At 46.0% G+C, this 120,699-nt stretch overlaps 3 protein-coding genes across 5 annotated transcripts; 2 read left to right on the top strand and 1 right to left on the bottom strand.

Annotated features, from left to right (window-relative positions):
* Positions 1-4,686: 4,686 nt before the first annotated feature.
* Positions 4,687-16,992, top strand: TMEM50A (transmembrane protein 50A). Its single transcript, XM_080921831.1, has 7 exons — positions 4,687-4,793; positions 6,609-6,713; positions 9,687-9,799; positions 10,567-10,634; positions 12,006-12,098; positions 14,702-14,762; positions 16,552-16,992. Exons 2-7 carry the CDS (start codon positions 6,621-6,623, stop codon positions 16,595-16,597), a joined length of 474 nt encoding a protein of 157 aa, XP_080777957.1. The 5' UTR covers positions 4,687-4,793; positions 6,609-6,620; the 3' UTR covers positions 16,598-16,992.
* Positions 16,993-18,533: 1,541 nt separating this feature from the next.
* LOC308424747 (blood group Rh(D) polypeptide-like) lies at positions 18,534-43,470 on the bottom strand (the record flags this gene model as incomplete). Its single annotated transcript, XM_080921905.1, has 10 exons — positions 18,534-18,560; positions 19,894-19,967; positions 21,997-22,064; positions 22,581-22,720; positions 27,039-27,176; positions 29,100-29,266; positions 30,577-30,730; positions 34,351-34,501; positions 35,783-35,975; positions 43,329-43,470. The coding sequence occupies 10 exons, from the start codon at positions 43,468-43,470 to the stop codon at positions 18,534-18,536; spliced, it is 1,254 nt and encodes a 417-aa protein (XP_080778031.1).
* A 10,212-nt stretch (positions 43,471-53,682) lies between these two features.
* MACO1 (macoilin 1) lies at positions 53,683-109,312 on the top strand (the record flags this gene model as incomplete). Of its 3 annotated transcripts, XM_080921802.1 has the most annotated exons (11): positions 53,683-53,909; positions 69,986-70,127; positions 71,512-71,638; positions 74,385-74,508; positions 76,400-76,578; positions 77,582-78,080; positions 99,684-99,842; positions 100,334-100,516; positions 102,536-102,656; positions 103,953-104,127; positions 107,500-109,312. In XM_080921802.1, the coding sequence occupies 11 exons, from the start codon at positions 53,830-53,832 to the stop codon at positions 107,700-107,702; spliced, it is 1,992 nt and encodes a 663-aa protein (XP_080777928.1). In that variant the 3' UTR covers positions 107,703-109,312. The 3 variants fall into 3 exon arrangements, with proteins under 3 accessions (XP_080777928.1, XP_080777929.1, XP_080777930.1); XM_080921803.1 differs by lacking the exon at positions 99,684-99,842; XM_080921804.1 differs by lacking the exons at positions 53,683-53,909; positions 69,986-70,127 and adding an exon at positions 71,138-71,191.
* Between the last annotated feature and the right edge of the window lie 11,387 nt (positions 109,313-120,699).

The following is a 120,699-nucleotide window of genomic DNA, read 5'->3' as shown; positions in this document are numbered from 1 at the left end:
AGGAACTAGCTGTGTACCCCAGAACCCCTGACACGCCTCAAACTCGCGGCAATCCTGTCTCTGCCTCTCAGGTTCGGGTTTTACGGATCTGCGCCACCACGCCCAACTTGGTTTTTCTTTGTTTTTTTTTTGTTTTTTTTTTTTGTTGTTGTTGTTGTTGTTTGGTTTGGTTTGGTTTGGCTTCCTTCACTTTCCTGTTTTCGATTTTGAAATTCGAAGAAAGGCGAGGTCGCAAACAATTTAGCGAGCTCAAAAGCTGAATCAAGGACAGGAAGGACCAGTCTGTCCCGGTGTCGTCATCGCGTCCAGTGTGTCGTTCCCTCCCCTCCCCCAGCCGCAGCCTGGCTTCCCTTTTTGGCTCCTGCAGTGGAGCTTGGGAGGGGAATCGCTGGACCCCTAAGATAAAGGTCTTAATTTAGAAAGGCTGCTTTAACGTCCTTGTTTGAGCTAATAAAAGTGACTGGGGTCGAGAGAGACATTCCAAGGACCACAGTTGACCTTTGAGAAGTAACAATGATTGTTGATAGGTCTCTATATAGATATGTATGTATGAATGTATGTATAATTTGTGTGTATGCGAGGCCACCGAAGTCAGATCGCTTGCAACTGGAGTCACAGGCCATTGTGGGCCACCAAGTATGGGGGTGTTGGGAACCCAGAGCGTGCACTCAGTAATGCAGCAAGTGCTCTTAATAGTAAGCTATTTCCCCAGCCTGATAGGTCTGTTCTAAGAAAAGTGTGATTGACACAGAATGTTTAAACTTATTATCAGAGCATTCCAAACACTCGTCGTAAATCATATCAGACCTTGAAAACTGGGTAAATGAACACTATTGAACAAAATACCTATTTCAATATGGAGAGTTGATGCTCTTAGGCAGGGTTTTACAGAATCTCTGGATTTTGGAGGGAGATGAAAGAAATAAGGACTACTTGTTCGTGTCTCCTTCCCACTTCCCCAATATACAGGGAGACTGAAGAAATAAAAACCTTACAGGGGCCACCACGATGGCTCAGCAGTAAAGAATAAGAATGCTTGACTTGAGTTTGATGTCTCCAACAGTGGAAGGAGAGAACTGATTCCCAAAAGTTGTCCTCTGACTTCCAGAGGCCCTCATACACATTCCATACCATACAGCAATAGTAAAAACTCAAACTACAGAAGCTAGAGAAGTCCATCAGCAGTAAAGAACACTGATTCCCAGTACCCACAGGACAACTCACCCATCTGGAACTTCCAGTCCCAGAATGAACACCACTCAGCCACACACACACATGCAAACATGGGCAAAATGTAACAAGACCCCAGACCTTAACCCAACTGACTCCATAATGGAAGTGCCATTCATGCTGTAAACCCAGCACCCAGCCAGGAATTCTATCTACCAAAACAACAAAAGACCTGTCCAAGTCCATAGCGCTGGGAAAGTCTCTAAATAGACTGACCTTGCTTTCTGACATCTGTAGTTCTGCTTCTGGCTGACTGTTCTTGTTAACGGAAACATATCAACGCAGGAGAGACAGACAGACAGACAGATATTGCTTAAAAGATGACTGTAAGAAAGGCTCAGGGCTACTCTGGGATCCCAAACACCCAGTATAGTTAATAGACAGTTGGTAAAGATTTTCCTTTGACTTAAATTGTCTTCTCTGGTGGGTACCCCATAACACAAAACGCCCATACCCATACATTAATCCCCTTACAAGACTGGATAGTAGAGGTGAGAGAGAAGCATAAACCCCATGTGTCTCCATTTAAGGACCAGGCCCGATTTCAAGAAAGGCCATGAGGCACCAGCTCCAGGGACAGACCAGACCGTAAGTCCTAGAAACTAAGTCATAAGACACAGGCTCTAAGAACAGACTATAAAATCCAGAACAGATCATAAAAGCCCCTCACAAAGATCAGCCTGGGATAACCACAAAAGTGGGGAAATATCTCAGAGTGGTCCATCTGCGCTGGGCAACCCTATTTCGTCACATGGTTGAAGGTCCATGACATAGGAATGCAGACCACTGACTGCCTGTGACATGCCCGATCTTCAGGACAATCTTAAACTACTGCTGTTAACTCTCAGTCATAATACACACAGAACACAGTAAGTCTATATATGTACGTATAGATTACAGAATGCCTACAGAGGCTCAGAGAGGTCATAGCTGAGTCTAAGGCGTTTGAGAGACACTGAAGAAGAGACCAGCAGAAGGCTGATAGTGAGACGAGAACACTGCTGTGGGAATCAGATAATGAAGCCCTGGTGGAGGCCTGCTGAAGCTCAGGGCGGGGTGGGGTGGGCTCCCAAGTTAAGGTACAGGACTGTTGTACTGAGGCTACTGGGGCAGTGGAGGTAAAGGGCAGGACATGGTCCAGATGGACAAGCAGACAAGTGGATGCATGGCAGAGCCACATGGATAGATGACAATTCTAATAGGCTACCTCCACTGAATGGTAGTCAGGGGGAGCTGAAACTAGCATTTGCATATTAAAGAGGATTTTAACTGTCACAGAATGCCAATAAAACAGAGATGGGCAGTAAGTGATTATTTAGGAGGGCTATTTAGCCCAGAATAATTTGGCCCTAGACCTGCTGCATTCCAGCTTGCCAGACAGGCTTGTAGGATGTTTGACCTAGGTACAGCTCTCTTTTTGGGTACTGCAGATCAAAGCTTCCTTCGTAGTGTCGTGGAATAGTATGCACAGGGAATGAACCCATTTAATTACTTTGGTCTGCATAACAGAATGAGAAAAGCCCCCCTCCCCCATCGCCTTGGACATTTGGATATTTGGTTCCCAGATGGCAGCACTGCTTCAGGGGGCTTAGGTGGTGCAGCCTTGCTGAAGGAAGTATGTGACTGGGGGTGGGGCATGAGATTACAAATTCTTGCCCCATCCCATGGTCTTCAGCTCTCCCTCATGCTTTGGATTGAAGATGTAAGCCCCTAGCTTCCTGCTGCTCGCGCTGTGTCTGCCACTTGCTGTCACATCTCTGGCCCCATGATGGACTCTTCCCTCTAGGACTATAATCCAAATAACCTCCTCCTGTGAGTTGCTTTGATTACAGTATTTTATCATAAAGACAGCAAAGTAACTACTACAGCCAGTAAAGAAGTAGAGACCGCACAGAGAAGAAGAGGCATTGTTTGTTTGTCCATGTGGACCATGTCCTGCCCCTCACCTCCATTGCCCTGGTGGCTTTGGTAGTCCCACAGCTTGACTTAGGAGCCTCACCCACCCCTGAGCTCAGCCCAGCCAGGACCCAATAGCTCCAGCAGAACTCTGATGGGGTTCCATTATAGAACCTAGCTTTGTAGAAGCTTTAGTACGAGCAGGTTAAAAAAATATTGGTAGACATTTAAAATTTTTCATTAAGATCTGCCCTTGGGCCTGGTGGTGGTGGTGCTTGTCTTTAATCCTGGCACTTGAGAGGCAGAGGCAGGCATATGAGTTCAAGGCCAGCCTGGCCTACAGAACAAGTTCCAGGGAAACCAAGGCTACACAGAGAAGCCCTGTCTGGAAAAAACAAAGGCAGAAAAGATCTGTCTTTGAGCCTGGAGACATGGCTCAGTGGTAGAATGTGTACTTAGCATGGGGATGTCCAGAGTAGTAACATCCTCAACTGGGACTGGGACATACATAGAATTAAATAGATGCCCTCGTTTGAGACACACACACACACACACACACACTGGGTTGTGGGGACTGCCTAACCTTGACTCTCCTGCCAAGAGACATTAACCAGTCTTTAGCCAGTCACAATAAACCTTTCATCTCTAGGACTAAGAAATGTGACCATTTAAAAGAAGGTCATGGAGGGGCTGGAAAGATGGCTCAGTGATTAAGAGTACTGGTTCTTCTCTCCAGTGACTCAGGTTCCGTTCTCAACACCCACGCGGTAGCCCACAATGGCTGTAATTCCAATTCCAGGCACTGGTTCTGGCCTTTACTAGCACTATGCACAGTGCTGTGCAGATGTACAGGCAGGCAAAATACTTAACATATAAAAAATTTAAAAATTAAATAGGTTATGGGTCTAAGACCAGGGCTGAATAGTAGAGTCTTGGGTTCAGGTACAGCATTGGTTTGTGTGTGTGTGTATGTGTGTGTATTGTATAGTTTTAAATACTAATCAGCTAATTCCCCCTCCCAACAAAAGCTACATAGATTGCATGTATCAAAGGACAATGCAGGGGTCTGGAGAGATAATCCCTAGTGCCTAGTTCACCCACCCATCTTCTGTGCCACAGGCTCCTTCTGACTACTAGCCACCCACATGGACCTGGGATTACAGCTGGGCCAGTCCCAGTCCTATTAAAGTCGCCATCGGGCTGGAAAAATAGCTCAGCAGGTACTTGCTGCTAAATCAAATAACTTGAGTTTGATCCCGGCGACCCAGATGATGGAAAGAAAGAACTGACTCTTGGAGGTTGACCTGTCTGACCTGTACATAATGACAACAAAAATAAATAAGTTTAGCAACAACAAAAAAAACAACTAGTAAAGGTGGACTGTTGCCTCCCTTACACGGTCCCATCCCAGAAGACAGGCTCAACCCTAGTATTTCTGGAAAAGTGAGTCCAGGTACCCACAGACTTGACGATGCGGTGGGCGTGCCCCATAGTCTGCACCCTCGGGATCCGCCCTTCGCTTTCGATCCGCATGCGCACTGACTCGGGGGCGGACCCGCACGTCGACATCCGGGAGTCTGATTGCCTGTGGCTGTTTTGTTTTCTTGCAGAACTGGAGTAAACCGAGGCTTCCCTACGCGCCGCAACTCCCAGCTCCGGACTTGGATGTGAGTGCTGACGGGAGGGCGGAGCAGCGGGCCGGGCTCGAACTCGCGGCACTAGCCGCGCCCCAGCTCCTGGACGCCGCCACCGCGGCTGAGATCGCGAGTCCTGCGGGACCGCTTCCTGTATCGGGGACTCTTCCCCAGAACTACGGAGCTGGGCACAGTCATCCGACGGCGGAGCATCGGGGTCGGCCCACGCGTGACCGCGCCCTGTTCCTCCAGTCTGCAGGGCGGGTCTGCCTTTGAACATGTCAAGTAATTGTGCAGCGAAAAATTAACTCGGGTGGGGCCATTGGGTGAACGGACAATTACACATAGTGGGTTGCTTTTCTTTCCAATCATTAGATAAAAACGACTGTATCTTCAGACCCGAACTCATCACAAAAGTATATCAGTTTTTCCATTTAGCTCGTTTAGAGGCCGCTAAAGCTGAAGTCGCGTTCCTTAGGGAGTCATGTGAGATCTGGGGTGTTCACTGTGAGCGAGTTGTGTATACTTCAGGTTTTCCCATTATCTGTGAAATAAAGACGCATGATGTTTCTCGGGCTGGGTCTGCACAGTTCAGCTTGAAGGAGGAGGGATATATGTGATCTAAGACAAGTTTGGCTGGCCGTGGTAATTTGACAGCACACTGTTTTAAGTCTGAATTAATTTCAGGCCTACACTTTTTTTCTGGGGGATGTTGAAACAGCATCAGTAGCAGAGTTAGGTAGTAAATAAAGTAATAAGATGGGTGCCCTTTACATAGTAATGACATCCGTAGGCAGGCTTGGAGGAGGGGCAAATAATGTAGAAGAAACGAAATAGAAATAAAGCCCATAGTTCAGCTCTTTTGTCTTTCTTTAAGACTTATTTTATTACACATAAGTACACTGTGGCTGTCTTCAGACACACCAGAAGAGGGCATCAGATCTCATTACAGATGGTTGTGAGCCACCATGTGTTTGCTGGAAATTGAACTCAGGACCTCCGGAAGAGCTGTCAGTGCTCTTAACCACTGAGCCATCTCTCCAGCCCAGCGGTTCTTTTCTTAATCTGGGCATGAAAAACACATATTCAGGGTAAAATATGCAAGTTCCTAGGGGAACATTTTTTTATCCAAGACTATGCCTTTACCTTAAAACCAAGGATCGTCTTAGCAGAATCAAAGAGGAGCCTTAGTCCGGAACTTAAGCTTTAGAGAGCAGCTGTGGAGGGCCCCGCAGCATTGCACTCACTTAAAAGAGTGCTTAAATTAAGATTGGACTTGCAGTAATAAAATGTGACTTCTTTGAGGAGATCACTACATTTTTGTTAAGGTTAGGGTAATCACCTCCATTCATATTACGTAAATAATCTCTTATTTATTTAATATCCGAGTACTCTGCTATCTATATATCGGCAGGCCAGAAGAGGGCATCAGATCCCCTTACAGATGGCTGTGAGCCACCGAGTGGTGACTGGGAATTGAACTCAGGGCCTCTGGAAGAGCAGCCAAAGCTCTTAACCACTGTCTCTTAAGAGACACTAGTTTGAAACTCACTGTGTAGCTCTGGCTGGTCCTGTGACTGAGCACAGTCCTGTCTTAGATTGCAGGCAGGAGCCACCACACCAGTCCCAGCTAAATCTATGTCTTAAATTAAAAGTATGTACGTTCCATCCCCAGGACTCGGTCCCCACTAAAGAAACATCAGATATTCTGAAGAAATAAGTCGGGCTGATAAAGAGCGTTTGTACCTTGTGTTAGATTATTATTGAGCTGCTGTTTTACAGAAACACAGCCGGCTTTGAAGCAAAGAAACAGAAGGACCTTACTTAACCGTGTTGGCTTTGTTTTAGTGACCTGAAGAGATGTCTGGATTTCTAGAAGGCTCCAGGTGCTCGGAGTGCATGGACTGGGGGGAGAAGCGGAACACAATCGCTTCCATCGCGGCTGGCGTCCTAGTGAGTCCCTGCGACACCTCGGCCCTCTGTGTGTTGTTGTGTGGCCATATAGACGTTTTAGGTTGTGTGTGATGCTTTCAAATGTGTGCTCTCACAAAACAACTGACCACCAAATCTGTTTTACTCAGTAATGTTTTTCTGAGGTCTGTTAGTAGTGGGAGTGAGGTACTGGGGCCAGGTGTGCCGCAGCAGGCCTTTGATCCCAGCGCTCTAGAGGCACAGGGAGGTGGGTCTCTGAGGTTGAGGTCAGCCTGGTCTACACAGTGAGTTCCAGGACAGCCAGGGCAAATAGTGAGACCCTGTCTCAAACAAAGAAAAAGCAAGAAAGGGTTAAAGAGACAATCAGGTTTAAGACAGTCAGGGTAGATATTCCCATTTCTCCGGTTATCCAGAGTTCATTTTCCCTTAATCTCATAGAGAGAAGTATTAGGAAGCTCATGGGCTCAGTTTTTTTTGGATTGGTCTCCTACAGACCACGCTGGCTTCGAACTCAGCAGTATAGCCAACTCTTGAGCTCTTCATCGTCCTTCCTCTGCCTCGAAAGTGCTGGCTTCCAGGTGTGTGCCACCTTGAGCTGTAAAATACAGTGCTTGGAATGCGAAAGATAAGGCTGTCATACACTCCTCATGCTTCTGACGTCATGATTTAAGATCTCACTTGCTGCCTGTTCTCATCTTTGTTTTATCTTATTTTGTATTTTATTTTATGTGCATTGGTGTGAGGGTGTCAGATCCCTTGGAATAGGAGTTACCGACAGCTGGGAGCGGTCATACGGTTGCTCGGAATTGAACCTGGGTCATCTGGAAGGGCAGCCAGTGCTCTTAACAACTGAGCCACCTATCCTGATTTTCATCGTATTTTTTAAAAATTATCGTTCTTTTTCAAAGACACAACAAAATGCAGTATCACCTTAGGAACTCTCGTGTTTTGAGAAGCTTTAAATTTTAGTCTTTGAGTAAAATACCTTAAATGCAGCACTGGAGAGATGACTCAGAGGTTAGGCACATTGGCTGCTCTCACAGAGGACCCAAGTTCAGTTCCCAGCAACCACATGGCAGCTCACAACCCTCTGTAATCCGGCTTCCCTCGTTCTGATGCCCTCTCCTGACTCCGTGCACACCAGGCAAAAACGTGGTCCACAGACAGACACACGCAGGCAAAACATTCAGACATAAATATAAAATGAATATTTTTCTTTTTTAAATCTTGAACACAGGCTGGAGAGATGGCTCAGTGGTTAAAAGCACTGGCTGTTCTTCCAGAGGTCCTGAGTTCAATTCCCAGCGACCACATGGTGGTTCACAACCATCTGTAATGAGATCAGATGCCCTCTTATGGTATGTCTGACAGCTACAGTGCACTCATATAAATACATTTTTAAAAAAAAAATCTTGAACACACTAAAGGGGAGAGACATCTAGGCCACTACTTGTACTAGCCAATCAAAGCATCATTAGTAAGCATATAGATCTATCTATAACCGGGTAAAGACAATTTGAGGGTTTAAACAACTGGCTCCTTCACAGTAAGGGTGGGAAAGGGGGCTTCTTTCTTTCTTTCTTTCTTTCTTTCTTTCTTTTTTTTTGAGATTTATTTATTCATTATACATAAGTACACTGTAGCTGTTTTCAGACACACCAGAAGAAGGCATCAGATCTCATTACAGATGGTTGTGAGCCACCATGTGGTTGCTGGGAATTGAACTCAGGACCCCAAAAGAGCCGCCAGTGCTCTTAACCTAACCCCTGAATCATCTCTCCAGCCTGTGGGCTCCTTTCATATCCTTGTAAGTTACTGGTGGGAATTTGGTTGATGGCTTCTTGTTTGTGTGGTGCTGAAGATGGCAGCTAGGGCCTGCCCACACAGGCAATTGCTCAACCACCAAGCTACATCCATAGCACTTGGTACTGCCAACCGGTAGATTCTGGTTCAGGTGAGGTTTTTTTCTTAATGTAGAATTTTAATGTTTCTATTTGATATATCTTCTTTAACAAATAACCAGAAGAAAATTTAGTTAGGTAATACATAATTTCGTGTTCAAAATAAACTTAAAAATCATATATTAGAGGGGCCTGAGACCCAGGTTCAATTCTTAGCAACCACATGGCAGCTCACACCTGTCTGTAACTCTAGTTCTGGGAGATCTGACACCTTCACACTAATTCACATAAAATAAAAATCAGTAAAGTCAAAAAAAAGAAAAAAGAAATTCAGAATCATCAAATGGCAGTATTGTGATCATCAAAAGGAATGAGAATTGCAGACATGTTGTTTCATGACGCTGCCAAGATGTAGTTAATACTCTTCCCATGACCCATGCTACCACATCCAACATTAGCTGTCTAGAGCCCCATGGGAGAACAGCAGGCGTTCCCTCTGTCAGCTAAGATCTGAGGTTGACCTTGAACTCGGTGCAGTCACCTTGAGCCCTCTGAACACAGTAGTTGACAGGTGTGAACAAACAACCCCCCCCCTTCCTTCCCCTTCTCCATGAGGTGTCAGAACCTCTAGGTTAGTAAAGTCTATACTAGTGGGAGCAGGTTTTCTTTTATTAATGCTTATTTATATTTTTATGTGCATGGAAGTTTTGCCTGCCTGTATGATTGTACACCGTGTACATGTGAGTGCCCATGGAGGAAGGTGTTGGATCCTGTAGGACTGGGTTACCGATGGCTGTGAGCCACCATGTGGTTGCTGGAAATTTAACCCGGGTCCTCTGGAAGAGTGGTCAGTGCTCTGAACTGCTGAGTCATCTCTCCAGCCCTCTGGGTACCTAATATTTAATCAGCTGGTGAACGACCCACAAATCGAAAGCATGAAGCTTGGGGAACAACTGGGTGGGGGCAGCAGATTTGGAAATTCATTTGAAGGGGTTTCTTGGTTCAAACACCCTGCAGTATGTTTTATGCTATTGTACATGCTATTGCTGTTGGGTCTCGCAGACGTCACCTCATTTTGTCTGTCTGATTTTAGTTTTTCACAGGCTGGTGGATCATCATAGACGCGGCTGTAATGTACCCCAATATGGATCAATTCAACCATTCCTACCATGCCTGTGGTGTCATAGCAACCATAGCCTTCCTCATGTAAGTAACAGCAGTTACCCCACCTACCCAGAGAGTCATGAATAAAATTATCCTAGTCACAATTTAAAACTCTGGTAGGTAAGAAGGATCCCTGGGGATGGTGACACACTTGGAACCTGTACTCCCAGCACTTGGAACAGAGACAGGAAGATTGGCTGCAAGTTTCAGGCCAGCCTTGTCTACTTATGAAGTCCCATGACAGCCAAGGGACTTGGTCTCAAGAAATTATACAAAGGGTCTGGAGAGATGGCATGGTGGTTAAGAGCATCTATTGCTCTGGCAGAAGACCTGGGCTCAGCTCCCAGCGTCCTCAAGGTGGCTCATAACCTTCTGTAACTTCAGCTCCAGGGGTGGTGAGTTAGGGTCCTTAGCATGTGCAGTGAGTGCTCTTTACCCCTGAGCCGTCTCTCCATCCCTATCCTTAGCTTTTCACAAGCATTCAGATCACCTGAAAGATTTGTTAGAACTAGGCTTTCGAGCTCCGAGCTGGACACTCTGCTCCAGTAGGTTTAGGGTAAGTCCAAGAGTTTCCTAACAACTTGACAGGCAATGCCATTTTGCCCAGTTGCCATGACAACTGGAATTCTAGGGTGGGGCTCACTTGAAGGACTTCCTTGGGTGAGTCTAGTGGACCCATGGCTCAAAGCTCAGGAGGCCTCACCTTGAACTTGGGCGACCATAGCTTTTTTAGTTTAATAGTTTGATGCTATAGACGGATTCTTCTTGGAGGGTGATGCCCTGATTCCTGGCTTCTCCTCCTCCTACAGGATTAATGCCGTATCGAATGGACAAGTTCGAGGTGACAGTTACAGTGAAGGCTGTCTGGGCCAGACAGGTAAACAGGCGCTGACATCTTAACAGCTTTCTTCTCTGAACTTTGACTTCTACACGGGCTTCTTGGGTTCCAGCAAAGGACAGGGAGATGCTGGATTCCAAGGCATACGTCACAGCAGGCTGTGAGCACAAAACCCATCAGGCGTGAACGTCTGACCTCAGCAGTAGGTAGCCTTAAAGCGTCTGCAGCTGCCGCAGAGCGGGAGCTGTTCGAGCAGAGTCCTGTCACATTAAACTACCCTAGACATGATTGTCGGGTTTCACAGGCATATTTGGTTTTATTAGCATCTTTTCCTGTTTGTTTTCCTAGATAGGATCTTCCTACCAAGCCCTGGCTGGCCTGGGCCGGCCTCTGCTTCCCAAGAGCCAGGGTTATAGACGTGCACCACTACATGTTCACATTTTGAAATATTTCATAATCTTAGACCATTTTTTTTAACGTGTGTGGATACTTTGCCTGCATGTGTGCCACATGTGTGCCTGGTGACAGCAGAAGCCAGGAGAGGGTATTAGATCCTCACGTGGTGCTGGGAACCAACCTAGTCCTTGGGAAATGCAGCCTGTGTTCTTACCTGCTGAGCTGTCCCTCCTGCCCTGCCTCTAGTGACTTAAGAAGGCTCAAGGGATGGCACTCCTGGCCTCAAGTTTGCATAACAAGTATTTCCCTACAGAACCATCTCACTGCCCCTGGCTTTATCTGAGACTGGATCCCAGATAGCCCAGGCTAACTTCAAACATGGCCAAGGATGGCCTTGACTTGAAATAGATTATTCTGCTTCAAACCCCAAAGTGTGGGGACACAGGCATGTGCCACCTCCCCTAGCCCACTGGTTTTTGTATTTGCTTATTTTTGTGTGTATGTACGTATATTATGTCATGCCTATGAGTCCACGTGTGTACCGTAGGTGGTTTGTGGTTCTCTGAGACAAGATCTCTGTAGTATTTCCTGGCCTACACCTCACTGTGTAGCTTGGCCTGGCATTCCTTCTACACCAGCCCCCATATGTGAATGAGGTGGGGGTTATTAGTACGGATGCACATAGGCCGCTCACATGTCATGGTGCCCGTATGAAGGTCAGAGAACAGCTCCTTCTAGGTAGGTCTCTCTTGTTACCATTTGGGTCTCCGGGGAATCAAACTGGGGCATCTGGCTTGGCAGCAAGGGCCTCTACCTGATGGGTATTCACCAACCCTGGTCTTTTATTTTGAGGCAAGGTCTTAACACAAGCCAGCCTTGAACTTCAGACCTTCTTGCCTCTACCTTCAGTTGTTGGGATCACAGGCCTGGACAACACATTCAGCCCTGACTTTCCTTGGCATTAGTCAATAACTCTGTGGGTGGAGCAGCCGTGGTAACATTGTATCTTTTCAGGAGCCCGCATCTGGCTCTTCGTTGGCTTCATGTTGGCTTTCGGGTCCCTGATTGCATCCATGTGGATTCTCTTTGGAGGTTATGTTGCTAAGGGTAAGTATGCTTTTTACTTTCATCTCATACTGGGATTTTACATCCAAACTGCCTATTTTGGGATGAATTATATGTGTGTGTGTGTGTGTGTGTGTGTGTGTGTGTGTGTGTATGCATGTGTGTATGTATGTGTATGTATGTATGCATGTATGTATGTATGTATGTATGTGTATATATGTATATATATTGACCCGAAAGGAGAAGCTTAACAAGACAGGAGCAGCTGTGACCTGAGGAGATTTGTCTTGGTTCAGCCCAGACAGGCTTGTAGTTCAGGGCAGCCGGCCCCACAGCTCTGGCGTTGATAGAAGCAGAAGGGATGGATGGCTCGGGGGTGGGGGGGTGCTCACCTCGTGACAGCCAAAGAATAGAGAAGACCAATAAGAATGAGACAGAGTCAAGGTAGGCTGTCAGAGCATGTCCCCAGCAGCCCCACCCCACCTCCAGGGGGCCTGCTCACCCAGGGCCACTATTCTCAATGGTCTCAGAGTCCACCGTTGAGTTAGCTCATGGTTCGGTCAGAGCACTATATGTGTCATCAGGGGTGTGCAGTCAAGCTGTCCCTCAGACCGTCACATCATACACAGCATGTGCAGAGCTCTGACGTCCCAGGTTTTTTTTTTTTTTAATTAAGATGCTGAGCCTGTGGTGGTGGTGCACACTTTTATTTTCGGCACTCAGGAGGCAGGGGCAGGCGGAGCTCCGAGTCAAGGCCAGCCTGGTCTATTGAGTCAGTTCAAGGACAGCCAGGGCTACACAGAGAGACCCCTTCTGTCTTAATAACCTGAAAGAAGAAAGAACAAGGGAAAAAGAATCCTGTTACATTTGGGGCAAGCACCTCCCATTGACAGTATGCTTTGGTTTGGTTTGGTTTTTTCCAGACAGGGTTTCTCTGTGTAGCTTTGGCTGTCCTGGAACTCACTCTGTAGACCAGGCTGGCCGCAAACTCACAGGGATCTGCCTGTTCCTGCCTCCTGAGTGCCGGGATTAAAGGTATGACTCACCACAGCCTGGCCGAGGGTTTGCTTTTATTTTGGCGAAACACTTCTGGTGTGTAGCCCTGCCCTCAAATTCCCATCAAACCCAATGCCTCTCTCAGAGTTCCAAATACTGGGATTATAGATTCACTACCACACCCGGGGTAAACTTTTGCCATGTAGCCTAGAGTGGCCGGGAATTAGGGATTCCCCGTCTCCACCTCCTGAGTGCTGAGGTTACATGGGTTGGCCACATTGTCCTGGTTTGGTCTACATTTATCCAGTTACAGCCTCCTTGGTAATAAATACAGTGTTAATCTGTTTTTATATGGCTAACAGTTGCATGTATTTATTGTGTAAGACCAATTTAAGGCCAGAGCTGGAAAAGGCCTTGCGTCCCTGGCTGAAATTCCAACTTGAGGGAGCCTAGAAAAATGGGAAACATATTTAGTATTCCAGATAAAATAGACCACAGCTATCACAGAAAAAAACATAGTGCTGGTACTTGGCTAAGCCTGGACTGGCCTAGTCTGATTTGGTTGGTTGGTTGGTTGGTTGGTTGGTTGGTTGGTTGGTTGGTTTTGTTACTGTTGTCGTGAGACTAGGCCTCACTCTGTAGACCAGGCTAACCTCACAGAGATTTGCCTGCCTCTGCCTCCCAAGTGCTGAGACTAATGAGTGAGCCAGTATACCTGGGGGTGGTGACATTTGTTAGTAGAGATAATGGGAGACCTAGACAAAAACCTCAGGCTGTTTGGGTTGAGAAAACGCTGTCATCTGAGCCTCCGCGCTCTGAGTCATCAGTTAGCAAGTGCTCCTGACAGCCTGGGGCAGAGACACAACAAGGAGACCCCAGCTCTGTGCTCAGAGTTCCTGCTGGGACTGCAGTGTCTCAGCTGAGGTAACTGTGTCCTTCCAGATGTGGAGGCCAGTCAAGGAAGGCGCCTTTTGGCCCCTGAGCATCTAGTCCAGGGCACAGTGTATTCTGTGTCTACCCACCTCACAGCCACCTCCTAGCATCTCTATGGCTGTCAGCAGCCCACAGTCTTCCCCACGCTCCTGAAAGGACTTCCTAGCAGGTTTCCTGCCTCTCCTTTGCTTTCAGTGAGATCCCTTAGGCAGGTGAGCGCCAGTCCCATTCCTGACCTGCTTGCCAAGCCCTGCAAGACTTTCCCTCACCTCCTGGCTCTTCCTTCTCATACCCATCGGCCATTCTTCAACTGCTCCAGCTACTCCTACCTCAGGGCCTTTGTCCTCTGATCTGCTTGTCCCCTGGCACACGCCTGCTCCTGGTCTGCCTTTCCTGTCTCCAGGCCCTGAGCTCTGTCTTCTCCCCTGGTTGTTCCAGCAGCAGACAGCTCTGCTCTCTGAGGGCCAGACAATTGTCGGTTCTGTTCCCCAGCACCTTCTACACTGTTCCTCCAGGTACAGGGTGCATTGCCTCCGGAAATAGCATTACCTGGACAGAGGGAGCTGTCATTTACTGAAGCCAGTGCTGTGTGCCATGTATTTACCCGTCACGGCTGCCAGAATGGTCCGTTAGAGTAGGCAAGGAAGCCTGTGTCTGCTGGGCTGTCTGGACCTAACTGTTTAGAGATCTCAAACCTCTAAATATTACAATTACAGAAAAGGCCATAGTGTATCCTGGAATTGCTGTATTTTTCCAGAATGCCTTCATCTTTTTTGGGTAAGTTCTGATTTTCATTCTTTACTATACGTGTGTGCCTGTGTGTGTGTGTGTGTGTGTGTGTGTGTGCGCCTTAGTTTTGTTTTGAAGACAGTGTCACTGTTAACCTAGACTAGTTTTGAACTCACGACTTCTCCCACTTCAGCGTCTTGAACTCTGATCACAGCTAAGTGTGCACCACCATACCTTATACTTGTGAATATTTGTTTCTGTGTGTGTGTATGTGTGTGTCTGTGTGTGTGTTTTAAAGGAAGGAGTTGCTCTCTGTATCAAAGGCTGGACTCAGACAGTTCTTCAGCTTCCTGAGTGTAAGTGAGTGTAAGTGGATGGGACTACAAGTGTGTGTGTGTGTGTGTGTCTGCACTCCCAGGTCTGGCAGGACTTTTTTCCCCTTGTGTATTCACTACCAGGGACCTCATCCCTTGGCTCCTTGGCATTTGAATTCTGTGGTACTGTTTCTTCACCCAAGACACCTTGGTTATTCTCCCACCAACCCTGTTCTTCCATCTTGGTCGGGATCACTGTGATAAAACACCAGTAGGGAGGGAAGGGTTTATTCCACTACACTTCCACATCAGTTGATCATCAAAGGAAGCCAGGGCAGGAACCTCGAGGCAGGAGCTGATGCAGAGGCTATGAGGAGTGCTGCTTACTGGCTTGCTCCCCAAGGCTTGCTCAATCTGGTTTCTTATAGAACCCAGGACCACAGGCCCAGGGATGGCCCCACCCAAAATGAACTAGTCCCTCCCCAATCAATCACTAATTAAGAAAATGCCCTACAGGCCTGCTTACAACCCAATTTTTATAGGGAGGCATTTTCTTAACCGAAGCTCTGTCCTCTCTGATGACTTCGCTTGTGTTTGAGAAACCAGCTGTCTCATCCCCTCGTCTGCTTATTCCTCAAAGCCCGTTTCAAATATCACTGTCCTTTGGTTCCTTTTTTGGAGTTTGTTAATATTATTGAAGTTGTGTGTGTCAGTGAGTGTGCATATGTGCACACATGCTGCTGCACAGGGACAACTTTTAACAATTGGTTCACTCTTTCCACAGATTTTCAGGGTTCACAGCAAGCGCTTTACCTGTGGTGCCACGGCCCTGCTCTTGTCTGAATCGTTTCAAACGAATTCAGAAACTAACAGCGGGGCATAGTGCTTTGTGCTTAGAACCTCAGCACCAGAAGGCAGAGGCAGACAGATTAGCATAAGGTCAAGGGTAGCATGGTTTATATCTAGGTACCTTGCCAGCCCAGGATACGAAGTAAGACCCCTATCTCCTCAAAACAAACAAACAAAAAAAAAAAAAATCGAAGTCATTCAAGGAGAATGTTTGTGTTTTGGACCTCCTTGGTGTTTGGTCTGTGTGCCCGTCACCAGCTGCAGTATGTGACAGGGGTGATCAGATGCCAGCAGGTTGACACTGTGTCTTACTTGTCCGTATGGGCCCTGCACCCCAAGACAACCCAGAAGATGTGTGGATGGGGATGTAGTTGCAGCTCAGCGCTAGCGTGCCTACCCCCAGGCCTTGGGTTCCACCCCCGACTTACCCCCCAAAAGACTTGTCAAATAAAGTTCCCAAACACTGGCTGACTTTCAGAAGCCTCAGCGGTAAGAGCCCGGGTCTGGGGACGGTGACAGTAAAAAGCAGTCAAACATTATGACCAATTCGTGACTCTCGGACAGTCGGTGTGTGTGGATCTCGGGTGCTTTTCCTACAGCTGTCACTTGCTTCCTACCGTTCTAGAAGTTCCCCAACCCAGGCAGTCAGGTTGTGCTTCTTGCTCTATCCACAGGGGGCTGGTTTTCAAGTTTGGCCGTACGGAGGACTTATGGCAGTGAAGACCCCGCTTCTGCAGGACAGCCGGCCTGAGTGGAATTTGTTTCCCCTGCTCACTCAGTCTTTTGTAATACCGTTTTCTATACTTCTGAGTATAATCTCAGCTTAAAATTGTATAATGCTAGAATCACTAGAACTCCTATGTAAACTACAACAGCCCAGTGTGGCATGAGCCCCATCAGCTTCTACCACAGGAAAGGACACTGCTGGTGGGAGTCACTGGTCACTCTGTCTGCTTCTATCATGGTCTGAAGAGATGGTTGTGGAGAAATGGTGAAGCCTTTGGAGTACGGATTTGCTCCGGGGTCCACAGTGTTTACTAACGCAGCCTCTCCCTTGTCCGGTGTTGAATAACATGTAAACATTTTCTTGGTATTAAAAAACTATTTGGTGGTCAGAGTTTTTTCTCATTATACTTTGTATTTGGTTTATATGGTTCTACCAGAAAATCTGCATCTTCCTTTTCACCTAAATGGCCTAAGAAAACCTGGGACCACAGTTCACAAAAAAAAAAAAAAAAAAAAAAAAGTGGTTCAAACCGGGCAAAGTGAAGACCTTCACATCTCCATGCTCACCATAAGAACACCTGTCCTGTCCAGACTGCTGTCTGAGAGAGGGCACTGTAGGTTAAGGAGTGACGTAGCATCCTGGAAGTATAATGGTGGACTTGGTAGGCGTGGCAAGAAGAGCTGTACACGGTCAGTGGCCCAAACTTTTTGCTCACGTATTTTAAAAACAGTACTACTGTGGAACTGAAGGGTCTGGATGTAGATCCTTCAGTGGTTGGAGATTTCTAGAACCGAGGTCCTGAGATGCCTGACCTGCACACTGGCTCCTCAGCCGATGGAGATGCTCCTTACTGAGAAGGAACAAACTTCCTGAGGCCAGCAGACGAGGCTGTGTAGAGAACACCAGCCCGGAAGAGAGCAGACGAAATAAAATATAACCAAAGGTAAAAGAAACTGGCCAACATTTCTGTGTGAGTGGTGCTTCGGGGCCTCCAAGAGAAAGGGGGAGTGTGCTAGAGAAGCCCCGGCTACCGCCAGGCTCTTCAAGAGCAGGAACATGTGACCACTTGGCCATGAATGAAAAGAGGAAAGGGCACAGACCTGACAGTATATGGGGCAGCAATTTCTAGGACTCGAGAGTCTGACTTGGGTGATAATTTGTTTTGACGATGGCTTGGGTTCTGTGTTTCCTTTCACCTCTGAACAGATCATCGTAAATTTGACAGGTCACAGGGTCTGGCAGCACTGCACAGACCCGTTGTCGGGGACCCTGCATCTGTCCTCCACCGGAAGGAGCTCTTGTGCCACCCCCAGGCTCCCACCTCACACAAACTACACACTTGGAAGCTGAGCTGGAAGCCTTGGCCTTGTGCAGTTGCCTTCTGGGAGCCACGATCAGTGTCATAGGTGACTTGGACATTAGACTCTTCCACACACATTGTCCGTGGGTTTGAATGATCTTAGCTTTTCAGGACACAAAAGGACAGCTTTGTTGTTCCCCCATGACATTGCAAATCACAGAGTGTGGAACTTGACAGGTCTTGGGTAAGTCCACCTCTTAGTGCTCGCTCACTCCCCAAGCAGCCCTACTCTCCACAGTACAATCTGGGGAAGGCTGAGGACCTTGTAAAACCGCTGGATGTAAAGCCTGGGTTGACCAGATGTGAGGGTTCTGAATTCCCTGAAGCCAGGAGTCAGCCACCTGGGCAGAGGCTTTATTAAGTGTGAAAAGAACGGAACCGTTGTGGATAGAAATGGACCAGAACTTTAATGCGGTATCTTCAGCCTAAAGTATGCATAGTATCTGTCATGAAAGCGAACAATAACTTAGATGATCACGTGGAAGCCTGTCTTGTAACACATGATGCAGACAAATGGAACATCAAGAAAGGGCATCTCCTTGCTCAGCCTCGTTCTCAGGTGGTTCTGCTTAAAATCCAACAGCCAAGTGAGGGAACTGTGAAGGCAAGGCATGTTTATTTTATTTTAGTATTTGATTGGGTTTTTGAGACAAGAGTTTCTCTGTGTAGCTCCAGTTGTCCTGGAACTCACTATGTAGACTAGGCTGGGATTAAAGGCAAGCCCCACCACACCTGGCTGTCACTTTCAAAAATCTTAAATTAGGAGAGCTCTTACCTGTATATTTCTCTTTGTGTTTTGTAAAAAAAAAATTTTTGAGGCAGAGTTTCTCTGTGTAGCCCTAGCTGCCCTGGAACTCACTCTGTAGACCTCAAACTCAGAGAGATCCACCTGCCTCTGCCTCCCCAGTGCTAGGACTAAAGATGTGCCCAACCACACACAGTTTGAATTAATTTTAATTAAGGACATTTTGTGTGTGGAGGATCTGCTCGCATGTCTGTCCGTGCTCCGTGCACATGCCGTGGCTACATAAGGACATCTAGTCCCTAGAACTGACTTTCCAGAAGGTCGTGAGCTGCCCTACAGGTTCTAGGAGTCAAAACCAGGTCCTCTGGGCAAACAGCAATACTCTTGACCACTGGACCATCCCTCCACACTGTACTTGTCTTCACATGTGTACATTCCCATGTGCATGCTCGTCCCTGTGTGTACTACATGTGTGCAATGTCAGAAGAGGCCAGAGATGACACCAAAATCCTTGCAACTGAAGGGTGTGGGTAACAGTGAAGCCAGAGCCTCCGTAAGAGAAGCAAATACTCTTAACTCTCCAACCCCCAGCGCTGTCCCCAAACCTGCCATTCCTCCGTCCTTAGCCTCCCTGCTGCCGGGAGTGCAGGCATGGGCCAGCACACCCAGCTTCATGGATCACGGATTCACACGGATCATTTGTTTGAACACCTCCAGAAACTCACTACCCCCATTCGCGATAGCTCGTGCCAGTTGGTGTTTTCTATTGGTGCTTGTGACACGGAAGGAGTCACAGCAGCCCCTTGTCTCTGGTGTTCATGTGACTGGGAGCACTGGCAGCCCCCGGTCTGTTTTCCTATATTACAGTGACAAGAAATAGGTAAGATGGCCACATGGGAGGATCCAGGTCTGGGGACAGTTCTCCAGCTGATGCCCATCACACATTTGGAGCTAAACACTCATTTGTGTCACTCTGTGTCCTCCACTGGCTCTGCCATTTTGGCCAAGAGAGTCAGTCTCCAGTGGAATTCCATTTCCTTATCGTTAAGCTTGGAGCACTTGAAGAAGATGCCCATGTGTCCTCTGATCTTGTATACACACACACACACACACACACACACACACACTCATGCACATACATACACACACTAAAATCTATCATGGTAATAGCTTAAAAACCTTACCTCCCAGAAAGTCTGATCATCAAAGTACTTGGCTGCGTGGGGAGCCCTCCACACTTTGACACTTAGGAGACAACCTTAAACAAAGAATTAAATGTTAAAAGAGCTCATTTGCTACCTCAAGATATCTGAAAGAATCTGGGCGGTGCTGGTGCACACCTTTGGTTCCAGCACTTGGGAGGCAGAGCAGGGTGAGTTCAAGGCCAGCCTAGTCTAAAGAGTGAGTTTCAGGACTGCCAAGGCTGGCTATACATAGAGAAACCATACCTTGAAAAAATTAAAATAACAATGATGATGAGATCACTGAAATATTCTACATAAATGGCAATATCTCAGCAGAAACCCATACTTCCCATAATTTTGAGACAGGGCTGGAGAGATGGCTCAGTGGTTAAGAGCACTGACTGCTCTTCCAGAGGTCCTGAGTTCAATTCCCAGCAACCACATGGTGGCTCACAATCATCTGTAATGGGATCTGATGCCCTCTTCTGGTGTGTCTGAAGACAATGACAGTGTACTTGCATACATAAACAAATAAATCTTTGAAAAAAAAAAAGCAAAGCTCAGCAGGTCCTGGTAACTTTGCTCATTCTACAGACTTTGGTACAGAACCGTGAAGGCAAGATTTTTTCAAAAGATAAGACGAGGCCGCGCCCAGCAGTACGTCATGGGCTTGGATCCGACACCCTTCCCCAAGATAAACTAGAAGGGCAAATTGGGGGATATGGCACACCCCTGCAACCTAGCACTCAGGAGGCAGAGGCAGGAAGATCACTAGTCACAGGGAAGGGAAGGGAAGCAGATGGGAGGAGATGGGAGGGAAAAAGGGGGGAAGAAATAGGAAGCTGAGGAGGGAGGGGGAAAAATGATAGATACATTTCAACTACAAGAGCTACCATGGAGAGCAACCTTGCTCTCTGGACCTGGATTTACAACAGGTTATGAGCAGCCAGAGTGGGTGCTGGGAACTGAACCTGGGTCCTCTGCATGAGGCACTGGTGTTCTCAAGCGCTGAACCATCTCTCCAACCCTCCAGGTCTTTAATCCCTGATTCCCTGATGTCAAGAGTGACCAGCAGAAGGGAAGCTACGTGGTCTTCACTCTCACACCACCAATCAGTTTCCTGCTGTGCTCTTTGGACTCCAGCAAAACATAAAGCTGAGATGGGAGGGTAGAGAGTTCAAGATCAGCCCTGGCTACTGAGTGAGGCTCAGAAAAATAAAGGAAAGAAAAGCGGGGAGAGAAAGGAGGAAGGACTTCCTGTGCTGAAGTGGATGCTTTGTGGCACTTGCTGACTAGAGTGTCCACTCTGGGAGGCTGGAGAATCTGGGTGTGCATCTGCTGAGTAACATTGTGTAAGGATGTCACCAGGGAATGAAAGGCAGGCTTAAGGCCTGAAGGTTTCCTCCGGCTTCTGTGCAAAGCTGGGTGCAGTTTTGCTCCTCTGGGGACTCAAGGATGTGACTTGCCCCACTCAGAACTCCAGGGAAGTTCTTTCCTCCAGGGAGCCCTGATTCTTTTGATTTTTAAAATCAGCATTTGAGGGGCTGAAGGTATGGCTTAACAGTTTAGAGTACTTGTTCTTCCAGAGGACTCAGGTTCAACTCCCAGCACCAACATGGCAGCTCACAACTGTCTGTAGCTCCCGTTCCAGAGATCCATCTTCTTCTTCTGGCCTCCACAGTTATCAGACATGCAAGTGTTACATGGACATACATGCAGGCAAAACACCCAAACACATAAAATAACATTAAAAAAAATAACTTTAAAAAACATTATCATCATGGACTAGAGAGATGGCTCTGTGGTTAAGAGCACTGACTGCTCTCCAGAGGTCCTGAGTTCAAGTCCCAGCAACCACACGGTGGCTCACAACCATCTGTAATGGAATCTGATGCCCTCTTCTGGTGTGTCTGAAGAGAGTGCCAGTGTACTCGTATACATGAAATAAATAAATAAATCTTTTTTTTTTTAAAAAAATTGTCATTTGAGCAGTCTGCTTTGTGCTTTGCTGAGCTGCCACTGAAGGTAACAGGAGGAAGGAGCCAGGCCTGAACATGTGTACCAGGGCGCGCTCTAGTGGTCGACAGCTGGTACTGCACTAACCTGTTAGGAGTCCAGTCACCATTCCCATCGCCACAGCAAAGCTGAGAGCCCCAATGTCAGTGACAGTCCTGGTTGCAATCCTAGAATGGGCAAAGCAGAGAAGCCACTTAGGTATCAGGCTGCGGGCATCGGGGACAAACGTGACAGATGGTATTCATTAGTGGTGACCTTGCTAAGAAGAGCTGTAAAGAAACCAAATGGCCTTCCCCCAGCTGGCACCTCGCTGCCATGTTCCTCTGCAAATGTCCTTAGGACAGGAAGAGAGGTTCCACGGTCCTCTCTGGCACATTAAGAATTCCCAGGCTCGGGCTGGAGAGATGGCTCAGCGGTTAGGAACACCGACTGCTCCCCCAACAACCACATGGTGGCTCACAACCATCTGTAATGGGCATCCGATGCCCTCTTCTGGTGTGTCTGAGGACAGCTACGGTGTACTCACATACATGAAATAAATAAATCTTAAAAAAGAAAAACAAGAAACAAACAAACAAAAAAATCCACCGTCACCACCAACTACAACAAAAGGTTCTCTGAATAAATTGGTACATTTTCTCCCACGTTGGATGAAGGTTAGGAGAAGATACCAAGCAACCCACCAGAACTGGGAAAAGCTGGACTCTGTCGTTATCTGAAGGCAATAGTAGGTGACCGCTCCAAGCAGACCGGGCAAGCCGAAGGTGTGGTGGATCCCACTGGGGTTCTGCAGCACGTGGTTCGAACACGCCTGGGACCAAAATGGCACATAAGCAGACCTATAAGTAAGACCCACAGTTCCTCCCAACTCTCCCACGGGACCTTGACATCAGGGGCATCTGTGGACACAGAGGCCTACCTAAACATGCCTGAAAGGTACATTCACATCTCCCCAGCAAACACTTAAAAAGCCAAGAAGAGGGGCCGGAGAGATGACTCAGTAATTAGAGCCTTCTAGAGAAGGTCCTCCTGAACTTCAGCTCCCAGGACTCTCTCTGGACTCCGTGTTCTGCATGTGGTGCATAAACAGGCTGTACTGGCTGGTTTTGTGTCAACTTGACACAAGCTGGAGTTCTCACAGAGAAAGGAGCCTCAGTTGAGGAAATGCCTCCATGAGATCCAGCTGTAAGGCATTTTCTCAACTAGTGATCAAGGGGGGAGGGCCCAGCCCATTGTGGGTGGTGCCATCTCTGGGCTGGTAGGCCCGGGTTCTATAAGAAAGCAGGCTGAGCAAGCCAGGGGAAGCAAGCCAGTAAGCAGCATCCCTCCATGGCTCCTGCCTCCAGGTTCCTACCCTGCTTGAGTTCCAGTCCTGACTTCCTCTGGTGATGAACAGCAATGTGGAAGTGTAAGCTGAATAAAACCTTTCCTCCCCAACTTGCTTCTTGGCCATGATGTTTGTGCAGGAATAGAAACCCTGACTAAGACACATACTTACAGGCAAGACGCTCATAGACATAAAAATAAATAAAATCTTTTATTTCAAATGTGGAGAAAGGCTGAGGATGTAGATCCATGGGAGAATGCCTGCAGGCAAGATGCAAGAGCCTGGGTTCCATCCACAGGCATGAGCGGATGTGCACACACACACACACACACACACACACACACACACAGAGGATGTAGTGGCTGCGGCCATGGAATAAGGACTGGGATTCTGCTCTTCTGGCAAACTCCCAGGTGATCCGGTCACAGCCGGAATGTGACATATCCCCTACAGGGGTTCACTATCTGCCCCCTCCCCCTGGTGGTCCAGTTCTAGGAAACTGTAGAACCTTTAGGGGGGGATATCTGGTAAGTACCTAGGAGTCAGTCCTATGAGTTACAAGCTAGCGCTGTCTCCACACCTTCTGTGAGCCTCCACTGAAATGTCAACAAGCGGCTGCTACTCGCTCCTGCCGCCCAAGAGCTGCTGGAGACCGTGCTTTTCCCACCACGGTGGATGGTATCCCTGCAAACCATGAGCCAAAAATAAATAAATAAATCCCCCCTTAAGTTGCTTCTTGATGGTACTCGGTGACAGAGCCAAGGAAAACAGCCAACACAGTTAGGTGCCAGTGCTAATTTTGAATAGAAGGTCTGACACAGATGCCATTCGTCTTTGAGGCTGACAATTCTATGTTGGGACAGGGGGACCAATACCTTAGCGTGTTAAGCAATACCCCTGGCTTCCAGTTCCTACAGCTCAGCAGCATGCCAACCAAGAATGTCTCTAGTTCTTGCCAAATGTCTCCCATGAGTGCCATCCACAGGACAACAGGAGATGGGACATCAGGGCGACAGCATCTGTCCACATGCCAGTCTGTCCCACAGTCCCCCTCATTTCTGCCCTCAGCAGGTCTGAGGAAACAGAGGGAATTTCCTTAGGCTCCTTCTCTTCTTCCTGTCCCCTCTGTCTCTAGAGGAAACATCCAGACCCCTGGTGTTCCAAGATACCCCAGCATTTCCTACCTCTTGAGGTGCTGGTCTCACCAAAGCCCTGGCTAACACAAACCTGCTGGGCTCATACGTGTTTCCCAGATGAGCCACATGCTTCTCTCGCCAAGCATTTGAAGGCACTGCCCCCCTCCCGCTCCTCAGAATGCCTTTCCCTTTGCCTAGTTAATTCCTGTCCACTGCTCATCCAAGGCCATCTTCCCGCTGGAAGTACTGGTTTCTACTCAGACCTGTCCTGGGCTAGCTTCTGGTGCTTGTCTGTGTGCTGTGTCTACCTTGGGTAGAAGAAGGATTACTGTGTGCATGGTGAAGGACTGGATGAACCAGCAAATGACTCATCTTCAAAGTGACAGAGCCACCCCCCACCTGGCAAAAGAGTCAAGGGAACTGAGGCACCAGGACATCGAGGGACTGGTGCTGGCTAATTTGATGTCCACTTGACACAAGCTAGAGTCGTTTTGGAGGAGAGAACCTCAGCTGAGAAAATGCCTGTGGGGATATTTTCTTGACTGATGATCGATGTGACAGCGCCCGGCTCACTGTGGATGGGGCCACCTCTACATGGCCCTGGCTTCTCTAAGAGGCCGAGCAAGCCATGGGGAGCAGCGCTCAGTCCCTATACCAGTTCCTGCCTCACACTCCTGACTTCCTCTGTGGCTGTTTGTATTCTTGGGTTAATTTGGGTTCCCAAAATAGTTTGTACAAGAACCCATATGTCCACCTATAAGACATGCCCCCAGTTGGTTTTGATTGGCAAATAAAGATGTCAGCAGCCAGTGGCTGGGCAGGGCAGACAGAGGTGAGACCTTAGGGTTTTCTCGGGCGTGGGACCAAGAGGAGGAGGAGGAGGAAGGAGGGATCCGCTATGCTGGGAGAAGGAGATGAAAGATGCCACATCTGAGAAAGTGGGAGACAGAGGGCATAGCAGCCATGTGAGTGCTGGGAGGGGGGGGATAATGTCCCAAGAAGGCTCCCTGACTGGATCCAGGGCAGCGAAGGTAGAATATTGGGTTTTCTAAGTAATAACTTGGAAATATCGGGGGGGAGGTGGATCAGCCAAGTGAAGATCAGAAAGTGTTCCAGCCACTGAGCTGTTGTAGACATATCAAAATGTGAAGGCTCTGTGTGCGTGCGTGCGTGTGTGTGTGTGTGTGTGTGTGTGTGTGTGTCTTTCATTCAGGAACCCAGAACACTAGGGCGGGTAGCAAGGAGCACACCGCCATCCGTTGGTATCTATTCAAGTAATTAATTAGGTACGGCTACAGACTACCCGCTGTAAGATGAAATAAACGCTCTCTCCCCAAATTGCTTTAGGTCATGGTATTTTATCACAGAGATAGAAACAATAACTCAGACGGGGCCTGAGCCCAATGAGATCTGTCGCCTTCTGAACCATTTCTGCTGTGTGACGATTGCTCTCACCTCAGGGTTTCAAAGTCAGAAGAGATAAGAGACATTAGTTCCCACTGCAGATGAAAAGCAGACAGGCAGGAGAGATGGCTCAGTGGTTAAGAGCACTGGCTGCTGTTCCAGAGGACCCAGGTTCAATTCCCAACACCCACATGGTGGCTCACAACCATCTGTAACTCCAGTTTCAAGGTATCTGACACCCTCACACTGATTAAGTAAGTTGTTAGAAGGAAGAAAAAGCTGAGCTGCGGTGGTCACACCTTTAGTTAGTCCCAGCACTCAGGAGGCGGAGGCAGGCAAGCATCTGTGAGTTCGAGGCCAGCCAGGTCTACAGTGTGAGTTCCAGGACAGCCAGGGCTACACAGAGAAACACTTTCTCTCAAAAGAAAAAAAGACAAAGAAAAGCAGAGGAACTTAACTTTGATCAAATCAAACTGTTGGCAAACCCTTCTTTGAGTAGAAATATTACCTAGATTCAGCCTTCAAAAACCTACAGCTAGATTGGGAGATGCCTCAGTGGGAAAGGCGCTTGCTTGGTCCCAAACCTGATGACCCCCAAGTTCAAATCCCAGGATCCATACGGTGGAAGTAGAGAACGGACTTATACAGGTTATCCCCTGACTTCTACTGCTATTTAAAATAAAGAAGCAATAAACAAATAAATAAATGTAATTTGTTTGTTTGGGGTTGTTTGTTTGTTTGTTTGTTTGTGTGAAACAGGGTTTCTCTGTGTAGCCCAGGCTGTACTGGAACTCTCACTATAGGCTAAGCTGGCCTAAAACTTAGGGAGCTGTCTGCCTCTGCCTCCCAAGTACTGGGATTAAAGGTGTGTACCATCATGGCCCAGCTACAATTTAATTTATTTAAAAATTAAAATTGTGGGGGCTGCAGAGATGGCTCAGAGGTTAAGAGCACTGACTGCTCTTCTAGAGGTCCTGAGTTCAATTCCCAGCAACCACATGGTGGCTCACAACCATCTGTAATGGGATCTGATGCCCTCTTCTGGTGCATCTGAAGACAGCTACAGTGTGCTCCTATACATGAAATAAATAAAATCTTTTTAAAAATTAAAATGATAGACAAAAACGTCTCTGGACATGGCCAGCCTTGTATCTGACTTAATAAAGTGTTCATACCTGCTGCATGCATCCACGAATAACCCAGCGATCTAGATACCACAGCATCGAAGCAAAGCAGGGAGTGGTGGCTTTTCAGTTCCTTACCCGTGGAAACTTGGCTCCCCAGATGGAGATCAACCCAGCTGTGAGGCCCAGCACCATGGCAATCCAAGGAGAAGAAATCAGGCTACTTGGGGCACCCACGGCCACGCCCCCTGCCAGCACTGCGTTGTGGATGTGAACCTGCAGAACAAGAGCTTGTGGGTGGGAGAAGCAAAGCTCAGAGAGGGCGTGGTCTCACCCACAGCCTTTCGGCGCACTGGCCAGGAGCAGCCTCCTAGTAATCCAGGCTCTCGGATCCGGAAGTCATCCCTTCCTGTACATCGCATCATGTGACCTTCATCCACAGGCTTCCTCAGCTCAGGAGTAGCCCTTCTGACTGGGCACCCTCGAGTACTTAAAAGAATAGGGTACGTTACAATAAGCTAATCTCAACACTCCGGAGGCTAGTTCAAGGCCAGTCTAGGCTATATGGGAAGATTCTGACTTTTCTTCTTTTTGTCTGTTGTTTGTTTGTTTGTTGTGTGGGAGTGTTTTATTTTGGTTTTGTTGTTCAAGAAAGGGGTTCAGTGCCCTCCTGGCTGACATGAAACTCTGTAGACCAGGCCGGCTTCAAATTCAGCGACCCACCTGCCTCTGCTTCCCCAGTGCTGAGATTAAACTCGTGTGCTGCCACCACAAGGCTATGCCCTTCCTTTTTTTTTTTTTTTTTTTTTTTTTTTTCCTTTACCTTAAAAAGATTTATTTATTTTTATTTGTATAGGTGTTTTACTGCATGTCTGTGCATTATATGCCTGTGTCGTGCCTGCAGAGCCCGGAAGAGGGCGTCAGATCATCCCTGGTTATGAAGTTCGCCACCACCGCCTCTCTCTTCAAGAATTCTTGTAAGCGCTGAGTCAGCCCTTAGCCCGGGGTCTGGCTCTGATCTCAGAAACCACTGTTACTTTGTCCATTAGCAATAGCTACTTGCTGCTTGGGTCCCTGTGACCACACTCAGCTCCAGGACGCTGTCCCTGGCTCCTGGGTCACACCTCCACTACTGCCCTCCATCCTGGCAGAACCAGAGAAACCTTGTCTGTGACCCTTCAGTTCTCGGCCTCAGAGCTCTGGGCTTTCACCTGACACCTACTTCTTAGCCTTCCTCAGAAACCCTGCCTTGTCTGCTAGAATTCCTGTCACCACCACGCTCCCTTGTAGGCACACCAACCTCCCTGTGATTGCATTGTGTTGAGAGCCTGTCACTGTGGCCAGGTTCCTCAAACCTACCCCTCCTCCACTCCTACTCCATCTGTCAGCTCAGAGCCTTTGGCTAACTACGCCTGCCTCTCTCCTCATCCATTCCTCTCTACAGTAAGTATCAGTGTCAGCATCAGGACCCACTTCACACTAAGTACCGTTCATATAGTATCTATCTTCTCTCTCTCTTTCCTTCCTTCCTTCTTTCCTTCTTTCTTGTTTTTCCTTCTTTCCTTTCCTTCCTTCTTTCTTTCCCGTTTTTTGTTTGTTTTTGTTTGTTTTTTTTTTTTTTTTTTTTTTGAGACAGGTTTTCTCTATGTAGTCCTGGCTGTCCTGAAACTCACTCTGTAGACCAGGCTGACCTCGAACTCAGAGAGATCCACCTGCCTCTGCCTCCTGAGTGCGCCAGTGAAATTTCTTGAGGGAAGAAAGACTAGCTCGTCTGCTGACTCTTACTCATGGTGGCTGGCTTCAACAACTAGCAGAAATGAGGTCTACAGTCAGATCTGTGTGGATAATATTGATTTTTTTTTAACGTACAGTAGTCTTCTGCCTGCATGTTGGGCTGTGTGAGGCTGTCAGATCCCCTGAGACAGGAATTACACACGGTTGTGAGCTACCGTGTGGGTGTTGGGAATTGAACCCAGACCCTCTGGAAGAACCCAATATTGATTGATTTAAACACACACACCAACCCCCAGGCAGCCTGACGGATCTCTGGTACCCTGAATGTTCCCTGTATGACGAACACAGAAGAGCCTATCACTGGCGCATCCTCTCCCGCAGCTTGGCCCTTTGGTTAAAGACGATAAGTGTAAGTGTTGTGCACAGAGACACACGTACTGCCCAAGAGGCAGCCTTCCTTCTCACCATGTTGATCTTGCCTTGGGGGTGACTCAGGGATGACAAGGAGGTGGCTGTCACCGTGCTGACTGCCAGGGCATAGTAGGTGTTGAACACGGCGTTCTTCTTGTCATCTGTCCCCACCAGGAGAGCAGAATTGATAGTGGGCCAGAATATCCACAAGAAGAGGGTGCCTGGAAGGTAGAGGGCTATGAGCCAGAACCAAGCCCCTGTTCTGAAATCGAGGTCTTCCAGGGTAACAGAGGAATGGCTGGAAGCTAGCAGGTGAAGCTGGTCATTTTCTAGTCTGGTGACTGGTCACCTCTCCCCTCTGAAGTCCCAGGTCGGTGGGAAGCAGACTGCACATTTCCACACCAGAGATCTAAGGCCTAGAGAACTGACATCTACTGCCGGCCCTCACTCTAACCTGTGAGACCAAATGCTTTCCTTTAACATGCAGCACGGATGCCAGAGACGGCTCAGTGGTTAAGAGCATTGGCTGGAAAAAAAAAAAGCACTGGCTGTTTTCTCCCAGCACCCACACGGTGACTCACAGCTGTCACCATCTGTCACCCCAGTTCTAGGGGACTCAAAAGCCACACGCGTGGCGCACATACGTGTATGCAGTCGAAACGGACACAAATCTATTTTTTAAAAGACACAGGTGTGTGGTCACTTATACCTGTCATCTCAGTTCTTAGGACACTAAAGTAGGGAAATTACAGTGAATTCAAGGCTAGCCTGGGCTACATAGTAAGCTATAGGCTAGCCTAGGCAACTATATGAGATTGTCTCAAAACAAAAATCTTCCTCCTGCTGTATGTCACAAGGACGGGCACAGGTCATAAGTGTTGGTGGTAAGAATCTTTACCCATGAGCCATCTCGCTGGTCCATAACTCCCTAGATTTTAAAAAATATATTTTTTAAAAGTATTTTTCATGCATTAGTGTTTTGCCTGCATGTATGTGCATACATACACATACATGCCTGATGCCTGTATTCCAGGCCAGAAGAAGGCATAAAACTGGAGTTATAGGCAGTTGTGAGCCACCTTGTGGGCACAGGGAGCAGAATCCAGTTCCCCTGCTAGAGCGGCCAGGGCTCTAACCACTGAGCTTCTCCTCAGCTCTCCCCACCCCTATCCCCAATCCCCAGCATTTCTTCCTCCCAATTCTTCGTTTTCTTTACAATGTTGACTTGCCAATAGGCTTCCTTACTGTTAGAGACAAAAATATTAGCCTTTCTGAACTTTCAATCCTCCTGCCTCAGCGTCCCGAGTACTGTAGTCCAGGGTGCATCACCATATCCGAGTCTCTGCCAAATTTTATTGGAGAGAGTTCTCCTAAAAGGAAAGGCTTTAATCCAAAGCTATCAGTCAACAACATTATTAGAAACTAAGGGCCTTTATGGAAGGGATGGGGTCAGAGGCCACGGAAGGATTTCTCAGCAGGGTTTGTGTAGAGTGTTCTGTTCAGGTGGGCTACCCAGCCCTCTGGTCCTTACCCAGCATGGCAAACAGACTGGAGCTCTTGGACATTTGAATTTTTCCTGTCTCATGCAGTTTCCTGGGCAGGGACCTGGAAAGCCACCAACCCACAGTCAGCCCGAAATAGGCCCCAAACACGTGCCCATGCATCATGATGACGTGGTCCTTTATCTGCAACAGAGCACAGGAGTTTGGTGAGTGTCTGCGTCTTAGGCAAAGAGGTAGCTGCCCCTCTCAGACAGTCCTAAGCTTCCTGGGGGAGGCATGACTTGAACTCTGCTCTGCCATTCAGAGCGTATCCAGCCCAGCCTCAGAAGAGCCAGTGCATGGCTACGCCTGGAGTGACAAGTGACACAGCCTGTCCTGTAACAGCATGCCACAGCTGGATAGACTCTGGGTTCTCACTAATCATACCTCATAAGTAGTGTACTGGCTGGTTCTGTGTCAGCCTGACATAAGCTGGAGTTATCACAGGGAAAGGAGCCTCAGTTGAGGAAATGCCTCCATGAGATCCAGCTGTAAGTCATTTTCTCAACTAGTGATCAAGGGGGGAGGGCCCAGCCCATTGTGGGTGGTGCCATCCCTGGGCTGGTAGACCTGAGTTCTATAAGGAAGCAGGCTGAGCAAGCCATGGGAAGCAAGCCAGTAAGTGACATCCCTCCATGGCCTCTGCATCAGCTCCTGCTTCCTGACCTGCTTGAGTTCCAGTCCTGACTTCCTCTGGTGATGAACAGCCATGTGGGAGTGTGAGTTGAATAAACCCTTTCCTCCCCAACTTGCTTCTTGGTCATGATATTTGTGCAGGAATAGAAACCCTGACTAAGACATGTAGGAAGTTTAATAAGCCTTGGGCCTCATTCTTAGTGGATTTAGAGTAAAGTAAAGGCTGTTTTCAGAGTCTTCAAAAAACAAACCCTCAGAATTGGTTGGCTCTTCACTCCTGCTGCTGCCTTGGCCAAAGCCACCTTTAGGGATGCTCCAATTTCTGCCATAACCCTCCAGCAGGACTTTCTGTTTCCACCCTTGTCCCGATTGAATATTCTCCCAACAGCGGTAAAACCTGCCACTTCTTGCCCAGAATCCTCCAGGGGTTTCCACTTCCCTCAGAGTGACTCTCACAGGAGACCCTGTGAGCGCTGCCCTTGCTCCTGCCTCACCTCTCTTCCCTCCACACCTCCCCTCAGCCTGCTTCCAACTCCTCACACCTCCAGCAGCCTCTCACTTCAACAGCTTCAAAAGCCTGCTCCCTGGACAGAGGGGGATGGGCAGGGAGGAGGAAGTGGTCGGTCCCTGGGAGTGAGCAACAGGCAGGTACATCTCAGTCTGCTTTCTAGGACAACCAAAGGGCAAGCCTGTGTAAAGGGTGTGGGCAAAGACACAGGGGCCTCTGGATCCAGGGCAGGCTGCTGAGGCCAGACACCCTCCAGGGCTGGCCTTGAAAACTGCTTGGTGGAGCTTCCCAACTGGTGTCTGGTGTCTTATCCGTCCCTCAGATTTCTGCCTCACCTTTCTATGGTTTACTTGACTATAGGATTTGTCACTAACTCGACACCCTTTGGCCCATTTCATTTTTCACTGGTAACCGTTCCTTCCTTCCCCACAGCCTCAGGAATGACTGATTCTTCTCAAATGGGCAGATGATGCTAAGAGCCCTTGCTCATGCATAAAGATGCAGAAGGATATGCCTGCATTACCAACTCATAGAAGCCTAAGGTAAGAGGATGGTGTGATTTCAGGGCCAGTCTAAGCTACAAAATGGAGACCCTGTCTCAGATACACCTAAAACTGAGCTTATATATATATAGTTCATTTTGTTGAATGCTTGCTTAGCATACACAAAACTCCAGAATCAATCCCCAGAGCCACGTAGACTGGGTGTGGGACACATGCCTGTACCTCTAGCACTCAGAACATAGAGACAGGCAGAGCAGAAGTTCAAAACAGCTTTGGTTCACAGGGAGTGCAGCGTGGGAAACATGAGACCTATCTCAAACGCACACGCATGCACACCAATCAATTAGCCGAATATAAAAAAGGTTAAGCCAGGAAGTAGTGACCTTTAATACCAGCATTCAGGAGGCAGAGGCAGGAGGATTTCTTGAGTTTGAGAGCAGCCTGGTCCACAGAGCTACACAGAGAAACCCTGTCTCCAAAAACCAAATTAGGGGCTGGAGAGATGGCTCATTGGTTAAGAGCACTGGAGTTCAAATCCCAGTAACCACATGGTGGCTCACAACCATCGGCAATGGGATCTGATGCTCTCTTCTGGGGTGTCTGAAGACAGTGCCAGTGTACTCATATATATAAAATAAATAAATCTTTAAAAAATTAATTAAATAATTAAAAAACAAAATTTAAATGAAAATTTATTTTTCTTTACTTACATGTGTGTGTCTGTGTGTCTGTGTTAGTATCTGAGCATGCTCAGAGGCCAGAAGAGGGAACTGAAGCTCCCTGAAGCTGGAGTTATAGCTGTTCCTGGGCTGCCTGACAAGGGTGCTAAGGACTGAACTCAGGACCTCTGGAAGAGCAGCAAGTGCTCTAACCACTGAGCCATCTCTCCAGTCCTCCAGCAACCTATGTTTTAAGTGGGTACCAAGGATTAAACTCAGGTCATCAGGCTTGTATGACACTTTAATGCACTGAGCTGTCTCCCTCATTCTGGTTTTTCTTTGTTTGTCTGCCTGTCTGTTTGTTTCTATGTTTGGGGGAGGCTGGGGGTTGTTTTGTTTTTGTTTTTTTGAGATAGGGTTTTCTTTGTGTCATCCTGGCTGTCCTGGAACTCACTCTGTAGACCAGGTTGGCCTCGAACTCAGAGATCCACCTGCCTCTGCTTCTCAAGTGCTAGCATTAAAGGCTGGTACTAGCACAGCCTGGTTTTGTTGTGTTTCTGAGACAAGGTCCTCATAGCTCAAGTTAGCTTCAAATCTGCTGCATAGCCAAAGATGACCTTGGACTTCTGATCTTTTTGTCTCCACTGTCCCAGTCCTGGGATTAGAAGTATGTGGCCCAGCCTCTGGTCTTGCCCTGTCTTGATGACGGCGTTTTACTGTGAGGACTGTGTTGTCACTTGCAGCCGGCTGCACTCGAGGCTACCCTATCACATGCCCTGCCCCTCCGCTCTAGAATAAAAACTGAGGGGAAACAGTGTTTCTTTTACAGGGCCTGGCACCTAGCAGCAATGGAGGGGTGGGGTGGGGACCTGCTTTTCAGTAAAGAGAAAGCTACTGCACAGAGAGGAATGTGCCCAATTGATGCAGGACACCTGGGGACTCCAAGGCTTCTGGTCACTTTCTGAGTCTAGTTAAACTTCACGGACCTGGAGATTCTTGTTCTAAGTTCCCCTCCTTCTGCCTAGAAACCATCAGTGACTCAGAACTCTATTCGTTCTTTCTTGAGAGAACCCTGACTAGTGCATTCTGGGAATTCATCTTATGTGTCCCATAATAACCTTATGAAGAAGCTGGAGAGATGGCTCAGCAATTTAAAGCACTGACTGCTCTTCCAGAGGTCCTGAGTTCAATTCCCAGCAACCACATGGTGGCTCACATCCGTCAGTCATGGGATCTGATGCCCTCTTCTGGAAGGCAGGTGTATACACAGAGCAAGCACTCAGATACATTAAATAAATAAATACATCTTTAAAACAAAACCAAAAACCTTGTGAAGCTCCAGGCCCTCACTTACTGTGTTTGACCTTCAGTGGAGTCTAACCACTTGCGGCTCCATTTGGGGTAGTGTCCTACCTCCCCACCTTCTCCAAGGTCTCCCTCATAGCCCTGGGAACTCACATTGAAGACCTTGTAGTCAGCAAATCTGATGGCACCAAAGGCCATTGCCTCCATCAGCACCATCACGACCAGCTGCACCAAGTTTACCTTCCCCAGGACAGCGCCCGCTGAGATCAGCACAGGCAAGGTGCTCATGGTGGCTATCTGGATGCTGAGAAAGGGGGTGGGGAGGGAGGAGGGAGGGGAGAGGGAGGGGGAGGAGGGGAGGGAAGGAGAGAATGAGGAAGAGTATCTCTCACCAGGCTCCGCCCACAGGAGGGCTACTTCAGAGTGGGGCTCTCCTGCCCCCCACCAGGGCGGCACCTGTAGGCTGAGTTTTCTTTGCACACGCCCACGGTACAGGGATGCTCGGAGTCTCTGAGCCTCTCCTACAAACATTACTGTGATTCAAAGTGGCTTTTTCTTCCCCCGGGGACACAACTGCCTGAATTCCACGGCAACCTCACACTTCCTTTCTGCTGTGGCCACTCAGATGCTCAGTAGAGGGCGCTGTGTACCTGATGGCCCACCAACCCAGCGGCAGTAGGGAACTCATAAATCGAGGCTGGCATAATGAAGCCTGTCAAATCCTTCCTCTCCTGCACTAGTGTGAAAGGTAAGTGTGGGGGTAGAAAAATCTTTGGTTGTTGTTGTTTTCAAAGTGATTTTGGTCGGCTGAGGAGACATGGGGTTTCCTGAGACAGCTGTGCCAACTGGGCTTATCATGGAAGGCTTCCTGGGAGAGGTAGCCCTGGGCTGTCCTCTGAAGCCTAGGGATTTAATGAAGCTGGCATCCAGATGCTGTTGAGAGACTACTGAAATGCCCAAGGTTAAAGTTCAGCCCTCCATCAGCAAGGGTTGCTAGGTCCTCATGATGTCCCCCACAGTGGACAAAGGGCCAGGGAGTTGGAAGGATGGCCACTACCTACTGATAACAAACATGGGGTTCAGGTCCCAGCTAAATCTAAAGCCAGAGTCCACCGGTCTACACAGTCTTCCCAGCCTTCACCGTTGTTCATGAGGCTCAAAGGTGTGTGGGGAAGGGCTGGGATGAAAGGCCAGCATAACCACCACCCAGCGCTGTTCTTTGTCTTGAAGACAGTGCCTGCCTCTCTAGGGGACAGTTCTGTTTCCTATTTTGTTTTGTTTATTTCTTTTCTTACGTTTCCTACCAACCTCTGTCCATTGTTCATAATAACAATCCAAGTCATTAATCACAGACTAGGGAGAATCCAGGGAGAGCTATAAATCCAGATCCCTGGGTACCACGGGGTTGGCATACCCATACCCAGCAGGGCCAATCAAATTAGATTTCTGTATAAGCAATGAAAATCTTGTAGAAACAGTATGTCCTATGTACTTTGTAGGCCAGAGAGAAGAAGGGCCGAGAGGTCTCGATCTTCTAGAACCTTCCCCCTCCTCAGTCCCATGTGACCCAGCTCCTTTCAGTTACCTGGAAAGATCGTTGACCTTGACCATGCTCAATTTGAAGACCAGGCGCAGGAAATGGTCCAGCAAGATTGTCCCCTGAACCCCGAGGACCAACATGAAGAAGTTGAAAGCCACACTGCTCCAGCTATGTCTCTGAAAGGACGAGGACAGGAAGCCGAAGCCCAAGGCTGCCACAAGAGTCAAATCCTGGAGAACTATGAATGGGGAGGGGTGGAGGGGGTGAGGAGAAAGGGAGAAAGGGTGAGAGTCAGACACAGTGGCCACTGAAAGGGACATCTGAGGTAATTTAAGGGAACTTGGGCAAATTGCCTCTCCTCTTTGGGCCTCAACATTCTCATCTGAGCAATGGGGTAATGACTACTGAGCGCACAGGGCTGAGGCGGAGAGAGATGAGTGAGAGTTGGTGAGGTGGCTCCTGCAGGCATGAGCGCACAGGTAAAATTGAAGGTAAAATTGCCCTGGGATTGTGGGCAGGGATCCACCATGGTTGTACATACTAAGGCCTCTGCAACTGATCAGTTCAGGTGTGATGGAAAAGAGGAGGCAAAGGTGGCTCAGAGTTCCTGTGGCATGAGCCAAGTCATCTTCATAAGAAGCAAGTTGGAGGGACTGAAGAGATGGCTCAGGGGTTAAGAGCACTGACTGCTCTTCCAGAGGTCCTGAGTTCAAATCCCAGCATCCACATGGTGGCTCACAACACACAGAGATATGATGTGTCTGAAGACAGCTACAGTGTACTCACATACATAAAAGAAAAAAAGAAAAGAATGATCTCTGCCACAGCTGTCTAGACCCCAGTGTAGTGGATCAGACCTTTCTGCCTTCAGGGAGGGAGGCCAAGGTTTCACTCTCACTAGTCTGGTCCCCGATGCTCTGAAGCTCTGAATACTCCTTCCTCTCCCTCCATCCTCAGTGCAGCTACACAGCCAAGACCCTCAGGGATCCAAGCTGTCAGTTCCAGGGAATCGTGGACAAGTATTAATGGTAGCATTAGGACCACTCCTCCAAAAAAATCCATAATGTACACGTACGTGTGTTCCAGCATCTTATCAAGTCCAGACGCTCACGCTCACTACATCTAGAACAGCTCCAGATGCTTCAGCCTTCTCTCTTAGAAACAGACGCTTCTATTGGACCTGTTCCCTCTGATCTATCCTCAGATGCTTCCACAGACCCTGAACAACAAGGAAACGCCAACTCTAAGACTGGACAAACATCTGCACTCCCACTTTTCTAGATGCTCCAGAAATGTCGCCCCAAAACAAGCACGAAGCAGTCAGAGATCATAACGACCTTATTCCTGCTCCACCATCGCCTCTAAGTTTTCTTTTTAATGAAACCGAAACAGGGGAATGTTGGGATTCGGTAAACCCCACCCCACAGTTACCTGGCAACAGCCAGGTATGCTCTGCCCCAGTTACCTGGCCCTATAAAGGGGACTGCGTGCCCCCTCCTCTCTCTCTTGCTCTCTTGGCCTCTTGCTGTCCCCCCTCTTTCTCTCCATGTGCTCACGGCCGGCCTTTGCTTCTCTACTCCTCTCTCTCTGCCTCTACTACCCTCTTAACTCTCCCCTCCCCATGCCCTGAGTGAACTCTATTCTGTACTATACTGTTGTGTGGCTGGTCTTCCAGAGGCACCCCCCCCCGTGCCCCCCATGCCTCGCTGCACCTCCATGGAGCATATCCACCCCACTCTCTTCATCTTTTTCCTAACACTAACCCAGGTGCCTATTAGCCGACCAAAGTGCGCACAGGTTTCCAGACTCACTCGGTACCTGTGCCATCCCCGGTTCTCATCCCTGCCCCTTATCCTGCATTTCTCCAGCCGAGTGGGCTTCCCTTCTCTCCCCCAGCTTTTATTTCCTATGTCACGCTGACATTTTGACTACGTGTTCTCTTGGCACTCTTTCTCAGGTCTCCTGATTTCTTTTGCTTGGCTCACTTTTGTCTTTCATGATCTGCTTGTCCCCCCCCCCCCCCCCCCACTCCTCCATCTCTCTTTTCTTGTTCTGCCTAGTTCTGTCTGGATCCTTGCCTCTGGATCAGATTACACTTCCTCAGATCTACAATAAAAGCCTCTCCTAGTGCTGTCCCAAGCACTTCGGAGGCAGAGGCAGATGTGAGTTCAAAGCCATCCAAGCCTATGGAATGAATTCCAGGACTGCCAGTGCTACACAGAGAAACTCTTAATACCCCACCTCCAAAATAACAACAACAACAACCCCCCCCCCCACCAGGGTCACTTTCTTCTTCATTCATAGAAAAGCTGTCTCACCAGCTTTAGAACCAAAGCCGGAAGCCGGCCCTGAGGTGTATATTTTACATATCAAAGCGGACCTGGCCAGCAAGTTCTCCCAGCATCTCTCAGTCCTACCTGGTATGCCCTACCCCCAACCCTGAACTTTCTAGCCCAGGAGTTTGGCTGTGCTTCCCCAGGGGCTCGTCCCTATATAATTTGATTTAGTCTCTCCTTCTCCTTCTTCTTTGTCTCTCTTCTTCTTCCTCCTCCTCCTCCTGCTCCTCCTCTCCCTGGGCTCACTCACTGGCTCCCCACCCCATTCTATCTCCCGATGTTGACTTCTCTGGCCTCTGTCCTTGGGGCCAGTGAAATCACCCAAGAGCAGCTTCCCAACAAACCTGCCTTTAATCTATTCTAATCTGGCTTGAATTGGTTCATTTCACGGACCTACAACTAACCTCAGTTATTACTACGCTAACCACCATGTAAATGGTGTGCGGGCTACTCCAGCCTTCGGCGAAGAGGCTTCAGCCACACAACAACCTGCTGAACTGAGCTTTTGGCAGTTTCTTTCCCAAATCCGGGCCAACAGAATGCCAACAAATGGACTTTCTGGTGAGACATATTTTCCCACCTTCTGTGTGCAGTGAACCTCTGAGGGAATGTGGGCCAGTGTAATGAAGGTGATTCTGACCAGGAACTGGCCTGTGGAGAGAGCTATTTACCAATCAGTCTCCACAGGAAGAAATCCCTGGTCTCAGTCTTGGCTCTGCACACAAGGGGACCACTTTCATTACTGAAAAATTCCTTTGGCGTTAGAGGCCACGGCACTCACTTAGACTGGAGAACTCAGTGTCTCGCCAGTGTATGCAGTCAGTGGACAGTGCAGGAAGCAGCCCTGGGATCTGGTGCCTAAGGACTGGCATTGAGGAGACCCTACCCTCTCCCCTAATGAGGGAGGAAGGGTGCAGGGTGGGATCCCTTTTCCCCTGTTCATCTTCTTGGCAACCCTACGGGATGAGGTGAGGAACATGGCATCTTTTGCACATCCTCTTAGGATGGTTCAAATTCCTCGGGGGCCAAGCCCGAAAAGTGTGTGACTTCTGATGTACATTTGGGACTGAGAACTGTGGTCAACCAAAAACCATTCTTCCGGAAATATGTCCCGCCTTTGATTGCAAGACAACTTGTCTTTGCATCAGGGCAGTGTCTCTGCAGGCTGGGAGGGAACCAGCAACCCATGAGTTCCTGAATTTCTCTGGGCCACACAGTGCACCCCGCTCTGGTCTGGTACCGCGAGTGCTTTTCAGCCAGGTAGGCTGGCTCTGGTGTGCGCCTCGTTAAGCATAACGATCTTAGGCAAATCTTTTGTCCTTTCTGAGCCTCAGTTTCCCTCTCTGGAAATCATAGGATTGGGCTTGATAGTCTCCGAGCCTGGAATTTACAGCCTTAGAACATTCTGAAGAGGGGTTTAGGAGAGGGGTAGAGTTGAGACTAAAGGTTAGAAATTAGAGGGCGGGGGTAGGTCCAGGCGTTTCCTGGCTCAGCTGCCACCTATTCCAGGAATGGATTTTCCTCCCCGCCCCCGCTCCCCATCCCTCACTGGGTCCCAAGGCAGTAACCGGAGAGCCTTAGGCTGTTTGAAGAGACTGAGGGAAATAGTTCCCAGACGCTCTGTCGCTGTTCTGGAACCTGTGCTCCGGTTCTTTAGCGATAACATCTGGCCTCGGGCGCCCTCCCTGCTTCCCGCCCCCACCCCTAAACCCAGCTTTTCCCACTTCCTCTCCCGGAGGGTCCAGGCTCGGAATCGCTCTTTTCAGGGCTCACTCCCGCCCCTTCCCATGCCCATCTAGGGCTGAGTCCTGCTCCGAGGGCTTGGGTACCTACACGGGTGGTAGCCTCTGCCCGTCACACCACTACACCAGCCAGGGCTGATAAACTGGTGAACTGCAAGGTGTTCCGAGTTTGATAAGGACCTGTCAGGACTGGGTGGGGGAAGATTTTCACTGCGTTCTGGGAGTGACATTTCAGGCCTTCAGGGAGGCAAGAAAGTAACCTCTGAGCACAGCCACAAAGCAATGGAGGCAGTCTCCAGCATCCTCACGACCAGACCCAAGTCTCCACCTCAGTCTGCGATAACCACCGGTTATCTTTCCTGTTTTACAGATAGAGGAGGGAACGCACAGAAGGCTGTGACTAGCACGGCTGACACAGCTGCTGAATGGTGACAAAGAGATTCGAACCCCATAGACCCTCTGGCCTCTTTCTCCATGTGCAGTGAGACCTGAGTTTGCATGTCAGGGTTAAGACTCGGGTTTTCTCAGTCTCACTTATCTGTAAAATGGGCTCACGGGCTCCTGAAAACTCTGGTGTTAGGACAGGAGCACACACTCATGTATTACTCTGGCTGACAGATTGCTCTCTGTGCTGAGGCTTTTGGATAACTGCAGCTCAGCCCTAGAGTTTGTCCACACAGACCTCTTGCCTTTTGCTCTTTGGGGCCTGCCCACCCACTCCAGCCCCTCCCGATAGTCTAAGGAAGCAAGGCATGGGGAGCGGGGGACTACTGTCATGGGGGCCACAGCACTTGGCACTGTCTCCTTCCCCAGAGTCTCTGCTCCTTCCCATCCCTCCATCACAGGAGTAGTCTGGGAATAGAGCTTTATCTGAGGTGGAGGTACCAGGTGTGGGGTGCTGACTCACCACTGGAGAACCCCTCTTGTTTCCCTATAACACTGCCCCTAAGGAGAGCAAGGGCCAATGGTGGCTTACCAAGCAAAGACCCCAAGAGATAGTCCCCCACTTTGGCGATCACAGGATGGGGCTGTCTCGGGCAAACTGATCCAGATGGCGCCCCCACGGAGCGTGCCTCTGGGTGTTTGTTACTCCCACTTGAGTTCGACTGTGTAATTAGCCTTAGACAATGGAGTATCAGTAAACATAGTCTAAATGCGTCCTTCCACTCTGTTTTCGCTTGCTGCGGCTGCCAGGTGAAGTCTGACGCTTGCCTTGGGGAAATGAGGCCGGGTGGAGCCATCTTGTCCCAGCTAGACTCCTAGGTTTTGGATAGATGAGTGACCCCAAGTGAAGCTGCCAACTTAACAATACCCACTTGCTGAGCCACAGAATCATGGTCATTGCTACCCCACACACACACACACACACACTATCCTAGAACTCAGAGACCCACCTTACTCTCCTTCCCGAGTGCTGGGATTAAAGGGATAGGGCACCCCATCATCACCGGGCTTGACATGGTTGCTTTTTTAAGGCACTAAAGTTGGGGATGGTTGTTACACAGTCATAGATGACCAATAGATTCTGCTTCCCTTAATTAAGCACCTCACAGACATCCCACCTTTAGCCCAGAATGAACAAAACACTGTTGGTTTACACATCCGCCCACTTGCGTTTGTGTTTCTTTAAGAACCGGTGTGGGGTTTGAATGAGAATAACCTCCACCTGATCTTGCCTTTGGGATTTGGTCCTTGATTGGTGGAGTGTTTGAGAATGGGGAGGAGGCGTGGCCTTGGAGGAGGTGCTTTACAACTGCAGGCTTTTTGGCTTCAAAAGTCCCTTGCCCGCCTAGGGGTACTCTTGGCCTCGTGCTGGAGGTCTGAAACTTGAGCTCCCAACTGTTCCCATCGTGGTAGGAACTTTACGTGGGTCCTCTGGCTTTTAACCCCTGAGCCACCTCTCCGGCCCTAATTATTAATTTTTAAAATTTTGCCAGGAGACACCATGCAAAAACCGGGGAGACCAACTGTCAGCCTGATGTGCTGCTAGGTGACACTGGGTCAGCGACAACAGCAGAGGACCTAGTTCCTCAGTGAGAAATGGAGGACATAGCAGCCTGCCTCCTTGGGTTGTTGTGAGGGACCAGTGGGAAGCCATTTGAATAGTGCCTCATATACAGCAAGTGGTTAATAAGGACCAGCTGCATGCTCCGTGTGTCACCGTGCGTGCGTGTAATACTCGGCTAGTGGAGGAGCTGGAAGGAACGAAGTTAAGGTGAACATCGGGTTGGATGTTAAAGAAGTGAGTGAACCTGGTGGTGGCGCACACCTTTAATCCCAGCACTCTGGAGACAGAAGCAGGTAGAGCTCTGAGTTCAAAGCCAGCCTGGTCCACAGAATGAATTCCAGGACAGCCAGAGCTGCACAGAGAAATCCTGTCTCAAAAACACATGCACATACAAAGAAATGGAATTAGAACTGTGTGGCGGGGGGGGGGGGGGGGGGCTGGAGAGATGGCTCAGCGGTTAAGAGCACTTAAGAGCTCTTCCAGAGGTCCTGAGTTCAGATCCCAGCAACTACATGGTGGCTCACAGCCATCTGGAATGGGATCCGATGCCCTCTTCTGACCTGCAGGCATGCATGTAGGCAGAATGGTATATACAATAAATAAAACTTTAAAAAACAAAAACTGTACAGGAGCCTTTGGATGAGCTCTTCTGCTAACTGGCTCAGGCTGCAGCTGTGTCTTGGGGACACCCCTCAAGGGGCCCACCTGTTTGTCATGAGCCTTCTGTCAGCCTCAGAGAGGAAAGGATTCCGACATGTTGGTATGTTCTGTACAGGAGCAAACACACACCACTGTGGACATGTGACTTGTTTCGGGTTGTTCTCATCACAGCCACACACAGAATAAACCATCATTCTCCCCGGCAGTCACTTTTTTTGGGTTCTGAATTCCAACCCAAAGCAGGTTTTCTGGCCCTGGAGAGGAGGCAGGGAAGCAGGGAAATGAAGTATAGAAAAGAGCCAGCAAACAGTGGGAGGAGGGGCTCTTTGTTGCAGAGGAGCAGTGTTTGGTTCCCAGCATCCCATTCTGGGTCACTCGCTGTTGTAAAACCAGTTCCTAGGGGATGCAGTGCCTCTGGCCCCCTGGGGGGGTCTACATTCATATGCACCCCCACAAAGACACATACATCTAATTAAGAATCATAAAAGTAACTTTTTTTTTTTAAAGGAAGGAGTAACAGAGACCCCACAACACAACACTACAACACAGCATGACAGTTGTTGTCACAAAGGACAGAGCAGGGGACAGAGAAGTAGAACATTATAAAGACCCTTTGCATAGGGAATTTAGGGCCACATCCTCTGTACTGTGTCGGAAAATCCAGGTGGGGCTCTTGGAAGACGGAAATCCCAGGCCACCCCTAAAGCCCAGCCTATACTGTCTTCTGCAACCAATGGAAGGGCTAGAATTCCTCCACCCTTGTAGAGAGGAGTGCCTGAGGCCTCGGGGACCCACAGACCTCCCTTACCCCTGGACCATTTGACCCCTTACCCCGGGCCCCTCACCTTGATAGATCGCCATGAACTTGTGATCCACCTGGGCAGTGTCCTCGATGAAAAAATAGAACAGGAGAATGAATGTCACCTGCAGCATGAGGGCCCACAGGGGCAGGCAGCAGCGGAGGGACCGTGGGTACTTAGAGCCCATTTTGTGTCTGTTGCTGGGTCCAAGTGCTGCCAGCTGCAGGCTTCACTGGCGTCCCCCACACCCACTTGAGGGAGCGATAGGAGACACCCGCCAAAGGTCTTATCTCAGGCTGCAGGGCTGGCCTAGCACGGAGGGATGTCATGGGAGGAAGAGGTAACATGTATTCAATATGGTTGTTCTTCCGGTCAGTGTTGGCTGGATTCCTGTTGGGAGCTCCTACTGGGCTTGGTTTTATTCATTTTATTTTATTGGCCTTTTCTGAGCTAGGGTATCTCTATGTAGTCCTGGCTTGGAACTCACTGTGTAGACCAGACTGATTTAGCAATTCTCCTGCTTCTGTCTCTAAGTGCTAGGATGACAGGCAAGCATCACCATATCTGGCTTTGTGCTCAGTGTGAAGGAAAACATTCGCTTGTCATCCACCCATCCTTTAGACTTGTTCCTTTGGCCTATGCAAGAAAGGCGGGGACTAGGGTTAGAACTGATGCTAGAGTTCTGTGGTAGAGCATGGACCAGGCTCAGGCTTGGGTCCCAGAAAAGGGTAAAGGGGTGTTGGTTTCTTTTCTTTCTTCTTCTTTCTTTATTCCTTCCTTTCTTCCTTCTTTCTTTTTCCTTCTTCTTCCTCTCTCTCTCTCTCTCTCTCTCTCTCTCTCTCTCTCTCTCTCTCTCTCTCTCGTTGTTGCTTAGACAGGGTTTCTATGAACTTACTTTAAGGATGAGGCTGGCCTTGAACTCACAGAGATCCACCCACTTGCCTCTGCCTCTCAAGTGCGGCATGCAGTACCACCACCAATATTTGGTGCTGTGGTAAAATTGTCTGTCAAAAACAACTTGGGAGAAGAGGACATTTTGGCGCCCAGTTCATCATGACATCGAGCAAGCAGCTGGTCATATTGTGTCTGCAGTTAGATAAGAGCAGTAAACGCTGGCTAGTGGCCAGCTCACTTTCTTTCCTTCCACAGCCCAGCCCACCCACAATCAACATGTATCTTTACATTGTCAAGATCATCCCCCACAGGCAAGGTTCGAGCCCAAGTGATCCTAGATTTTGTCAAGTTGACATCACTATCACAGAAGGGATGGGTGGATCGACGTCCCGATTTCTCAAAATCGGAAACTGAGGCTCAAAAGTGACTTTAGATTCACAAAAATTATCTTTAAATTTTACTCCACTGTGGGTTGAGGAGCTGGCTCTGTGGGTGAGGGGACTTCCTGTGCAGGCATTCAGACCAGAGTTCAAATCCCCACCATCCACACAAAAAGCCAGGCAGGGTCTCTTGGACTTCTAATAGCTGTGCTACAGGAGATGGACAGAGGCAGGAGGATCCCTGGGGCTGGCTGCCATCAAAGTTCCAGGTTCATTGAGAGATGTCGGGAGGGAGAAACGCAGAGAGTGATAAAGCTGGACATCTGACACCTCCTGTGACCTCCGTGCGTGAGCACACGTGACTGTCCATATTCCACACACAGATGAGCAGAGCCTTACCCCATACATCACGGAGGGCACCTAGGAGCCTCTGCTGAGGCACATTTTAAATGAACGGAAGAAATGGAAGCAGGCTGTTCAGCTCTGCTGGGGGAAGCAGATGAGAGCCGTAGCTCCAACTCCTCAGTTACACAGTTAACCTGCCTGGTTTTTTTTTTTTTTTGTTTGTTTGTTTGTTTGTTTGTTTTTTGTTTTTTGCTTGTTTGTTTTTTTAATCAAGAGAAGGTTTCTTTGCATAGCCCTGTTGTCCTAAAACTTAGTCTGTAGACCAGGCTAGCCTCAAATGTAAGATCGGCCTGCCTCTGCCTCCCACCCCTGCTGGCCTCCACGCCTTTTCACTTACTCTTCCCTCCAGGCCTCTGAGCACAGGAGTTGTCGCATCTGCTTTGCTGATGAGGAAAGGGCTGCTCACAGAGATGATGTCACTACCAAAGTCACACAGCTCCTAAACAGCAGGGCTGGCCCCAACCCCACACACCTGACAGCAGACATGGGCTGGGAACTTAGCATTTCTGCCTCCCAGGTTGGCAAACCACTGTTTCTATTTCCCTAGGAGGCAAATAAGGTCACCAGCTCTGCCCTGCTGGCAGGATTCTTGGGAATCTGAAGGCATCCAAGCATGCCTGGTAGAGCTTCTAGAAGGGTGGGAGGGGGATGTACTATGTTTGTGGCATCCCATCCTGTTCCAGTGACCAGGCATTCCCCAGGAAGCAAGTGGGAGCTAAGAGTCTTAACATGCAGTCATGTGTGGTTTCTGTAAAATCAGGGTTCTGTGAGAACACAGGATACTTTCCCATCCCACAGCATGGCCGGTGTTTGGGCTTGCATGTGAGATGTTCCCAAAAGGCTCTCGGACTGGGACCTGGCTGTTGGATGGTGGACTGTTTGGGAAATGACTGAGTCCTGCAGACTGGGACTTCCCACCCTTCCCTCTCCCCTCTTGAGACAGGGTTTCTCCGTGTAGCTTTGGCTATCCTGGAACTCACTCTGTAGACCAGGCTGGGCTCACACTCACAGAAATTCACCTGGCTCTGCCTCCTGAGTGTTGGGATTAATGATGTGTGTCACTGCAGCCTGGCTGGGCTAGGACATTGTGATGGTCAGTTTTTATGGATGGAACTTAGAATCATCATGGATAGGAGCCTCGGGTGTGCCGGTGAAACAGTTTGTAGGTCAGGCCAACAGTGGCAGGAAGACCAACCTAAGTGTGGGTGTTCCACAGGCTGGGGTCCAAGAGACAGAGACGTGAGAGTCAGCATCCATCTTCCTTCTTCTTTTTTTAAAGATTTATTTTATTTATATGAGTACACTGTAGCTGTCTCAGACACACCAGAAGAGGGCATCTGATCCCATTACAGATGGTTGTGAGCTACCATGTGGTTGTTGGGAATTGAACTCAGGAACTCTGGATGAACAGTCTTAACCATTGAACTATCATCTCTCCAGCCTATCCATCTTCCTTCTATTGGCATTGTGTCTAGGCTCTGCTCCACAGTTACCTGGCCAACAGCCAGGTGTGCCTGACTCACTATAAAAGGGGCTGTTTGCCCCACCCCTAGCTCTCTTTCTTGCTCTGTCCTCTTGCCCCTTAGTCCCCTCCTCTCTTTTCCCTTCCCCCCCTCTTTCTCCATATGCTCATGGCCAGCCTCTATCCCCTCCCCACCACTGCCTTTCTCAGTCTTTACTACCCTCTCAACTCCCTTCCCCATTCCCTGAGTGAATTCTAGTCTATGCTGGTCCCTCAGGGGGGAAGGGATGCCTCAGCATGACCCCACAGAGGCACCCCATTCCCCCACACCTTAGTGCACATCCACCAAACATATTCCTTCTCTTTATTTGTACAAAACACAACACCTTCTCTTCAGGGTGTATTTATTTATGTGTATTAGTGTTTTGCCTACATGTATGTTTATGTATCACACGTGTGCCAGGTGTCCAAGGAGGTAAGAAGAGGGCGTTGGATCCCCTATAACTGGAATTGGACCCCAAACTGGGAAAAATCAACTTACCCTTCCATAAGTTGCTTTGCTGGGTGTTTTACCACAGCAACAGGGAAGGAATTGGTACAGATTCAGTGATTGTCCTGTGACAGTTTCACTCTAGCGTGGCAGAGAAGTTAAGTGGTGAAAGGTAGGAGGTGGGAGCTCTTAGAGAACACAGGCCAGTGGGAGCGTGTCCTTGGGAGTGCTGTCTTACAATTGGCCTCTCCTGTATTTCCTTTCCCTCTGCTTCCTGCCTACCATGAGGTGAACAACCTTGCATGGTGAAGCTCGCCATCAACACAGACCCAGAGTCAGCAGAGCCAGTAACCACGGAGTAAAACCCACATACCCACAAAGCCAAAATGACAATTCTTCCCTTTAGGTTGTTCACTTGGGTAGTATTGGTTGATGTCACTAGCACAGGTAATGACCATGAGGTAGACTGGGCCTCCATTCTTTACTCTGGAAGACTGACCACACCAAGGATGTAAGCTTGCTCTAGGCATTTGGTGTGCTCATTCATTCAACACCTATGAGCTTTGGAACCAAGCAGTCTGGGTTCAAATCCTGACTCTGGAATTTATTAGCCGTGTGGCCTTGGGTAGGACAATAAGTCTGTGTTTTGGTCTTTGTAAAGTGTCAGTCTCATAAAATTGGTGTGAAGGTGAAATGAGGTGAGGGCTCCAGGTAAGCCTCATGTTTACCTAGCATGTGTAAGGCCCTAAGTTTGACCCCCCAATACAAAAAACACAATTCACAGGGACTTACACCCAACTCCCCAATTAAAACAGATTTCTATAGCATATAGTTGGGGGACTGTTTGTCAAAGCAGTTTCCAAGTAGAAAGGTCTTTCCACAGCATTTTAGCTTAGTAACTAAGAGTCCAAGCTCTTGGGGCAGATGGCATGGGTTTGAATAGCAACTCTTTCACATACTGTGTGAAAGTAACTGGCCAAGTGACTTCATCTCTCTGTGCTTAAAGCCTCTAACCTACATTATGGTGTCAGTAATAATTTCCCCTTCACAGCACTGTGGTGAGAATTAGGGCGGGATGTATATAACCCACAGAGCTTAAGGAGGAAGTGCTTGGGCAGCAAGTTGGCTCAGCAAGGGTTAAGTCGTTTGCCCTGAGACTGATGACCCAAGTTTGATACCCCAGGGCCCACATGGCAGAAGGAGAGAACCAATTCCTTCAACTCTGACTCTTACTCATTCCCAATTTCAAAAAATAAATGGGGGCTGGAGAGATGGCTCAGCGGTTAAGAGCACTGACTGCTCTTCCAGAGGTCCTGAGTTCAAATCCCAGCAACCACATGGTGGCTCACAACCATCTGTATTAGGATCTGGTGCCCTTTTCTGGTGTGTCTGAAGACAGCTACAATGTATTCAAATAAATAAAAATAAATAAATTTAACAAACAAAACAAAACAATTTTTAGCTTCTTATCTCAGACATGTGGCACCAACTCTGGCTCTGAGTTCAAATCCCAGCAACCACAGGGTGGCTCACAACCATCTGTAATGAGATCTGATGCCCTCTTCTGGTGTGTCTGACAGCTACAGTATATATATATATATATATATATAAAATCTATGTGCTGTGGAGAACCACGCTCTACATTACCCAGGCTTCCCTGTGGGGATGTGTGGCAATACGTTCCACTGATGTGCTCTGTGGGACATCTGGGCTGTTTCCAGTCTCGGTTCCTTTCCTATTTCCCACCAGACAGGATCTCATATAACCCAGACTGGTCTCAGATTCTTTGTAGTCAAGGATGGCCTCAATCTCCTCATCTTCCTGCCTCCACCTCCCACGTGCTCTGATTACAGGTTTGTGCCACCATCCTTGCCACATTGTCTGGTTCTGAAAGCCATGGTGAGCTCCCTTCCTTGACAGGTTCTCTGGGGAGAAGGGTAGGTGTGTGTAAGTCAGCAGCCCCAGTGTCTGAGCCTTGCTGGGAGCCTGTGGGTACAAAGCTCAAGGCAGCTGGGCCATTGCTACCCAATGGAAGCTGCAGGGAGAGGAAGTTGTGCTGGAGGTGGCAAGGCCTCTTCCTTCTTTGTGAAACAGGATCACTCCAGTTCCTTTCTGAGTTCAGCTGAAGCCCAAATGCAAGTCCCAGTATCTTATCCTCATAATGTGTCAGGAAGGACAGGCCTAACTTCCCATCTGACCTTTAAGTTTAGACAGCTGTTATTGGTTACATTTCTAGTTGCTGTGACAACAACAGCAACAACAACAAAATACACAATAAAAGTGGCAGAAGGGGGCAAAAGAGATGGTTTAACTGCTAAGAGCACTGACCACTCTTCCAGAGAGCCTGAGTTCAAATCCCAGCAACCACAGGGTGGCTCACAACCATCTGTATTGGGATCTGGTGCCCTTTTCTGGTGTGTCTGAAGACAGCTACAATGTATTCAAATAAATAAAAATAAATAAATTTAACAAACAAAACAAAACAATTTTTAGCTTCTTATCTCAGACATGTGGCACCAACTCTGGCTACCATCAGGTGTGGCAGGCTCAGAGGTTTGTGCCTGTCCCTTGTAGGCTGGTGCTGAGCTAACTGCTCCATGAGTTAGGATGGCCAGGATTCTCAGTCTAAACTCCCAGGGTGGATCCTGGCAGAGTAGACGGGTGACTCAAGGACACAGAGTTGTCATCTGAATGGGGCGTCACTGGAGTTCAGAACCCGGGCCCTGGTAAGCTCAACAGGCTAGTTGGGTCACCTGTCCTCAAAAAGCCAAGTAGGCAGACATATTAATAGGAAAAAAAAAATCAGGTTTATTTATCTGGCCACACTGAGGAAAGGGACAAAGTGGCACCCTTTACCTTGTTAGGTTCAAATTTCTTCCTAACAAGAAGTCCTACAGAGAGCCAGAGGTGTACAGGACACACACAGTCTGGGTCAAGGTTCAGTCCTTCCTATTAAGGACCCAGGATTGCCTCAGCCCTAGGCTCTCCTATAGGGCGGTCTGTGAGCTTGTAAAGCTTCCTTGAAGCCCCTGCTCTGACTGTCCAGGGCCTTAGACTTTTTTTTTCTCAGCCTGTTTTATTCCTGTGGGATTCCAATTTCTTGGGGGGGGGGGGTCTACTGTTTTAGTAGTCTGATGGCTAAAGGCAGCAATTGAGCCACCCTTTAGAATATCCTCACTCCTGCCAGGCCATCACCCTGAGAGTCCCTCCAACCTTTGCTTGATTTAAGATCTCCATGGTAACTCTTGGACACACCCTCCTACTTTTCTTAGCAACAACACACCTCTACTTGCATAGTTCTGACACCTATAGAGCACCCTTGTTGGGAACCTAGTGACAGGCTGGACTATGAGCTCAGGGAACTGACATGTCCCCAGTGCTTGTGTTTCTCTGAATTGCTCATCTGTCTAATCTATAGTGGGAGCCTAGGAAAGACAAGCTCAGCAGAAGAAAGTACAGTTTCTGGGCCCCCAAATCCAGACCCTTCTTGTCATAGGGAGGAAGGCTATTTAGCATGGGAGAGACCATAGCATCTAGAGTCCGGACCTAAACAACTATCTGCTCCTCTCAATGCATTCATGTCTCCAACTGCCTGGACTTCCTTTGTGAACAGTCTGCAGCTGAAGTCTTAGCCACACCAGACATTGTTTCTTTCCTTTCTCCCTGATGTACAAACCTGGGCAAAGCTTGGAGCTCAGTGTTTTTTTCTTTCTTTTCTTTTTTCTTTCCTTTTAAAGTAATAAAATAGAGTTTATTCAGGGCATGGGAAGGGGAATTGGAGAAGAGACCAGCAAGGAGAGAGAGTAGAGCAGAGGCCAGTCATGAGTACAGAGGGAAGGGGGGAGGAGAATGGGGAGAGAGAGGGTAAGGAGCAAGAGGACAGAGCAGGAACAAGAAGGCAAGAAGAACTCAGAGCGTCTTATGCAGCCATTAGTCTGGTGTTCCTACATCAGAGAAGAGGTCAGAGAGGCACAAATACAAAAAGTAGTAACTTGAGGGAGGCATGGTGGTGAGCACCTGTAATGCCAGCCCTGGGGAGGCTGAGGCAGGAACTTGGCAGTTCAGAGGCCAGCCTGGGCTATACATCGAGACCCTGAGTCCAAAGGCGAGGGAAAAGGAAACAATAAACTGAGCTGGGGTGTGTTAGCTTGTGCTTAAAATACTGGCTGGTACTTTGGAGGCTGAGACTAGGGGCTATGTTGCAAGTTCAAGATCATCCTGGGCTATAAAATGAGATCTTGTTTCAAACTTCAGGGCTCAAAACAAAACAAACAAACAAGTAACGCAATAAATCCGCAGAAAGGGCTGGGCAAGGAAAAAAAGAGGAAAAAGAAAGAGCAGTAAGCTGCTTCAGCAATAGCATGATGCTGGGCTCTGAGGGCTCATTATCCTTCATCCTTAACGCAGACCTGAGCGTTAAGGTCAGAGGCTCCAAGGGATTCATTGACTTGCCCAAGCTAGCAAGTGGCCAAACTGGAATTTCAGGCTTGGTCTAAATCAGCAGGAATCCTTGCCATTTTTTCAAAACTGCATCTCCACAGGGTATAGATTTGATCCCCAATGTTGGACGGACAAACTTCACCCTAGACACTTTAATGCACTGTCAGAGATGCTGTAAGTGGGAGAGCGAGGGAAGGCGGGAAGAGCAAACTGTAGCTGGGTTAAAAACAGCATGTTAGCCTGCATGGTGCCAAACACCTTTAATCCTAGCATGGGAGGCAGAAGAAGGCAGATCACAGATCCTTGTTTGGTTGAGTCCAATCTACTCTATAAGTCGAGTTACAGGGCAGTCAGAACTACACAGAGAAACCCTATCTTGAAAAACAAAGAAACACAAAAAACAAAGAGCTGGAGGGACTGTTCAGTGGCTAGTGCTTAGAGAGGACTTAGACTCACACTGAGAGGCTGGATGGTGGTGGCATACCTTTAATCCCAGCACTGGGGAGGCAGAGGCAGGTGAATCTGTCACCTTGATATAAAGAGTTCCAGGACAGCCAAGAAAACCTGTCTCAAACCACCCCTAAAACCAGGGCAGAAACAGATTGCTTGCTTTAGCGACCTGCAAGAGGAGAGTAAGTTCCCATGCTAAAACTCTGAGTACCATCAACATTGGCTTTCCCTTCCAGGTACTGGGGAATCTTTGAAGGCACTGATAGGAACTTAAGAGCTTTGGAGTGGCGTTGACTAAGATGGGTGACTGCAGGCCTGGGGGAGAGGTGCATGTGCTCCCAGAGCAAATCGAGATGGGATCTAGTTACTGGAAATATAAAAAAGGCAAAGTGTGCTAGATGACTAGAGATTCCAGTTACTGAGGGGTTAAGGTGGCAATGCCACTTGCTAGGACGGTCTGCAACCGTTTAATTTATAGTGTAATATCAACCAAGCAAGACAATTGTGACATTTCTACCAGTTGCCACAACCCACCAGTGCCTTGCTCACTATGGCTACTTTTCTAGCTTGTGTATATTTTTGTCTTTTTTTAATTTCATTTATTTATTTGTTTGTTTCTCGAGAAAGGATTGGTACATGTTACAGTCCTAGCTGTCTTCACTTTGTAGACTAGGCTGGCCTCCAGTTCAGCGATCCACATGCCTCTGCCTCTGCAGTGCTGTGCGCCACCACGCCCGGCTCTCTGCCTAGAGAAAAATAAAACGTATTTAGTAACTATGTTTGTGTGGGCGCGCGTGTGGGAGGCCAGGCGGCAACTTGTGGGAGTTCGTTCTATCAGTCCACCACGTGGATTCTTGGGTTCGAACTCGGTCCTCACACTTGGCAGCAAACGCTTTTCTCCGCTGAGCATCTCGGTTATCACTTAGCCGTTTTGTCCTCACCGGTAAGCCAAAGAGCTAGGGGCAAACAGGGTGAACGGGAAGAGTATAGCACACCGCCTCAGACACACTCGGAAGCCGAGAGGCGCCCGCGGAACCCTCAGCATGCGCAAACCTGCGGACGTGGAGCTCCGCCACGCCGCCGCACACGCCCCCGGCAGCCCCGCGTGGCGTCGCGCGCACCCGAGCTCCCGCCCCCCTCGTGACGCAAGCCAGGGGCGGAACCGCACAGGCCCCGCCCCACCCTTCCGATTGGTCGGCGCGCTGTCACCACGTCGCGGGAAGCTGGCAGGGTGTGTGTGTGTGTGTGTGTGTCTATGTGTGTGGGGTTTGCTTTGTCATTCGTACCCCGGCTGACGCGGCCGGTATGGCTGCATGCTCGACTGCCCGCTGAAGGGGCCACGGCGGCGCTCCCGGGACGCCCTCTTACATAAGGACGCGGCTGACTGAAGCACATGTCAGCGCAGGGTCCCCACACGCAGCACACCACGCCGTTCGGTTCTCACACTAGGCGGGAGCCCACGGCGCCGCATCACACGGTGTACTCCGTCGTGGGCCTCCCCACAGCGAGACGCAGCCCAATAACCGCGAAGCGCACCTTCGCAATAAGGCATAATATAGGATGTTATATTTATAGGGCCTATTTATAAGCCTCTATTTAACTCTTTTCTGATAGGCCCAGCCACGCGTTTAGACCCTACCCTGATTGGTGTGTCCTTATGTCGTTCAAAGAGGCGGGGCTAAGGGTCCGTGTTCCCTCAGCGGGCCTTCGGATTGGCTGTGCGCGGCGCGGCGGCGCCTTCGATTGGCTACGCGGGTCGTCCGTCGGGGCAAAGGAGGCGGGGCGGGGCGGCTGGCTGGTGCGGGGCGGGCGGGCCCCGGAATTGTCATTTCTTTGTTTCCGAAGGCGGAGGAGGCTCGGCGCCCCCCTCCTGGCCCCCCCTTCCCCCCCCCCCGGTGCTGGCTCCATGTCTGTGTGACCGGCCGCAGGGGTAGAATCCAGGCCCGACGCGGGGCGGGCGGGCGGCGGCGGCTGAGGTGAGAGGCGGCGGCGGCGCGGCTCGGGCACCGGCCCCCCAGCGGGAGGATGAAGCGGCGGAACGCCGACTGCAGTAAGCTCCGCCGCCCCCTGAAGCGGAACCGGATCACCGAGGGTATCTACGGCAGGTGAGCGGCGGTGCCCGGCGTGGGGCAGCGGGTCCCGGGCGCCGCTCTGAAGGGGCCGGGCCCCGTTATGTAACCCCCCGACTAGGCCGCATGCCCGCGCCGGGGGCTCTCCTGAGGCGCGCCGCCCGCGGAGCTCGGGCCAGCCAGCCGAGGGTCCGCCCGGGGCCACGGGGTGTGGCGAGGGCCAGGCGGAGGGCGCGGCGGGCGCGGGCGGGAGCCACGGGGCCGCCGTTGGCGGTGGTGTGTCGGGGGGAGGGGCGGCACCCCCGCGGCCGGGAGCCCAGAAGCCCGGGGGTCCCCAGCAGGCTGTGCGCCCGGCCCCCTACTGAGCCCGGGTCAGGCTGGGCTCTGGAGTTGGCTGCTCGGGGCTCGTGGACGCGTGGGACGGGGAGAGCGAGCAGCCAAAGTTAGGAGCTGCCAGGGGCCCGGGACCCTCGGGCTTGGGGCGGGGCCACGCCTGCTACTCTTCTGCCCTTTGCTACCTCACGCACGGGATCCCTACCTTGGCTCGGATCGCCAAGGACGATACCCCCAAATCGTGCCCGTGACCCCGCTCCAGACTGAGGCTCTTCTCAGCTCCTCAGCAAACATTTTGACAATTGCAAGCGGATACATTGCTCAGAACCTTTAGCAGGGATTCTCTCCCCAACTCAGGTTTGGGCTCTTTTTTTTTTTTTTTTTTTAAATCCCCAGTTCATGAAGGAAAGTGGTGTCCCTTTAAATAGAAATTGAATCCACTCCTCCTGGAGAGAAGGACAACAGGTTCATGGGGTTTTTCGGTGACTTGTCACAGCTTCCCCAAGCCCAATTTGTATGTGGCGGTTATTTTCTGGGAATGCCGATTTCTGCGGCGAAGTAATTAGTTTACAAAGAGAGTGCTCAGCATGTGGCTATAGGCTTTACTTGTGTCCGCTTGGCGCCTTACTGTTTAGTTCTTGCTGTGAATCTTGGAGAAATCTCGGAGGCAGCTGATGACAGCCAAGTTGTTGCATAGCTGTACGCCTTGCACATGCGGTTGTTTACACGTGTGAAGTGGCTGCCCTCCACAGGCAGGTGACTTACCTAAACATGAAGGGGGATGCTTCACGTTTAGAAGGGATAAAAAGATAGACCCTATGTAAGGAGCCATCGATCATACCCATTCATTCATTCAACAAACGTGAATACTATTTGCTCAGCAGTGTTGGAGTCAGTCAGGACACAGCTGTTAGTAAAACTGATGAACATGGTTGCTGAGTCAGATGTGACAATAAGTAAAACTGAAAAAGCAGACCCAAAATTTCCGGCAGATTGAATGGGTGGAGGCAAGCCTGCGTACTATGAATTCTTGAATGAAGGAGGGCTCTTTTCCTTAACCATTGAAAACATTAGAAGAGCTTCCCATTAATAGCAGCACAAGAATAGAAAATAGAGAAAGTGTGTTAAAGTTGGCAGGTTAGGACCCTGTGGTATTTGAATTTCTATTCACAGTCACATTAGATGAGCCTCTCTCTTGACAAGATCGGAAACAGCTGTGTTGTTTGCCTGATTTCTGGTGTATTTTAGCTTTTTCCCCCCTATTTAAACAAACACCTAGATTATGACTAGTATCTCAGCAGCCTAGCAGTTTCCTCTTTTAATGAAGACCTATTGTTACAATAACGGGTTTTTAGACTTTGAATTTCCTTACCCTAAAGGTTAATAGTAAATACGTTATGTCTGTCATTCGGTTTCCCGTGTGTAAAACTTTAAAAAACTAAATGGTGCTTCAGCTGCCCATTCTGTGTGTTCTCAACACTGTTGGGCTTTCTTTGTTAAATGTCAATAAAGGAACATAAATATATGGCTACCTTTCTTTTTTGTTTGAGGCAAAGAGTATTTCAGTTTCTGTCTCTGTTTCTTAAGTGTTATGGAGTACTGCACAATGGGGAAATCATACAGTTTTTTACCCCTTTTTGTTTTTAAAGACTGTGTTGGAAAACTTCCAGTATTTCTTAAGAAAACAATGAGTGGGCTAGTTATAAATTAGGACATTTGAGGATTCATGCATATCAAATTTCTGTTGATCATCAAATTAAAGTCTGTATTCAATTCTGTTTCATGCCATCTATTGCCTGTTGTTTCTGAACATCTGGCCAATTTCATCTCATTAAAAAGGAGCCCTCTCCCCAAGGACTGTGTTGACAGTTTTGATCTCCACTGTCTAGTCTACTGTTTCATGGCTAACCTTTTATGGAGTACTGTGTTCACATTGTTCGTCTGCTCACTTCTCTTGAGCCCTGGCGTATGTGAGGGAGCAGCTGAGATGAAAAGCACTGGACTGCAGCCTGTTAGAGACCTGGGTCAGAAAGAGTCCCGGCCCTGATGCTTTGGACTAGTAGAACATCCATTGCTTTGAAGCTCACTTCTCCCATCCGTTAAATGACTTTTGAAGACATATGTACATATACAAATACAGTTTGTGGAACTCCTTATAAATGCCAATGTGTTATTCAGACATTGTTTACCATATATTGCTATTACAGCCTATTCTTTAAGGAGGCATAAAAGGCTGTTAGATTTGATTCAACCAGAAGTCAAAGTTGACTAATCACAACACGGGACCACTTTCTGCTTGGTGCTGCTTTAAAATAGTAGTTCTCAACTTTCCTAGTGCTGTGACCCTTTAATACAGTTCTTCATGTCATGGTGACCCCCAACCATAAAATTATTTTCATTGCTACTTCATAAGTCTAATTTTGCTACTGTTATGAATCATAATGTAAATACCTGTGTTTTCTGACGTTGATTGTCTTAGAGTAACCCTGTGAAAGTTATTCAGCCCCCAAAGAGGTTGCAATTCACATGTTGAGAACCAGTACTTTAAAAATCCTGGTGCTTTTTAAAGTACTGGTTTATCATGGGCAGCTGTTACTGAGGTGATTGTCAGAGAAGATCACTCATTGTCAGTGTTATAGTTCTGTTGGCATTTAGTTTGAGGGCCAAGATGCTAGGGAGTGTTAATCTGAGGTATTGTATTAATGCAGTATATAAATATGTACATAGATACATGTATGTGTGTATATGTATAATGTGTATACACACTACACATGTATAAAATGTACATGAGGAACTGTATTAAAGGGTTGCAGCATCAGGAAGGATGAGAACCATTGTTTAAAGCAGCACCAAGTAGCAAGTGGCCCCAAGTGGCCTCATGTTATGATCCATTAACTTTGGCTTTTGGTAGGATTGAATCTAATGGCCTTTCATGACTTCTTAAAGAAATACATATACATACATGGTATATGTATTGTATATCTACAATACCACACAGACACATCTCCATCATCTAAAGATCCAAATATTCTCTGGGAATGGTGTTTCTATTATTACTAAGAGCTGCCATTAAGTGTAATTTAAAAAAAAAAAAAAAAAGCTGAGTCACCACAGACCTGACAGGCAGGCAGTCACTATTTGGGTGTTAAGTGGACAGATAAATACATAAGTATAAGCTAATATATTCTATTCATTGAAAACCTACCTTGTGGAGCTGTGAAAGCTATAGGTCAAGACATAGGTCTCCATCTTAAGAGATTTACTGTCTGGTAGGCGATAGTAATACTCTTAATTTGTACAGTGGCTTAGAGGTTTCAAAGAACGAGGGATTCTGTTCAAGTAAAAATGTTTCTATTGGATCAGACTTTAACTTTGTGTTGTAGTTGTTCACCTGATCCATTAGCAGCTGTTTTTTCCCCATGCTGTGTTATGAAATAGACAGTTGCCGCTAAGAGAATGTTTTCCAACTTAAATGAGGTAGACTTGAAAATTATGAAAGCAAGTTATTAATAGTGAAAACTCCTTAATTACTACACATGGAAATCCCTGGACTGCCTGGCTGTGGCCCTCCCCACGCTGCTTTCACCCCGGTCTGCACTGTGCTTGCTGCTGAGCATCTCACTGCAGGTGCTGACTCTCCTGGGGAGGTGGGCTGCTTGTATGGTGTCCAACTCAGGGCTTCTGCATCTTCTCCCTGTCTCTCCCCATTGCACTCTCCTCTCCTCCTTCTAAAGACTTTAAAAGAGAAAGGTATTTAGGTAAAAAGTGTGCTAATTATAAGACATAGTCAGAAACATTAAAGTTTATTTCAAGCCTCTATATTTAAAAATGTTACTTAAAAGAGTAAAGTAGAATAAGAATTTTAATTCCCATGTGCATGTTCAGCTTCAGGAAATAGTTTTCCTTCTCTGTCGTGGTTGGTGACGTTCACACCTCTTCATTGTGAACTTAAGGACACTTCCTGTATGAAGTGATGCCTGAAGCTTACAGTGCAGTACTGGCCTGATTGCAAGGGCTTTAGGACTGCCTACCTGAGACTTTCCTACCTGTGTTTTCATGAATAGCTGCTCCAGAGTCACTGTTAGAAACCATCAGTCCTTGTGCACTCCTTTCCTTTCCAGACCCTTGTCTACACAGCACTGTCTCCGGAGGATTCACTTGGTTGTTGTTCCTGCCTCTTTAATGATGTTTTCTAAGCTTGCCTTTAGCTTCCTTTGGGCTATGTTTATTAAAGTCACTGGAGGCTGACTGCCTTGATTGTACATGTGTTCTGCAACCGGAACTCCAGATTCCAGTGTTGCAATCGCACAGCCTGTAAGCATTTCTGTAATCTTGGTAGGCATTGACTTCAACAGGCTGGACTGTTATAAAGGACCTACCTACACACAGGCTCTGTATGTTTTAGAGACCCATCGGGAAGGGGTGAGTGTAATGAATAAATCAGTGTCCAGAAAAACACTTAGGTTCATTATTTCTATAAACTACAATTAAACAGTTTGTCACACTCAAGTGTTTGTGTTTTAATTTTTTGCCTGTGGAATATTAGAAATAGTAAATAAAAGTAAAAGAACTTTCCTCCAAACTTTCAGTATGATTTTTTACTATCTTAGTAGCTTTAATAGGTTAGTTTTATTAGATGTTTTGAAAAATTCCTCAGTAGCCTGGAGAGATGGCTCCATGGCTCAGAGCACTGGCTACTTTTGGCACAGGACCTGGGTTTGATTCTCAGCACCCACATGGTAGCTCATAACCATCTGTAACACCAGTGCCAGGAGACCCAGTGCTCTCTTCTGGCCTCGGAACAGCAGCAGGCATATGTGGTTATACAGACATAAACATAGGCAAAACATCCTTCCCATCCCCTGTACCCTGACAAAATACAATAAAAATAATAAGGAAAGAAAAGCTCTTCAAGTTGTTGCTTCTGGGTGGAGGAGGGGAGGAGGGGACATGATCCAGTTCAGCTCATTTGCAAAATCTTCCCTGTCATAGGAGCTGTATTCCCTTCGTCTCTGGGAGGATTGCTTAGGGCCCTTCTTTTGAACCTATACAGTCTTGGAGATTGATTTAACTGTGAGCTTAGGAACTTGATACTTCTACTAATTTCTTATTCTTACTATGTACCCTCTCTGCTGTGGACTTCTTTGCTATTCTCTGAACATTTCCAGAGGCTTTTTCTAGGGCCATTTCTCTCAGACTTGCCCACTAGGTTTGTGTGTCTGTATGTGTGTGCTTTATATTTTCTAAGCTGCTAGCATCTTGTGGAGTCTAGAGGATCAGGCAAAAATCTCAGAAACACAAGGCCAGCAAGATGGGTTCAGAAGGTGCAGGCCCCCACCACCAAGCCCTCCACAACCTGTCTCCAGTCTGAGGATTCACCTGGCAGAAGGAGAGAACTGACTCCACGGTTGTCCTACATCACTGTGTGTGTGTACACAGAATAAAGTCAGAGTTACCTCCCAACCCCAGCATCGCTAGGTGAAATACTGTAATTGAGCTATACTGACTGTTCTCTGGGCTTATTCAGTTTGGGTGTAATTACTTTACTTGGACAGTTTTCAAGAGTTGGGTTCTGAAGAAAAAGTTGTCTGTTCAACAAGCAGCCCAAGTGAGACGGGTGCACACAGGTGAGAGCGCACACACCTTTGCTAAACTTAACCTCATGGATTTCTTCAAACTTTTCATGACTGGTTCCTCAGTACCTTGCCTTTGGGCTCATTTGTCCTGGCAGTGGAAACTAAGACAGGCTTAACAATTTTTAGGATAGTTTTTAGAGGCTTTGTATCTTTAACTTGACAATCACCTGACATCAACTGGGTCTTAGCAGTTTATCAGACCTTCCAAGACACCTTCATCTACCAAGGTCCTTCCATTGCTTTGCCTTCATTCCTTTATAGTTTCTTTGCTGCTGCCATTAAGGACATTGTGCTCATGCTGAGTACTAGGATTATAAATTCAGAAGCAGTACAAACCTCACTGTCCTCTCCTGGGCTTTGCATATAGTTGAAGTAGTGAAACTCAGCCATCTTAGATGGTTTATGTCACATATAATAAATAAATAAATCTTTTTTAAAAAGTGTATCAGATTTATTCATTTTCTGTTTTGCCTGCATATATATATATATGTACACCAGGTATGGGTTTGGTGCCTGCAGGGTTCAGAAAAGGGCATCAGATTTCCTAAAATTGAAGTTAGGGATAGTTGGGAACCACCATGTGGGTGCTGGTAACTAAACCCAGGTCCTCTGCAAGAGCAGTGAGATCTCTTAACCACTGGGCCATCTCTCCAGCCCCATAGGTTCACTTTTGACATAGGTGTTTTTGGTATTCACTTTAGCCACAGCCATGCAGAGCAGTTTTCTGCTTTATATACTCTTTCAGTGGTCCCCTAACCTGTTAGTTCCTTTCCTGTTACTCAGGTTTCTTTCCTGTAGAAAAGTGTTTGTCCTGCCTACTTCACAGTTAGGAAAAAATGAGATAGCTAATGTGTACACATTTAGAAAACTGACAAGTGTGGTATAAATGAAATCAGGGCTTGAGCAAGTAGATCATTGTGTCTGTGGAACAGTAGATTTACTAGTAGTAAGTGGATTGTTTCTGCTATACTATGTCAACACAATTGTAAAATTAAATTTTTCATTGAGTGTGTTGCTAACTCAGTGATTTTTTTAAAGAGGCTATGTATTATCTTCTCTCTCCTATTTCACTTTTCTTTTTATCTCCAACCCCAGATATTTTATACTAAAAGATTCCCTACTGTTCAAAGTATTTTAGGAGTAAGGCTGTTGCTCAGTGGGCAGAGGTACTTGTGTAAGCTTGAGGAACTGAGTTTAAGCTCTCCCACCTGCATAAAAGCCAGGTGTGGTCACAGTGGTTCTGTAACCCTAATGCTGTGGGGTGCTGAGACAGGAGGGTTACTGGGGCTTACTGGCTGCTGTGGGTTCAGTAAAAGACTCTGTCTCAAGACAGTGAGAGCAGCACACCAGGCATTCTTTGGCCTCCATGAGTACACAGGGATTCACACACATATGCAGCATGCATACATACATCCCCAAAGTGTTTTTTGAAGCAGAAATTCTAAAATTTCAAAGTCCCTGCTTGAATTAGATCACAGTGTCCATTCTTGATACCTTTGTGGTCTGTTCAGCTCTTTATAAATGTATCATACTCCTAAACTTACAAGAGTTTATTTTGGTGATTTCCATTCTAGACTTGTTCCCTTTCTCTTTTTTCTTTTCTTTCTTTTTTTCTTTTAAAGATTTATTTATTATATGTAAGTACACTGTAACTGTCTTCAGACACACCAGAAGAGGGCATCAGATCCCATTACAGATGGTTGTGAGCCACCATGTGGTTGCTGGTAATTGAACTCGGGACCTCTGAAAGAGCAGTCAGTGGAACCATCTCTCCAGCCTGGGTTTTCTTTTTGAGACAGAATCTAGCTAAGTCTCCTGAATTCACCAGGTCAGGATAAAACTTATCCTCTTGCCTCAGTGATGGACTAGCTTTTGTAAGTCAGTCCCCACCCCCAACCCGTGTGTGTGTGTATGTGTGTGTGTAACTGAATACTTGAGACTGTAATGTATTTCTAGGCGTGGGGATGTGGCTCAGTGGATAGAGTGATCTGGGCTTGATCCTTAGAACTGCATAAAACAGGCTCTAGGACATGCCTGCAGTCCCAACACTGAGAAGGTAGAAATGGCAGGGGTTGAGGGGGTATGATCAGGATATAAAGTGAATAAATTAATTAATGAAAAAAAAAGGTTGAAATGGGATAAGAAGTTAACATGGGGGCCAGAGGGCTGGAAAGATGGCTCAGCGGTTAAATGCACTGACTATTTTTCCAGAGTTCTTGAGTTTAATTCCCAGCAGCTACATGGTGGCTCACATTCATCAGTAATGGAATCTGATGCCCTTTTCTGGTGTGTCTGAAGACAGCTACAGTGTACCCATATAAATAAAAATAAATCTTAAAAAATATAAAACCAAACAAAACAAGAAACCATAGGGGCTGGAGAGATGGCTCAGCAGTTAAGAGCACTAACAGCTCTTCCAAAAGGTCCTGTGTTTAATTCCCAGCAACCACATGGTGGCTCACAACCATCTACAATGGAATCAGATGCCCTCTTCTGGTCTGTCTAAAAACAGCTACAGTGTACTCAAGTAAAATACATAAATAAATCTTTAAAAAAAAACAAAAAAACGACTGACTGTTCTTCCAAAGGTCTTGAGTTCAATTCCCAGCAACCACATGGTGGCTTACATCCATCTAACGGGATCTGATGCCCTCTTCTGGTGTGTCTGAAGAGAGTGACAGTGTACTCGTGTACATAAAGTCAATAAATAAATCTTAAAAAAAAAAAAGAGTTAACACATGGGAGGGGATAGGAGTTTGTGGAGGGGAAACTGGAAAGGGGGATAACATTTGAAATGTCAATAAATAGCCAATAAAAAATGAAAAAGTTAACATCGTCCTCAGATACGTAGGAAGTTTAAGACCAGCCTTGGCTAGAGATCCCATCTCAATATTTAAATATATATAAAGTAAATGTATAATTTTCTTTGTTTTTTAAAATTTTTATCTTTTTTATTTATATACTCTGTATTTACATTTGAAATGTTATCCCCTTCCATCCTATTTCCATCTCTCCTCCACTTGTCTTCTCCCTCCTAATCACCTTTTCAACCTCAGTACCTTGGCATTCTCCTACATTGGGAAAACATGCCCTCCCTGGACCAAAGGCCTCTTTTCACATTGCCAGACACTGCTGTTTTCAGTTAAATATGCAACTGGAGCCATAGGTCTCTCATTGTGTGCTCAAAGGTTGGTGTTTTAGTTCTTGGAAGTTGTGGAGGGTTTGGTGATTTTTGTTTTTTTGAGAAAGGGTTTCTTTTTGTAGCCTTGACTGTCCTGTAACTCATTTTATAGACCAGGCTGGTCTTGAATTCATAAAGACCCTTCTTCAGCTTCTGCCTCCCTAACGCTGGGGTTAAAAGCATTTGCTACCACACCCAGTCTATAAATAAATATGTAATATCTTTTAAAAAATATTTATTATATATAAGTACACTGTAGCTGCCTTCAGACAGTTCCAGCTGGCCAGTGAGATACTTGAGTGAATCAGATGGAGAGGCAGATGAGCATTCTGACAGTGCTGCATAACAGAAAAGGCAAAGGGGGTGGCAGGACAGATGTGATGCATTGAGAGTGAAAGGTGACTCATAGTTGCCAGTATGAGAAGACAAGGAAGCCTGGGTTGGGACAGATGGCGACCAGGAAAACATTAGTTTGGCTAAGGAAAAGGTCAGGGACTGAGGACAGGCGGCTAGCCTGTGGTAATTATGTATACCCAAGACAAGCAGCTAGTGACAGTGGACAGTGCACTGCACCTGGAAGGAAGAATGCTCACCATTCCTCCTCCCTAACTGTAGATGTTCCTAGGTGGAGCCAGGGAAAACTGGCTGGGACTAGAGAGAGGAAACAGTCTTGTAGTTATACTCTGGTTTTAAAGATTAAGCTAAGTAATAGCCTATATTTTTTTCTTAATTTCACTGGCAGCTTTAATAACATACAATGCTATAAAATGTTATAATTTTAGAAAATATTTTTCAGTTATGATCTATGTTTTATTCACAATATTTTATAATTATTACCCAGCAAATACCATTCATAGAATCAGAATACCATCAAATTAGCCATAACTTACATAAAGAGCTGTGCATGTAAAAATGTATTCAATCATATTTTCTTTGTGGTTGAAAAGAAATGTCTTGAGGGCTGGAGAGTTGGCTCAGTGGTTAAGAGCACTGACTGCTCTTCCAAAGGTCCTGGGTTCAAATCCCAGCAACCACATGTCTCACAACCATCTGTAATGAAATCTGATGCCCTCTTCTGGTGAAGACAGCTACAGTGTACTCATATAATAAATAAATCTTTAAAAAAAAAAAAAAAGTCTTGGGGCTGGAGAGATGGCTCAGCGGTTAAGAGCACTGACTGCTCTTCCAGAGGTCCTGAGTTCAATTCCCAGCAACCACATGGTGGCTCACAACCATCTGTAATGGGATCTGATGCCCTCTTCTGGTGTGTCTGAGGACAGCTACAGTGGTGTACTAACATGTAAGAATAAATAAAAGTTGGTTTTTAAAAAAAAGTCTTCTTTATAAAAAAATGTCTTGAAATGCTCTTTGAATAGCATCTCCTTTAATTTGACAGAAATCTCAGCATGTGAAGGACAGGGACCAATAAGGGTGTTCATTTTCTGCTGTCTTTTAAGGGGTGATGTAGTGAGGCTGAGGGCAACTGAGCCAGGCAGCTCTTGTAAACTCTAGAACTCAAAAGGCTGAAGCAACTCAGTAGAAATCAAGATTGGGTCTAGCTAGGGGAAATCAGCTTTGTTAATTAGCCCATCTCTACATTTTAAAAGAGACCTTCCTGAAAAGGGAACCTGAGGAAAACTGTCTTTACTTCTAAACTGAATCCTGGCAAAAAGTGATTGTCAAGGAATATTAAATCAAAGTTCTAAAAGTGAACCCCCCCACCCCTCAGCTGGAAATTGCAGAATTGGGGGGAAAAAGACAGTAATCACAGATCATTTCTCTCCTGCCTTAATTTTAAATGATTAGGATATCAGAAATTGTTTAGGCTGCTGTTCTGTGGACAGTTGTCCTGTTATTGAAGCAGTGTTGCCAGCTGACTTGGGACTCTGCCATGCCATGGGTGCCTTTTGGACTGAGAGAGTTGTTAATACTGTTTGTTTTCCACCTGGGGATAATGATCATACTCACTCAGCTAGATCGCAGGGACAGCTCCAGAGATTATTCTGTCAGGGTGTGGATGTAGCTCAGTTACATCAGCCTGACTTAGAATTCCAGCACGTCATACACCGATTGTGGTGGCGCACACTTATAATTAAAGTACTTGGAAATTGGAGACAGAATGACAAGAAGTTCAGAGTCATCTGTGGCTATGATGTGAGTTTGAGGCCATATGTGTTCATGAGACTCTTGTCTCAGCAAACATACAAAACAGGGCTAGAGAGATGGTTCTGTGTTTTAAGAGTATGTACTGACCTTCCAGAGACCCAAGTTTGGTTCCCAGAATCTACCTTTGACAGATCACAGCTGCCTGTACCTTTATCTCCAGGGATTCCAACGTCCTCTTAAGGTGTTCCCAGACATTGTATTCACGTGCACACACCTGTGCTCAAACACAGCCATATACATGTAATTAAAAGTAAAAAATATTTTTTTTCTACATCTAAAGACAAGGAGATGAAGAATCCAGAACTCAGGTATAGATTTAGGTCAGGCAGTTGTGACATGTACCTTTAATCCCAGGACTTGGGAGGCAGAAGCAGGCAGATCTCTGTTTCAATGCCAGCCTGGTCTACAGAGTGAGTTCCAGGACAGCCAGGCCCACACAAATAAAACCTGTCTCAAAAAAAAAAACAAAAAAAAACAAAAAAAAACAAAAAAGGGGTGGGGTAAGGATATGGGGAAGGGGAGGGAGAGAGGGAGAAGGAGAATACTCAGGTGTAGAGTTGAGTTCCCATTTGACAGATGGCTAAACAAGAAGTATGCAGGTGAGAGGAAGCCAACCCAATCATGAGAGTCTGTGGCACCTAGGAATGAGTTTCTGGGTCACAGGACTGGTGCATGTTTAAGGAACTGGAAGCCATTGAGTATATGCTTACCAATTTATATAACACAAACAAATTTTCATGCCTATTTTTCTATGTGTGATGCTAGGGATGGACCCCAAGGTCTTATACATGCTTTGCCGCTGAGGTATACCTCCACCCCTCTAGCTAGCCCCATGACATTTTTAAATGCCTTTAAAACATGGCCAAGAGACTCGCTTTCCTTTTTTAGTGCCTAGAATCAGTTTTGGACCATAGGAAAAAATTGAAGTCATTTATAATTCTAAGTATCTGCAGGACTCATTTTTTTCTACTTAACGTACATGGCTGTCCACAGTCAGTTGTGATTTAAGGAGTGTGTGGGCTCTATCTTTCACTGCCTAATAATGTCATAGTGCCATGAAACTGAAGATGGCACTTGAGGTGGGATGGGACTGTCTGTGTACTTGCGCTTCTTGATTTCTAAATCAGACTTCCTAGAAACGTACTACCAAACTCACTGAAGTTGTAAGAATTAATGTTAGAAGTTAACACTAGGGGTCTGGAGAGCTGGCTCAGTGATTAAGCACAGTTACTGCTCTTGCAGTGAGTTCAGTTCTCAGCACCTTCACGTCTACTCACAACCACCAGAAACTCAGGTTTCAGAGGATGTAATGCCCTCTTCTAACTTTCTTGGGTGTTAGTCACACATGTAGTGCACATGCATGTATATGCATGCAAACAAAGACACTCCTGTACCTAATATAATTATTACAAAATTTAAAATAAGAGAAATTAAAACTGATGGCAAATTTCATGTCATTATAAACAACACAACACCGATAGCCTGGTATGCCTGTTCTTGGTGTTGTCTACCTGTGTGGCTTTGTAGGGCACAGACAATTCTCAGGCTGAATTTTGTTTCTGTCTTCAAGCGTGTAAACCTTTCTATATCTTACTGAAATGTTTCTTAATTATTACAAATCTTTATTTGTGCTAAGAGTATTGCTAACTCCATGGTAGAGCATATACTTACTGTGTATACAGCCCTGGATTCAATCCCCAGCACCAGGAGGGAAAATACCTTGGTTGGTTTTTTGTTTGTTTTTTGGTATGTATTTATTCAAATAGTTAATGTGATCACATCAACATAGGAATGTTTGAATTGCAAAGTATATTTTAAAAATATCATTATCAGGGTGCTAGAGAGATGGCTCAGTGGTTAAGAGCACTGACTGTTCTTCCAGAGGTCCTGAGTTCAATTCCCAACAACCACATGGTGGCTCACAACCATTTGTAACGGGATCTGGTACCCTCTTCTGGTGTGTCTGAAGACAGCTACAGTGTACTGTCATATATGAAATAAATATTTTTTAAAAATTATAATCATCATTATTTGTGTGTGTGTGTAAGGGGGCAGTGGTTATTCCCTGCTAGTAATCAGAGAACAACATTCTCCTATTGTGAAACTCAGGTCTTCGGGGTAAGATGTTTTTATGCTTTTTCTTTTACTTCTGTACCATTTGCTGGTCCAGGCTTGCTTTTTTTTTTTTTTTTTTTTTTAAAGAACATCTAAAGCAGGCAGTGGTGATACAAGCATTTAATCCCAGCACTTGAGAAGCAGAGGCAGGTGGATCTCTGAGTTCAAGGCTGACCTGTTCTACATAGTGAGTTCCAAGACAGCCAGGAGCCCTGTCTTGAATCACCCCCTTCCTCCTCCCAAAAGAGCAACTAAATATTTTTAATATTTCATTTTGTGTGCATGAGTGTTTTGCTTATATGTATGCCTGTACCATGTACATGCCTGATTCCCTTGGAAGCCAGAAGAGGATGTTGGATTCCCCTAGAATTGGAATTATGGTCAGATGTGAGCTGCCATGTGGGTGCTGGGAATCACACCCAGGTCCTCTACATAAACAAGTGCTCTTAACCACCAAGCCATCTCTTAAGGCCCTTGAAGGGTAACTTGTAAGTTATATTTATGTACAGCAGTGTACCTCATTTAACCCATTTTGGTGACAGTTCTTTGTGTGAGCCACAGAGATTGGACCTAGGAGATTACTTTATCAATGGCAGCAGATCCCATCATGTCTGTTATCATTGGCCTTTGTAGCTCCCACCAGCTCAGCCAGGGTCTTTGTCTTTGACCTAACATGTGTCTTCCTATGACCCATCTACCCCACATTGCCTGCCCCCAATACAACAAGGGACCTTGATCTTTAGACACAAGGTAGAACTACCAAGTCTGTAATGTGTAGTTGCCCCCAGCTAAACATTCCTGTTTTCTACCAAGACAGTGACAGTATTGACCCCACTCCAAGGACAGGTGACTTCTTAACAGGGATGTTTGTTCTTCTTGCCAGCAGCTTCTTAGCACAGGCTGGCAGTGCCCTGCATTGTTTTTGGTCTGTTTTGTGTGGTGGTTCAAGCAGCTGGGAGCCTATCTGCCTGTCTGGTTGGCTGCCCACCTGTTTGGCCATCTAGGACTTGGGTGAACAGGTTAATCTCGGGAGACGCCCATAAGCCTTTCACCACTGCAGCCAGATGTGATACAGTCTCTGACCAGAGTCAAATGTGAGGTCTCCTGGTGAGATGTCCTGTCCGGAGCCAAAGTTCTTAGGCTTTTTGTCTGACTCACAACCTCCTGACCTCCTGCAGCTGCTGTTTTTAAATTTTGAGACAGGATCTCTCTACATAGACCAGGCTGGCCTGGAACTCATAGAGGTTGGCATGTACTGAGATTAATGGGGCATGCCACCATGCCTAACTCTTCTCTTTTTCATTGACTCTCTGCCCCTGAGTTTTCTTTGCTCTGTAGATCAGTTAACAACTTTCTGAAGTTTTATGTGTGTTTCTGCTTAACTTTTTGTGGATAGCTCTACACTTTCTCCTGAGTGGCTCATTTCTTGTTAGTGCTGAGTAGTATTACTTGGTGTAGAACTCTAAAATTGGGTTTCTTTCCTCTGTTAATTTACTTTTGGTTTGTAGCTTGCTGTCAGTGTCAAAATGGTCAGTGGTGATGTCCCCTGTGAGTCTGGAGGCAAGTGTGCCTTTCTCTTGGGAATCATTCTCTCCACAATGTGGAAGTTCATTCAGCTGGCTACTTTTTCATAGGTACTCATGTATGATCAGTTTTTAAAGTTAAAATTTGTAGTTTAGGATCTTTCTAGCCCAGCACTGGTTGGAACTTGCTGTGTAGCTCAGGCTGGCCTCAAACTCTTGATTTTTCTGGCCCAGCTTTGTGATGGGATCATAAGTGTATGCCACCGTGCTTGGTTTAGGAATCTTTTTTAATAGCTGAATTTACCTTGCTTTGGAATTGACAGAATTAGGAGTATAGAAATAAAGGTTTATTAGTAAGTAAACTCTTCATGCAAGTAATGACTGAAAAATGGACTTTCAGATTATATGAAAGATAATTTTTCTTAAAAACTTGTCTTATTAAGCTCAGTACAATCATTACATGCATGCTAACTGGCTTTTCAAAGCATGTGTCTCTTTAACATGATTAGGAGGGAACTCAGAAGACACATTTTCATCTCAAGTCCTGGATGTTTGAAGCCTTTCCCTTTAAAAGACAGTTTTGTGCCCACAGTCTTGTGTCTGCCCCATGAGTTAGCTTTGGCATATTTTGGGAAGTCAGTTATGTTTTGTTTGGTCAGGGGCACGTGAATGCTGTATAGAAAAGCAAAAGAAGAGAGAGAGGCACAGATCCTTGAAGCATGCAGAGATGCATAGCAAGAATTTGCATCTCTCAGGCAGGTGTGGAGGACGAGGAAGCAGCACACTTCAGCCATGACATTTTCTTCCAAGGAAGAACAGCTTGAAGGCTGTCATTCTGAGAGTGTTGCAGTATTCTAAAGTCAGACACTTAGCACATCTTAAAAAGTAGAAATTCAAGTGTTTTTCTTCTATCTTAAAAGAGACTGAGCACGTTTGGTTGTCATCTTGTGTCGACAGTTGTGAGGCTCCAAGTGACGGAGCCTTTTTACAGTCCAGGTGGCCAGAGGTATCTCTGAGCTTTATCTTATTGGGCTTATGGTAAATGAAATTATTTTTATCTATTTTAAACAGAAACAGTGCAGAACTATTTTGGATTCTTCATGCATGACTTTGCCTCCCTTGTTTTGTTTTCTTTTATTTATTTTTTTTATTTTGCAGTACATTTTTATACCTGAAATTCCTGGTAGTGTGGGCACTTGTCCTCCTGGCCGACTTTGTCCTGGAGTTCCGATTTGAGTACCTGTGGCCATTCTGGCTTTTCATCAGAAGCGTCTATGATTCCTTCAGATACCAGGGACTGGTATGTTTCTGTTGCATGTTCTCCAACTGTGAGGGATTTAGTTGCCCTTCTAATTAAGAGAATATCTAAAGTGGCTGATACTAACCTGTTTTAAATGGATTTTATTAGAATTAAACTAGCTGTTAGCATTGGAAGTACCTGTTTTGGGATGAGTTAATTGGATCTGTAGATTAAAACTTGACTATTGTAAGCCCACTGATAACTGGTTCTGTTTTGTCCTCCTCTCCTACTTGAGTGGAGAGAGGGATTGAGTGGAGGATTACAAGAGGGAGGTAGCAATGGAGGACTCAGTGTTGCCTAGTCTCACCCTGGAGTGCTCTGGAACTATGTTGTCATTGAGTCAAAACAGTGATTCTTACTGGTCTTAAGACTCCTTTTAAGTAATTAAAATTTTTCGAGAACTCCAAAGAGCTTCCATTAATATAGGTTACCAAATAAAACGGGTGGTGAGGCACACCTTTAGTCCCAGCACCCAGGAGGCAGAAGTAGAAGGGTTTCTGTGAGATCAGCCAGCCTGGTGGGCTACAGAGACCCTGCTTTCAATAAGAATCAATCAAACAAATAACAATTGAATAAAACAAAAAGTAAATCATATTTATTAAATCACTGAAAATAACTATTTATCCAAAAAATAAAATAGAAGGGTGGCACTGGTTTTTGGAGCTCTCTGTTTGGAAGGAACTCAGGGCTACTTCAGGGATCTCCAGACCACAGGTTGTAAATTATCCAGTTAGAGCCTGGGCATAGCCTGAGCTTATTCTTGTGACTTACATGTTATTTCTATTGTGTTCCATAGCTACACCTTACAACTAACTCTCCAGTCCAGGCCTGGCACATTGGTCAAAGCAAATCCATGCTTCCAAAAGATGGCTTCAAGCTTATGTCTTATTGGTAATGAATAGTGGTGTCCAGAGGAAGGCAGCATTTTTAATATTACCACCAGCATATTTCTTACCAATATTTTGGTTCATCTGCATTCCAGCAAGCTTTAAGAATGAAGCTCTTTAGGAATGGTTTATGAGGAAACAGGAAGTTTTTCAGTGTTAAAGTTCTTGTTCATTCAGGTAAAACCTGCCTATAGAATCCCAATGAGTTCACTGTGGTCCAACCTCAGTTTCAGCCCAGTTCATGTCCTTGGTTTAAGAACTATGAACAAGAGCACTCTTTAATGTTGAGTTAGCTACTGCTTTTTAGTATATGTGCTGCTCAAGCAAGCTTATAACCACTGCTTCCCCCTGGTCTATTCTGAGTGTTTGAAATTTCCTCTTGGGAAGTTGCTTTGTATTCAGCAATTTTGTTCAACAAAGCTTTTAATAGTGTACTTGAAAATAACAAAATCTGAAATGTGGCTTTTAATTTGCTTTTTTTTTTTCTCTGTTTTTAGGCCTTCTCAGTATTTTTTGTTTGTGTAGCATTCACTTCAAATATCATATGTCTCCTCTTCATTCCCATACAATGGCTTTTTTTTGCTGCTAGCACATATGTATGGGTCCAGTACGTATGGCACACAGGTGAGTCTCATTCTTGATTAAGAATTTTAAATGCAAGTTAATGTATTATTTAGATTGATATTTTAAAGTTTCTTTCCCCAATACATCTTAGTATGTTGCTTGGCTTGTGGTTTGTTGGTTTGTGGGGTTTTATTTGTTCTTTGGTTGTAGGGTTGGTTATTTGAGGCAGGGTCTTATTAAGTAATCCAGGTTGTCCTGTAACTCACTATGTAGGCCTGGCCAGCCTGGAACTCAGAGTAATACTCCTGCCTTTGCCTCCTGAGTTCAGGGATTATTGGTGTACCTTGCTCTATATGCTTGCATACATGGATTTCCTTTTCTTTTTTATTTGAATCAAAAGCTTAAGTTTTAGGCTTTCTGGTTGGCAGCCTCTATTGCAAAGATGCCAGTTTAGAAGGGGTGTCAGAGTGGTTTCTGTTTAGGAGTCCTTGAAGACAGACATTTATGTGCCACACAAAACTGTTTATAATGTTTCCTTATTGAAAGGAATGCTAGCTTCATTCAAGTGAACCCAATAATTTGACAAAAACAAAACACCATCTCCCCAGCATCCCGACACACAGTGGCCCTTATACAACTGGAAATGTGCAGCCGCATGGGCTCCTGCCATTTCCTCTCACTTTGGCTGTGTAGGAGGATATAGCTCTTTACATTGAGTCACACACAAGTCCTTGCACTTTTTAAAAAATTATCTATTTTATGTATGTGAGTACACTGTAGCTGTCAGGCACACTAGAAGACAGCATCAGATCCCATTATAGATAGTTGGGAGCCACCATGTGGTTGCTGGAATTTGAACTCAGCACCTCTGGAAGAACAGTCTTAACCATTGAGCGATCTCTCCAGCCTGCAGCCTTGTTTTTAAGGTGGCCTTAAACTCTTGATCTTCTTGCTTTCCAAGTGTTGGGATTGTAGGTTTGTGTCACTACATCCAACTTTCATAAACTTTTCTTTATAATAGTAAAGCCAGGGAACTTGTAAGTTCCAGTCTCTAATAAGGTTCCACACCTACTTAAAAAGATTTTAGGGTGGTTATTCATTTCATAGATGGAGGAATAACCTGTTGTGCATTTTTTCTAATTCTCAGTAATATTTTTATATTTATTTTAACTTAATAGATTAGTGTACCAAGTAGTACATTGTTGTTTTAAGAGGTTTCACTGTGCATCTCTAGCTGGCCTAGAACTTTGTGTAGAAACAAGCTAACCTTGACGTCTGACTACCTCTCCCTCCCTAGTGCTTGGATTACAGATATGTACCACCACACCCAGATGGAAATTAAAAAATTGAAATTATTTCAAAGATTTGTAATTGTGGAAATACCTATTCTGGGTATGTTAGATCTGTAGGGCGGTGGAGCTTGCCTTCAGAGATTCCGCCCTTCGCTCAGGGTCTAGGCATCAGGACTTTACACTATCTGTGAACATGGGCCTTGTCATGCATGTTCACGAACTCTCCACTGTCTGTCTTTTCCTAACACTGACTCATGCAACTTGTAGAATTTTTCTGTTTTTTTTTTTTAATTTTAAATAAAACAATATTTTATTTATTCTGTTGTAAATTGCTTTTTCCTTTCTGGTATGTTCATGCTCCCTTAAATGAGCATCTGCCCCTGGAAATGAAGGTTTAAATGCTTCTTCCTGTCAGAAACAGTGTAGTCCTGGACGGCCTGGAATGCAGAGACCCACCTACCTTTGCTGCCCAAATGTTGGGAGCAAAAGCATGTCCCACCAAATCTGAGTCTTAAGTCTTTAGAAAACTTTCCACATTTTATTGTATAGCTTTATCATAATTAAACAGTTTACTCTTAGTGAACATTTTAGTTAATCTTTGTTATTGTAAGTAGTTTTACGGTCAGTATTGTTTCTTGTACTTCTACAGGAAAAGGTCTAAAAATGAGATTTCTGGGTTAAAAGTACAGGTACTTAAAGTTTACTTATACTGCCAAGCTGTCTCCCAAAAGAGTCGCCATAAAGTACTGCTGTTCAGTGTGAGAGTAAACTACCCACACCATCCCTACACTACTTACTCTACTTTCCTCTCCCAGCCAGCATCTCCCTCTGTAGACCAGGCTGGCCTCAGTGATTGGTCTGCCTCTGCCTTTCCAGTGCTGGGATTAAAGCACTGCCCAGCTTTATTTATTTATTTTAAATAATGAATTAAATTTGGGATCTGATTATTTGGTTGTAGTTCCCCTAATAACATTTTGGTAAAGTTGGGCATTTTTATTCATTTTCTCTTTTCTTCTTTTTTCTTTTCTTTGAGTCAGGGTCTTACTGTGTGCTCTGTCACTGGGCCACACCCTTTGATTGCTTTTATTTGCTTATTGAATCAGGATATTATTATTTGCCCAGGCTGCCCTCAAAGTCTGAACTTAAGCCATCCCCCTGCCTCAGTCTTCCCAGTGCTTGGACTGCAATAGGCATACAGTGCCATGCCCAACTTTGGTTGTCTTTTTTTTTTTTTTTTTTTTTTTTTAAATTGAGTTTTAGGAGCGCTTTAGTTAAGATTATGAATCTTTTGTTTAACATATATTATGTGTGTTTCTTGATAGTTGTTTACCTATTGTTTTTATCAGTGAATTTGTTGGCTTGTTTGTCATAGAGAATCTTTTTCAATTCAGAGCAGATTGCTTTTTAGTTTATTTGAAAGTCTTAATGAACATTGCTTGACTGCATCTCCCAGTTAACCCACCTGTTGTTAGCTACTGTATCATTGAAGGTTGTCTTTCTGTTGTTTTCTACAGAAAGGGGAGTGTGTTTGCCTACAGTGTCCCTCTGGATACTCTTTGTTTATATTGAAGCTGCCATTAGATTTAAAGATCTGAAAAATTTTCATGTAGACCTTTGTCGACCATTTGCTGCTCACTGGTGAGTATTACTTTATTCTCAGTCCACATTTCAGTGTAGACAGGTAAAGTCAGCTGAGCAAGCCTCATCAGACCCAGCTCTGTCCCAACAGCTACATGGCTGAGCCTGTCCTTGCCTCTTAGCTTCAGCTTTCTAACCTATCTCCTGAGACTATGGGAAGGAGGTGCAATGTGTCAGGTGTTTAACTTAGTAAGTATCTGACAAATGATTTTGATGATGATTCAAAAAATCTACATGAGTTATGCCCATTTTTTAAAGTGTGCGTAGTCTTTTATAGAAGTATCAAGACTATAACACTTCTAAAAGGAATGTGTCTTATGGAGTATAAGTGAATATTGATGTATATTTCATTTAATATTAACTAAAAATATTTAAAAATAAGCTTGATTTTTGTTTACATCAGCTGTGAAAAGTACAAACCTCCAAATAAACAAGCACTATATTTCCAGTGTTTTTAGTTTTACAAACAAATGAGATAAATAAACCTTGTCATTTTAAATCTGTAGTGAAATCACATTTAGCCTAATAACAAATTACACATTTTAGCATTTATAACCCTTACTATGGGTTTGACAGTATTTGTAGAAACTTTGGGAAAGCTCTAGGGAATCTATTAGCTGGAGATAGTCTGGCTCTGTCTGAGTTGTGAGGACTTGTTTTCACCTGGAGGCACAGCGTGGATGGTCCCTGACTCGTTTAAATGACAGTTGACACAAATTTGATTTTGGGATCACTGTAACAGTGTTCATGAATTAAATAAATTACCAGAGGAGTTATTGCTCTTATTCTTAGACACATGAAGATCAATGTATAACTGCCTAAATTTGACTCTACCTTGTTAAAAATTAAAAATAATACCCTTTTGATTTGTTTTGTTTTGTTTGAGACAGGGTTTCTCTGTGTAGCCCTGGCTGTCCTGGAATTTCCTCTATAGGCTTAGAATTCAGAAATCCACCTGCCTCTGTCTCCCAGTGCTGAGATTAAAGCCACGTGTACCACCTGTGCCACTTTTACAACACTTAGCATGGTTATTTGTGGATACCCATAAAAAATCTCTATCCGTTAGTTCTGTTTAAAGGTTTTATTGAGAACTTCATACATATATACATACATACATATAATATGTTTTGATCAAATCTAGTCCCTGTTCCTTCCCCTTAAACACACACACACACACACACACTTAACCCTTCTAGCCAGATGTATTTCTTTTAAAAGATTTATTTATTTATATTAATATACAGTAGCTGTCTTCAGACACACCAAAAGAGGGGACATCAGATCCTATTACTGATGGTTGTGAGCCACCATGTGGTTGCTGGGAATGGAATTCATGACCTCTGGAAGAGCAGCCAGTGCTTTTAACCACTGAATCATCTCTCCAGCCCACATTTATTCTTCTTTAAAATCCCACTGAATCCACTTAATGCTGCCAGTATATACGTGGGTATAGGACCATTTACTGGAACATGGATGTCTTTAAAAGCTAGAGGTGGAACTTCATGGTGTGCTGGAACTTTGGCTTGGTGTTGTGCAGCCATAGCCTCTGATTTCTTGTGAGCTCTGTCATGTCCAGATAGATACCTTTAATTCTTAAAAACATAACGACGCCTAAATTCTAATGCACAAGACTCATTGTTTTCTCAAAAACATTAGTTGTTGTATGTGCCATTCCTTCTGGCGACTCCTCGAGTTAAAGAATCCCTGCAGTGTGCTGGGAAATTTTTCCTGTGGTCCAGCAGACCTGTCCACAGGGGTTTGTTCTGTTTGCATGAGTTTATCATTATCAACTAGAATTGATTTTCTAATTTTCAATCTCAGTACCTATGTGCTTGCTACACATGTTGTTTTAATAAGCTTGTAGTTATTGGCTGGACTGTCTTCCTTCTAGTATTGGGTACCCTGTGGTGACTTTGGGCTTTGGCTTCAAAAGTTATGTGAGCTACAAAATGCGGTTAAGGAAGCAGAAGGAAGTTCAGAAGGAGAACGAGTTTTACATGCAGCTTCTTCAGCAGGCCCTCCCTCCAGAGCAGCAAATGTTGCAGAAGCAGGAGAAGGAGGCCGAGGAAGGTATGTCTCTACTCTGAAGCTGTGGGCCTAAGAGGCCAGTCACATTTTGGCTCAGTAAAAGAATTTTACTGAGATTTTTGATTTTCATTTTTTCTGATATTCTTCCTCGGGCCATTGTTTGGCCATAAAATACAGAATGGGTGTGCAGTATTTTACTCTCTGAGGGCCATCGGCTTCTAAATAAGGTACTTGTTTTTCATATATTTTTATTTTTTATGCGTATGGATTTTCTTCCTGTATGTTTGTATGTGTACCACATTGGTAGTCTGGAGCCCTGGAACTGGGGTTGCTGGTTCTGAGCCACCATGTGGCACTGGTCCTTTGTAAAAGCGACAGATGCATTTACTGTTGAGCTGTCTCACCAGTCACTATCTCTGGAGAGAGAAGGGGTGTGTGTGTGTGTGTGTGTGTGTGTGTGTGTGTGTGTGGTGTATTGGTGTAAATGCCACAGCACACAAAGAGGTGAGAGGACAGGTTTGTGGTTTCGTTCTCATACCTACTTAAGTCTTAAAGATTGAACTCGGGACACTAGGCTTGTGGGGCCAACATTTTTCCATCCTGAGCCATCTCTCAGGTCCAGTTTAGGCCTCTTTTAAATAGAGCTTCTTAGGAAGGTAGCCTTTGGTGTACTACCCTGCTGCAGCATAAGCCAATATAATAAATCCCTTTTCATAAAAAATAGCTTCTGCTCTTAGTCTCTTGATAAACTTAGTTTACTTGATATAAGAATTAATTGTAAAATTTTAATCTTGCTTTAATGCCCTATGTTTAATAGTTTGAAGTTCATATTTTGGTGATTTTCTCAAATGTGTCTGGCCTTGCTCCTTGAAGCTAGCGTAATATGTATTGTACTTACTGCTTCTAAGTTTCTACTGTGATTAATGTAGTGAATTTGTAGGCCTACTTAATACATTTTACTAAGTCAATCTAGTCTCTGTTTTTAAAAGCTAAATATTCCAGTATGGGTTTTTGTTTGTTTGTTGGTTTGTTTTTGGTACTGTAGCAGCCAAAGGATTGCCGGACATGGATTCCTCGATCCTTATACACCACAATGGAGGCATCCCATCCAACAAAAAACTTTCCACAACGTTACCAGAGATAGAATATCGAGAAAAAGGGAAAGAGAAGGACAAGGATGCCAAGAAACACAACCTTGGGATAAATAACAACATTCTACAGCCTGTGGACTCTAAGATACAGGAGATTGAGTATATGGAAAACCATATCAATAGTAAAAGATTAAATAATGATCTTGTGGGAAGTACAGAAAATCTCTTGAAAGAGGACTCATGCACTGCTTCCTCAAAAAATTACAAAAACGCCAGTGGAGTTGTGAACTCCTCGCCTCGAAGTCACAGCGCTACAAATGGAAGCATTCCTTCCTCATCTAGTAAGAACGAGAAGAAGCAGAAGTGCACCAGCAAGGGCCCTAGTGCACACAAGGACTTAATGGAGAACTGTATTCCTAACAACCAGCTGAGCAAACCAGACGCGCTGGTAAGGTAAGTGTGCACACTCCCTTCCTCTTGAGGTGACTCCAAAAGGAACACTTACGTGGGCCTGCTGGAGTTGCTCCTGAGCAGTGCTGAGACTGGCAGCACTTTTGTGTTCACTTTACACAGGTCTGTAGCCACCTGTGTCAGCATAGTAAAGCATTGATTTAACCTTTTCTGCATTCTGAATAAGAGGCGACAGGTTTACATGCCACCTGATTGGTGGTCCTGAAAGATGCACTGTTCATTTTGTCTTTTTATGTTTGTCTACCAAAGGTTCTTTTGACAAAAAGACAATGAGAAGAGTTTGTGCCTTGTTGGTGCAAATTTCAATGATCAAACTAACAGTTTGGGGGAGGAGTAGGAAAATTGTACTTTTATCCTGAGCTTGTTTTATTGGTTACGTTCTTTTTCTGTAATTAGAATTTAAATTACCCATAGATAAGTCCAGGATATTCAGGTTTGAAAAACAATCTCTTGTGCTGACGAGGTGGCTCATTGGATAAAGGTGATTGCAGACTGGCCTGATGCTCCCTGGGACCCACCCATACGGGGGAAGGAGAGAGCAGATGTTGGCAAGTTGTTCTCTGACCTCCACATCCATGACACTTGCACACATAAACATACATTCTAAAAAGAAAAGAGAAAAGAAATCTCTTGATTAAAACTTCCATGTGGGAACACAATGCTAGATGAAGATTTAATCAGGAACATTTCTTTCTCAACCTCAATGAAAAGTAACACACACAGTTCTGGAACACTGACTGGCTCAAGCTTCGTTTGATTAAATTGGCAAAAAGATGTTTTTAACCCTGGTCTTCAGTCCGGAAACCGAGAGCTGACCTGGAGGTGTTGTTTTTTTGTTTTTGCTGTATGTAACTCAGTTCAGTAAGTTTCTTATATTCCACTTTCTTTGGCTTTTTTAAAGGCCAAGAAAAGTTTATTCTTCAAGGAAGCGTTTTATCATTGTAAAAAATGTGAACCAGAATATTAATTGGTTTTCTTATTGTGAGGGATAGCCAGATAAGAGAAATGGGATCTATAGTACCTCCCACTCCTGAAGCAGGCCTCCGTGCCACTTTGGAAGCACACCTTTGCTGAGCAGGTGTCCACAGCTTCCCCACTATCCCCATTATGTTTGCTGAGTGAACAGTCAAAAGAGAGTTCTTCCAGATGTCCAGAGGAGAGAGACCAGTTAATTTGTGTCTTATTTCAGAAGGAATTCCCCAAAATTGACTAAATGAAGCAGGTGAAACCTTACTGCAAGTTATTTAACATCTTTACATGATTTTAGTACCAAAACAGGTTTCCTGTGTTTGTTTGGTGTTGCAAGTGAGGTGAAACTGCCTTCTCAGGCACCCCAGCTAATTGTGATGCTAATTGGCTCCTGCTACCTGATCTACCTTTGGTATAGAAGATTGAGGACTCAAATGGCCAGTGACCTAGGGCTGTGGTATTTGTGCCCCTTGCCTGCTCCTGGGGACTGCTGCCTCCTGTTGTCACCAGTGTGGACTGTATCTTCACCTGTAGGCCCCCCCAGAGTAAGTTTCTATTTTAGAGAAGTACTTGCTGTTAGTAAGTTAATAGAAAATATATTTAAGTAGTTTTATAAACTTATGTGGAATTACTAATGTACTATGAAAATAAAGGGATCCAGGTGTGGTGGTGCACACTCTTAATCCTAGACCCCTGGTCTCTGAGTTCAAGACAGCTACACTTTGAGAGCCCTGTCTTAAAACAAGAAAGTAACTCAACTATCCAACAGTGGGAGAAATGTATTTGGCTAGTCCTTGATCCACCTGCCTGCTTGGATTAAAGGTGTGTGCACCTTTTATTTTTTTTATTCACTCTGGAGACAGGGTCTCTATGTAGCTCTGGCTGACCTGGAGCTCACTCTGTAGACCCGCTGGACTTGAATTCACAGAGATCTGCCTGCCTCTGCCTCCTGAGCGCTGGGATTAGAATGCCACTGCACCTGTCTTCTAATACAGTTACTGTAATCATACTTCTGAGTGTAGTAAAGAATTTTAAAAACCATTCACAATATGATGCTCCATAAAGAAGAGAAAGCAATGTAATTAAAAGCATTTTCCCCAATGTATACAAACGAGATTTAAAGAGAAAAGCTGAAATATTGACCAAAACTCCATCCTGTGGTAGAATCAGACAGATATTTTTTGTCGTTACTTATACAGATGTCCAGAATTCTCCACAGTGAAATAGTAACGAAAGTACTTGAAAGGAGAAGAATTTTTTAAAAAATTTTATATGCATGGTGTTTTACCTGCATGTGTGTCTGCATGAGGGTGTTGGGCACCGGGAACTGGACTCACAGCTGTGAGCTGCCATGTGAGCTGGGATTGAACCCAGATCCTCTCAAAGAGCAGCCAGCGCTCTTCACTCTTAGCCATCTCTCCAGCCCAGAAAAGCATTTTTCTAAGCAAAATTTCCACCTTGGTTAGAGGAGGCCTTGTCCTTCTTTTTCTCTTGCTTGTCTGATTTTGACTTGTGTATGCTTTGTTGAAAGTTCTTAAGGCTGCTCGTCTAAGCCTGAAGTGTTTGAGTTGTTGTTTGAGTAGAGTTGAGTGTGTCATCTTCAGATTGACAAGCTGAACTTAGTTGTCACTGTCTCAGGGTTATTATCACTGTGGTAAAACACCATGGCAAAAGCCACTTGAGAAGAAAGAGTTTATTTGCTTTTACATCACTGTTTATCACTGAAGGAAGTCAGGACAGGAACTCAAGCAGGGCAGGAACCTGGAGACAGGAGCCGATGAGGCCATGGAAGCTTACTGGCTTGCTCCCCATTGCTTGCTCTGCTTCCTTACAGAACAGAGGTTAGTACCACCCACAATAGGTTAGGCCCTCCCACATTAATCATCTAGAAGCTTCTCAACAACCCAGTCTTTAAAAAGCTTTCTCCCTCCTTCCCTTCCTCCCTCTTTCTCTCTTTTTCTTTCTTCTTCTTAATGTGTATTGGTGTTTTGCCTAAAAGTATATCTGGGTGAGGGTGTCAGATCTTGGAGTTACAGAACATTGTAAGCTGCCATATATCTGGGTGAGGGTGTCAGATCTTGGAGTTACAGAACATTGTAAGCTGCCATATGGGTGCTGGGAATTGAACCCTGGGGGTCCTCTGGAAGAACAGTTAGTGCTCTTAACCACTGAGCCATCTTTCCAGCCCTGGAGGGGTCTTTCTAGTTGAGGTTCCCTCATTCTATTGACTACAGCTTGTGTTTAATTGGCATAGAACGAGCCAGCATAGTCTCCAAGGCTGCAGACATGCAGGGCCAACTGTGGACATGCTCCTTCTTCAGGATGCCACAGTTGTGCATGGTTTACCTGGCTCTAACTACACAGAGATTCTCTCTATACCATTTTCAAGTATTTGCAAATTTGAAAGTAAAAGCCAGAATTACATTTACCACATAAACTAACCTGTAGTTCTCTTATTAATGATAAATTAATTACAACACAATCTTCAGCTATCTCTTATCAGGATCATAGTTGAAAGTAGTTTTTGAAGAATGAATTCTATTGGGTGTCTGTGTTGAATAGCCGTTAACTTTCAAGGAGACTTGGTGGTTGTTGAGATAAGACTTAATAGCACTCTGCAGGGCCGCCATGCTTGTGTGTCTTTCTTAATTTCCACCAGCTCTGTCTGTGTGCCCTAGGATGCTGTATTCTTTAGCAGACAGGCAGACAGCCCACTGCCAGTTTTGTTATTTGTTTATTTAAGGCTTTAGGTTTAGCTTTCTTAATTTATTTGGGACTGGGTTTCTTTGTATAGCCTTGGTACCCATATCTCTGTAGAGCAGACTGGCCTTGAACTCTTAGAAATTACCTGCCTCTACCTCCCAAGTTCTAGAATAAAGGCATTCACCACCACTGCATGGCCTGATAACTTAAGTTTTAAAATGTTACATATTGTTTATTTATTAGAGAAAAGGTCTCACTTTCTCATCCTGGTTGGCCAGGAACTAAAGAGTGTAAGACCCAGCTAGCCTTAAATTCATAGAAATCAGCCTGCCTCAGTTTCCTGAGTTCTGAGATTAAATTTGTGTGCCCCCATGCCAAGACTATCTTTATTTCTTAATTATTTGTGTATCTGTGCACGTGTGCATGCATGCTGGCTTGTGTGTTGTTTTCTGTATGTGAGTACAGTGCTGGGAGAAGTGTAAAGAGAACATTGGATTCCTTGGAACTAGAGTTACTGATAGTTGTGAGCCACAAGGTGGGCGTTGGGAACAGATCTGCACAAGAACAGGATCCACTGAGTCCTCCCCAGCCTCACGCCACTGTTGTACTTATACATTTTGTTGGCGCATAGCTCACTTGTTTACACAGTTCCAGTGGCTGCTTTTGTGGCAGAGTTGAGTAGCTGTGACAGACACTGTAGCTACAAAGCCACAAATACTCACCATTTGTCCCTATTCAGAAAATGTGCTGGCCTGCTGTGTACGGCACTTGCTTGTTCTTTCCTTCCAATAGACTGGATTTCAGGATGTCTTCTTCTTTGCATCTTTATAAAGAGAGGGTGAATGGATGTGTTAGCTAAGAGAGTAGCCTGAGAGCAAGGAGCTGAGTGAGTGAAGAAGACGCCGTGTATGAGATGCAGGAAACCACGCTGGGAAATGGCTAAGTAAAGGCATCTAAGGAGAGGAGGATGAGAACTTGGGAATAATAAACATTGCCTATGGGCTTTTTCCAGAAAATTTGGGGAACTTGCCAAAGCCAATCCAAAGGACTCTGTTCCAACTTGATTTTGTGAATTCTTTTTTTGTTTTGTATGTACGATTTTGTTTTTTAAACAGGGACTCTCTCTATAGTCCTGGCTATCACGGAACTTGCTATGTAGATCAGACTGGCTGAGCACTTAGAGACCAGTTGTGTCTTCCTCCTGAATGTTGGGATTAATGCTCCAATTCCGTGATTTTGTGAATTCTTAGCTCAGGGTATTTAAAAATAGACTTAGAATGTTATTAGTAACCAAAAATGTTTTTATTTCTAATGTGGCAAAACTCCTAGTTAAACCAGAAAGCAGCGAGGTCACTTATGTCAGCCAAGTGCTGTGCTGGGAAGGAAGAGGGTAAGTCAGAGAGCAGCCTGTTCGTTCTCAGTGGCTAGTTCAAAGCGTGCTAGTCTTTCCAGTGCTGCAGAATTCCTGTGAAAACTTGATAAAAGCCGCTGGGCTGGTGGTTCAACAGTTAAAACCTTTATTACATTTCTGGAGGACCAGAGTTCAGTTTCCAGTGTGCAGCTTATACATGTCTGTGGTTCCAGCTCCTGAGATCTAGAGTTCTCTCCCCCAACCCCCTCTTGAAATAAGAAAAATATCTTTTTAAAAATAAAAAGAAGCCAAGTGGTGGTGGGACACACCTATAGTCCCAGCATGTGGGTGGTAGTCAGGCAGAATTCCAGAACAGCAAGAGCTGTATAGAGAAACCCTGCACTGAAACCCTGTCTCTACTCTCCCAAAGATAAGAAATAAGGAGGAAATTACCCTACTGCATTGACACAAGTTCTGAAATTTTTATTGTGTTTTCTTCTATTAGCTAATTCTGATTGACAACTGTGGTCAGTATTTGTGAAACTTTAAAAAACACCCTTAATTTAGAGCAGTTTTTAAGTTCATAGAAAAATAGAGGAGGAGCTACTGAGATTTCCCCACATATGCCGTCCTCTGTCACAGCTGACAACTTGTACTGACACACCGCTACAGCCCTGTGCTTAGGGCTGACATGTATTCACTCTTGGTGGGCTGTGCTCTGTAGGCTTTGACAAATTCATAACAGGCACCCACCACTAAAGCATCACACATACAGTTTGTCATAAATTCTACAGACTCTTTTCTTTTCTTTTCTTTTCTTTTCTCTTTTTGTAACAACATTTCTTTTTAAGGCTGACTGTCTGGGTAGGTGTACCAGTTTCCCGTGGTCCTTTGTCTACTGCAGTATAGCTCATTGCTTCCAGGTTTTGTGACAGGAGTGAAGCCACAGTGATACCAGGGGCCATGTGTTAGAGAGTGTATTATAACTCTTTTGCACTTTCTATTATCTTCTTTGAGAGGTGGGGTTTTTGTTTTATTAGTTTCAGTTTTTAATAAGGTTGTTTTTTTACTGTTTAAGAATTTATTTTTTTGTATATTTGGATCTTTTATTTTCATTTGAGACAGGGTCTTTTTTGAATAGGAAACCCTCTTCAGCTTCAAAATACTAAAATTGCAAGGATATGCTGCCACACTGAGGTGGGTAATAGATTTCTATTAGACATCTTTTTTTTTTGCAAATATTTGCCTCTGATGAATCATTTCTACAGCCCTCCCTTCTTCCTTCCTTTTTTTTCAGATAATTTTATGTGTATGAATGTTTTGCCTGTATTAAGTCCACACACTGAGTACATGGCTGATGTTGTCTGTGGTAAGAGCAGGAGGGCATTGGATCACATGGAGCTGGAGTTGGGGATGGTTGTAAGCCATCACATAGGTACTAGACGTTGAACCCAAGTTTTCTGCAGTGACTTTAACTGCGGAGCCACCTCTCAGGCCACAGTAGTTTTGTTTGTGTGTTTGCTTGTTTGTTTGTTTATTTGTTTGTTAAACAGGATCTTACTGGGTAGCCCTTGACTGGCCTGGAAGTCCCTTTGTAGACCAGGCTGGCCCCAGATTACGGAGATCAGTCCCCTTATCCTCCCAAGCACTGGGATTAAAGGCATGCATCATCACACCTGGTTTGTTGCCTTATACTTGATTTTTACTTTTTTTTTTTTTTTTTAAGATTTATTTATTTTATGTGAGTACACTGTAGCTGTTTTCAGACACACCAGAAAAGGGCATCTGATCCTTTTATAGATGATTGTGAGCCACCATGTGGATGCTGGGAATTGCACTCAGGACCTCTGGAAGAGCAGTCAGTGCTCTTAGTCACTGAGCCATCTCTCCAGCCCCTTGTTTTATACTTTTGACACTTTTGTGTGTGTGGGGGGGGTTGGTTTTGGATTGTTTGTTTTGTTTATTTTAATTTGTGTGTGCCTGTGTCATACATCTGGGTATTGGAACTTCTGGCATTAGAGTTACATGTGGTTGTGAGCTGCCTGACCTGGGAATTGTACTTGGGTCCTCTGAAAGAGCAGTGAGCATGTACAACCATCTTTTCAGCCTTCCTTGACTTGACTTTGTTTTTTAATAGAACACATCTTCCACTTAACCCCCATGCTGGAATTGGATGTAGGCCCTTGCTTATGCTAGGCAAGAAGTTGTATTCATAACCCCAGGAACATGAAGTTTTAATGTAGCTGAGCTGCTTTCTTGCCTTGTTGCTTAAAAATATGTAGCTTTTATGCTCTTCTGTTCTTAAAAGACATCAAAAATTACTTTCTCCACTTACCCTCACTTCATTTTCCTGGTGAATAAAATAGTCCATTCTTTGTAGGTCTCTGGTTGTCAAAAGTCCCTGTCTGAGATCCAGCAGGTCAGGTGTGACACCTGAACTGCTGTTGTTCTGGAACAGTTGGCAAGGGTTTCTTCTCAAGTACAGCCCAAGACTGAGTGTTCTTGTTGGTGACTGTTACTTGTTTTAAGTTCCATGGTTAAGAGAAAGGCCTCAAAACAAAATGTAAAATGCTCCATATTCTGTAGAAAGGATGAAACAAATGTCTCCTTTAAGTATTTTTCTGTCCCACTGCCTCTTATACATCAAAAATGGCTTTTTTTAACTTTTTATTTTTGAGAGCAAGTTTCTCTCAATAGCCCTGACTGTCCTGTAACTCTCTATGTAGACCAGGCCAGCCTAGAACTCAGATCCACCTGCCTTTGCCTCCGGAGTGCTGAGATTAAATTAGAGGCATATACCACCATGCCTGGCTAGGAGACTCTTTTTTTTTTTTTTTTTTTTTTTTTTTTTAAATTATTTTTAATGTGACAAACTTGCTAAAGTAGTTGAATTATAGGTGATATAAAGAGTCATTAAGAAATAAGTTTCTGGGGCTGGAGAAATGGCTCAGCAGTTAAGAGCACTGACTGTTCTTCCAGAGGTCCCAGCAATCACATGGTGGCTCACAACCATCTGTCATGGGATCTGATGCCCTCTTCTGGTGTCTGAACACAGCTACAGTGTACTTACATATAATAAATACATAAATAAAAATTTTTTTTAAAAAGAAAGAAGTTTCCATCTGGGCAGCATGCCTTTAATCCCAGCATTCCGGAGGCAGAGGCAGTTAGACCACTGAGTTTGAGGCCAGCCTGGTCTGTAGAGTGAGTTCTAGGATAGCCAGGATGACACAGAGAAACCTTATCTTGAAAAACTATGAAATAAGTAAACATATATCCAGCTGCTATGGTTGACAGAATAGCACGACCATATGAGATTTAGAGTAGTTAACTTTTTACTTTTAGAAAAGATCTAAGAGGTGTGTACACTGGCCTCTCCGGCCCTGTCCTTATCAGTGAAGTAAATGAGCCCCAGAGATGAAGACTGAGACTGGTTCAGGTCATCTAGCCAGAGTGGCCATGCCAGGGCCAGGCTGATGTTTCTGGGACACTTGAAAAACATTAGTCAGCTGGCTGTATTTCTCCTCTTTTTTTTTCTTCTTTCTCTCCTTCCTTCTCCTTTTTCTCCTCCTCATCTTCTCCCCTCTCCCCAGGAAATGTCTTATTCTTTACAGACACACATGGTGCTGCACCCTAGTACTTTAGTAGAAGCAGTAGACTGCTTGTGCCCTTGAACTTCTGTGGCTCCTGAAAGTCAGCTCTAGTGAAGGCTAGCTTGGGAATTAGTCTACTGAGTCTAGAGCCAGCCTGGGATCTGACTGTATCTTGAATAGGCCTAGCTAGACAGCAGCAAACAAGGAGCCACAGAAAAGGAGGAGAGGTCATCTTTGCTTGCTCCTCCTCCTGATTGGAAGCTGCTCTCTCGAGTGAGCACTGCTGAGAAGCAGGTCCTGGGGATTTGAAGATTTAGAAGGAGAAAGCCTTTGAAAGTGGGCAAGATAGAAAACTAGGTAACACTAACATGCTGGCTACCTTCTTTATTCCTTTCTAAATGAAAAAATATTTATTTTTATTATATGTGCATTGGTCTTTTGCTTACATATGTGTTTGTTTGAAGGTGTCAGATCCTCTGAAACTGGAATTAAAGACTTTTATGAATTGCCATGTGGTTGCTGGAAATTGAACCCAGGTCCTCTAGAAGAGCAGCTAATGCTCTTGAACACAGAGCCATCTCTCCAGCTCCTTCTGTTCTAAATTTATGAGGCTCTTTTAGCTACAGCAAAACACAATAATTTAAACTTAGTTTCTCCTCTAATTAATTCTGTTTATTTTTTGACCTGAGATCCAGGAAAGGAGGATGTGGAAAACCAGTTTCAAGATTTTCCCTATATCTCTAAACAACAAATGTTCCTCAGAGGGAAAGGAGTCCAGAAAAACACTTGAGATATTTCCGTCAGTTTATTTATACTAAGGAGTGTGTCTCAGTTAGGGTTTTACTGCTGGGAACAGACACCATGACCCAGGCAACTCTTATAAGGACAGCATTTAATTGGGCTGGCTTACAGGTTCAGAGGTTCAGTCCATTATCATCAAGGCAGAAACATGGCAGCACCCAAGCAGACCTGGTGCAGGAGGAGCTGAGAGTTCTACATCTTCATCTGAAAGCTGCTAGATGAACACTGGCTTCCGGGCAACTAGTATGAGGGTCTTAAAGCCCACCCCCACAGTGACACACCTACTCCAACAGGATCACACCTTCTAGTAGTGCCCTGGACCCAGCATATACAAACCATAGCAGAGTGTGTAACTTACACTCAGATTCAAAAACCAGTTTTGATGAACTCCTTGGGGCCTGGGGCACACATTTTCAGAGCATTTGAGTTGGGGCAATACAGTTGGCGAAGAGATTTGGAGCTGTTGTAGCTCCTTGGTGCCTGGGGTTCACTAGCAAGGAGTTAGAATGGACTTATAGTCATTGTCTTTCTTTCACAGGAACCTTCTATTTATTATGTGAGTCCTTATATTTAACCATATATTTACAGTTGTAAGTCCTTCATTGTAGTCCACAGGAACCTTATATTTATGTTTTAAGACTAGATTTCTCTTAAAATAGAGGACTGGAGCTAAAGAGATGGCTCAGCCGATAGGAGCTCTTGTTGCTCATGCAGAGGACCCAGATTTGGTTCTCAGCACTTACAACCATCTGTAACTCCAGTTTCAGGGGATTCTACACACTCCTCTGACTCCCATGGTTACCAGTCAGACATGTAACTTAACATATCCTAGGCTGATGAGATGGTGTAGTGAATAAAGCACTTACCTCAAGTCTATGGCCTAAGTTTGAGCCCTAGAACCCAATGAAGGTGGATTGAGAGCCAGCTCCAAAGTTGTGTTTGACGCTACGTAAGAGCCTGGTGCATATCATTCACACACACACAGAAATGCTAAATAAGTTAGGCAGAATAGCTTAGCAGTTGGACCCTCGTGATGGGAGGAAAAGAAGGACTTCGTCAAGTTCTCCTCTAGCCTCCACACACAGTGCTTCCACATTTGGTGGGAGTGTACAAAGAATAATCAGCCTAAAAATGTCAGCACAGCAGGCAGTGGTGGCACACTCGGTGTGGTGGCACACTCCAGAGGCAGAAGCAGTCAGATCTCTGAGTTAAAGGCTAGCCCAGTCCACAGAGCCAGCTGCAGGACACTCAAGGATACACAAAGAAACCCTGTCTCACAAAACAAATTGACGATGATGATAATGATAAAGATACACATATTCTTTGGAAGGAAAAGATGCTTGTTTTAGATACTAGTAATGGATGCAGTATAGTTCTGTTTGAATAGCTGTGAAACAAAATGTGAAAAAGAAAATCCAAGAGGCCCTTGTTTGTGTTCTGAGATAAGTTTTCAAAGTAGCAAAAATTGGAGGCTTGTACTCTTTCCTGGAAGAACAGAAAGACCTGACTTCTGTAATTTGTTGTCACTCCATCCTTCTTACTCCTTTTAGGGAGCCAGGCCTAGATGTCAGTTGACAGTAGATGAGGCTGACTCTTAGCATTAGGAGTAAAGAAGAAAGGTCTTGGTCCAGGATGCAACAGAGAAATGCAAAAGGTCCTAACTCCAGCTATAGGTTAGGGACAAGCAAGAGTATAACCAGAGCTATAGCCTGCCTGGCAGGAGGAGGTCAGATGGCACTTAGGTCAGGAGCTGCTTCTGTCTTAGAAACTAGGCACAGATGAAGCTAAACAAGCAATTAATCTAGTTGACATGCCTTCTCAGGGGAACCACCTTTTATTGACCACAACACTCTTCCCCCAAGGAAAGTGGAAGAGTCCTACAAAGTACTATATGGAAGCAGTAGTTAGGGAGAAAGGTAACTGAAGTTTGAAGCCTGATATGTTTCTCAGGTACAGAGAAAATATTTTAACTTTACTTGAGGTCATGTAGCCTGTAGGGATACTTCTGCATCGTGACTTCCTCTGTTTGCTCTTTACAGCAGTGGTTCTCAACCTTCCTAATGCTGTGACCCGTTCACACAGTTCCTAATGTGTGGTGACCCCAGCCATAAATTATTTTTGTTGCTACTCTGTAGTTATAATTTTACTACCATTATGAATCATAATGTAAATATTTGTGTTTTCCTTTGGTCTTGGGGGCCCTGCGATAGGGTCTTTTACTTCCCAAGAAGGTCACTACCCACAGGTGGAGGATCATTGCTTTATAACATCCTAATGCCCATAGTAATACAATGTAAGGCCAGTGAGGGTAGAGGCTTTCTTTGCATTTGTCCTTGGCACAGAGGACGCATTTGAACTGGAGTCTCCTAATTGATCATAATGCAACTCAAGGCCTTGCTTTTTAAATTTTTAGTCAGTTTTCATGTAGCTAAGGCTATAACTGGGGATGGTATTGAACTCAATGGGCCTCTCTACCTGTGGAGTGAGTGCTGTGATTACAGGTATTTGCTGCCATACCTACTAATGTATGTTTCAAAGAACCCAAGATTTTCTGTAAGCTGGGCAATAACTGAGCCACAGTGTAGCTTCTCAAGGTCTCTGGGGTTAGGAAATCTTGACAGTACCTAGGAAAAGACCTTGTTGCTTTTGGGGAAGTTGATAACAATTTTATTTAATAAAAAGGAAAAAGGGAAAGCAAAGCTTTGCACTGCCATTCTCTTTTGTTCTGGGTTCTAGGAAGTTTTACAGTTGGTCATCTGTCCCTACTTTTTCTAGAGGTGGGCAATATAGGAGGTGAAAGGAACCTGCAAGTTGCAGGGAGAGGACCAGGGCAGAACCCTCTGGGAGTCTGCTGTCCAGCCAGCCTTTCACACCCCTGTCAGTTGGTTATATCTAGGACAAAGGATTTTGTCGCAGGCCATCTCTCCGCAACAAAAGGGAGAAATCTTCCTTGTCTTCCTTGTCTGTCCTGCTGGGCTTGGCCTTTCATCAGCGCAGGACCTTTGTGTCTCCTGGCAGTGACTCAGGTTCCACTGTCTGTTAGTCTGTCTGTCTCTCCCAGGAAGCACCCGCCCTAGGTGGGGAACATTATCTGCCCAGGAGGTAGAGTCAACATTTGCTTGTGGTTTGTGTTTGAATAAACTTTGCCTGAGTGTCAGGAATAGTCAGTGAAAGATAACCTGGTCTGTGGAAGAGGTGTGCTCCCTGCACACCAAGTGCTCTGCAGGCTGACTGCTGGCTCTGCCAGAACAGGCCTCTGTTTGCAGTGGGATGCATTAGTGGTTATTTAAAATGGCATCTTTCCTAGCTAAGAGATAAAAGTGTGTGAGGTCTTAGAATGAGGACTGCAAAATCCAGACACTTTAGAAGTGCTGGGCAGATTAGATTAAATGGGTTGGAGAAAGTGTGACTAGTAAATTATTTGGAAAGTACTGAGTGGAAAAAAAATAAGCAGTAGATTCATAAGTCTATTTTTAAAAGTTTTGTGGCTTTTGTTTATTTGTCTCTTTGGAAACAAACTTAATTTATATTTGTCTGGCACTATGTCTGAGCAAGTATACTTTGGCAGACCTGATTTATTTTCATTTCCTGCTCTGTCCATAATATTTTAAGCTGCTATAGTTTAACTTGGTTGGTCTTGTTTATATTAATTCACAAGACAGATTGTGCTTATTTTAACCATTGAAGGAAATTTAAAACTATATAAAAATATAATCCTGGTAATAGGAAGATGATTTATACTTGAATAGGGCTATTTGTGACATGAGCACCATGCAGCGTATTAGAAACTAGACAGAAATGAAGCTAAACAGGCTGTTTACCTACCATCCCGTGTCTAACGGCTCCAGCAGGGTAGAAGTGGCCTGTGCCTGGTAGGCACTCACATGAGGAGCCTGGGAATGATAGGTCCTGATGGTCTACCCTGTCCACAAAGCAGATTTTCTTTTCTCATCACAGAAAGCATGCTTTAGTATAAATCTGTGTGCATCTCCAGTTGCTGCATCAATAACTGTTGCATTATAAAGACAGCAAGTTTTTTATTCTGCATATATGCCCGTGCACACGTTAATGGATGCTTGCATGAATTGGAATCTGCTAGTGTGGTTCTAGAAATCAAATTCAAGTCATCAGGCTAATCAGCAAGTATCTTTGTTTATTGAGTCATCTTGCCAGCTCATTTTAAAAGAATTTTCATATAAGCTTATGTTTAATCACATTTCTTTATGATGCTAGTGTTTGGAAGTATGTGGGGAGGCATTGTGGGGTTGGTTTGTTTGTTTTGTTTTGTTTTGTTGAGACAGGTTCTTACAGTACAAGCCAGGCTGGCCAAGAACTTACTCTGTAAATCACACTAGCCTCAAACTTAGATCTACCTGCCTCTCCTTCCCAAGTGCTGGGATTAAAATTTATTATACCCAACATGATGCTAATTTGGGGCACGCATGGCTTTCTTCTTGAAGAACTTAAAAAGTCAACATGTTTCCCTACATGACCAGCTGTGTAAAAGCCTCTGGAATACTTTCTCTGTCTCTGAATATTTTTATAATATTTATTTTTTCACTAGCTTTATTATAAATCAAAACACCACAAACCAAGATCTTAGTGTGTGATTCCCCTCTATATTCTTTAAGGAAAATTAATGTGTTTACCCTTTGTGTTTGTCTTAGTTCAGGTTTTATTGTTGTGCAGAGACACCATGACCAAGGCAACTCTTATAAAGGAAAGCATTTATTTGGGATTGACTTAAAGTTTCAGAGGTTCAGTTCATTATCATTGTGGCTGGAAGCATGCAGTCTGCAGACATAGTGCTGGAGGAGCTGAGAGTTAGTTCTGCATCTTGATCTGTAGACATCAGAAAGAGACAGAATACCACACCGGGCATAGCTTGAGTATATATGACCTCAAAGCCCCCCTTTAACAGTGACACGCTTCCTTCAACAAGGCCACACCTCCTAATAGTGTCACTCTCTAAGGCCAGGCATTTAGATACTTGAGTCTATGGGGGCCATACCTATTTCAGTTTCCACAGTGTTTGACAGAAGATGGGGCAGATACATAAAATATTTTGTAATATAGTTCCACCTAGTAATTAGGTCATCAGGATGTGGTTTGATTTTGGACATTTGTGTCTGGTAAGCAGTTGTCCTACAGTGAGACACAATAGAGTTTCACTTTGGCATTTGCTAAGTGGTGGTTGACAGACTGTATTGGAACAGTTTCCAGTCAGTGTAGGTCTCACATGAGGAGGGTCCTGACTGACCTGTGCTGCCTATGCTGTCAGTGTATGTGATCCATCAGAGAAGTGGAAATTGGTACGAAGGATTATCAGTATTTCTTCTGGGCCTGATCTTTGATTTCCCTAAAACAAGCCATATCTTCTTCAGTTGAGGTACACAGAGACTACTGATGGAGTTGAAGACTTACCTTGATGAGGCTCTTCATTGGCTTTTTTCATGTTTCTCCCTTCTTCATAAGCACATACATTTATCCTATCTCTTAAAGCTGTATCCAAATCTGGCCACTAGTTGTAGGTGTTTGTTGTTTCTAGAGTTATGGCACTGGCCTGATTATCCTATTCTGAGTATTGGGTAGGGACACCAAGGAGCACAGTATGAGGATCAGTGACATGATGTGTAAGAAAACAGTGAAACTTGAGTGTAGAGTCTGTTTTCAATTGTATTACCAGGCCCTGAGACATGTGCACACGAGCAGATTCAACACCAGAATGGCTGAAGCCCAGCACAAAGCAGTGAGCATTACATGAACCATGAGAGAGAATAAAGGTTCCTCCAAAAGGCACTGTGACACGTGGTGCTGGAGTATGCTTGACTTTTGTTCTTTTCATGACTTGTCCTTGAAGAATGGGTAGGATTCTCTGTTCCCACAGTACAGTTAGAGGCAGGTGTCAGTAGTAAGGTTCATTAGGAAACCTGCCTCAGTCACATGTCTGTGTAACTTAGATGTGGTTTTCAGACTCCCCTTTCCTTTCCACTAGCAGACTATAGTCTAGAAACCCCGAGGTCCAGGGGTCCAGCCAGCAGCCCACAGAGACGCATGCTGATGCATGACTCCTACAGAGGCCACAGAGCTGAGTTTTCCATTGGTGAATTCCTGTTTAAGAAAGATCAGCTTGTTCCTCACACGTCTCCACCTTGTCAGAACTCACTACCCCTTGCCTTAAGCATCCCCTGTACTCACAGGCAGACTTTATAAAAGCTTAAGGTAATTGACAGCAACCATTAAATCTTTAAACTTCTGAGGAGTCTTTGCTGTGGTCTGAGAGTCAAGGCAATCACCAAAGAAATACAAACATTTAGATTCTGGGTCTCTCTACCTTCAGGTATTTAAAATACCCCTTCTAAGTGCAGGCACTTGAGAACTGTGGGGGTGTTTTTCTTATCTCACCTGCCTAAAGCTGTCTGCACTCAGTTTCTTCAGTCAGTTTGGAGATTCCCCTTATTAAAATGTAAATCTTCTCCTCTTGAATTTAAGCAATTATCAACTATATAAGAGCTTGGCTTCCTGGATAAGATTAGGGAATAAGTGAGATTAGGGGAAGAGATAAGGATTAGAGTAGGTAAGAGGGCCCTTAGCTTGGCAAATCCACTTCCTAGGTGCTCTGCAGCCTGACCTGGGGACCTGTGGGAGTGCTTCTGTAGGTGGGTCCCAGCTCTGAGGAGCTAAGTGAGTGCTTCTGAGCTTTGGGGAGGCTATCAGGTTTTATGACCTATAACTGGTTAGAAGTAAACAGAAGTGCACAGAACTTACTGCCTGCCCTGTCTGTCCAGAGGGATCCACCAGGCTGGCCCATAGGAGCTGTGCAAGAAGGAGGTACATTTGCTTCCTTGCTAAGCTTGTTGAGATTGTAGCACTTGAAGGAAGAGTTCCTTCATCCCTCAGAAACCCTGGTAAGGCAAACCAGGCTTAGCTCTGAGAAGTGGAGTCCATGAAGGTAGGGAAGTGCTTTTCCCCCTTCCATCCTTACTGGAATTATATTTGAGGGTTGTAAACTATTGGCTGTATTTGGACGTTGTTTTCTCTCCAGTGACTTGCCTCTAGTTTAGGTAACTACTGGCAGTGGAATAGAGTCTTATGAATACATTTGAAGATGTTACATGAACCTCTTAATACTAATCAGATCTTCTTTCTTCACATTAATTAATAAATTATACATGTGGATTTTATCTAGGGAAGTGGTGACCTTCAGCACCAAGGGGGTTAAGTGTACCATTAAGACAAGTTGTCATATCTGCTTAATAAATGTTCCTAGCACCTGTCTTGATTCAGTTCAGCTTACTAATTCACATAGTTTCCCTAAAATTTTCAGCATCCATCATTCTATTAAGTAGACACAACAGTCGAGCCACATCTTACAGAATTAGCAAATAGTTTCCAGGCATGATGGTACAGGTCAATCCCAGCACTCAGGAGACAGAGGCAAGCAGATCTCTGTGATTTCAAGGGCAGCCAGGATTACATAATAAGACCCTATCTAAAAAGAAGGGGAGCAGAGGCTGTGTAAGTACATTATATAGTAAAAATTTTCCTTATATATTTATTATGTATGCATATGAGATGACGTAAGGAGGTAGAGAACAACTCTTTTCATGGTGTGAGTGATAGAACGTGCCTTCACGGGGGCTGGAGAGAGGGCTCGGTGGTTAAGAGCACTGACTGCTCTTCTAGAGGTCCTGAGTTCAAATCCCAGCAACCACATGATGGCTCACAACCATCTTTAATGAGATCCAATGCCCTCTTCTGGTATGTCTGAAGACAGATATGGTGTACTCATATATAATAAATAAATAAATCTTAAAAAAAAAGAAAGTGTCTTTACCCACTGAGCCATCTTGCTAGGACCATCCAGTGGTGTGCTGTGTATCCAGTGCTGTGCTGTGCAGCAGTTTAAGGAAAATGTTCGTGAGTAGGTGAAAGTGAGTCCTATATGTAGGCTGTATATGTGTTAGCCCCTCTTCATGATAAATATAATTACACATATGGAAAGTGGAAAAAAGGCACATAGGAAAGAGTATATCAGTTGTAAGCCAAGTGTGATTTGATTCAGCCTAAATGAGAGGCGTGTGAGTTATTTACATTTATAGATTTTTTTTATGCTGAATGAATTTCATTCTTACAGTAAAAAGTTACACCCAGTGAGATTATAAATCATTTTACCACCTATTTCAGTAAAGATTTGAGCTGTGCAGTAGGCCTTCAAAGCTAAAATTTTCTGCAGTGGCCCATGGAGATTAGTCACTACGTTTTGACTTGTGCTTTTAAGCCAAAATTTTGCTGCACAGTTCAGACAGTCTTTAGCTGGTAGAAGTTTCTTTTGTCTGTATTTGAAATGACTAAGAATTGCTCTTAGCACACTCAACTAATGTCTTTAGGTAGTGATCCTGAAACCCAGGGTTTCTCAGGCAGGGATGCTGATCTTAACTATCATACTTTGGAAAACAGTAATTAAGAGTTGGTAGAGCCAATGAAAGTAGTTAGGAAAAGCCTGAAGCATTTTAGTTCTGTTTTTTATGAGAAAGCAAATTGTTTTGTGTTTTCAAAACAAACCATTTCTCAGGAGGCAGAGCATGTGGATCTCTGAGGCCAACCTGCTCTGCATGTTAAGTTTCAGGCTACCCAGGGCTATGTCTGTCTCAAGGTGGAGGGTAAATGAACTGGTTTCCAGAGCTCAGTGAGAGTTTAATATGCAGGAAGCTCTGGATTCAATCCCAATAGCAAAATCGAGCAGTTTTCCTACTGCAGTCTGACATATCCACACTTTGTGTATAGATCTTGGATGTATACTGCTGAGCATGTATACATTAGAGTATACAGATCTTGGATATATACTTCTGAAGAAGTATACACACACACACACTTTTTTTTTTTAAAGATTTATTTTATTTATGAGTACATTGTAGCTGTCTTCAGACACACCAGTAGAGGGCATCTTATTGCAGATGGTTGTGAGCCACCATGTGGTTGCTGGGAATTGAACTCGGGACCTCTGGAAGAACAGTCAGTGCTCTTAACCACTGAGCCATCTATCTCTCCAGTCTGTATGTGAATATATATATATATTTAACAAAGAAAACATATTCTTGTAACTTCTTTCTTGTTGTATAGTACTGCTGGTTTGGCTTTGACAATATTCTCAGAGAATTCTACTTCTAAAAATCATTGTGGGAGACCAGAGTGATGGCTCAGTGGAAAAAGGCACTTGCTCCCAAACCTGGTGACTTGAAGTACTGGATCTCTCACTGTGGAAGGAGAGAGCATACTCTCAAAACTTGTCCTCTGACTTCCACATGTATGCACACATATAAATATACACATGAAGTAGATAAGTGGAAACAACATTTTTAAAGCATTGTGTTCTGTGTTTATTGCAAATTTCAAGAAATTCCAAAACTTTACTTAGAGTAAATATTGTTTTTTGAAACAGGGTTTTTCTGTGTAACAGACTCTGGATTTCCTGGATTTGTAAAGTAGACTGGCCTAAAACTCAGAGTTTCCCCTGTCTCCTGACTGCTGGGATTCAGTGCATACACTGAAGGCCCAGCTAATACAGACATTGTGTCAGAGAAACATGTCACTTAAAATCAAAGACTGGAAGCCAGGCAGTGGTGGTACTGAGGAGACAGAAGCAGGAAGATCTCTTGAGATCTGGGCCAACTGGTCAGCAGAGGGAGTTATAGGACAGGGAGGGCGCACAGAGACCCTGTCTCAAACAAAGGAAACCACTAGATAAACAACAACAAAACCAAAACAAGATTTTAAAAATGAAAGAAAGTGATAACTACAAAGTTGCTGAAATGTAGCATCTGAAAAAGGGGGCTTTTCCTTCTGTGGCAGTTGGTGGGCTTGCTGTGTCTGCATCTGGTACAGCTTAAGCTGCTGGTTAGTAGCAAATTAGCAGCCATTTGTAATTGTGTCAGGCCTGGAAATTCTAGCAAGTGGGAGGAACCTTAGAGGTCAGCTTTAGATGAGGGAACTGCAAGGCTTGTGTGCAGAGTTGGTCCCAGAGCTGCTTAGGACCCTGATGACAGACCCTCTTCAGACTGCACGCCTCTGTCCCTATGAAGGAGCCTGCCCTTTCACTAAACATGAAGTTCTTCCTCTGTGAGGCTGGCCTCACGAGAAATGATCATAAGCATGTACTTAGGGGATGAACCCTGTGCAGCCCGTTTGGAGTATAGCCCTTGGGTTACTTCAGGTGAATGAAGGACAGCACAGCTACGATCTCAGTGCTGATCTGCGAGTCACTGAACTGAAATGACCCTGGTGATAGGGACAGTGTGGTATGTGTGGACCTGTGACCCTTCCCTAGGGAATGAGCCCTAGCAGGAGCAGCGCTACTGGAATCCAGTCTCTAGGCTGTGCTTCACACCGGAAGGGAACATAACGACAGCGCCTACTGCGTGACTGGGGGCTCAAGGCTCATTTTAAAGTTGTCTCATGGTAGATGGGGAAGAAACCTTCAGTTTTCTCTAAGGGGCCAGGGAACATTCCTAAGATTGTATTGATTTCTGTAGTAGGCTCTGAGGACTTCATAAGTAATAAAACATGTATGAGCTTTAGTCTGTGGATCTGACAGTCCAGAGAGAGATCCCCATTGCCCTCCAGAAGCCTTGTTTCCTTCAGTATGCTGGACTAGAGGCACTGAAGCGTTTTCTCAGGTTGGGGTGGTAGTTGAGAGGTTAAGTGTGGCTTAGAATGAGCCAGCCCTGGGTTGTCCTTAACACCTCGGGAGGGATGGGGTTTCTACGTACAGAAACTCAAGCTAACCAATGTTTGCTCATCTGGCCATGTGTGTGTTGTAGAAAGACTGTCTCTTCTCAGAGCGTCACTTGTAGTGTCTGTCCTAGGTCGGATCTTTAGCTCTACTGTCAAGGGCCAGCTGACCCTTTCCTACTGTTCCTAGTATAGTCTTTCTAAGGCATCAAACTGAGGACTTGTGCAAGCACCATGGCTGCTCATGCCTCTGAGGTTTTAGGTGTGCCAAACTCCATTTAGAACACTGCTCCTCCTCCCTTGCTTCCCATCTTCTGTATAGCCTTCTCCAGATTGCTGTGCTGAGGGTGGGCTGATGGGGAAGAGAGTGGATCCTGGGGATCGTGGGCTGCAAGATTTTTTTACCCTTGTTTCTTCATCTGGGAAAATGGGAAGAATCATTGCAATTGGCCCTTGGTTTTGCTGATTAAATTAGTTCACACTGCTACAACCTATAGAGTGGTGTGTCCAGTCACTGAGGAGTGGCTGTTGTTATTTTAATTCCTAGTATGTGTTTCTTTAATTGTAGCCTTTTTTGTGTTACTATCTATTTTAGTCATACAGCTTTTGGCCCCTATAGAAATTTTAGAGCCTTTCTGTGAAGAAAAAAATTTGATTTTGCCCTTTCGTTCCTCTTACTGCTTGTTTATATATAGACTTCCTAGTGCACGTCACTTAAACAGGTGTTATTATGGGCTAGATGGAGTAAGCAGCAAGGAATGGCACAGTAAGGTAGGTTTTAGCTCACAGTTTTTTGTTTTTTTTTTTTTTTTAAAGATTTGTTTATTTATTTCATGTATGTGAGTACATTGTCATTGTTGTCAGACACACCAGAAGAGGGCATCAGATCTCATTACAGATGGTTGTGAGCCACCATGTGGTTGCTGGGAATTGAACTCAGGACCTCTGGAAGAGCAGTCAGTGCTCTTAACTGCTGAGCCATCTCTCCAGCCCCACAGTTTTCTTAATGTCCCTTTTCTTGAGCCTTAATGAGCTCCTCTGCCATACCAGAAATGTGGATGTTAGCAGAGATGCTAACAGATTCCAGAAATGGACAGAGATCCTGGTTTCTGATAGCCTATGATGGGGGGCACAGTGCAGTCTGATCTAGGAGAGTGTCAAAAAGCAGAGTCAGTGACTGGGTCCTGAATTTGCTGCTTTGGAGGTCAGCAGTGGAGGGGGGACTTTAATGTTTAGCTCTTCTGTTTTTCTCTCCTCCTTTATACACAACTCAAGTAGGTTCTTGCAGTGTCATAGACATTGGGGACAATTAAAAGTTAGCCCTCCTGTGAAGGCAGTCAGGCCATAGAACTAAACACATCACAGTATTCCAGTGCAGACCATTGCCAAGCCCTAAGGCCTCTTCCAGATGAAAATGCTACATTTTCCCTTTCCTAGGCTGGAACAAGACATTAAAAAGCTAAAGGCTGACCTGCAAGCCAGCCGGCAAGTGGAGCAAGAGCTGCGCAGTCAGATCAGCTCCCTCTCAAGCACAGAACGAGGGATCCGCTCAGAAATGGGCCAGCTCCGGCAGGAGAATGAGCTGCTGCAGAACAAGTACGTGCACCTTATGGGCCTTGGTGAAGACCTGGCCTAAGAAAACAACTGAAAAAAAAGGAACACAGACCTCCTGCTAGTCTTAGATTCAATAGGTCCAATCAGTGGTTCTTTGGTCTGTTCCTGCCGCCCCCCCCCTTCCCCCCCAGTGTTCTAGGGCACTAGAATTAACTCTATAGTCGTCTTCTACTCTCTTCCTTACCTTTCTGACCCGTGTCTTCTGCCTGCCTGCTGTGTGGATCACTTAACAGAACAGAGGGCAGGGCTGACTCCGAGTGACATAAAGCAGGGGGCTTATTAGCATATAGAAATCATTAAGTAGTAATGGCCATGTGTTTTTCTCTGGCACACCAGAAGTTGATACTTGGCTGTTCGAACCTCCCATTTACACCTTTCTAACAGAAAAGTTACGTGGAGGCTGTGCTTCTCAGGGCTTATAGTGAATCTGTCTAGTGAGAAGATTTTTTTTTGTCACAACCATTTCCATATAGGTTACACAATGCTGTGCAAATGAAGCAAAAAGACAAGCAGAATATCAGCCAGCTGGAGAAGAAGCTAAAAGCTGAGCAGGAAGCCCGAAGCTTTGTAGAAAAGCAGCTAATGGAGGAGAAAAAAAGGAAGAAGTTAGAAGAAGCCACGGCTGCACGGGCTGTTGCCTTTGCTGCTGCATCTAGGTATGTCCATGTCACTAGAGTGTTTGCTTATTCTTGGCTTTCCTTGTCCCAAGATGGACGTGGGATGGGACAGAACGGTGTGTGAGGGCGGTTTCCTTTTCTGGGTTGTTCATTAGTTGTTTCAGCTCTGCCTGAGCTCACACTGCCCTCCAATATTTCATCTCAGTGACCTTACCCCTAGAGCAGAAGAAGGGATCACCATACTCTACCGTCTACTTTCTGTGTGGTCATTAAGATCTTTGACTGCTTTGAGATCTTCCTCTGCAGTCAGTCCTCACAAAGTTATCAGCGCTTTCAACACAGATGTGGGTGGTCTTAAGGGTCTTTAAAATATTCTTTAGATTAATTTATTTAATTTTGTGATCATAAGTGTTCTGCCTGCGTGTATGTCTGTTCCATGAGTGCAGTAGCCATGGAAGCGAGAAGGCATTAGACTTCCTGGGACTGGAGTGATGGATGGTTGAAAGCTTTCATGTGGGTGCTGGGAACCAAGATGCTGAGTCATCTCCTCAATCCCTGCTTGTTTTTGTTTTGTTTTGTTTTTATTAAGATTTTATTTATATATTTAGTGTATGTGAAATACACTGTCACTGTCTTCAGACACACCAGAAGAGGGTAGTAGATCCAATTACAGATGGTTGTGAACCACCATGTATGTGATTGCTGGGAATTGAGCTCAGAACCTCTGGAAGAGTAATCAGTACTCTCAACCACTGAGCCATCTCTTCAGCCCCAACTCCTGATTATTTTAGAGGGCTAAAGAGTTGCTCAGTTGGCACAGTGCTTGATGTGTGAACATAAGGACCTGAGTTGAGTCCCTATGCTTTATAAAAAAAAAAAAAAACCTGGACCTGGTGGTACCCAGCAGCCATATAAAAAACCATGTGTGGTAAAGCACATTTGTAACTCCAGCCTGGGAGTCTGGAACTAGCAGATTGCTGGAATTCACTGACCAGCTTTCAAGAGATGCTGTCTCAGAAAACAAGGTGGGTTGCTCTTGAGGAGAGCACCTAGTTTGACTGCCTCTATAGCACAAAGACAGAATACAAATTTAAAAATAGCTGGGCATGGTGACCATGCCTTTAATCCCAACACTCAGGTGGCAGATGAAGGCAGATCTCTGTAAATTTAAGACCAGCCTGGAGAGTTCCAAGTCAGCTAGGGTTATATTAAGAGACCTCGTCTCAAAACAAACAAACACAATTTTAGATCATTGTTGAAATGTTCAGAGAGACAAATGTTAAAATCAGGCAGACTTTAGAATATAAGAAGAATGTATACGCCCTGCAGCACACACACTCAGCCTCTCCGATGGAACCAACTATAGAAAGGATTTGAATGCTCAATGTGTAAGGTATGACTGTAATAAGAGGCTGAGACAGGAGGATTGCACGATCAAAGGCCAGCCTGTGCCACATATTAAAAATCTGTCTCAGAAAGAGCTAAATGAAGCTGGGTGGTGGTGGCACACGCCTTTAATCTCAGCACTCGATAGGCAGAGACAGGTAGATTTATGAGTTGAGGCCAGCCTGGTCTAAAGAGTGGGTGTCAGGACAGCCAGGACTACAGAGAAAAACCCTGTCTTCAAAACTAAAAAGAAAACATTTGAAAATTTAAATTACAACTTCTGAGCATGCATAGATGGGTTTTTTTTTTTTTTTTTAAATTCTATGTAAGTATACTGTAGCTATAGAATAGGGCATCAGATCTCATTACAGATGGTTGTGAGCCACCATGTGGTTGCTGGGATTTGAACTCAGGACCTCTGGAAGAGCAGTCAGTGCTCCTAACCACTGAGCCATCTCTCCAGCCCTTAAAGACAGTTTTTGTCATTAGTCTGTAACTGTATACAGCATGACAGCACTTACTGCCTACTGGTGATTTAGAGATGGCTTTAAGTAAAGTTTTTTTAAAGTAAAAACTGCTTTTTATGTGAGGAATTTGAACATATGCAGATTCTGCTTCCATGGTGGTCTTTAAACCAATCTATAAACCTTATTTCCTGTCTTTTTTTTAAAGAGGAGAGTGCACTGAAACCTTACGGAGTCGAATCAGAGAACTAGAAGCTGAGGGCAAGAAGCTCACAATGGACATGAAGGTGAAGGAGGAACAGATCAGAGAACTGGAGCTGAAGGTTCAGGTGAGGAGGGGACAGGGTGGACAGCCCACCACAGGGCACCTTCATCATGCCAGTGCTGTGTGCTCCAGTGTGAAACAGCACCTTTACACCACGCCTCTGTTCATTATCTACAAGACAAGGGACTTAATCTTGTCCTGTTTGATACGGACAGGTTCTAGCTCAAGCTGCAAGTGATCTTGAGATACAAGAAGACTTTCTAAACATAAAATCGGAACACAAACTCACTGATAACAACCAAAAAATGAATAAGGTAGAGATACTTGGGGTGGGGGTTGCTGGGCTGCAGAGACAACTCAGTAGTCAAGAGCACTGGCTGCTCTGGCAGAGGATCGGGTTCAGTTCTCAGCACCTACATGGTGGCCCACAGGATGCTTCCTGTTCTAGAGCATCTGGCCCCTCTTCTAACCCTTACAGAGACCAGGCTCACACGTAGCAAATAGAAACACACACACACACACACACACAAAACATTTACACAATAAAAACATAAAAAAAGTTTCAAAGGGCTGGAGAGATGGCTCAGTGATTAAGAGCACTGACTGCTCTTCCAGAGGTCCTGAGTTCAATTCCCAGCAACCACATGGTGGCTCACAATCATCTGTAATGAGATCTGTGTCCTCTTCTGGTGTGTCTGATGACTGTTACAGTGTACTCACATATAATAAATATTTGTAATTTAAAAACAAAACCAATGTAGGCCAAGCATGGTTGCACATGCCCTTCACTTCATCACTTAAAGGCAGAGGCAGGCAGATCTCTGAGAATTCAAGGACGGCCAGAACTACACAGTGAGTTGCAGGCCATCCTTGTTTACCTTGTAAAACCATGTTTTAAAAGGAAAAAAAAAAAATCCAAGTTTAATACTTACTGACTATATTAACAACTATTGTAAATGGGCTTTCTTACAGTTTGCCTTATCAAAATAACAAACATTTTTGCAATTTTTAGGGCACATTTATACAAATGTGACTACAGCATAAGGCACTGTTTGCAAGTAGCTAAGAAGAGCAGTGTCTCTGCTCTGAATAAGTCTCGCAAGAGAGATCTGGAAGCAGATGCCACTGTTTTCCAGCCATGTGCTCCATACAGCCCACTGGATACCTTTGAGGATCTGAGTCTTGTCTGGGCATTGCATGTACATTCTCTAAGAGCGAAGTGTAAACACACAAGGTATCAGGATTCTCTGTTCTAATGCCAGGTCTATAGGACTGGAATTTACTTTATGAGCTGAAGCCAGTTTTTATATATTGATGCTAAAACTGCCTTGTAATATCAGTGTCTCAACGCTGTTGACAGGAGCTTCGGAAGTACAAAGAAAACGAGAAGGACACAGAGGTGTTGATGTCAGCCCTCTCCGCCATGCAAGACAAAACGCAACATCTAGAGAACAGCCTCAGCGCAGAGACGAGAATCAAGCTAGATCTGTTCTCTGCGCTTGGTGATGCAAAGCGGCAGCTTGAGATTGCCCAGGGTAGGAAAACATGGGCCCACGTGGGATGGCAAAACCCAGAGATCACAGTGATGCTTCAAGTCGACCTCCCCTCAGAGCTCTGAACCAGAGGGCACCTCAGAGTTTTCCTTATGCTGTTTGGTGCCTGGCTAGTGTTGAGACTCAGAGTCAAATCAGTTGATTGCTACAGGAGAATTTTGAGATGAGAGCATGCTGGACTTACAGACAAGAGAGGTTGCACAGTGTTAAAGTCCAGACCTGCTGCTTTACTGAGTATATGCAGCCTGTGGGGACAGAGAGAAGCAGGGTCTAGAACAGGCTAAGAAACTGGCTCACATCACAGGAGCTGGTGTTAGAGCAATGAGAAGGAATGGGAGCGTGAGGTGAGGGTGGAAAAGCCTCCTTGCAGAAAGTACAGGGCCCTTTAAGTTTCAGCAGCTGGTGGTGGCTTGGCCATCCACTCAGCAAAGAACTTCTGGGACCTGCTGGTGTCTGATAACCAATAGACACCCTGGCAGGGACAAACAGTGAGCAAGCCATTGTTGTGGTATTTGTAAGACAGGGGAAAGGGCAGTGGGTAAGGTGGGGAGGAGACAGAGAAGGGAAACACTTCCTTGAATGCAAAGCATTTGAGCAGAGGCTGAGCCCAGGAGCAGTGAATGAAGGCAAAGCCCATGGGCATGGAAGAGGCTCACAGGTCTGCTGGCCCAGGTGAGAGAGGAAGAGCAGCAGCCAGGCCGTGTAGTGGTATCCGGGGGAGAACGCTCAGACTTCCTTAGCACTGACTGGAAGGGTGTGGGAGAGTTCTCACAGAGGTGGCATGACCCGATGAATAGAAAATTGGATTTTTGTCCACAAAACTGATTAGTCACTTAACTGGTTAGGACATAGAGGAGGCCTTTGCATGCTTGGCCTGGTGCACAGAAAGAGCTCTTGAGCCAAGCAGCCAAGCTCTGGAAACAACATCCTGGAAAACCCAGAGTCAATTGGGGTATTACAACCCAGATGCTTAAGATTACTGAGCACACTGGGAGAACTTACTTCACAGATTATATATCTGTCTACCTAACTGTAAATTAAAACCTAAAACATCTGGTAATCTATTTAAAATGAGGTAATGTTATTTTATGAAAGTAACTATTTTTAAATAATGAAAAAAGTGTCATTGTCTTATATTCATCATATTTATTTACTTCCTGTCACCATTCATCTTGTGAGATTTATACTGCATGCAGGGCTTACCAAAGGCCCCACTGTGCTTATTACAGAAGGCAGTGATGCTCTGGTGCTTTTACGTGCAGTGGACCTATGGAGGCTGGACTGCACTTAAGAATAACTGCACTAGGGCAGGCCAGGGAGAAAGGATGGCGGAGATGGGGGACTAGAGAGCATGTGGTACTCACAGGAGTGAGCTCCTGGGGTGACGCCTGAGAGCAGAGCATGGTGAGGAGGAACACGGTCCATGGGGGAGCGGTCCAGAATGGGGAGAGAAAACACGGGGGCTGCCCAGGCCAGGGATCTGGTAGCCCCAGGCCTGGAGGCCATGGAAGGAAAGAGGGAAAGTTAAAAGGGACTATGAACAAATGTACTGAAGAGTGTGGGTCCTCAGGTCTTCCAGGGAGAGTGGTTCTTCCAGCAGCAGCATGAGAGACAGAGAAAGTGGGGCAGAGGCAGAGAGGTCAGTTCAGAAACTGGCGGTGTCTCCTGTCTGAAGGGAAATGCAGAGGGGAGGAGGACGGTGTATGGAGAAGATTGTAAGGATCAGGGCACTGGAACCAAGGCAGAAGAGCAAGGTGGGTCTGGGGCAAGAGGAGGGGAGTAGTGCCTTTGGTCTGGGGCACTGATTGGTAGGTGTTCCTCAGACACTCAGGTGAGGCCCAGCCATTGGTCATTGGGAACTTCAGCCTGGTGATGTTTAGAAAACAGAGAAGCTAAGGAGTTTGTAAAGGCCACTGAGAGGCTTGGGGTGGCCCAGGTGATTGAGCAGAGGCTATTTTGTCTGTGGGCTCACAGACAGGTACTTGAAAAGGTTTCTGGGGATCCTGCCTTGAAATTGAGCATCTCGCCTCCCACTGGCCTTTTTCCTGTCTGGCTCAGCACTGAAGAATGACACGTCTGCTTAACTAGCCCTCTTTGCTAGTCCACTTGGAAAAGATCCATCTCCCTGGCATGAAAACAGCACCTGAACTCTGGGGCCAGGGTGTTGGGCTTTCTGGCATGGCTGTACTCCACTCTTAGTCCACAAATGTTTGGGAAGACAGAAGGGTCCTTGCTCTTGAGGTGCTCTCCTGTTACTAATTTAAAAAAATCAAACGGACATCTGTTGGTGAAAACACAGTAGCTCATGTATCAGGTGCCACCAAGTACTTAATTCATCTGAAGCACCATCGTGGCTGTTTGGTGCTTACCTGAAACTTAGAGGCCCTAAGGAAGTGAGAGTACAGTTCTTTTCTCTGCTCCGATGAGCTGAACAGCATGCATAATCTGTGAAGCCTTGTCTCTCCCCTAGGCTGCATGCTGGGATTTAGCAATGAGAAGTTAGAAGGCATAGATGATGGGTCCATCGCCCGAGGAAGTGGAAGAGCACTATGGGAGTGTGTGTGGGTGCCGTTGCCAGACCACATATAGTCAGCTCCCAGCTCTGAAACTGGCAGACACCTCGACCGTGTGGCACTGCTTCCTGTACCCTATTCTTTCACGGTAAATCGGATGGCGATAATACTCACCTCTTCTGGTTGTGAGGGAGAAGAGGTTGCTGTCTCTAAGCACTGAGAACCCAATGCCACACTGGGCCTTAGCTGCTGTCATAATTATGAAGATAGGGAACAAAAGGGAAAGTGTGAGGTGTGTTGAAAATCTAGGACTGGGACATTGAGATTGATCAGGAAGCCTCAGCTTCAAACAGCGGCACAGGGAGGATGAAGGGCTGAGTTGGCTGATGTGCTGATGCAGTCAGTTGAGTTCTGGACAGAGGTCAGAGGGCATCGTGCCAGCAAGCTGGGCACCAGTCCCAGAATGTCATCTGTTTTCTGTCAGAGAACCTGCTGTGACCGATTGAAGGTCCTGGTTCTGTGTTCCGTGGTTTAATACTCAGAGCCCAGTCTTCCAGAAGGGAACCCCAGCTCAAGAAGTAGAGCTGTAAAACCCTACCCCTTAGGCTGCTGGGTCACTGCTACTCTCTTGTACCCCTGCAAGCTTAGAGCAGGTCAGCATTTTCCATAGTTGGGAAGGGAAATAACAAAGAGTCACAGATGGGCCATAGTGCCTAAGAGTGTCCTGATGTTGGGCACTTAGGAAGCTTGCTTGCTCTGACCAAGTGCCGAGCCTTGGGCTGACCTGGGGGTGTCACAGGAGCTCTCCCTTCTCACTAACGGTAGGTCTTTGATCTTGCAGGGCAAATTCTTCAGAAAGACCAGGAAATCAAGGACCTAAAACAGAAGATAGCTGAAGTCATGGCCGTCATGCCCAGCATAACATACAGTGCCGCCACCAGTCCCCTGAGCCCAGTGTCCCCCCACTACTCTTCCAAGTTTGTGGAGACCAGCCCCTCTGGACTTGATCCTAATGCCTCTGTCTACCAGCCCCTGAAGAAATGAAGGCCAATTGTGTGTTTGCCCAACATTTGGAACCAGGAGGCTTCGAAAAGCAGCGTCTCTGGCAGTCAAGATAAAAAAGTTGATATTGTGTTTTGTGGGACTGTATACGTTGTCATTTTTAAAGGGGGAAATAATATCCAAGTCTGATTAGAACCGCCCGTCAGTTGTTCTTGGAAGTTTTTAGAAGACCTCACAGGACTTTGCAGTTTATTTTTCTTGGCCAACACATTAAAACCATTCTTGGATTTCAAGTAGCCAATTTTGCCTTTTTATGTATTTTTACAGTTTCCTCTTGAAGGAAAAAAAAAAAAACGCAGAGTTTTTTGCTTTTCAACTCTATTTTGTTCTTAAATAAGCAAGAAAATTGCACGTTGTATTCACGGAAGACAACAAAAGCTTAGTTTCTAGCTCGAGAGGCTACAATGCCAACAGCTCTGATTCCATAGCTGTATTAACGACGATTATTTCCATTACAGAAAGAAAGAGTGATTGCCCCTCCAAGGACCAGACAGATTGAAAGAGTGTCACTTAAGCTGAGAGAGACTTAAGGGTGAGGCTGGCTTGCAAGGGTGTGACGGTGTGTTTGGAGTATTGACATTTCCATCGCTGTTAGCTCTAGAGCACATCCAGAGTGGTCTTTGCATTACCTTGAGAAAAGACGTTTCAAGAGGAAACATGATCATTTTCAACTCTCTCTCCCCCTCCCCCCATCCATCATCTGTCTTCTGTTTGTGGCGTTCGCTGCTGATCCTGTGGTACAGCTGGTAGGTGGTTGGGCTGCTGGTCACCACACCACCACCTGGGGTTTTTCTTCCATGGGAAGCACACAGGGTTCTGCCCTTGCTGCCAGTCAAGCACCTTAGGGAGGCAGCCTGGTAGGTGTGAGAGGCCAAACATGGCTGGTTAAAGCCGTGGTCTAGGAGTGGCTCCCATGTGTCATTTGCTGTTTTCTTCACTCTCCTCTCCTCGTGTTCGATGGTTTACAGATGTCTGACAGTCCCTCAGCTCTTGTGCCAAGGAGGAGTGGTTGTTTTTGTTCTGAAGACTTAAACTCTGCACAAAGATACTGGTTCAGCTGTGTATTATACGTTGGTAGAAAGTGTCTGCACAGACCTTTGAAAGTGTGTTAAGAATCAGGGAGCGGGAGGGCAGGGGAGAGGAGGGGCAAAGCAGAGTTGCGTTTTGAAAGCTGGGGAAATTAAGAAACCAAATTGATTGGCTTTACTTCCATGCTGTGTGTTCTGGAAGGACATAGCTCTAAAATTTCCTGTTGATTGGCATGTATATCTCATTTAAAGCAAATTAGGTAGGACAAACCAGTCAGTAAAATTAGAAGTATTACAGAGAATCATCCTTTTAATCACAGGTCTTATTTTGGATTCAAACAAACTTCTAGCTTTAGCCAGGTGTGCATGTGGCTGCCATTTGCATTTTTGAATCATCCTGTGTAAATGTCACCATGAAAGTGTTACTCAGAATTGTCATAGTTTTTTTCCCCCATCTTTGTGCTAAAACATGGAAAATTGTCACTATGTTGATGAGGTTTCCCCCATTCTGCTGCCTTTGGGACACTGTTTTCGTTAAACTTGGTCTTGGCTGCATTCTTTTTTTTCCCCTGTGGGGTTCAAAAGAATAAACATTTTCTTACTGATGAAACTAGTTTCCTGCCTTTTTAACATTCCTGTAGGTAGATGCTTCTGCTGGGGCTGTAGTGACGGCCAGTTTGTCTCAGCTCGTCTCAGCCCAGGTCTAATGGTGGCCGCACACATGGCCCTGGGCAGGAAACAGGCACAGCAGTTAGAGAGGTGCGCATCCAGGAGCTCCAGCTGGTTTGGTTTCTAAACTTAAGGCACATCCACCCTTGTCCACCTTCCCTACTCCCGATCTCCAGTGTCCAAGCCAAAGCTATCTTTTCTTCTTTGCCAAGGCCCCAGCCGGAGTGGGCCTAGGGGTGACTGCTGGAGGAACCACAGCAAGTTCTCTTCACATCACTTTGCCCTCTCCCACTTTCTAGAGTCTGTTTTGGCTACATAGTGACCAATGCCCTGTTAGTTTTTAGCTGTCATGGATGCTTAACCAGCCGTGGTGAGCACTTCCACCACAACCCACCGCCACCCCTGCACACTTGCAGAGGTTTGTCTGTTTTCATCTTAGGCCAGTTGGCCCATGTTCTCCTATCTTGCCATTAATGCACTTGATCTTGGCTCAAGTTTCTAGAGAATTCTTCTCTTGGCATCTCACCTTGTATCCTTGTTGCCTGTTCCGATAGATGTGTGAATCTTGGCCATTAAGGTTTGTGGGCACACCACACTACCATAAGCAGAATTCCCCAGGAAAACCCCTGGGCTTGATTCGCCTTCGCCTCCCCTGAAAGACTGTTTCTGCCCACAGTGCTCTCGACAGCACGGTCTTCACTGCTAGTAATCACAAGCTGTCTTGTTTGTCTGCCGATCCTAAAGCAGCCCAACATCCTAGGATTTCTGATTTATTACATGTCACAAAGCAATGTTTGCCATTCTAGAGAGTTCAATATTTACAGGAAGAATGGGCTGAATGTGTTGTGACTGGCTGAGAACCGTCTTGGGTTGATAATTTCCAAGTGGCTGTTTCATGTCCCTCCCCCTGGCAATCCTTCCAGGAGATCCAAAAGTGAGAAAGACCAGTTGCTGTTGCTCAAACCTGTGGGGAAGGGCTATCCCTCACCCTGTCATTCCCTTGCCCCATGCCACCCAAAAGAGTTGCCATCTGATTTTGGCTTGTGACGAGCACTGAGGAGGGTTGCAGGCCTAAACCTGGTGAGTTTGAGGCCAGCTGTATTATATTGTAAAACTACGTTTCAAAGAAATGATTCGGATTACATGACGGGAACTAACCCAGACTGCCCAGGTGGTGAACTTGTTAAGCTCTCTTCAGGATGAACTGGGGGAACATGTGAGCCAAGCTCACTCATGGTTAATGTTAGGAGAAGGATGAAGAGAGTGGGGGGCATATGGCCCATGGAGGTGCAGCGAGGCCTGGGGGCAAGGGAGATGCCTCTGAGGGGCTCATGTTGGGAATCCCTTCCCTGAGGGACCAGCCACACAATGGTATAGTACAGAATAGAGTTTATTCAGATCATGGGAGAGTTAAGAGGGTGGTAGAGGCAGAGAGAGAGAGAGAGAGAGAGAGAGAGAGAAGAGGAGAGGAGAGGAGAGGAGAGGAATAGAGGATTAGAGGCTGGCCATGAGCACCTGGAGGAAAAGGGGAAAGGGAAGAGGAGGGGTAGGGGTGGGAGAACAAGGCTGCAAGAGAGAGGAGGGGTTAAGTAGCCCCTTTTAGTGTCAGGAGCATACCTGGCTACTGCCTGGTAATTGAGGGGTGGGGTACACCTGACTGTTGCTGGGTAACTGAGAGGTGGGGTTTACAGAATCCCAACAGTTAAGGGTCTTAGATGAAATGCCCCGCTGTCTAGGGCTGTGGTAAGTGCTCCTTGGGTCCTCTCCTCACTGTTTCTTTTTTATCCCTGACCCTGTGTGTCTGTGTGTCTGCACCTGCACATACATGCACCTCAATCCTATCACCTTATTGAGGAAGAGTCAATAAATAACTCACCATGGCTAGAGTTCTAGCCAGCTTCCTCTTGGGTATTCTCTGTCCTACCTTCAGAGGCTGAAGCTGAAGGTGTCCTCATGGTGCTTATGTGGATTCTGAGGACCCCCAACTCTTGTTCTAACACTTGTCCCCAAGTCATCCCCACCTCTCAAGCACGTGCCAAAGAAAGCCATCCCTGTCCGGTGGCCCTGTTGTGCTGTGGTCCACCAAGAGCCCTGTGGTCTGGCTATGCCTGAAACACAGTGGATATCAGCCCCCAGCTTTGCAGCTGGCCCTGTTTTAAGGCCCTCTGGGTGTTGCATCTTTTTTTTTTTTTTTTTTTTTTTTAAATTTAATTTTATTTATATGAGTATACACCAGAAGAGGGCATTGGATTCCATTATAGATGGTTGTGAGCCACCATGTGATTGCTGGGAATTGAACTCAGGACCCCTGGAAGAGCAGTCAGTGCTCTTAACCACTGAGCCATCTCTCCAGCCCTGGGTGTTGCTTCTTGAATCTGTGACAAAATTCAGAGCACTCCATTTCTCCAGGGCCTCCCTGCAGATCTGACCTGACAGCTCTGTGTGTGACGTGGACTTGTGCTCAGCAGCTGTTGGCCTCACTGGCTCAGTCTGTCACACTCACCTGACCCTGCATTTTAACAAGGTCTGCTGCATAGCCTCATCCTGAGTGACATTCCCAACCAAAAGACTCAAAGTGTCATCCCCTCTCTTCCAGTTCAGGCTTTTGGAATGAGCTTAGCTGCTGAGGCCTGACGGAGGTGAAGACCACTAAACCCTCCTTCTTGTTTGAGATCAGAGTCTCACCACGTAGCTCTGATAGGCCCATGGAACTGGCTGTGTAGACCAAAGTGCAACGTAAGAGTTCCTGCTTCTATCCCCCTCCACGTCTGCCCCCTGCCGTCTGCCCTCCCTCTCTCCCTCCCTCCTGTCCTCAGGCTGGGAGCCCAGGCTAGGAGGGTGGAGTGAGTCTCCTTTGCTGCACACCAATGGCTGGTTAAAGCAGGTGATCGCCAAAGCATCTGATCTGTAGTGCGTGTTGTCCCCTTGGAGCATCTTGTAACAGTGCTGTACTTCAGGGCTTTAGACAGGTCTGAGCAGACTACCTCCAGGACAGGCTGAGAGCAGAAGCCTATTTACCACGACGTCTCCCATCTGCCTGTCTGCTTTCTGCTGAAACCTTGTGTTTCTTGTCAGGTTTCCTCCACAAGTGTCTGCTTGTTGTAGCCGGCCACAAAGATTCCTTCAACAGCTGGGTGCTCCGAGAACAAATCAGACTCAGACTAGGAAGCCATTGTCTCCTGGGGGCTTTCCCTGTTCCTCCAGGAAGGATTCTGGCTGACACAGTCCTGGGATCTTCATTCTCCCAAGGGTACCACACTTTTCTTGCCTACTCCCTTGGCTGGCTATGAACAGTTCTGCTTTCTCCTGTCTCAGCTCCAGCTCAAACCTCCTTGGATTGGGCTCTCTAGACCCTGGAGTTGCTCTCTGTCCAGGAAGTCCAGATGCACATCCTCTGGAAGCTGCTCTGTCCTCTTTCCTAGCCATGCGGTCTGGTTACATTGGAGTTGACGGGGACATGGAGCTGAGGGTGGCAGGACCTTTAGTGAGTTTGACCTGGAACCCGTACTTTGTTTTAATTTCCCTTCATGTTTATTTCCTGTGATGGGGCAAAAGGAGGTGTGCCACAGTAAATGTGTAGAAAGAAGTCAGAGGACAACCTGCAGGAGTCCCTTCCCTCCCTCCACCGGTAGGCTACAAGAGTCAACTCAAGGTACCAGGTTTGTCTACAGGCTGTGTTTGTCTACCTGTGGAACCATGGCTGGTCCAGTGGGTCTCAAAGAGATGTCACTTTTTACTCTCAAAATCCTGTGTTGGACCCATGCTGACTTAAATAGATTAGAGTTCATGGGAACAGCCTGAAATAGTCACTAAAACACACCCAAGTTCCATCCCGTATCACAGATGGTTCAGGGGATAGATCTCAAAATGCCTCCTGAACAAACTTAATCTGAGGCTGAATCGAGGATCTCTGAAAGCCACCCACCTGAACCACTGACTAAAGCCATGTCCACCAGCTGCCAGCAGAGGGCAGAGGCCATCTCAGCGAGAGGCCTTGGCTCCTCCCCAGCCACCAGCACCTCTAAGCATGGAGGCTCTTCCTTAAAGACTTCCCCCATATCTGCATGGCTTTCAGAACCTGTCACTGACAAACACCAAGTCACTTCCTAGGGGCGCCAAGTGGCCAGGCTCTGGACAATGCAACTTACTAATGAGGAAGGCTTCCCTGGCCTCCCTCCCATACAGGAGGCAGGGTTGAGGGGGAGGTACAGACCTTTGTTCAGAATTCTTCTAGTTAAAATGGTAGATGATTTTTGTTTTATTCTCTGGGCCCTTGTATATATCCCCAAATTTCCGACAGTAAACCTGATTACTTCTATAAGAAATGAATTTTAAAACATTTTAAAATGTAATTGAAAGACAAACCAAGGGAAGAAAGAAAGTGGTAAAATGATTGGGGGGGGAGGTAAAAGCACTTGCTATGCAAGCTTTGAGGACCTGAGTTTGATCCCATAGTTCCATGGGAGGAACAGAGAACAAGTCTGGAACCTTGTCCTCGGATCTCCATGCCTGCTGTGGGGCCTATGCACTTGCTATCACATGCACAATAATAGGAGGAGGGACAGAGGGAGAAGAAGGAAGAGGGAGGGGGAGAAAGACTCAGGAGCTTACGCAGCTTGCGGACAGCCCCCCCCCCCATACTTACCCCACAGTTGTTGGTTCTCCTGGGGTGCCTGCCTGAGGGAAGATGTTTAGCTGGGTCACAGTTGTCCGCATGTTGAAGATTTGTCCCGTCACCTCAGCAGACTCCCTAAAGTTGGAGTCCAGAGTGTTTGGGTTCAGACTGCCCAGCCCAAGGACAGTGATCCAATCCCATTCAGACACGGCTATTCTGGAATACTAGGAATATCCACAGCCAAGTGACCGGGAGCAAGCCAAGGTATTTAACCTCAGAGGTGTCCTGGCCTAGGCTCCTGTGGCTGTCGACGTACTAGTTGAGTTGCATAGAATCTCAGACATTTAAAAGTTGAGAGAGCCAGGTGATGGTGGCAAGTACCTTAATCCTAGCACTTGGGAGGCAGAGGTGGGCAGATCTCTGTGAGTTCGAGGACAGCATGGACTATGGAGCAGGCTCTAGGACAGCCAGGACTACACAGAGAGACCCTGTCTTGAAATAACCAAGAGAAAGAGAGAGTGAGTTCATATTATCAAGCTTCTGGGGTTTTATTAATCATCTATCATTTATCTGTCAACTACATAGCATCTATTGATTATCTATCTGTAATCCATTTAGAGACATGGTCTTGCCATGTAATTCAGGCTGGTCTTGAACTCTGTAATCCACGGCCTTGGCATCTCTACAGCTGGGATGACAGATAGCCTTGAGCCACCATGCCTGATTCATTTTGACCTTGAACTGGGTCTCTGTAGATCAGGCTAGCCACAGTCTCCGTTCCTTCTGCCTCTGAGTGCTGGCGCTGTGGGCTCTTGTTCCACACCTGGCCAAGGATTTGGAAGTTTCTGTTCTAACACCTGCACATCCAGCATCCGCTGTACTCCCTCCAGCCCCTGGGAGAGCAGGGCCATGGTTCCCACCCCGCCTGCATGTTGAATTACCTAGGGCCTGGCAACATGCCCTTTTCTAGCCGCCCAGACATCTTGGCCGAACGGTTTTGGCAGCAGGGTTGGAAAACTGGGAGTAGGGACAGAGCTTGAAAGGAACCTTCTATCGTGATGACTTGGGGCCTCAAAGGAGATAAATGCTGGTGGCTGGAGCTGGAGTTAGACTCAGTTTCTCACTTTTCTTCAGGCCCCAGCCTCAGTTTCTCCCAGTCACATCTCTTACACTGGTGTTTACCAATGTCAGTTAACCCCAGCATTTTTTTTTTAAAGAAGTTCCGTGAACATCACCTGACTTGTTTCATCATCTGAGGCTTGGTGTCCTTTGCTATCTTGCCCAGGCTGGCCTCAAATTCCTGGGTTCAAGTGATCCTCTGACTTCAGCCTCTGGAGTAGCTGGGACCACAGGCATACATCGCCATAACTGGCTTTATCTCTCGAGTTTTCCCATAAGAAACCCTAGGAATTGTGGCCGGGAAAAGCTCAAAGAGAACAGAGCCAGAGCAAGCGCTCGGCGGTCAGGGAGGGTGAGGCAGCCAGCCAGAGAGATAGCAGTTAGCCAGCAGAGCAGTTTGCTGGGCAGGAACTGCCCCTGCCCAGAGTCTGTGTGTTCTGAGTCAGAGTCAGAGCTGCCTCTGAGGCCCCGGTGAGTGGGCCTGGCTCCCTGCAGGGACCCCAAGCCCCGTCCCATCAGGCAGGGATAATACCTTCAGCCTTCCTTGCAGTGACCTGTACTAGTGGTGGGTGTAACAGGCTCAGAGCAGAGGTGTCAAATACTCATGGGACTCAGCAGCCTCTTGCTTTCCTCCCAGTTAAGAGGAACAACAGTTTGGGGAAGTAAGTCAAAGCCAGCTCTCAGGTCTGGTGGAGAGACTTCTGTGTCAGCCAGTAAGAGCTGGGAAGGCTTATTCTACAGCAGAAAGGACTTATAGAGAGACAGCACCTGCTGCAGTCCCCACTCCCCCAGTGGCCCAACTCCAGGCTAGAGCCCAGGAAAGAGACCCAGGCTCTTGCCAAGGTCCAGTTATGCATGCCTCTGTCTAGTTCGTATGTTGACATCCCAGCCCCCAAGTGATGGCATCAGGAGAGGTGTTCAGTGGGTGATTGAGTTTGGAGCCCCACCCTTTTCTCAGGACAGCATGGGGGGGTGCTCTAACCTCACACAATATCTGAGATGTTTTCCTCCTGGTCTTTCCACATGACAGGCAGTCCAGGGGACCCAAACAGTTCAGCTTCCTGGAGGAGACAGTCTAAAGCATCAGAGACCAGGAGCCTTTCTGTGTATTAGTGTTTTGTCTGCATGCGTGTCTGTGGACCACGTGTGTGTCTGGTGCTCATGGAGACCAGAAGAGGGCACCAGATCACCTGGGAATTGAACCTGGTTCCTTTGGAAGAGCAGCCAGTGCTCTTAACTGTTGAGCCATCTCTCCAGCCCCACCCCCAATAAAATGAATGTTTTAAAAAATAATGGTTCAAGGAAGAAGGAAGGATTTGTATCGCAGGGGACTTCCCTTAAAATATGGTAATTTAAAGCTATGGTAGAGGACCTCAGTTTGATTCCCAGCAACTGTACAGTGGCAGCCTGTAGCCGGCGGTAACTCCAGTTCAGCAGAGCTGGTGCCCTCTGCTGGCCTCCATGGATACCAGGCATGTACTTGGTGCATAGACATATTTACATGCAGGTAAACACTCATACATGTAAAAATTTACAATCTTTAAAAATTAAACAATAAGAATTATATAGGTCTAATTTTTAAAACACATTTCAGTGTAGAGCTGGAAAGATAGCTCAGTGGTTAAGAACACTGGCTGTTCTTACAGAGGACCTGAGTTCAGTTCTCAGCATTAACTCTGGGCAGCTCACAGCCACTTGTCTCTCCAGCTCGAGGGGATCTTACACCTTCTTCTGGCCAATGCGGATACCTACACACATATTACTCCCCCACCCCCATTATATCCAGAGAGACATCAAATAATCTTTTACAACTGTATGTGTATATATGTGTGCACATGCATGATCATGTATGTGACTGTGGGTGTACCATGTCACAGTGTACCCGGGGAAGTCAGAGGACAATCTGTGTATACCAAGCTAGCTGGCCCATAAGCATCTGCAATCTCCTGCTTCCCAAATTGCTGTAGAACCTCTGGAACTATAGAGGCACACTACCCTATGTGGGCTCTGGGGATCGAACTTCATGTAGAGCAGTCATGTTACCCATTGGGCCATCTCCCCAGCCAGAAAGTCTTTAAAGACTTTGTCTTGAACACTAAGTGAAAAAAAAATTTTTTTTCAATCAAGTTCAATCTGCGTAGCCACACTATGCCGCCACTTGGTGGCAGCATACTAAAGCCACAGGTTTGGTTAGCAGTGGGATGAGCAAACCGGTGGTGACTAGAGGTCAGAGCCAGTCCTTCAGCTCAGGCTAAAGGGGCTAAAGCCCACGTACCTAATCGAGCTCCCAAGTTCACAGCTGCTTTGTTTCTGAGCCACGGTCTCTGTTTTCCAGTCAGGAACCCATCCTGGTTCTCCTGGTCTTGTCCTCCAGTGGAGAGTCCCAGCCCATGCCAGCCATGCTCCAGAGCTAAGTCCCTCCCTGAGCTCTCAGCCAGGCCTGGTCTAGAGAGAGCTCTCTTGTTCATTCTATTACGTGTCTGTCTTAACATTCTATTGCTGTCTTATTTAATGCTCTATTGGCACACCATGACCAAGACAACTCTTACAGAACAGAGCACTTAATTGGGGGGCTTGCTTACAGTTTATAGGACTAATCCCTGATCATCATGGTGGGGGCTGGGGGTAGGGAAACATGCAGGCAGGCATGGCGCTAGAGAACTAGCTAAGAGTTTTACATCCCAATCCACAAGCAACAAGGGGTTGGGGCAGGACACTGGGCCTGGCTTGGGCTTTTGAAACCTGTAAGCCCCACTCCTAGTGTCTTAGTCAGGGTTTCTATTCCTGCACAAAACATCATGACCAAGAAGCAAGTAGGGGAGGAAAAGGTTTATTCAGCTTACACTTCCACATTGCTGTAAATCACCAGAGGAAGTCAGGACTGGAACCCAAGCAGGTCAGGAAGCAGGAGCTGATGCAGAGGCCATGGAGGGATGTTACTTACTGACTTGCTTCCCCTGGCTTGTTCAGCCTGCTTTCTGATAGAACCCAGGTCTATGGGCCCAGGGATGGCACCACCCACAGTGGGCTGGGCCCTCCCCTCTTGATCACTGGTTAAGAAAATGCCTTACAGCTGGATCTCATGGAGGCATTTCCTCAACTGAGGCTCCTTTCTCTGTGATAACTCCAGCTTGTGTCAAGTTGACACAAAACCGGCCAGTACACCTACTGACACACCATTCCAACACGGCCACACCTCCTAATCCTAATCAACTGGGGACCAAGCATACATATGAGCCTATGGGGACACTCCGGTTCAAACCACCACATCTCTCTTCCTACAAGAAACCTTGGCAGGAAGCACCAGAGGCAAGTGCTGGGCTGGGCTCTGCTCTAAAAGACCCTCTGTCTGAAATGCAGAGGCTGTACCCCACCTGGAGGCCCCTCATATCTGCCTCTGGGCCTGCTCCCTACCTTTCATAATCCCTTACTTAGCCCAAAGGACTAAGGACTAAGCCAAGTCTACCCACCAGTCTGGCATTTACAGAGCAGTCCCCTGGAATGACTCACCAGGGAAGGGAAGAGAAGCCCTGTACCTGGGTATCCCCAATCTTGGCAGCCACCAGAGATGCCCTGAAACCTGGAACACCAGCCTTTCAGCTACTGCTGGTACCAGGATCCTGGGTGGCCCTGGCCAAGTCATATACTCTTGAGCCTTGACTTGCTCACCTCTGAAATGGGATGGTGCCACTCCAGACAGTGGCCACAGGGTAGAGGGAGGAGAAAGCCAATTGCCTCTCTCCCCTGCATCCTTGGAGACATTTGAAGGAGCTGTTTCTGCTGTGATGAGAGTCCATGGCACACCCCATATTGGCTGTAGGCCACCAGCAGTGAATACTGTGCTATCAGTACCTTCCCCAATGAATGGAATTCCAAGTGAGATCACCATGGTAACCCAGACATTACAATGTGACCAAAATTTTAAAGTGCTCAGCATGTTCCAGGCTGTCACCCTGGAGGAAGAGAAGAAGGCCTCAATCTCACTCCTTGGTTGCTTCCACTAGGGCCAGGAACCTTCTGGAACGAAGGGATCATGTGGGTATAGGCTGGGACCAGAGCAGAGCTAGAAATGGTTTTCTGGGACTCTGAAACAAGGCCTGGGCAGAAATTCACTGGCTTTTAGAACCAACTTAGGTGCCATCTTGCTCTGCAGCCCCTGACTGCTTTCTTGTCCTCTCTGGGGCTCCAGGAAAGCCTCACCCAAGAGTATTTTTTCAAGAAGCAGAGAGGTGGTAGCTACAGTCAGCAAGGCATGAGGCTCCCGTCTGGATCTGTCCCCTTGTTCATCCTCTGACCTGAGGTAGGAAATGGGCCTTTGCACCCAGCGGAGTAAAGTTAGCATTGAGCTGGGCCTGGATCTGTAAACCCCTCTATTTGGAAGGCTGAAGCAGGACTCCTAGTTGGAGGCTTGTCTGGGCTATAGAGCCTGGACAACTTAGACCATGGCTGAAAATAAAAAGGATGAAGTGGGCCAGGCAACCCCACCTGGCGGAGCGCTCTCGGAGCTCACACAACGTCCTGGGTCCCATCCCCAGCATCACACAAACAGGTAAGATTCCAGGCTGTAATCCCACCTGGGGATGTAAAGTCTCAAGTCCTGGACTAATGGCTAACCGAGGTGCCTATTTTATCAAAGCAGACCTGCTCTCCAGATTCTCCTAGTGTTCCATACAAGGTATGGCTATGATCCCCCACCCCTACCCTAACTTCTCCAGCCCAGGGGCTGGGCTGCCCTTCCCCATATAATCCAGTCATTTTGGTTACCCAGCCTTTGGTCTACTTTTTACCCTATTGGTCTGCGGCTCCTCTCTTGCCCCTCCCCTTCCTATGGTCTGGTTTAGTGTGCTGGCCGGGGGCCATGTTCAGCCTCCCCCCCACCTGCTTGCTCCCTATGTCAGGAGTACTCCTGTCCCCCATTTATTTCATTATATTATCCAGGAGATAGAGGCAGGTGCATCGGAAGTTCGAAGTCATCTTTGACTAGATGATGAGTTCGAGGCTGGCCTAGGCTACATGTGAACTATCTCAGAAAACCGAGTCATTGAAATTTAAAAGTAAAGAGTGAAAAAGAGTAGTGTAGCTCAGTGGAAGAGCACATGATACTACCTCAGCCCCAGCACCATGGCAACAACCACAACAAATGGGTACCAGCAGCATACTTGTGATACTCCTTTAGAGTCCTAGCCTCTACACTGTCTCTGACCCCGTAACCCCAGGATGGCAGCCTGGATGTAGTGGGTCTGCCTGCTCATGGTCAGGTTGTCATGAGGAGCTAGGAGCAGAGATGGGAGCAGGCTGCTGCCCCAGCCTTGATTCTTCCTCCCACTGCTCTTTGCCCTCTCACAGTAAGGACACAGAATCACATACTCCCCGGATCCCCTACAGTGCCCATCACCTTTCCTGCTGAGTCAGCGTTCCTCCCCACACGGCCCACTGCCAGCCCCAGGCAGGCCTTTCTGAGACAGAATGAGGTCAGGTTCGCCAAGTGATGGATAGATGTAACAACCAGCCTTTGCCACTGGCCGACCTTTGCTTCTGTCCTAGGTCC

This window comes from Micromys minutus (assembly GCF_963924665.1).
Source record: "Micromys minutus genome assembly, chromosome: 9".
In the NCBI taxonomy this organism is placed as follows: Eukaryota; Metazoa; Chordata; class Mammalia; order Rodentia; family Muridae; genus Micromys; species Micromys minutus.
The sequence above is the reverse complement of the archived record's forward strand: the minus strand, read 5'-3'. Positions and strand labels throughout refer to the sequence as shown.

Bases quoted from the DNA above. Each gene is read 5' to 3' on its own strand.
- TMEM50A (XM_080921831.1), top strand. From the start codon at position 6,621: ATGTCTGGATTTCTAGAAGGCTCCAGGTGCTCGGAGTGCATGGACTGG. The intron at 9,800-10,566 runs GTAAGTAACAGC...CTCCTCCTACAG, and splicing joins GCAACCATAGCCTTCCTCAT to GATTAATGCCGTATCGAATG. The intron at 12,099-14,701 runs GTAAGTATGCTT...TTACAATTACAG, and splicing joins TGGAGGTTATGTTGCTAAGG to AAAAGGCCATAGTGTATCCT.